The 143442-nt window shown below is 36.8% G+C and overlaps 10 protein-coding genes across 10 annotated transcripts; 4 read left to right on the plus strand and 6 right to left on the minus strand.

The window, feature by feature from the left end:
* The first annotated feature begins 18860 nt into the window (after positions 1 to 18860).
* On the plus strand, positions 18861 to 24758 carry LOC149953691 (putative phospholipid-transporting ATPase IIA). Its single transcript, XM_090168897.1, has 19 exons — positions 18861 to 19055; positions 19163 to 19345; positions 19416 to 19563; positions 19623 to 19736; positions 19801 to 19968; positions 20027 to 20254; positions 20313 to 20465; positions 20532 to 20621; positions 20833 to 20903; positions 20982 to 21147; positions 21219 to 21602; positions 21667 to 21828; positions 21892 to 21984; positions 22047 to 22490; positions 22546 to 22844; positions 23348 to 23588; positions 23651 to 23708; positions 23771 to 23974; positions 24613 to 24758. The coding sequence occupies exons 1-19, from the start codon at positions 19024 to 19026 to the stop codon at positions 24744 to 24746; spliced, it is 3372 nt and encodes a 1123-aa protein (XP_090025023.1). The 5' UTR covers positions 18861 to 19023; the 3' UTR covers positions 24747 to 24758.
* A 398-nt stretch (positions 24759 to 25156) lies between these two features.
* Positions 25157 to 26258, minus strand: AIMP1 (aaRS-interacting multifunctional protein 1). The gene is made up of 2 exons (XM_090168898.1): positions 25952 to 26258; positions 25157 to 25887 (listed from the first exon to the last, which is right to left on the minus strand). Exons 1-2 carry the CDS (start codon positions 26168 to 26170, stop codon positions 25195 to 25197), a joined length of 912 nt encoding a protein of 303 aa, XP_090025024.1. The 5' UTR covers positions 26171 to 26258; the 3' UTR covers positions 25157 to 25194.
* Positions 26259 to 26521: 263 nt separating this feature from the next.
* Positions 26522 to 27984, minus strand: slmo (PRELI domain containing slowmo). Its single transcript, XM_090168901.1, has 5 exons — positions 27827 to 27984; positions 27513 to 27678; positions 27358 to 27444; positions 27226 to 27296; positions 26522 to 27156 (listed from the first exon to the last, which is right to left on the minus strand). Exons 1-5 carry the CDS (start codon positions 27856 to 27858, stop codon positions 26877 to 26879), a joined length of 636 nt encoding a protein of 211 aa, XP_090025027.1. The 5' UTR covers positions 27859 to 27984; the 3' UTR covers positions 26522 to 26876.
* A 54-nt stretch (positions 27985 to 28038) lies between these two features.
* ND-30 (NADH:ubiquinone oxidoreductase core subunit S3) lies at positions 28039 to 29432 on the plus strand. Its single transcript, XM_090168900.1, has 5 exons — positions 28039 to 28179; positions 28385 to 28459; positions 28514 to 28761; positions 28821 to 28946; positions 29014 to 29432. Exons 1-5 carry the CDS (start codon positions 28104 to 28106, stop codon positions 29308 to 29310), a joined length of 822 nt encoding a protein of 273 aa, XP_090025026.1. The 5' UTR covers positions 28039 to 28103; the 3' UTR covers positions 29311 to 29432.
* Psf3 (DNA replication complex GINS protein Psf3) lies at positions 29320 to 30347 on the minus strand. Its single transcript, XM_090168902.1, has 4 exons — positions 30108 to 30347; positions 29760 to 30028; positions 29485 to 29701; positions 29320 to 29425 (listed from the first exon to the last, which is right to left on the minus strand). The coding sequence occupies exons 1-4, from the start codon at positions 30238 to 30240 to the stop codon at positions 29421 to 29423; spliced, it is 624 nt and encodes a 207-aa protein (XP_090025028.1). The 5' UTR covers positions 30241 to 30347; the 3' UTR covers positions 29320 to 29420.
* A 154-nt stretch (positions 30348 to 30501) lies between these two features.
* Positions 30502 to 53068, plus strand: LOC149953696 (E3 ubiquitin-protein ligase AMFR-like). Its single transcript, XM_090168904.1, has 12 exons — positions 30502 to 30738; positions 32126 to 32671; positions 37774 to 37866; positions 38145 to 38309; positions 48341 to 48493; positions 49252 to 49292; positions 50358 to 50624; positions 51244 to 51354; positions 51422 to 51699; positions 51759 to 52081; positions 52157 to 52437; positions 52496 to 53068. The coding sequence occupies exons 2-12, from the start codon at positions 32363 to 32365 to the stop codon at positions 52536 to 52538; spliced, it is 2064 nt and encodes a 687-aa protein (XP_090025030.1). The 5' UTR covers positions 30502 to 30738; positions 32126 to 32362; the 3' UTR covers positions 52539 to 53068.
* Positions 53069 to 53084: 16 nt separating this feature from the next.
* Dad1 (dolichyl-diphosphooligosaccharide--protein glycosyltransferase subunit) lies at positions 53085 to 53641 on the minus strand. Its single transcript, XM_090168906.1, has 2 exons — positions 53332 to 53641; positions 53085 to 53260 (listed from the first exon to the last, which is right to left on the minus strand). The coding sequence occupies exons 1-2, from the start codon at positions 53540 to 53542 to the stop codon at positions 53130 to 53132; spliced, it is 342 nt and encodes a 113-aa protein (XP_090025032.1). The 5' UTR covers positions 53543 to 53641; the 3' UTR covers positions 53085 to 53129.
* Positions 53642 to 57870: 4229 nt separating this feature from the next.
* Positions 57871 to 71290, plus strand: LOC149953698 (uncharacterized). The gene is made up of 16 exons (XM_090168903.1): positions 57871 to 58119; positions 58850 to 58960; positions 59396 to 60795; positions 60863 to 61031; positions 61101 to 61182; positions 61281 to 61372; positions 61435 to 61492; positions 61562 to 61639; positions 61701 to 61940; positions 62011 to 62577; positions 62646 to 62869; positions 65120 to 65222; positions 68713 to 68908; positions 68981 to 69450; positions 69525 to 69848; positions 70298 to 71290. Exons 1-16 carry the CDS (start codon positions 58093 to 58095, stop codon positions 70441 to 70443), a joined length of 4287 nt encoding a protein of 1428 aa, XP_090025029.1. The 5' UTR covers positions 57871 to 58092; the 3' UTR covers positions 70444 to 71290.
* LOC149953699 (retinaldehyde-binding protein 1-like) lies at positions 70710 to 98210 on the minus strand. Its single transcript, XM_090168905.1, has 8 exons — positions 98203 to 98210; positions 73633 to 73893; positions 72623 to 72782; positions 72501 to 72562; positions 72238 to 72437; positions 71318 to 71428; positions 71161 to 71260; positions 70710 to 71040 (listed from the first exon to the last, which is right to left on the minus strand). Exons 2-8 carry the CDS (start codon positions 73868 to 73870, stop codon positions 70883 to 70885), a joined length of 1029 nt encoding a protein of 342 aa, XP_090025031.1. The 5' UTR covers positions 73871 to 73893; positions 98203 to 98210; the 3' UTR covers positions 70710 to 70882.
* Positions 98211 to 102231: 4021 nt separating this feature from the next.
* Positions 102232 to 109727, minus strand: LOC149953700 (solute carrier family 22 member 3-like). Its single transcript, XM_090169835.1, has 6 exons — positions 109698 to 109727; positions 109363 to 109448; positions 109087 to 109301; positions 104301 to 104482; positions 103657 to 103787; positions 102232 to 102310 (listed from the first exon to the last, which is right to left on the minus strand). The coding sequence occupies exons 1-6, from the start codon at positions 109725 to 109727 to the stop codon at positions 102232 to 102234; spliced, it is 723 nt and encodes a 240-aa protein (XP_090025961.1).
* Between the last annotated feature and the right edge of the window lie 33715 nt (positions 109728 to 143442).

Raw genomic sequence — 143442 nt, forward strand, 5'->3', positions numbered from 1 at the left:
TGGGTTTAAAAAAGGTTTAGAAAAAATTATAAACCCTTAAGGTTTGTTTTGGCAACTTGCATGGTTTGAAAAGGGTTTAAATGTTTAAAGGAAACCCCTATAGGTCAATGGAAAACCCTTAGGATTCCAATTTAAGAACCTATAGAAAAAAAATTATCACTTTTTAAAACCCTTTTCAAACCCTGCACGTTTTAAACTATCTCACGCCATCTACGCCAAAATTTGATATCAAGCCGCATAATAATTTCATAAAACGTAAAGGAAGACGGACTTTCCCCAAAATGGTTTCTCTAAACATCGTAGCAATCATACATCTTTGGTTGGTTCTGTGGTAAAACGCCCGCCTGTCGTGCTAGAAGACTTGGGTTCGAAACGCACCCGTTGCATTCGCCAAAATTTGTTATAAAGTAAATGAAATTAATTATTTTTAATTTAATCTATAAATACAGAAAGTGCTCATTGTTAAGCCTTGTGGGTTTGAAAATTTCCGTTAAAGGGTTTTGGAGGGTTTGAATTTGTGGAATTTTCTTTAAGAACCTTGGGGGTTTATAATCAAACTCTTTTTTCTAACTGTGTAGATTTTACCAGGAATCCATGCCTCTACTTGGAATGCTTATCTTGCCGTATCGCGTATAGTAAGATCTAGGAGCACCAAACACAAGGAGAACGCAGCAAGCCTTTAAACCGCTAACGCCGTGTTGTGTACAAATTTCATTGGACGAACCTTTACGCTGAACGTTTTACGGGCGGAGGGGGAGAAGACAATTAAAAATGTACACAAGAAAATGCTCGTTCTCCTTGTGTGTTTGTTGCTCCTAGGTAAGATCACTCTGACGGCTTTGGCCCCGCCTACGAGAGAAAAAAATCCCCTCTGCGCGCGCTCCCCTCTCACGTGGTTGTTTGTTAAGTTCACATAGTGAAGTCAAAAAAACCGTCAGCCACATCGAGACGAAAATCTGCCGCGATAAGCATTCCAAGTAGAGGTATGGATTCCTGATTTTATATAATAACAAGTTAGCAAACCAAAATATACCTCTACTCGGAAGAGTTTGTTGATGGATAAATAACAGGAGGGCCGACTCAGCCTTTAGGCTATGGAAGTTTATTTTGAAAGGAGATGCTTGCGTCACCTGGCTGTCGTACTGTACCAAATAGCGTGTCAAATTTAAACTTATCCTGTTATTCTTCCATGTTTTGTCTATGATAATATTTATTTTCAATTTGAAGTAGTGGAATTCAATGGCTCAGCTGTAAAAGACGGTATTTTAAATTAAAATAATTATTTAACTTTTATTCCATCTTTAATGTCTCTACACTCTTAGAAAAAAGGGTTCTTAAAGGGTGTCTTTTAAAACCCAAGGGTTCTTTGTAGAACCGTTAGGGGGTATTTCTTGAGATAAATGGTTCTTTGTAGAACCATTAGGGTATTTCTTGACAGAAATGGTTCTACTTAGAACCGCTGGGCTACTCTTGGAACCATCGGGGTTTTCCTGGAACTTTAGGGTTCTTTATAAAACCAATTTTTTTATATGGAACCTTATGGGGGTTCGCGTTGGAACATATAGGGTTATCACGGAACCTTGGGGTTTCGACGTGAACACGAATAGGTTCTTCTTGGAACCTAGGGGTTTCACTTGCAGTCCCGGGCTTTTTATTGAAGCCAAGAGCTTTAAATAGAACTCCAAAAGGTTCTTTAAAATATGGATTTATTGAAAATTGCAATGGTTTTATTTTCGGTTGTTAGAGTTTATTACGTTTCCCGAATGGTTTATCTTTATACTCTTCACTAACGGTTTGTTTCACCACGAACCAGTAAAAAGGTGGACTACGTTAGATTTTAACCATTTTATTCATCCTAGTAATTTTGGGAGTCACACTATTGGCTAGTAACAATTTTATTTAAGCCAATGGAAAACCTCTAAATTGAGAAGGATTTTTTTGCTTCGGAATTTTAGTCAGCCCAATGTAGCTTTATTGAAATTTATAAACTCGCTCGGTTTGTGCGGATGAAGTTAAATAATGAGTAATTTAGAAAAATAAAAAGTTGGGGAAAATGACCAATAAGTGATCGCTTTCCGAAAATGGAACAAGTCTTCGAAGTGGGATCATCCACCAGCGTTATTAAAACCCATATCAAGCCTAGAAGAGTTAGGCCTAGGCTCAAAAGAATCTGCACAGACTCCAATCTTGTAGATTCGCCAGAAAAGCTCACCTGAATTTCAACTATTTTTTTCAATAAACCTGCTTCTTTTATTTGACAATGCAAATTTATTTTAGAACGTGAGTCTCCGAGAACTTAATTAATTGGTAAATTAATTACATTAACAGAACTTGTTCAAACCGGTTGGTTTACTAAAATAATGGCCGTCGGTTTATCAGACGTAGAGCTAATTATACGACGGCATTTGAGATTCGATGACGTCAAATATGACATCAAATATGACGTCAAATATTACGAAATATTAACGAAATAAACCGTTATTGAAGAAATAGAGCTAGTGGCATACTTATGAGTAATTATGTTACATATGCTAAAGGTTTAATGAATGCTCGACTCGAGATCGACCACATAAAAAAACTATTTATTGTTGCTCTTTCTGGCTGTTTTTTCAGTCTATTTTATAATATCGTAGGTAGACGGCGATAGCATCTCCACATAACTCTTTTCAGTGAGTTCAGCTTACAGACGACAACGGCACACGATATGAGACGAAAATTCCGTGAAGTCGGAGTGTGGTGCACTCTCGAAATCCAAAGCGTCTGGGAGGGAGATAATGAGAATGACCGCTAGAGGACGACCACCAATTACCCAACTGGTGGTTGTTATACTTCCGCCAACGGTATCCCTTCCCTATCTACACATATAACCCCGTTGGCGTGGCCCTGACATATATCTTGAACCTGATTAATCGCATAGCGGTTAGTGGACTATATAATTGTCCTATCTACTCTAAAAACGTTTCTTTAGACACCGTGCTCTTCGCTTTTGACTAATGGATCTTTAACATGGAAATTTACAGTCACTGTGGAGCGATTTTTAACGTTCAGTATAACTTTAAAAAGATTTTGGTAATAAATGGCGGCTCTCGTCGGGTTTACTGGACCCCTATCTGACCTTGTATCCGACCTGGAGGGGACACGTACATGCCCGGGGTATTTCCATAAATTTCCTTTTTTTTCTTTCTATTGTCCATTCAACTTTCTCTCAATTTCCGCTCCCGTCCTCCCGAATCTATCTGTTTATGGTCTACTATCTTATTGAGTAAACAAATTGATTTTGAAAGGCAATAAAACAAATTTCTAGAGATAAAGAAAATCCATAAATTAAAATATGTGGCCTCTTAATTATAAATTTGTGGCCCCTTTAATATAAATATGTGGCCCCTCTCAGAAATGCAGGGAGGCTAAAGCCCACTTCAGCCCACCCTTAGCGCCGCTACTGCTCAGCGGCGTTTAAAGTTGGTGAAAGAATTGAGGGGACGAAGAAGCATTTTGTTCTACGAAGTAAGTAATTTACGAGTAATTTCCTACAAATCATTTTTTTTAAATCAACGGCACTAGGCCTAAACAAGCAGAAACTACAGTCGGTCTTTTAACTGATTTTAATACAGTGCGCAATAAAATACCATCGATTTTCAAATTTTCAATAGGGACTTGGCAATTTGGCAGCATGACGTCACACCTTTTGCTATGGCCGCCATGCTGGTATCCGTTCTTTCTTCAATTGAAAAAAGCATAGTTGACGTATTACCTACGTCATGCTGCCAAGTCCTTATTAGTAATTTATGCACAAATAGCCGCAATCAATTTTATTGAGTAATTTCTTATTTATCGTGTTAGTATTAGATTATACGTAATTAGCATATTTAAAATTGTCCTATATAATTGTGTAATAAAAGACGCTCTCTTTATTTCGGAGGGAATTTGTTATCAATGATGGATGACTCAACATCATTGATAAAAAAACTCTTAGTTATCATACCAAACATCTGATCTTTTTCTTTTAGGCTGAACCGAAGCACGTCACGCAACGCTATGGTTTCGGATGAAGATATCTCAAATTTAAAAAAAGGAATTGTTTGTCTTTTTGCTTCGTACTTTGTTTTCCAGCTACAATACCCCAAAATATTTTGTAAAATGTTGGAGTACTTCCAAAAGGTAATTTTTGGAATATACCCCAAAAAATGGCAATTGCTCTCTGCAACGTTGTTGGCAAATTAGGTATGTAAAAGAAAAATAAATACTATTATTTTGACTTATAAGAATACTTTTTTCATGATTTATCCTGCTAATGGGAATAGAACTCATAAAGAACACTAGGCTTATAGACCAAAGGTATATAATTTTAAGCAAACCCAATACAATCTTAAAGGATTTGAAGTAGTATTCTCTGTGGTGAAGGGCGGAGCCGTACTTCTGAAGGTGCTAAATAGAACTATAGAGTGTGGAAATAGAATCCCGGGAGATTCTGGGTTTTCAATATTTAAACGTTGAGGTGGTACTTAGAACTGTGAAGGGCTTAAAAATGAACCTCACCTCTTAAGCGGAAAAGTGGAACCGTTACGGGTGTAAACATTAACCCCTAGAGGCGCTTTCTAGAACTGTATATGGTTAATAAAGGACCTATGGGGTGCTGGGTTGAACTGTGGTGTGTTTGAAGAAGAGCCCTTGGACGCGATAGGTAAAACCGTAAGCTGTTTAAGCTGGAGCCCCCTTCGGCGCTAGATGAAACCGTGATGGCGGTCTAATCGAACCCGAGGCGGCGTCAGGTAGAACCGTAGGGGTGTTAAGAGGGACCCCTGACGGCCCTTGATGAAAACATAAAGGGCTTAAAATTGAACCCCTGATGATGTTAGGTGGAACCGTAAGCGGTTTAAGCTGGAACCCCCTTCGGCGCTAGATGGAACCGTGATGTCGGTCTAATCGAACCCGAGGCGGCGTCAGGTAGAATCGTAGGGGTGTTAAGAGGGACCCCTGACGGCCCCAGATGAAACCATGAAGGGCTTAAAATTGAACCCCTGATGGTGTTAGGTGGAACCGTAAGCGGTTTAAGCTGGAACCCCCTTCGGCTCTAGATGAAACCGTGATGGTGGTCAAATCGAACCCGAGGCGGCATCAGGTAGAACCCCTGACAGTGCTAAATAAAACCATAAGGGGGTTCAATAAAAACCCTTGGTGATGATAAATGGAACCTTTCAAATAGGTTCTAACTCGGCCAAAAAAGGGTTCGAAATAAGGGACATTTTTGAAAACCCTTTTTCCGACCTACATGGAGCCTTTTTTTCTTAGAGTGTAGTATTGAACTGAAATCTCACAAATATTACAAAAATTCATAACATCAGCCTCGTTTAGAAATTGAACACTCTGAGGATCAGACGCCAATAAATAATTTAATACAGAAGAGTTATCGGTCAACCTTCTATTCATTTCTGCGCTAAATTTATCCAAAATCTCGAAATATGTACTTTTTAATTTCTGGCTCACGTTCATGTTTTCATTTTCCCTGTTTCCTAAGCTATCGTAAACTATGAACTCTTTCAATTTCTTACTAACTACCCTTTTCCTTGGACCAAATTCACTCTTTGGATCTGGTATTGAAACATTTACTGTTTTGGCAAGCTTGGAAGCTTCGTCCCATATTTCAGTAAATTTAGTATCAGTTCTCATTTCTCTAAGTTCACTAACTGTAGCTTTGCACAAAGCAACGGCTCGTGAATATGCTAATTTGGAGTTTTGCAAATATTCCGAAAGACCATTTGTTGTTCCTAAAACCTCGTCTAAAGCAATTAACAGTACCAAGTTTTGAAAGTTTTCTAACTGCGAAATGTACCCTCTACCCTCCGCCGTCCAGTGGCGGCATAAGGGGGGGGTGGTCCGCCCCGGGTACCAGAGCAGCAGGGGGTGCCATCAGAGAAGCTCGAGGGGGGGGGGTGCAAATCCAAACGATTAAACTTGAAGAAGACGGACCCGCGAAAACTTCTGTACGGTCCTCGGGGGTGTCACAACATTTTCGGTTGCCATGGGAACACTAAAGCCCATTGCAACTTTTCCCTTTGGCAATTTTCATACTACCATAAGGTCTACCTAACCCCCGAGTTTCAACAAAATCGGTGATAACCACCTCGGGTAGTCTCCTTGTGAGTTGCACTGAAAGTTGTAAATTGCTTGGAGAAGTCCAAGAAGTTCTCTAACGGGCCCTAACTTCGAACAGCAATCTATTAAAACTAAATTCAAACGATGAGCGTAAGAGTGTATGTACAATGTAGGGACAAGGGCCACCAACAGCGGTTTGAATTTGTATGTTTACAACACTTATATTTCCTGACATAACACTCACACCATCATAACTTTGAGAAACGCAGTTGTTAATGCGAAGTCCACTTTCTTCAACAATTTTAATTATACCAGATTGATTTGGCGTCAAATGAGTGTAGGTCTAAAAATCCAATGAACCTTTCTTTAACGGCCCCATTAACAGTGTATCTGACGCATACACTCAATTGCTCTAATCCACCTTTATCTCTCGACTCGTCAGCAATTACAGAGTAGTATCCACCAGAATAATCAATTTCTGATTTTATCATTTTTTGAATTATGTTACCACTCAAAGAAATTAATTCATTCTGAATTATACAACTAGTGTACTTCGCGTTATTGGGCATTTTATCTAATTTATTTTTTAAATCAGGGCACATCTTCTTAACCCTCTCTAAAATTTCGATAAAGTTACCTCTGTTGTCCGAATCACTCATTTCCCTATGTCCCCGAAAAGGAATATCAGAGTAATGGAACTTTTCGCTGGCGAATAGAATGCCCAAAAGTTCCTTTTCTATCTGGGCATAGCTCTTCTGGGTGGCATTGAATGTAGTTGAGGCGTATTCAACTGGCATATCATCTTGAAGTAATGCCGCACCAATCCCTTTGGAACTAGCGTCAACTGTAATGCGGCAGGAGCGTGAGGGATTGAAGACAGCTAGTATTGGAGCTGAAGCTATTAGTTGTTTTAAGGAGTCATATATGACCTGAATGTTAGGGTCCCATCCGAAGACAGCATCTTTCTTCAGTGCTGCCATCTCGGAGTGTGCTGGTAGGAATCGTGTTATGAAGTTTACCATCCCTAGAAAGCGTTGCAAAGCTCGCTTGTCTTCCGGAGGTGGAAGGTTTGTTATGGCCTTTACTCGGTCTGGATCGATCTCGATGCGCTCCAGAGTGATTATGTGCCCAAGATAGACTATACGTGAGACGGCCAGCTGAGTCTTCGCAGAACTGAAAGTCAGATGATTCTCCGAAGCTGTGGACAAAATTCTTGCAAGTAGTATATTGTGGTCGGCCATTGTCCTACCAGTTAATAAGAAATCGTCAGTAGAGATAGAAGTGTTTTTAAATTTACCCGGGGGAAACAGTTGATGCATAATTTGCTGAAAGACTTCCGAGGCCGTACAAATTCCGTACGGGAGGCGCAAGAAACGAAATGTTCCAAAAGGGGTTGCAAAACTGCATAGATACGAACTCTCAGTAGTCAACTCAACTTGCCAAAAGGCACTATTTGCGTCAAGAACAGTGAAAACAGATTTCCCGTGGAGGTCCGTAAATATTTGCTGTGCTGTAGGCATATAGGGTAATGTTGTTTCTTGATAGCCGGATTTAGCTTCCTTGGGTCTAGGCATATGCGCAGGCTCCCTTTAGGTTTCCGCTCAACGACCATGTACTGTAGTAATTATCCCGTCCTTCAGCATACGTTGTAGCTCATCAAAAACAGGTTGTTGAAGTGCATATGGAAGTTTATGAGCTGTAGAAATAAATGGGGTAGCATTTGGTTTTAATTGGATGTGATATTTAATAGGAAGCTTGCCGATCTTGTCAAAAACCTCCGGAAATTTGCAAATAATTGCCTTAGGATCAGACTCCACTATTGGTACTGTAGAAATGGCACAAGTAGAATGGATCACAGGTCGGAAATTCGGCAGACTGTTCCGAGTAATAAGGCCCAAAGCTTGCGACGCATAAGCTCCCAAGATAGGTGTGGTGGAGGCAGGAGTGATATAGAACGGCAGACACTTCAAAGTCATAGATGATGCAGATGAAAGGTATGCCATTCCCAGAGTTGGTACATCATGACCCATGTACGCCACAATCCGACGTAAAGGTGGCGTAAGTTCTGGTTGATATGAAAGTTTGTTAAATAGGTGTAAGGGCAATATATTAACCTGTGACCCAGTATAAAGCTTCACAATGACAGGGGAATTGTTGAGATATATTGATTCATACCATTGTTCGTCGTGAGGTATACTGTCCTGAGTCAGCGTTGTGTCACAGACAGCTGTAATTGTATGCAGGCTGAAATCATTGCTACCAAAATAAGTAGGTGCCTGGGAATCATCTGATTCCGATGAGTTGTGTGTAGAGTAATAAGAATCTTGATTATGGCTGTCGGACTCCTGTGGATGAACTATAGAACCTCTATAAGGTTGAAAGATTTTACCTGAGTCATAGTCTTCTTGTGGGTGATAGCCATAAACAGAAGATTAATTGGTCATATAGAGGCTGAAGAACTGTAAGAGAATGGGCAGAGTTTGAACAGCATAGACCAGCCCAGTGGCCCCTCCGTTGACAGTTATAGCAAGTGGCCCTTGCTTCCGGACATGGTGATCGGCGTAAATGTTGTAAGCCGCAATTTCGACATGGAGGATTAGGATTAGCAAACTGTGACCGTTGGGTGGACGAATGTGAGTAAGTTAGTACACGAGTTCATAGGGTAGGTTGTCGGAAGAAAGGACGACTCCTTGAAGTGGTAAATGGCCGATGTTGAGGCAAGCCCTGGCGCATAGAAGTGCGTGGATAGCGTGATGAGTCATGAAAACAGCATCAAGGGCAACCGAAGAACGTGTCACTGGAGGCTGGTTTCATCAGATTGGCAAAGTGTTATAGATTGAGAAAGTGTTAGATTTTGTTGAGCAAAAAGTATCTTACGTAAGTCGACCTTATAGATGCCTGCCAAGATTTGGTAACGAAGGAGAGAGTCATGAAGAGTCCCCAAGTCACAATGTTTGACTTGTTCCCGTAAGTTAGTCAAAAATTCATCAAAGGGTTGATGTTGTTGTTGTTGTTTAGTATTAAAAAATACGTAGCGATGAGAATCCGGGTTATCATAAGGAGCATAGTACGTATCGAAGGCAGCATATATTTGATCCAACGTGGGTGCAGCTTGATTCTGGCCCAAAGGAATGTCAAAACCAACTTGAGTACTTGCTGATTCAGTAGACAGCTTGGTGGCCGAGGCATATATCTTGAAGTTGTCCCTGTAAGATCTCCATTGTCCCTGTAAGATCTCCATGACGCAGCTGGATTTGAAGTATTAGGATCGAAATGATCAGGCCCTCGAAAAGCAGAAGCCATAGCGTCATGCAAAGCATAAGTCCGTAGTAAAAGTGATTAAGCGCAGACGAGGTCGTAGAGCACGAGAAACAATTCTGACACCATGTTATACTTAATAAAGAGACGGTTTATAATCAAAGTTAAAGAGGTATATTTACATGACTGGTCTAAGAATCGGCGATATCATATCACAATACACATTAGTTTATATACCCTTCAGATAGAACTTTCTAGAATACAAAGTTCATACAAAGTTCTATAAGGCACCATCTAGATATTATTACAACTCTGACGATACATTTGAAACTTTTCGTATGCAAACATGTGGGGTGATTTATCTGAGCTAAAGTGTTTTTTAAATCTCATGTCTGTATTTTTCCAGTCTGAATAACCGTTAGTCAAAGAATTCTTAGTAGTAGAAAAATGACGACAGCAAAAGCAATACGCCTTGTTGTTTTCAACCGAATATTCTAGCATTGGAAATTTATCATACCAATTTAAATTGAAACTTCTTTTTTGCCCATTAAAATCGGTTTGTGGAAATGTTTTCAATTTAGGCTGAACTGGGTCATCGTCTTTACTAAAGCTAATATCTTTAACAGGTATTATTGTTGGTATCTGCGAGGGGCTAACCACTCTTAGAAAATCTGTACACCGGATTACGCTTAGATTACCACTGTCAAAGGCAGGGACTTCAAAGATTACGCGTAATCCCATTAGTACAGTCAAAGGTACGGCTCTGTACACCGATTACGCGGAGTGATCAGCCCCTCGGGTATCTGTGCTTTGTCTATATTTTTTGCTGGTTTGTCGTTACTCAATAAAACAGTAAATGCTAATCGACTGTCAAGCATTGAATTCGCCAAGTTAATCTCACCAATAGTATTTGCCCTTTTATTAATTATTTCTTCGTATTTTGGTTCGGAGTCGTTTGAAATACATTGATTCTCAACAAATTCTCCTTGCCCATTTGGTTCTGTAGCTTTTTCTTGGGCTTCAATAATTTCATTGGTTTTAATTTTGAAAAACTTTCGAAGTGTATCCTTTTGAGAATCAATTTGTTTTTGTTCTAATTTTCTCTTCTTTCGCTTTTCGGCTCCTGAAGCGTGAGTGTTATTAAATCTTTTCATATTTAATCTCCACACTAAAACTAACCATTCAAATGAACTTTATAAGAGCGGGCTGAGCGGCTTTAAAAAATAAAAAAATTTCCCCAACCACGAAAAATGATTAACCAGAGCAAATAGTTGAAAAGCCCGTAGAGGCCCTTGGAGAAGTCAGAGCTTAAACCCTATAAAAGACCGTCTTAAAAGGTAACTTTTAATAGTCTTGAAATGGGCTTTTTTTTTTAAAAAAGAAACTTCTAATAGCCTTGAAAAGGCCGTTTGAAAAAGTAAATTAATAAATTGTTCTTAATTTCAGTCTAATTTATAATCTACTACTGACAATAATTCCCTAGGGATTTGCATGTATGTATTAGTTTCAAGCACAGTTTCGCCGATGCCTGTGCCGAAATCTACATAACTCTTTTTAGAAGCCCATTCAGAGTTTTAGCTATAGGGGGCCCATTTTAGAGTTTTTTCGAATTCCTCGTTGATATTTATTTTTAGATTAAATTCGATTTGATTGAAAGTTATATGTTTGTAGATAAAAATAAAAAGAAACATAATAACAAAACATTATAATGGATTATACTTTTCCTGCTTGTAGGTTTTGTGATGGGTTTACACAATAATGGTATTTTCACCCACGGAATTTTATGTATTCTGGTGTCAGGACATCTTGTGGTAATTTTTATTAAAAGGCAAGTTATTAAATTAGCGCCGATTTCGCCGCTCAAAAATCTCTCAAAGAAACTCCAAACGAGAAAAGCTCGGATTTCAGCTCCCAATCGACCGCGAAAAGATCGAACTCTCACCATGGATTTCAAATGAGCCAATAAATTGAAAAGGAAATGGAACAAAAAGAGAGGAGCCCATATTAGGTGGATACGTTTCGCTTGTTCTGGAATAAAAGGTATAAACCTTTTCGGCTAAATGAAACTATTCGCTTGTTCTGGTGGCGATAATTGCTCTACACCGAGAACTATTCGTCAATCTCAGAGTATTGAGGCAACATTTTCTACTCCTCCTCAAAAGTAAAGAGAGTAAGCTGATAAAATCGTCTGCTTATAATGAATTTATCTGGGAAAAGGCCACAGACTTTGGGAAAACGGTTTTACCCTGACTCGAACTATTCTCTAAAACAGAATCGTTGTAAAATGACGTCAAAGGGCTACTCTTCTTACCAGGGCCGGCGTGACGCGGGTGCAAAGGGTGCGGTCACACCCGGCCCCGCACGGCTCAAGAATTTTAGGGGCCCCGCGAAATGGAAGTTTTTTTATATTTTTTTCTATCCAAAACTGAAACAGTTGAAGGCTTAGTTTTAGGAAAAAATTGGAGTTACGAATGATGTTACTAAAGCTGATATTTTGGACCAGCTTAAAGCTGCTGTTATGGATGTTACTAGTGTCCGTCGCTTGGCGGGTAGGAGTTCCACCTATGTCTTGGGTATATCTGGAATCGGTGGCACCTAGAATCATGTTTTTAACTCCTCCAACAGGCTATTCGAATACGACGCAGGCCCAAGCCAATGTTTTCGCTGTAGGAGATACGACCATATTGCAAAACACTGTAAGGCGACAGTTCAGCATTAAATTTGTACCCGATGGGGTCAGGACCATCTTTGATAAAACTGAAGAGTGTGAAAATCCCCTCAAGTGAATTAACTGCAAAAGCAACCACAGTTGTAAAGATCGACGATGTCCGAAGTTCAAACTGGAGAAATCGGTAATTTCCATTCAGCGCAAGGAAACGGTAACTTTTCAGGAGGCCAGCGAACTGTAAAAAATAGGAGTTATTCCCCAGTCACATCGCACCAAGAAGTCAAGAGCCCTCTCATCCCATGTTATGCCTGCTATGGAGAAGAAGATTCCAAATAACACGGTGCAATCACAGTCGACGTTACCAAAAACTTCGGCTTCTTTGGGTTTTGACGATTTTAAAACTCTTAATTCGAGAGCTTATCCAGGGAGTGGCCCAACTCTTTACGAGGGGCACCATTTCATCCGAATTTGGAAGTCGCTCTTAATCAATTATTGAACTCAGCCATTTATATTTATGCCTCTATACCGGTGGTGTTGCTGCTCACCCACTATTATTTTGGCCCACGGTGTGCAATCTACAAGTTCCGCTTCTATTCAACAATTGGAATTAAGTAATTTCCTTATTATTCAGTTGAATATTAAGAGTGTGAAACGACTAATTTACTGTCATTCTTAGGATTCACAGGCCACCGGTTGTGGCCCTTCAAGAGACATGGTTGAAACAGCCAGATAGAGTCAAACTAGATTTTCGATTTTACACTGTCTTTCGTTGTGATCGTTCTGATATTGCTTAGCATTCTTGATTGATAAGTGGATACCCGATTAAACGCGACCCCACAACAGTTACGGATAGGTACCAGTTCTGAAACCTGTGTGGCAAAAATTACTTTAAAGGGTAGAGCGGTAACATGGATCTATGTCTACGATCCGCATATAACAGCTGACAGAGCATTTTTCTTATTATGGAGACTTCAACGCAGTGGCGGCTTAAAGGGGCTCCAAAGTTCGGTGGCAAAATGTGTGTAATGTCAGTAAAGTGCGAAATTTACGGTTGACTCTGCCCGCCTCTGCCAAGGCCGAGTGAGGGACTGGGGGGAATGAAAAGCATGCTCAATTTTCTTTTTTTGCCACCGAACTTTGGAGCCCCTTTAAGAAGGCTGGGTCCACCCCCCAGGACCGTGCAGAAGTTTTCACGGGTCCGTCTTCTTCAAGTTTAATCGTTCTGATTTGCACCCCCCCCCCTCGAACTTCTCCGATGGCACCCCCTGCTGCCCTGGTACCCGGACCGCCCCCCCCCCTTAGGCCGCCACTGCTTCAACGCCCATCATTATCTGGGGGGGGGGGGGTTGTCAAGCTAATAATAGCCAAGGTGATCTCATTGTTAGCTGGCTTGAGGATACTAATAAGATTTGTTGGAAACCTCACTAGGCATTCCTTAAGGGCTACAGATTTTACTTTCGCCATTTCTGACCTGGCACTCAGGCCAAGAAAAATGACATTAAGGTATTGGTGTCTTCTCTTTTAGCAAAAACACTTCCTTCAAAGCATTGAAAAGCGTTAGAAGAAGACAATTAAACCATTGAAAAATGGTACTCGCAACGTCGAAACATCTCAATGCAACGCGCTACCAGTTTCCATATATATACGTGTCCGTGGTAGCTTCAATAAAACATCTTCAAGGAAATTTCCAAGAACTAATATTTCCGGGAGCCAGGACCTGCAAGTCACTGTTTATCACACAAGGAGAACGCAGCTAGCCTTTAAACACGCCATAGAGGAATAGCCCTGGAGTGGTAATGATAGTTCTGATTGGGCTAAGTACTGACGTTCCTCTTCAGAAATCGCGTATTGGGGATGTAGAAAAGGGGGGTATGTCGAGGTAGACATTTATCTATTCATACATTCCAACAAAGGCAGCGCGATCATGGCGCGATCTACCGGTTAGGGTTTGAATTCTTTAAAAAGTCTACCTCGACTTTCCCCCCTTTTTTTCTCCCCACCTCGAACTGGCACTACGCTGTCGGATTTAGCGCCTTATTTCCTTTCCCCTCCTCTACTATTCCTCCATGAACACGCTAACGCAGTGTTGTGTACAAATTTCATTGGGCGAACCTTTACGCTGAACGTTTTACGGAGAGGGGGAAGGTTTTTCCGAATTTTTCCCTTCCGACGTCAGCTAACATTCAAGAAAATGTACGACTTTTGACGGGTTGCGTTCTCCTTGTGTGGGGCATAGAAATCGGATAACAAACTAGAACGCTTAATCGAATGGCTGACAAGATACCGATTAGATTCTTGGCTAAAACGACAGTAACGCCATCTGCGCTGCCTAAAGAGGCGCGTTCGCGAAAACTTGGTTAAAGGTTTTCCCCCACCCCATTCAAATTAATGTAAAGTTGGCGATAATTAAACGTTAATTAACCTACCAAATGATATAAGAAATATTCCACTGACAATTTTTCTCGTTTATATGAACTTAAATGTAATATAAAATCGTCTTGAAAAATCGTTTATCGCTTTATAACATTCAAAAATAATATTTTTCCCGCACCATGTAGATAACCGAGCATCTGCTCGTCTAGGTAAAGTTTGTGTTGTCAACGCGCGTATTAGAAAGAAAAATGAGATTTTAGAAAGTAGGTTGTAATTCGGAACGATATTAATACTTTTCACGAATTTTCTCATCGGTGAATTATAAATATGACTTGAAATAAGTTTCAAGGTTTATTTAAAAGCTAGTTTTATAATTTTTCATCCATTGGTTCGTTCAGAATGCATCTTTAAAGTAAACGAAAATTTTAAGGCGCGGAATCTTGCCCAGTCTTAAGCCTCGGTTTAATCTACTGCGTATTTTGAAACGAAAAAACCCGATTACTATCGTTAAATCTTGGTTAAATGATGGCGAACGCTCCTTGTAATAAGAAACAAATAACGAAATACGTTCTAAGCTTATTTAACGTCAAAAATTCCACGTATTTCGTTATTTGTTTCGTATTAAAAATATCATATTATTAATCCAAGATTTAACAATAGTAATCGGGTTTTTCCGTTTCAAAATACGCGCGTTGACAACGCAAACTTATTATATTATTAATGTTAATAATTTTAATATTATTTTTGAATGTTATAAAGCAATAAACGGTTTTTCAAGGCGATTTTATATTACATTTAAGTTCATATAAACGGGAAAATTTGTATGTTAAATATTTCTTATATCATTTGGTAGGTTGATTCGCTCGCGTTCTACACAGTAGCGGCGCTAAGGGTGGGCTGAAGTGGGCTTTAGCCCCCCTGCATTTCTGAGAGGGGCCACATATTTATATTAAAAGGGCCACATATTCATAATTAAGAGGCCACATATTTTAATTTATTAATTTTCATTATCTCTAGAAATTTGTTTTATTGCCAAAAAAGGTTTTTCTGGAAAAAAATCTTTCAAAATCAATTTGTTTACTCAAAAAGGTAGTAGACCATAAACAGATAGATTCGGGAGGAAGGTAGCGGAAATTGAGAGAAAGTTGAAAAGAAAGGGGCTTATGGGAATTTAGGGAAATATCCCAGGCATGCACGTGTGACGTGTCCCCTCCAGGTCAGATACAAGGTCAGTAGGGGCAGAGCTGCCAGATATAAATTTACCTTTCCCGCCCAACAGCTCTTCAACGGAGCCCAATTATAAATAGGCCATATTTTGTAAACAAGCCCAAATTCTAGCCCAATTTGGCGAGAGTTTTTTTTTAAAAGGCGCGCTTTTCAAAATATTGGTGTTTGCGTGATGTTATAGTTTTAAGTATCATGGGAAATTTTATAGAAACAAAAGGGGACCGCGTGTATAAAGGGAGAGAATAGGGAGAGAGAGAAGTCAGATAGCGCGCGTATAGAGGGAACCTGGCAGCGCAGCGCGCGTAAAAGGCGAGAGAGTAGAAACCGTCCGAAACCTGGGTCTAATAGTATCGCTAGATAGCATGTGTGTAAGGCGACTTTCGATAGAGAACCTGGCAGTGCACGTAAAGTGTGTGTAAGAGGGGAGGGGATTGAAAGGCTTTTTTATGCATTGCGGGAGGGAGGGAGATGAGAAGAATGAAAGGCGGTTTTTTATGCATTTTTTTATTTAATTCTGTCCAAAATGAAATTCATGGTTTCCACAACTTCAATTTCAATGACTCTACTGCCTAATTTTACAACTATTTCCCAAGACATTAAAGTAACTGGAATGAAATTGGCCATTTCGTTGAATTCATCGTCGCTGTCGAACGCTGGGTCCTCCAAAAGGTTTCTCCTTTGGAAATAATGAATTATTATTATTATTATATGGCGATGTATAAAATATGTTTGCTCAATTTAATAAATATTTCTTGTATGCTCTTATTTCACGTCTCGCTCGCTCCGCTTAAGTCTGTGTCAAAAATACCCTTTGGGGTTTTGTGACGTCCTAGTATATTTCGGAGTGCTTTAAAGCGTATTCATTTGAAAGAAATCGGTATCCTACCGATTTTAGTGTATATATTATTATTATTATTATTATTAAACCTCTGAAAGTAGCCCAAAAAAAAGCCCAACAGCCCAATTCAATTTTTCCCGCAAGTAGACATAAAAAGAAGCACAATTGGGCTGTAAAAGAGCCCAACTGGCAGTTCTGAGTAGGGGGGCCAGAAAACGCGAAGAGAGCCGCAACAATAAATCGACGGTGCTCTTCTTGCTTCCTGGAAAATTTTGGGTTTTTTCGATTCCACCACTTTTGCGAAATATAGTCGATCCAAGGTTCAAGCTAAGGGCCACAAAATTCTTAGGGGCCACAAAATAATTAGCCCACCTGTGAAAAAACCTTAGCGCCGCTACTGGTTCTACATGTCGAACAGTCTCATCGGTGTCGTGTTTTCTTTTCAAAGCATTGATACTGGTCTTTTGGATTTATTCCTTACGGCAGTCAATATAATAATAACCCATTATTCCGACTTTCCCATCATTTTGTCTCACACAACCTTCACAATAGCTTCATTTTCAAGCGATTTATTGCAAAAATTACAAGAGTTAGCTGGGTGGTAAATTTTAAACGCGGTTACATGAAGAGCGGCGGATGCGTTTTAAGTCAACGAAGGCGCAAAATTGTAAGACGCGTTTCAGGTACAACGTTAAAACCGCGATTAGGCCTACGACACAACGATTGCTCGTATGTAAAATGTTCATAGAACATTTTTTGTAGGAAATAGCCGGACCCTAATGTTCATACTTGGGTTTATAGCCGTACATACAATACTAACGTAGATATTCGTGATAAACCATTACTGTGCACCGGTTTTCCCCATAACCATTGCTCCTAAAACAACTATTTATAACAGTAACCTGTGAAAAGATATGTTTTTGTTTGAGTAATTACTCCTAAAATATTTAATTATGGAATTTTGAACCATTCTTCATTTTTTTTTTAAAACTATCTTTCTATGATTTGAAAGAAACGCGTTTTCTAGTGCGATCTTAGCGATTGGAAATTATGGTAAAAAGAAAACTATTTCTAACACTAACCTGTGAAAAGATATGTTGTCTTTTGTCAGTGACGGCGATCCCGAGGGTGCTCTGGGGCTCGAGCCCCCACAGGGAAATCCAAACGAGGGAAGAGCCCCCACAGAAATTAAATTGAGGAAAAATAGCAACCAGGGTAAAATTTATAATATCACTGCCTTTATTTGGGTCCGAATTCAGTCTTTTGACAGAAGTTATTTTGAGATTGCAGATGCGAGTAGCATTAAGATGATATAACCGTAAAATTGATTTCGATAGATTCGTCCAAACAGAAAATCGCCCCGTCGTGTACCCTATTTTACCTAAAATACCTTCGTTAAGTATGTGGCCAAGAAGGGCTTAATTATATAGCCATGTACACAGATATTTTTCTAAAGATATCGACTTAACTTTTATTATCAATGTAATCCATGCCGGATGAGATATTATAAAGAACACTTTGAAAAATATATAGAAATTTAGAGCTGTACATTTTCTTGCTTCAGTTTTAAGTATATGCATTTTTGGATGATAAAATAATGGCCCGGGCCCCCACAGAAATATTTTCCGATCGCCGCCGCTGTACACGATTTGATTACTTTAATTAAACATAAGTTACTTTAAAGATGTAAAAAAACCCGCGTTAGCGTCGAGCTAAAGTCGGCCATTTAATCTTAGGCGAAATAGAGTGTTAGTTCACCAGTTTGGCACCGATGGCGTAACTTTCGTTGCCAGCCAAACGAAAAGCATGGGGCAAAGGCAGGGCTTTTTAAAAGTTCTAATCGGAACCCGCGACAAAATTTCAAAAATCGTTTCTAGTTTGTTATCCGATTTCTATGGTGTGGCTCCTAGCTGTTTATATAGTGTTGTTAAAATAATGGAAACTTTTCACATGTACGGTATGGCATGCAACAAATGTTTCCTTTTAACCAGGTAGGCTGGTAGCTTTTTTGACATATTAAGGCTTAGCAAAAACATGACGTTCTATTTACAGCCTTTACAGGTGAAAAGTTTCCATTATTTTAAAAAGCACTATATAAACAGTATTTTGCAGGTCCTGGGTCTCGGATATATTACTTTTTGGCGATTTCCTTGAAGATGTTTTATTGAAGCGCCTATTAACAGGACTGGTGAAAGGTTTACTTTACTTTAACAAGCACTATATAAACAGTAATTTTTGGGTCCTGGCTATCGGAAATATTAATTTTGGACAATTTCCTTGCAGATTTTTTATTGAAGCGTCTAATCGCTATAATCGTTTTCTTGGTTGTCGAAGTTATGTGATTTTTAAATAATGTCAAAGCTTGGTCGAAGTGTGCATTACTGCTTTAGTCTTAGCTTTGTTTATTTATAAACGGGATGTCAAAAAACGGGGGAGTGATAAAAGTTAAAAGTGTTTTTATTACTGACATTTTGTGTTATTTCTAATTAACAATTTCGGGTTGAGACCTGAAATAATGACGTTGTACGTCTAAAAATATTATAAGAATACCGTTTTTGGTATACTAATGATAAGTTTACGTTCTACTCAAAATCACAGGTATCATGTCTTAGGCCTTTGTCGCTTGGGAAATACCCTATGATAAAGCTAATAACATAATGACACAATGTCTTTATTGACGGGTTTTTTTTATATTCATATCACAGGTCACAAAGTATCTTGAACAAATTCAACGATCCGGGCTCTAACGACCTCAGTAGTGATGAAGATTTTGAAGCAGCTGAGGATGAGTCCCTTTTAGAGGAAGGATTTGTTTTTCCAAAAAAGAAAAGCACCGTGAATAAAATATTTTGCTGTTTGTGCAACTGCACCCATAATTGTTTGTTAAAGTTAGAATTGCACGGCTTTATTAGATTCTAAAAATTACTGTATTCAATTTAAAATTTTGTCACTAACTAGGTGTTGTAAAAAAATGTCTTCATTTCGATGCTGCGGTGGTCGTGTATTGCGACCGAGAGTAGTGTTTATAGGCAGAACTTGTAATGAGAGTTTTCCTCCTAACAAAATATGCAATCAGAAATACAACTTTTTCACCTTTATCCCATTGGTAAATTGTGTACTTAATATTATGGTTTTTTCTTTATATTAAAAACCTTATTTTTGTAGGTATTATTTAACCAATTCAAATTCTTTTTGAACCTCTATTTCCTCGTTATGGCCTGCTCCCAGTTTATCCCTGATGTTCGGATAGGTTATTTGCATACTTATTGGGGACCATTGGTAATTTATTTCTTTGTTATTATAAATGTCAAAGAAAAAAATTGATCACTGGTTTTTTATTCAGGGTTTTATAATGACTGTCACATTAATAAGAGAAGCAATAGATGATTTTAGACGTCACAGAAGAGATCAAGAAGTCAATAATCAAAAATTTAGAAAGCTTACTTCAAAAGGAGTTGTATTAGTACCTAGCGCAGATATTAAAGTGTCAGACCTCATTATGGTTGAAAAGGTTCGTTATCAAGCTGTTTTTTTTTAGATTGATTGTTTCTTACTGTAAATTATTTCAGAATCAAAGGGTGCCCGCGGATATGATTTTTTTAAGAACAACGGAAGCAAACGGAACCTGTTTTATAAGAACTGATCAACTAGATGGCGAAACAGACTGGAAACTACGTGTTGCAGTGGAAACTACTCAAAGACTGACTACTGTAGAGGAACTATTTGAAATGGATGCCTCAGTTTTTGCTGAAAAGCCACAGAAAGACATTCATTCCTTCATTGGAAAATTTACAAGAGTAAGATTTCCCTTATATTATCTACATTAGAAATTTAAATTTACAAATTATTTCATAGAATGATGGTGGTGAAGGAGCTGAATTGGCCTTAAATGCTGAAAATGCCTTGTGGGCTAATACAGTCATTGCTTCCGGAACCGCAATTGGTATTGTGGTTTATACGGGAGTGGAAACTAGAAGTTCTATGAACAATTCTTCACCCAGGAGTAAAGTAATTGTTTTATATTACTTAGAATTCTAACCAAAAATAATTATTAAGTGTCGTCATTGATTTTAGGTGGGATTATTGGATATGGAACTTAACCAACTGACCAAAGTTTTGTTTGCCGCAGTTATTGGTTTGGCATTCGTTATGATGACCTTAAAAGTAATATTAAACTTTTAAGTTCTTAAGGTGGATGCACACATAAAACTCGCAAGCGATTATTGAGCTCACACTCATGCGTCGTTTCAAAAACCAAGCTTGCGCACAACTAAGCGAAGCATGTACATAACTAGGATTGTTCTATTTTCGCGTTGTGTCGCGTCTCATGTGTGCAGCTGCCTTAAGGGTTTTGTCTAACAATATTACATTTCAGGGTTTTAGTGGGCCATGGTATCGTTACTTATTTAGATTCATTTTGCTGTTCTCTTACATCATTCCCATTAGGTTAGTTTAATTAACAATTTAATATTCTTTATTAAAGGAAAAAATTTTCTAAAAGGAATTGAAAATGAATTTTTTTAGCATTCGTGTTAATTTAGACGTAGCTAAGGTAGTTTACTCCTGGATGATTCAACATGATCCAGATATTCCAGGAACTGTGGTTCGAAGTACAACTATTCCAGAAGATCTGGGAAGGATAAACTACCTTCTTACTGATAAAACAGGAACATTAACTAGAAATGAAATGGTAATGCAACTGCGTTAATGTTGAATTTAATTGTTATAATATAATGTTAATTGATATACATATATATCCAGGTTTTCAAAAGGCTTCATTTGGGGACAGTTTCCTACAGCTCTGATTCTTTCGATGAGGTTGCATTTCATTTGCGGACCGCTTACCAATTAGCTGTTCCTAACCCGCCATCAGGTTCTGGACCTTTAAGTGTGCCTCGTATGAGACGAACTGAAGTAACGAGAGTTCAGGAAGCTGTACGAGCCATTGCTTTGTGTCATAACGTCACTCCTGTGATTGATGAATCCGTGACACCAACAGACCAGGAAAACATTCAAATCGGAGAGGATTATTACGTTGCTAGTGGTAAAGTAAACCGCGGAATGGAAGTGGAAATGGAGGAGGAAGGTGGCTCTAAAACCAAAAAGGTGGAGAAAATTGTGTATCAAGCATCGAGTCCAGATGAAGTAGGTTTTTGCATACAGGTCATTGAAGATTGTTTTGCTAAGACTTTTATGGTTTGTATGTTAGGTTGCCTTAGTCTCTTGGACAGAGAGGGTTGGCTTAGCCTTAGTTCATCGTGACCTTCAGTCATTGCATCTACGAACACCGCAGGGCGAAATTCTTCAGTATCAAATATTGCAGATTTTTCCCTTTACATCAGAATCGAGACGCATGGGTGCAATTTTGAAAGTAAGTTATTTGATAATGACTTTTTATTCTCCGTGGCTAAACATATGTAAAATTACATTACAGGAAGAATCTAGTGGAGAAATACTATTTTTCATGAAAGGAGCTGATGTTGTAATGTCTTCCATTGTTCAATATAATGATTGGCTGAATGAAGAAGTGAGATTTTTCTCATTGTTGATACTTGTAATGTTTTGCTAATTTGTTTAAAATCATTTTAGTGCGGAAATATGGCTAGAGAAGGTCTTAGAACGCTTGTTGTTGGCAAGAGGATCCTTAGTGAAGAGCAATATGCTGACTTTGAAGCTCGTTATCAAAAAGCTAAAATAAGTGTCCAGGACAGAGCTTCAAAAGTGAACGCTGTGTTGGAAAGTTTAGAAAGGGACATGGAGCTACTGTGTGTGACAGGAGTTGAAGATAAGCTACAAGATTATGTTAGACCAACGTTAGAGCTTCTAAGAAATGCTGGAATTAAAGTGTGGATGTTAACTGGTGATAAACTTGAGACGGCAGTCAGTATTGCCAAATCATCACATCTCGTGTCGCGGACGCAACCTCTCCATGCATTCCAAACTGTTACAAGTAGAACGGAAGCTCATTTGGAACTTAATGCCTTCAGACGGAAGAATGATACGGCTCTAGTCATAAATGGAGAATCCTTAGAAGTAATAGTCTTTAATTATTGTTGTTTCATTATGTATTAATCTCCTTTGATGGTAGTGGTGCCTTCGTCATTATCCCAAAGAGTTTTTGGAATTAGCCTGTCAGTGCCCAGCAGTTGTTTGCTGTCGTTGCTCTCCTACTCAGAAAGCGGAAGTGGTTACTTTAGTTAAAGATCAAACTGGTAAAAGAACTTGTGCCGTTGGAGATGGAGGAAATGATGTCAGCATGATTCAAGAAGCCGACGTTGGTATTGGACTTGTTGGTAAAGAGGGAAAACAAGCTTCCCTTGCTGCTGATTTCTCAATTACTCAATTTAGTCATTTGGCTCAGTTGCTAGTTGTGCATGGACGATATAGGTATGGTACCATTCTAACTTATTTTCAGTTAGATAGGCCATAGTAGAGTATAAGCAGCACTCCCCAAAAATTGTAGTAAGAAAATGAAAGGCTATAGGTATGCTGCATCCAAAAATAAGCCAGACCAGACCCGTGGCAACAGTATGCAAAAATTACAATTGCTGAGTCTCGAAACTATTTTTTCCCTTCAACTTCACTCTGACTATAAGGGCCCTCTCAGGCTGGATCACAGAAAATCAGTGATCCTAAACTCAGATCGGTCAAGTAACTTTCACCTTTGTGGTCCCCAAAAAAGGAAATAAGTCGTGAGAGACGCTGCCCCCACCACATCTAAAGTTTCAGTACTAAATAAAATGAGGTGTATATTCTCAAAATTATGCTAATTTATATATACGGCATGTCCTTAGACTTGAACCTCAATCAGCCTAAGCTAGTTTAAAACGAGCATGTTCAAGAATGTCAGTGGTCTAATCTGGAATTGATTTTTCCAAATTATATTTCAGTTACAAGCGCACAGCTGCTTTAAGTCAGTTTGTGATTCACCGAGGTCTTATCATTTCCACAATGCAGGCTGTTTTTTCCTCGGTTTTCTATTTTGCATCTGTTGCATTGTATCAAGGGTTCCTGATGGTTGGCTATGCCACAATTTATACTATGTTTCCGGTGTTTTCATTGGTTCTTGACAAGGATGTTCAGCCAAAAATAGCTTTAACCTACCCTGAATTGTATAAAGAATTGAGCAAGGTAAGAAAACCTATTTGGCAAGATTTAAAATATTATTTGTTTATTTTGTACAATTTTTATAGGGTCGGTCCTTATCTTATAAAACCTTTTTTATGTGGGTGTTAATCAGTATCTATCAAGGTAATGAAAAATAACTTTAAAGTTTGTTGTATTCCTTGTTACAAATGTTGTTTCTATGGCAGGAGGCATTATAATGTACGGAGCTTTGTTGCTGTTTGAGGATGAGTTCATTCACATAGTTGCTATCAGTTTTACGTCGTTAGTTTTGACAGAGCTTTTGATGGTGGCTTTGACAGTTAGAACCTGGCACTGGGCAATGGTTCTAGCCGAAGTTTTCAGTCTCACCATATATGGCCTTTCGTTAATAATCTTCAAGAACTCCTTTGGTAAGGCATTTTCTTATATTTTACTGTTTTGAAACTAGCAAGTAGCTATCGTTATCTCTAATGGACCATTTTGTTTATGTTCAAGTGCTCTTGGATCAATCCATTTATAAATAAGATTACCTTATTAGCACAATCTAAGAGCTCTCCCAGATCGCTTTTTGAGTTACCTGAGTGTGGTAAAAGAAATACACTCCCTATATTTTTAAATGAAAACTCCAAATTTTAATCCATACTAATATTTTAATCAGAACGACGGTCTACAGATTAATGCCAGATAGTTATGGGTTGTTTGATGATTTCATACCAGTGTCGGGAAATTAGAATAATGTTTCATGTATATAGATTGTTTAAGATAGTCTGCTTTTTTAGCAGTAAAACTTTGATGTGCAATAATTATGCAGCATAGAGATTCTAGCATTTTGGTATCCACTAATTAGAAGCCTCTGATTTTTCTAATGTTTTTGCCAAATGTATTCTCCATTTGTGTTGGGGCTACACAATAGTCAAGTTGAAGTGTTTTTCTTAGCTTCTGTTTACAACCCCCTCGCCATATCAATATATCAAACCCTATTGGACAATTTTTGTGTTTTTTATATTAAACAATCAAAGTATTAAATTTGAAATTGATGCATTTTCAGATCAGCAGTTCATATGGACATTAACTTTCCTATGGAAAGCGACTGTGATTACGTTGATCAGCTGTTTACCTTTGTACATTCTGAAATATTTGCATAAGAAAGTGGCCCCGCCTAGCTATTCCAAACTAACTTAAGTGCTTAACTTTGAGCAATATGACACTTTTTATATAAATTATTTTTATTTAATTTATGAGCCACAAAATAGGCTTTTGACTATAATGCAAAAAACTGCAAATTTTCATGGCTAAATAAGCTTCTTTTACTTCAAAAACCAGCCTATAGAAAGACATCTAATTCAGTAAGTTGAAATTTAATGTTTAAGTGGGGTTCTTTTCTTCTTAGTACTTAACTTTCTAGTCAAGCATTGTGTGTAAAAATTTGTAATATACTTTTGCATTAAAATTAAGTCGAAATTGATAGTGGGGGGAATTTGAAAATCTTTCTTTGACCAAAGCCTGATTTGAAGTCCAATTTTGATTGTTTTATATTAAGGTTTAATTATATTGGTGTTGTATATCTGGCAAAATAAAAGACTCTATGAAAGTTATTTTCAAATAGGTTTAATGAAAAATAAGATTTAATTTATTTAATTTGGCAATTAGTCATGGTAGGTGCTTTAACGACACCCTTTCCAACAATTTCTAAAGGAATTCCCTTGTACGTAGCTATGCCTTGATCATTGGCTTTTAAATCAGGTGCTACTTGTTCAAAAACCTTTTTCTTGGGATTCATAAAGGGAATATCTGGTCTAGCATCAAAGCCCTTGCATATTACTTTGTCCCCAGGAATTGATCCTTGTGGTGGAATTAAAACTTCTACTTTATCAGGAGAGCTTGCACAAATGACCATCCCTTCTGACGCAACTCCTCTCATTTTAGCTGGTTTTAAGTTACATAAAACCATAACTAAATGATCTTTTAAATCTTCAGCTTTGATGTGTTTGACCAGTCCTGATACTATTGTCCTTGGTTTATCCTCGGCTAAGTCAATTTGCTCTACATAAAGAGCATCAGCATCAGGGTGTTTGTCAATGGCTTGTATGCGTCCAATTCTTAAATCTAAACGGCCCACATCAACAGTATCATCCTCAGCTGCTTTAGCCACAGGTTTTGATGATTCTTTTGCTCCTTTTTTCTCAGCCTTAACAGGTTTCTCAGCTTTAGGTGATGGTAAAGTTTTAGGGGGAGATGGGGCTGATATAGGGGTTGTAGTAACTGGTGTAGTTTTACTTTCTGCTTGTGGCTCTTTGGCACGCTTTGTAGATGGTATTGGAATCTACAAAATTAAGTAGTTAGGCTTAGTATTTAAAACTTCTAATTCTTAGACATTCAGAAATAACCTGGTTTATTCCATGTGAAATCTCTAACTGAACTAACTTATGCTTCCATTCCTCGATTTCTTGGCGTAAAACTTGATTTTCGCTTTCAAGACGGTTTTGCTCATTGTTGAACACATTGGACAAGGCATGGTCTTTTATCGAACTTATTTCTTGTTGAAGTTGAGAAATTAACAGATCAGCTCTAGCGGCTTGAGAACTTAAATGGTCTATAGAGCTCATTTTGGTTTTATTTGTTAACCTTACTGCTTGTTTCGAAGAGAAATTTGAAAAATGTTTGAATCTCGAATGATGACGCAAAGAGAAAGAAATGGCCCTGATCATTGCCAGGCTGCCAGAATATTCGAATTTTTTTCCTTAGAGAAATAATGGATAATATCCGCTTATTTATTAGGGGAGAGTGAAGTGGGTGCACACGTGTTTTAAAAAACGTGAATTTCTGGCTTGATAAGATACTCTATATATTTTGCAATAGCATGCGTAAATTACAATTAGCCTTATCTGTAGGTGATGGAAAAATTGTATATAAAATGACATGTAAAAAAATATAGCCAAAATAATTTATTATTGACATTTTTTGTCATGAACAAAATAACTGTGTTTAATAGCAAAGTGCCTACAAGTATTTAACGTACTTTGAAATGATTTGGGCCCAACATATAAAACAAAAGCAAACTCTACACGATACAAATAGAAAGATTGTTATCTTACTAAAGTTAAAAAAGGTTCTTTTTTGCTTATATAAATAGCCATACATTTTCACTATTCGATTCCTCTCGTAATCAAAGTGTTTTTAAATATTTTAGATAATAAATATATCCTTTTCATTTACAACTTTCAAGGCAACCATACAGCAATAAAAGAAAACCCAAAGTTTAAAAAATCTACGCGAATTTTTATTAAGGCATAACATCATTGAATTTCTTTACTACTTTTTAAAATGTAAATGATGGTTTTTTGCTAAGGGTTCCGCAAAATGAGTTAAATCGTCCATTCCCTTTTTCGCGACAGTCGTGATTTCATCCATACTTTTTACAGTTCTGGTCGTTAATTCTTGGACCTCGCAATTTATTTTTCCTATAACCCATTCCATAGCTTGTCGACCCTTGCTGGCATTTGTTGAGATGGTTCCAGCTAAGAAGGTTTCTAAGAAACTGCTCAAAGGAATTCCCTTTACCGTTACTAAGGCTTCTTGCTTTAATAATGTACTATAAAAATATAATGATTGAATGTAATTGAAATTTGAATTTAAAATCTTTCAAAAACAAATAACTCACCAATCTTCCCTCGTTGGATGAGGACAATATGTTAATTTTTCAACTATTGATAACTCGTTACAAAACGTTAGCTAAATAAACATTAATAGTTAGTTTTAAATGGAACAATTCACAAATTTTGTAATACATTACATTTCTTGATTGAAATGTTAAAACTTTATTAGCTGGATCTACTTCTGAATGTTCACTAGCAAAACATGTCCTATCTGCTCCTAATATCTATTTTAAAATATTTCAACAAAGTTTTTGACTTTTTGATTATGTATGGTTGCAAAAAAATAACTTACCGCAACTGCCCACCCTGGCAGGCCCCACTTTGTGCTTATCAAACGGTGTGATTTTAAAACTCCATTACTTATGTGACGATCTATAACATCTATTCCAACAACGGCTGGATTCATAGGGTTGGGATACTTTCTCCACGTAGCCTGGGCAACTGTTTCCCAGGGATGACTATTCAATAAAGATTTATATTAAATTAGATTAAAAGCACCTTGAAAGAGTCTAGCAAGGGGAGGTCGTTTCAAGGTAAAACAGACAAGGCTTATGTTTAAACTTTTAAAAAGCGTGCATTAGACATAGTAAAATTCGAAATTATTACTTAAAGGTATGTTCGGAAGTCCAAATTTTCATTTTCTTAGTACAACTTGTTAAAATTTATCATACGAATAACTGACAAATCCGTTTATTCCGGACAAGGTGAGGCCCCCACCTTACCTGATAGTAACTGTATCCAAAAGAACTTTTCCCAAAAATTTCGTCATAACTTTTTCACATCGTTGCCAATTAATATTTTAAATATTGCACAGAAGTGGCAGTTATTTCAATGTAAAACTGGTAGTAAGGCAAAAGCGTCTGCTATAAATCGGCTTTTAAAAATGGCAACTTTAGCGAATGTTTTTCGGAATTCTTCAAAATTACGACCAACCCTGTCAATTTTTCCTCGATTTGCTGGTAATATAAAAAATATTTTATATTTTGCATTGATGATACTTTTCAATATATCACAAATTAAATCTTAAGTAACCTAAATGACAAATTAATAAATTGTACCAAGGCTTACTATATATTATAGTAAAGGTCATTCATGGATTTATAAACTAATTAATTCATGGGTCATTCCTATTCAAATATTAATGGTATTACATTTGAATTAAAGCTGGAACAAAACCATGTATAAATACTCTACTGTTACGTGAGTTGAGTACTGATGCCAAAACGGAAATCCCTAAACGTTAGTATTTTTTTTAATGTGGAAGATACTATAATGATAAATAACATGTTATAGCCATGGTTAGCCAACCAAATTTGATGATTCGAAGTCAGTTAAAAGAATTTGGACTGTATGTTGGGGAATGCCTACCCAAATTTGTTCAAGAAGTACAAATCACCCATGGAAATGAGCTTGAAGTTATGGTTGTACCCGAAGGAATTATTCCCGTATTAACCTTTCTAAAGGATCATCATACTGCTCAGTTTGAGTCACTTGCTGATATCGCTGGTGTTGATGTCCCATCTCGCGAAAACCGATTTGAAGTAAAATTAATTATGACTAATATCAAAATTGAAAAGTCATACCACTAAATATTTTATAGGTTGTGTACAATCTACTCTCTTTGCGTTATAATGCTCGAATTAGGGTTAAAACATACACTGATGAACTTACATCTGTTGATTCAGCCTGCGATGTCTATAAAGCTGCAAATTGGTATGAGAGAGAGGTTCGTACCATTGTAACTAATTTAATAAACGTAATCATATGATTCCATTTCAAATATCTGTCAATAGATCTGGGACATGTATGGTGTGTTTTTTGCCAATCATCCTGACTTGAGAAGGATTTTGACTGATTATGGTTTTGAGGGACATCCATTTAGGAAAGATTTTCCACTAAGTGGTTATGTTGAAGTTCGGTATGACGATGAAGTTAAGAGGGTCGTAGTAGAGCCAGTAGAACTAAGTCAAGAATTCAGGAAATTTGACCTAGTGGGGCCATGGGAAACCTTTCCCGCTCATAGGTCAACTATATCATCAGGAGCTGAAGAAGTTAAAATACCAAAGCCCCCCAACCAAGAAAACAAATAAAATTCTTGGTATTTTGTAAATATAAGGTAGACCTTAAATTTGTTTATTATACAGCGAGGAAAAATTAGATTACATGTATTAAAAAAAAGTAATAAAAAAAACCAGCTTCTTTAAACTGAAATTAAAAATCAAATTAATTTAATCCTATTTTGCTTACTTGCAACATGGTCTAACCTCTCTTTCGTTTCCTGAAATTGTTAATAATTTCTGGAGGTGTTATTTTGGTTGACGTTCGAGCTTGCCATTGCTCAAAATCTCTCATTGACTTTTGACTGATTTTAAATAGTTCTTTTTCATCTCGATCCAAATTTAATTCAAATTTGCTCTCTATTCCCCTTCTTAAAGGATTTTGAGAAATGTCTATTATCTTCCTTATTCTTTGTTGAAAAGTCTGCAAAGAATTGTTGAAATTTTATAAGGAAGTTTTGTGTGCAGAGTTAGGAGCGTACTTGGATTAGCGAATTGCTTATTTCTTCATTCTCAGGAAATTGAAACTGTAACAAATTAAGGCCAAATTTATAATAATAGAAGCTTAATTTTAACAGATCAACGGTAGTAGCATCGGCTTCTAATATTTCTCTGTATGTTTCCCTGTATGGCTTGGGTACTTCAACTTTACAGAGTTTTGTTCGTACAAGTTCTTTCGCTATCCATATTGGTAAATCAATCTTTGTACCTGCTGGTAACTCTTCAGTATCTATTGAAGTGCTTAGCATCCCTAATAACAGATAATTTTAATATAAAATTTATCACACGTATATTGCAAGATATATTACAGATCAGGTTTCAAAACAGACCTAATTTAGGAATGGTTCTCTCAAATTTGCAAGGTATTCTTTCATTTTCTGCCAAAATACTACCTATTGAAAAATAATCACCTCGTCCTGATTCATTAAACCCGATGGAAGTATTTCCCGATGACGAAGACATAAATTAATTTACACGCCGAAGTAATTAAAATGAAACTAAAAGAGCCTCGCTGACTAATACTAAAAGTAAAATTATTGTAAGACGCGACCTATAACAGTCTAAGCGGATGACGGGCTAAGCCTTTGTCCTATGTTCTATTATTCCCGCCAAAACTGTAGTGTTGCCAAACTTTTGCTATTTTTGACCAGTAGGAGGATTCTTTGGAAAATTTTCATGTTTGGGAAGCCCTCTTTTGGTGAAATTTTGGTATTCACTGAATCACTGACGGACAGCGTAATGAGTGACGGAATCTCCGCGAGTGTTGGTCGTATTTCATCATCGTTCGCTGGCGTTTATTTGCGTCTGTCTAAATTAATTTCTGGAAACTTTAATTTTTGAAATTGATTAGTGTGCCAAATATTTCGTTATTATAAGTGAATCGCTCAGTATTGGATCTAATCGTTGTGACACTTAATTTTCACTACGAGGGCAAGGCTTATTTCAACTTCTGAAGTTTAGGTGAGATCCTAGGCTAGAATTAGTATTTGGGCCGGGCTGGTTGATTTCACTTGACCAGTTGACCCATTTATGTTATGTAAGGTTTCTCCTGTCAAACATAACTAAATTCTAATCTTCAGTATACTCTCATAGGAACAGATGGAATAGTTTTATTCCATTTTATATAATTCAGTTTTTATATTAAACGTATTTGATATACCAAATTGACAACTCTGGGGCTGTTGTGCGGATGACAAAGTAATTTTGTGCTTAGCTTAATGTGGATGACAGCGTATTAATATTGATTATGTTATTGGTATGCATGTTTTCAGTGTGATATCACCATATGGAAAACCCCTTTTAACTGTTGTCTACACCTCCAACTTTGATAAGTATTATCTTAACCCAGATACAAATATGAGCTGGAAATTATTCAGGTTTCATGTACAAATAGATGTCCCATACTTTCTCTAATAACCACAAAATTTATTAACTGCGTAAATTAAGGACAACCGATTAAAAAATTCAGCTTAAATTATAATGCCATACTATATCTGTTTAATTATATATTTAAAATATGAAGTGGGTCTCATCGAAGTTGTCTCTTTAAATATTACATATTTACTTCCTTTAAAATATCAAGTGACTATCACCCAAATAAGCATTACTGCAATATTTTCAAAAACAAACCCGTTATGGTGACCATTTAATTTATTACAACATGTGTTTATAATTAAAATATGGTAGTATTAATAAATTTTTTAAATTTTAGAAGCTTTGGTACATTTAACAATAATTAATTGATTAAGTAAAATCAAAAGTGGATATAAAACAGTTTTAGATCCACTTTTTTTAAAATGATATAAATATAGATAAATCTTGAATATTTTGGGTGACTTAATTAAAAATTTAATGTAATTTTACTTGAATTGGGGCCCGCAAATCAGCCATCCACTATGACAATTGAGCTGTATATAGTTGATTTTAGTGCACTTGTAACAAACGTTCATCAATTGCAATTATTTCTAATAATATCAGTTGTACATAAATATTAAACTTTTTATTTACCATGGTATAATTATAAATAATAAAACTGGAGAAATCTCATGGTATAATTTTATTAATTGGTTTCGAGCCGCGGCCGTTTATCAACATAGTTGCGAATATTTTGACGACTTAATTCTAGCGCGGTAACCAAGGTCAAACAATACTTTTGGGGCTACCTTTGAAGCTTCAGAATCTCCCACTTAATGTTTTATGAACTTTATTCCTAGCCAGGTTTTCAGTTGTCGCGTGGAAACGTTGGGATTTAGTGCAATTTTTCCCTACAGCCTATAAAGTTATTACTTTTGCAATTTCCTGTATCTGTTGTATAGAATTTTAGATGACAATAATCTCTTATTTGCAGAGCACGAAACACTATGGCTGTCCTCCGTTTCACTCCGCGTCTAGCACTGCTTTGAATTGGCCATGAATCGCAATTCCGACCACTCGTCTCATAAACATTTTGACTCTTTAATTTTGAAGAAGTTTATTGATCGTTGACGCTACGAATCGTTTAATTTATGAATAGAGCTCGTAACGTCAATTTGGTGGCCAGTATAGTTCGTTTACCGTCAAATTAAAATTAAATTATAACGTCACGATGCCGGCTGTGTTTTTGGACCGTCTGCCGCTTCCGAGTTTGCAAGCGTACACGGCGATTAGCGTGGCCTTGCTGTCCTGTTCCATTTACTACGCCCTTCAAGTGACCTCTTCTACGGAATGGAGGCACAACGCCACCTTGGCCGCCAATCAGGCCTCCTTGGAAGCCCTGAGCAACGACGCCCAGAGTGCCGGCAACTTGACCACCCCATCCAACGTTTCGGTGGACACGCTGATTCTTGATTACCCTTTAATCGCCAGGTTCTTCGAAGTTTTCAACTATATGATACAAGAGCCACTCTGCATATGGGTAAGCTGTTTTTGTAGCGACGTTATTCTGGTTTTTGTGGAGGGGCTTTAGTCTTGAGGACCACATAGTAAAGATGTATTTAGTTTCCTAAAAAGTTCGCTTTTATCAAGAGTAACGTAATAGTAAGTATGACACTCATTGTTATAATGTTGAGATTAACGGTAACAGCTAGTGTTGGCTACGCATTGTAACCCGATTTAAGAGGCATTATATGTCTGTTTGCTTTTATCAAGAGTAACTTAATAATGATAAGTATGACACTCATTGTTATAATGTTGAGGTTAACGGTAACAGTTAGTGTTGGCTACGCATTGTAACCCGATTTAAGAGGCATTATATGTCGGTTTGCTTTTATCAAGAGTAACTATATAATAAGTATGACACTTGATGTTGTTATAATGCTAAACACTTGTTGAAGTTAACGGTAATAGGGAGGTGCCTACCACCACCATCTTACGCCTTGTAAGCCGGCCATCTTATTTAAAAGGTGGTGCCTCACTGCCTTGGGAATTAGTCTAGCTGATTATGACTACTTTTTTTTGACACTGACACCCTCGTCTAGCTCAGAGTTGGACTATCAACCGAACTGAGTAGTATATTACAGCTAGGAGCAACAAACACAGCACCCCACACAAGGATAACGCAACCCGTCAAAAGTCGCGCATTTTCTTGTGTACAGTTTTCATTGGTTATACACTTTAGCGCCTGCTGCCGTCGGAAGGGGAAAATTCGAAAATTGTCTTATCCCCCGCCCGTAAAACGTTCAGTGTAAAGGCTCGTCCAATGAAATTTGTACACAACACCGCGTTAGCGTGTTTAAAGTCTAGCTGCGTTCTTTGTGTTTGCTGCTCCTAGATTACAGCATGTAAATACGTTCTGGCTCCTAGCATCCCTTTACGATAATTTATCTACCTTTGCAGCTGTGAATAAAATAAAGATATTTTATTAAACATGGATTTAAATGTGTTATTTCAATGGAGGAAAACAAATTACCAACATGGATTGTTAATCCATGAAAACAAATGTGATCGAACTTAAATAATAAATAGTAATTAGTATTAACTTAAGTGGATAATAAACATAAGTATGATACTTTCTATTCACCACATGCAAATTTTTTAATGATAGTCTGTTTCGGCAATGACAACGTAAACCATAGCGTATCGACGGACCGATTTGAAATTCTTTCAAAATTATAAATAACGCTTACTTTTGGAAAATATTGATGAAATATTGAATCGGAAGATAAAAATAATTATTATAAACATTGGCTCCATTTCAGAAGTTAGTTATTTTCGACTTTCAAATCTAAACGCGTGTACGTTCGTATTTTTCGCCATCAAACTAACCAACTATTTTGCCAACGGAAAGAGTAGGAAGGGACGAGTTTCCTGTTCGGAAACTTCCTATTTCGCAATCACTCCACGACAGATTATCATTAACTGATTTCTATCTGTGCCATATTTATGTTTATTATCCACTTTTGGTCTTAAGGTTCAATTTTATTTCATATAATCTATAGAAGCAAAATCACTAGCTCTTTCTATAAAATAATATATACGCATACATGTTGTATTTCTTGGAGCGCGCGCTTCCTAATATTTCCGTGTAGAGGGTCTCGTGCGTTTTCGCGCGAGCTCAACAAAAACAAAAATATGCGCGCGCTCTCTAACTTTAACTGCACGATGAATCTAACGTAATCACGTGACCTCTCGTATTTTATATAAAGAGCTATTAAGACTTCTTGAGTCTTTAAATAAAATAAAAAAATTAAATCTATAAATTCAAAAAAATTCAGATTACAATTTTGATTTTTTTAAATCCAAAATAGTGGCAACCCTGCTTGTAACAATTAGCCTCTAGAAGAGACTATTTAAAATTAAAAATAAACGGTAATTTTATGATGGTTTACTATCCCAAATTCCCAATATCCCGTTATAGTTTCTGAAAATGAAATGTGATTAAGATCGTTCTGGTACGTGCGTTGCTTCATCGTACTTTTGTCTCGTAAAAATATCACTTAAAAAATCATTATAACGGGGATAGATAGATTTGCAACCCATTAGCCCGTAAAGGAAGTTTTCTATTTCTAATTTCCTTATGAAAATATATTTTCAAGGTAATCCTAAACCCATATTATATATAAGATGCATTTAGGGATATAGGAAAATCAAATTATAGTCGCTAAACGGTATTTGATAGATTTTATATCGTTAAAAATAATTTAGAAATAACACTTTGGAATTTATCTTAAGTTCAACTTTGTGCGATAAATTCTCAGTCTTGTCACCCGGATCAAAAATGTGTTTATTAATAAAAATATAATCAGGATTGCCATAGTACCTGGAATTTCAGGAAAAGTTAAAATTTGTCTAAAAGTCGGGGAAATGCAGAGGGATTTTTATGAATGGTCTAAAAATCCTGAAAAAGCTGGGTAATTTCTAAAAATGGCAAAAAAAATCAGGGAAATGCCGGGTAAGTTTTGAAATTGGTCTAAAACTCAGGGAAATGCCAGGGAACTTTTGAAATTGGTCTAAAACTCCGGGAAATTCCGGGGAACTTTTGAAATTGGTCTAAAACTCCGGGAAATTCCGGGGAACTTTTGAAATTGGTCTAAAACTCAGGGAAATGCCGGGGAACCTTTTGAAATTGGTCTAAAACTCCGGGAAATTCCGGGGAACTTTTGAAATTGGTCTAAAACTCCGGGAAATGCCGGGGAACTTTTGAAATTGGTCTAAAACTCCGGGAAATGCCGGGGAACCTTTTGAAATTGGTTTAAAACTCCGGGAAATGCCGGGGAACATTTTGAAATTGGTCTAAAACTCAGGGAAATGCCGGGGAACCTTTGAAATTGGTTTAAAACTCCGGGAAATGCCGGGGAACTTTGGAAATTGGTCTAAAGCTCGGGGTAATACCGGGGAATTTTAAAATTAGTCTACAAATCAGGGAAATGCTGGCGAAGTTAATTTCGGTTTCAAATAGAAAACTTTTACTAAAATATAGGATACAAAATAAGTCAAGGATAATCTCCGGAGATAATCAGGAAAAAGTCTAGAAATTTGACTCGGAATTTGAATCTGAAAAAAAAACTATAGCAAACCAGATAATTTGTATAGCGATTATTAGAATAGACGATTTTTAGCATTTTCCTCGTAATCCGATGTATTAAGATTATTTCTTCCGTCGATTTCTCCTTTGAATCCATAAACATTTTCTAAAAACCTTATCAGCAAGTTCACGATAACGATTTGGTACGTGTAACTGTAGTCTAAACTTATCTGTAAAGCTAATTTCCGTAGTGACTCGTCAGGGGTTTCGCTTAATTGGTCATGCCTAAATTTCATTAGTACCTAAAAGAAACTGTACATAAGGAATATAAACTTTCTTAATTGTGTGGTGTTGGAGTAACTGAAAACACCAGGCATATTTCGTAGCATACTGCGTTTGAGTAGCCGTAAAATATCATTTTCCTTTTCATTACCAGAAGTATATCAAATTTATAGTAGATAGAAGTATTCATCTCCATATACTGCTTATGTTATTTGTTTAATCATACTTGGAAGAAAAAAATAGTGCAGGGTGAAATACATAATGTAGTTTTTCTAAAACTATTATCCCGAGAAAATCATTGATTTAAATAGTGGTTTAAAACAAAATATTGATTTAAATAGTAATTTTTTTAACTCATTGATTTACCTCGCCTAATATATATCAATGTAATTATGAAAATGTAGAAAAGTAATTTCTCGAGCACTGTCAATTCAGAGAAAATTAAAATCCATTTTAATTGGTAATTCAAGGGATTTTGATTTTTTTATTTTAATTTTTTAATAGAGCTAATACCCAAGGCTTCACCTTCGACCACATAAGCAATGTTGCTTGTACGTGATCAAGTAACAGGTGGCCAGGTTACAATGCGTAGGAGGGTGGTGGCAAGCCCTTCATGCCACGCGAGCCAACAGCTACGTACACTAACTGTTACCGTTAACCTCAGCAAGTTTTTATGGGAAGGGGTAACCGAAGATCTCTGGGCAAAACCCCTTAAACCAGTGGGGAGAGAACTTACGAACTCAACGCAGATGGAGCGGTTTCGGATTTTCACCCAGTGCCACTAGCTGGGATCGAACTCGGCTCCTCTTGCTGCGAGGCGAAAGCGCTCACCACGGCGCCACCCCACCCTGATTCCGCCACCCCACCCTGATTCCGCCACCCCACCCTGATTCCGCCACCCCACCCTGATTCCGCCACCCCACCCTGATTCCGTCACCCCACCCTGACTCCGCCACCCCAACCTGACTCCGCCACCTCAACCTGACTCCGCCACCCCACCAATTAAACAATTTAGTCTATTAAGTCGTATTTTTATGGATTTTAATTGATTATGCTGGTTTTCTTGACAAATTAATAAATAATTTGAGTGCGGCGGAAACGTAAACTATAATTGAAATTGATCTTTATTAAATTTAATTATTAATAAAAATAAAATTTAATTGCATTTTCTCTGAATTGAAATTTCTAGAGAACCTACTTTCGTACATTTTCATAAATACATTGAAGTATATTCAAATTTGATTTTAATAAGGCAAACTAGAATTCAAGTTAAGATAAATTTTAATTTTAGTTCACATAACCACCGCGCTTAAATTATTAAACAATTTATCAAGAGAGACCAAATTAAAATTCTATGAAGTAAAATAAAGATGGTAAAAATCTGATTTAAATCAAATTGTGTTTAAACACGATCCCTAGGGATTTGTGTATTAGTTTCACTTTCTGTGTCCTTATTTCCAAAACCACGTAACTCGAAAAATTTGTTTTGACTAAAAATTTATTTAAATTAACGCGTACGCGTTTCGCAACCTTATTTCCAAAACCAGGTAACTTTAAAAATTCTTTTTCGATAAAATTCCTCTTGGGTTTGTTAAGTTAATGTACTAGATGATTGGTAATTGGTTCAAATTTAAATTAAATATTTAAAATACAGTTAATGCATCGGGGAGATTGTGGTTACTCTAAACAATAACCCTTCTAGATATCACCTTCTATCTTAAGAGGTATTTATATACTTCTAGTATTAACCCTTTAATTAATTTTCTTTTTAGACGATGATAAATATGGCGTATTGCTGCTTGATTCTCATCGGAAAAGTCATACAAAAGCTCGTTTTCGGAGAACTCAGGGTTTCCGAACAACAGGTACGATTTCAATAGTTGTTTCTATTAAATAAAATGAATAAAAAGTTAAAAAATATGTTGCTCTTACGTCACAAGACACGGCTTTATTTGTATATTCTTCGCACGAGCGACTTGCGCGCGCGCTAGTAAAAACTACATTCCTCGTGACTGTAGCGCGCGCTCGTAGACTTCTAAACTGTAAGAGACTGTGACGTAAGAGCCACATAAAAACAAGAAAGCCACGTTAATATTGGAATTATTTTAGTATAAGTACATTTTTCACGTTTTCAATTTTGCAGCATATAAAGGACAAATTTTGGAATTTTGTTTTCTATAAATTCATCTTCATATTCGGAGTGATGAACGTTCAGTTTATGGACGAAGTTGTGCTGTGGTGTTCGTGGTTCTCTGTCTTGGGATTTCTGCATTTACTAGCTCAACTCAGCAAAGATCGCTTCGAATACGTGAGGAACGTTTTTCATTTATGTGTAGAGCGGGCCCGGCTCTCCTACAGAACTATTAGTATAGGTAGGACAATTATGGGCCCCTTCCCCATAAGTGGGACAACTTTGGGCCTCTGATAGAACAGTTTCCGGCCACAAGTAGGACAAATATGGGCCCCTTCCAATAGAACCACAATTTTCGATCCATAAGTAGGACCATTTTGGGGCCCCGATAGAACAATTCCACGGTCCATAAGGAGGAAAATTTTGCAGCCACGATAGCACAATTTTCGGTGCGCAAGTAGAGCAATAATTTTGGGGCCCGATAGAACAATTTTCGGTCCACAAGTAGGACTATATTATTTTGGGGCCCCGATAGAACAATAATTTTCGGTCCACAAGTAGAACAATATTATTTTGGGGCCCCGATGAAACAATAATTTTCGGTCCACAAGTAGGACAATATTATTTTGGGGCCTAGATAGAACAATTTTCGGTCCACAAGTAGGACAATATTATTTTGGGGCCCCGATAGAACAATAATTTTCGGTCCACAAGTAGGACAATATTATTTTGGGGCCTCGATAAAACAATAATTTTCGGTCCACAAGTAGGACAATATTATTTTGGGGCCCCGATAGAACAATTATGTTCGATTCACAAGTAGGACAATTTTGGGCCCCCGATAGAACAATTTTCGGGGCGTAGTAATTTGTACCGGCTTCCAACCTTTTTAATAATAATTTAATTTTCTTGGAATGCGGAAAGATTTTAGTTTTCCATGAGCAACTTGATGAGCCCAATTTGCGTATGCTCAATTTGTGAAACTTAGATGACTTTTATCTCTTCCATGCGTGAAATGGCGAATAATTTCCTTAACTTTGCAAAATAAGTTTAGGTTCGTTGGTCCGTAGGACTTAAAAGGTACTCACTGACTGACCCATTGTTCTTCTTGGACAAATAGGGAAGAAGTTAACACATTTATTTCGCATTTTTTCAGTGGATTACTTAGCGGCGCGTATCTTAACTCCACAGATGGTTTACGGTATTTACTTTAGCTTTTTGAGGAAACGTTGAAATTGAAAATTTATTTTGTTTTTTTTTCCACGGCTTTCAGCCAGAGTCAAACGTATCTAATCGCTTTAATAAAATAAATATTATTATTTGTCTGGAAAAGTCGGAAGATTTAAAAATTACCCCAAAAAATCTGTCCAATAAATTTTTGAAAGATGTTTTAAAAATACATATTAAACATTTTACAAGATTTTAGTATTTTACCTTAAACCATTCATTTATTTTACAAAATAGGTCAGGAAAAATTTGGAAAAGTCAGGGAAATTAACTCTTGAAATTTTGTACTAACCCTGTGACAATTCCTTAAAAATAACCCCGGTTTTGGCGTCGTTTCGAGTCTAATTTTAAACTGAAATTCTACAACCAAAATATCATTTTTGAATTTCGGATTAACGATTTGGAGGAAAAAGATTCGTTAAGTCAATAGTATATTTTATAAGTATGTCTCTTTGGAAAATATTTTGGCTAAGAACCGTTTACAGTGACGTCATCGAGTAGAAAATCCCCCCCCCCCCTAGCGAGATGCTGGTACTGGAGAGCGAGCGAACGCTCAATTAGCCTTTCCAGTTTACATAGAGCCACGTTGCGGCCAATCCGAGAAGTTCGTAATCTGCTGAATTTGCAAACTATTTGCTTTCCTAAAACAAATGCATAGCGTCTGATTAGCAGACGACTATTAAGTAGTTTATGAGCGTTATACAAATTGCAAAGGCTAATTGAAATTAACAATTTCGCGTTGAAGAATATACGCTTAAATAAAACCTGTCCATCGATTTGCCTAGAAGTAGTAATACAGAGAGCCAGGACATACTTGTAAAAGCGATATATTTGAAAGCGCGCTCTGCTTATTACTTGGCTCGTTCAATTTCCCGCGCGCCTCCTGACAAAAATGCACGTGCGTTATCAACTTGCCTTACAAATGGCGGCAAGATTGCGGCCGCTACGCTACTTCTTGCCGCCATTTTTCCGAAATTTTCCCGCCGAGCGCGCGCTAAACTTCTTACAAGGATGCTGGCGCGTTCATCCCTCCTACTTCGCCTACCTTCCTATCCTCCTTGATAAAACTAACATAATCAGAAAATTGCGTTTATTGAAGCGCCTATACACTCTTTTACGAAGTCGGCCATTTCATTACAGGCCTAATTTAAAATAGTACAGGCAAGGGCGCCTGCACGTGCTCATCAGCTCGATAAATAATTTTGAATAAGTAGACAGCTTTCACACATTTAAAATTTTAAACTAACCACGAAGCTTATAAGGAAGTGTTGTATTTAATAAAACGATACATGAATTATGGAACTTTATGATGTAAAGGAAAATATTAAAATGATCGTAATTTAAATAGTGCTCGAAAGGAATTTTTTTTATAAGCGTAATTACAGTGGCGTGTTTCCCAATTTAGTCTTCAGTGCCTTCGGGAAAATAGTAGAAAGCGGGTTATTAGACAATCTCGTAAAAATAAATTGCCCTAGACATTGCTGATAGCGCTCAGCACTTTCCGTTGTTTCGCTGCGGGATCTCAAGAATGCTGTCACGGAGATGGTAACTGTGCTGGGGAGACTGAATGCCGCTGAGCCATGGCGGTAGAATACTGATGGGTGTATTCGTTATAGAACTGCTCAGTCTAAATTGGAGCTCCTCTATTTTTGCTCTTTTTTGATAAGTGAAATTGGAGCTCATCTCTTCTCTATTTGAGAAAAGAAATTGGAGCTCATTTCTTTTCGGTCTTTATTGAGAGGTGAAGCTGGAGCTCGGTTCTTTTCGGTCTTTATTGAGAGGTGAAGCTGGAGCTCATTTCTTTTCAGTCTTTATTGAGAGGTGAAGCTGGAGCTCGGTTCTTTTCGGTCTTTATTGAGAGGTGAAGCTGGAACTCGGTTCTTTTCGGTCTTTATTGAGAGGTGAAGCTGGAGCTCATTTCTTTTCAGTCTTTATTGAGAGGTGAAGCTGGAGCTCGGTTCTTTTCGGTCTTTATTGAGAGGTGAAGCTGGAACTCGGTTCTTTTCGGTCTTTATTGAGAGGTGAAGCTGGAGCTCATTTCTTTTCAGTCTTTATTGAGAGGTGAAGCTGGAGCTCGGTTCTTATCGGTCTTTATTGAGAGGTGAAGCTGGAGCTCGGTTCTTTTCGGTCTTTATTGAGAGGTGAAGCTGGAGCTCGGTTCTTTTCGGTCTTTATTGAGAGGTGAAGCTGGAGCTCATTTCTTTTCAGTCTTTATTGAGAGGTGAAGCTGGAGCTCGGTTCTTTTCGGTCTTTATTGAGAGGTGAAGCTGGAGCTCGGTTCTTTTCGGTCTTTATTGAGAGGTGAAGCTGGAGCTCATTTCTTTTCAGTCTTTATTGAGAGGTGAAGCTGGAGCTCGGTTCTTTTCGGTCTTTATTGAGAGGTGAAGCTGGAGCTCGGTTCTTTTCGGTCTTTATTGAGAGGTGAAGCTGGAGCTCGGTTCTTTTCGGTCTTTATTGAGAGGTGAAGCTGGAGCTCATTTCTTTTCAGTCTTTATTGAGAGGTGAAGCTGGAGCTCGGTTCTTTTCGGTCTTTATTGAGAGGTGAAGCTGGAGCTCGGTTCTTTTCGGTCTTTATTGAGAGGTGAAGCTGGAGCTCATTTCTTTTCAGTCTTTATTGAGAGGTGAAGCTGGAGCTCGGTTCTTTTCGGTCTTTATTGAGAGGTGAAGCTGGAGCTCGGTTCTTTTCGGTCTTTATTGAGAGGTGAAGCTGGAGCTCATTTCTTTTCAGTCTTTATTGAGAGGTGAAGCTGGAGCTCGGTTCTTTTCGGTCTTTATTGAGAGGTGAAGCTGGAGCTCGGTTCTTTTCGGTCTTTATTGAGAGGTGAAGCTGGAGCTCGGTTCTTTTCGGTCTTTATTGAGAGGTGAAGCTGGAGCTCGGTTCTTTTCGGTCTTTATTGAGAGGTGAAGCTGGAGCTCATTTCTTTTCAGTCTTTATTGAGAGGTGAAGCTGGAGCTCGGTTCTTTTCGGTCTTTATTGAGAGGTGAAGCTGGAGCTCGGTTCTTTTCGGTCTTTATTGAGAGGTGAAGCTGGAGCTCATTTCTTTTCAGTCTTTATTGAGAGGTGAAGCTGGAGCTCGGTTCTTTTCGGTCTTTATTGAGAGGTGAAGCTGGAGCTCGGTTCTTTTCGGTCTTTATTGAGAGGTGAAGCTGGAGCTCGGTTCTTTTCGGTCTTTATTGAGAGGTGAAGCTGGAGCTCATTTCTTTTCAGTCTTTATTGAGAGGTGAAGCTGGAGCTCGGTTCTTTTCGGTCTTTATTGAGAGGTGAAGCTGGAGCTCGGTTCTTTTTGGTCTTTATTGAGAGGTGAAGCTGGAGCTCATTTCTTTTCAGTCTTTATTGAGAGGTGAAGCTGGAGCTCGGTTCTTTTCGGTCTTTATTGAGAGGTGAAGCTGGAGCTCGGTTCTTTTCGGTCTTTATTGAGAGGTGAAGCTGGAGCTCATTTCTTTTCAGTCTTTATTGAGAGGTGAAGCTGGAGCTCGGTTCTTTTCAGTCTTTATTGAGAGGTGAAGCTGGAGCTCGGTTCTTTTCGGTCTTTATTGAGAGGTGAAGCTGGAGCTCGGTTCTTTTCGGTCTTTATTGAGAGGTGAAGCTGGAGCTCGGTTCTTTTCGTTCTTTATTGAGAGGTGAAGCTGGAACTCGGTTCTTTTCGGTCTTTATTGAGAGGTGAAGCTGGAGCTCATTTCTTTTCAGTCTTTATTGAGAGGTGAAGCTGGAGCTCGGTTCTTTTCGGTCTTTATTGAGAGGTGAAGCTGGAGCTCGGTTCTTTTCGGTCTTTATTGAGAGGTGAAGCTGGAGCTCGGTTCTTTTCGGTCTTTATTGAGAGGTGAAGCTGGAGCTCGGTTCTTTTCGGTCTTTATTGAGAGGTGAAGCTGGAGCTCGGTTCTTTTCGTTCTTTATTGAGAGGTGAAGCTGGAGCTCGGTTCTTTTCGTTCTTTATTGAGAGGTGAAGCTGGAACTCGGTTCTTTTCGGTCTTTATTGAGAGGTGAAGCTGGAGCTCATTTCTTTTCAGTCTTTATTGAGAGGTGAAGCTGGAGCTCATTTCTTTTCAGTCTTTATTGAGAGGTGAAGCTGGAGCTCGGTTCTTTTCGGTCTTTATTGAGAGGTGAAGCTGGAGCTCGGTTCTTTTCGTTCTTTATTGAGAGGTGAAGCTGGAACTCGGTTCTTTTCGGTCTTTATTGAGAGGTGAAGCTGGAGCTCATTTCTTTTCAGTCTTTATTGAGAGGTGAAGCTGGAGCTCATTTCTTTTCAGTCTTTATTGAGAGGTGAAGCTGGAGCTCGGTTCTTTTCGGTCTTTATTGAGAGGTGAAGCTGGAGCTCGGTTCTTTTCGGTCTTTATTGAGAGGTGAAGCTGGAGCTCGGTTCTTTTCGGTCTTTATTGAGAGGTGAAGCTGGAGCTCATTTCTTTTCAGTCTTTATTGAGAGGTGAAGCTGGAGCTCGGTTCTTTTCGGTCTTTATTGAGAGGTGAAGCTGGAGCTCGGTTCTTTTCGGTCTTTATTGAGAGGTGAAGCTGGAGCTCATTTCTTTTCAGTCTTTATTGAGAGGTGAAGCTGGAGCTCGGTTCTTTTCGGTCTTTATTGAGAGGTGAAGCTGGAGCTCGGTTCTTTTCGGTCTTTATTGAGAGGTGAAGCTGGAGCTCGGTTCTTTTCGGTCTTTATTGAGAGGTGAAGCTGGAGCTCATTTCTTTTCAGTCTTTATTGAGAGGTGAAGCTGGAGCTCGGTTCTTTTCGACCTTTATTGAGAGGTGAAGCTGGAGCTCGGTTCTTTTCGGTCTTTATTGAGAGGTGAAGCTGGAGTTCGGTTCTTTTCGGTCTTTATTGAGAGGTGAAGCTGGAGCTCGGTTCTTTTCAGTCTTTATTGAGAGGTGAAGCTGGAGCTCGGTTCTTTTCGGTCTTTATTGAGAGGTGAAGCTGGAGCTCGGTTCTTTTCGGTCTTTATTGAGAGGTGAAGCTGGAGCTCGGTTCTTTTCGGTCTTTATTGAGAGGTGAAGCTGGAGCTCGGTTCTTTTCAGTCTTTATTGAGAGGTGAAGCTGGAGCTCGGTTCTTTTCGGTCTTTATTGAGAGGTGAAGCTGGAGCTCATTTCTTTTCAGTCTTTATTGAGAGGTGAAGCTGGAGCTCGGTTCTTTTCGGTCTTTATTGAGAGGTGAAGCTGGAGCTCGGTTCTTTTCGGTCTTTATTGAGAGGTGAAGCTGGAGCTCGGTTCTTTTCGTTCTTTATTGAGAGGTGAAGCTGGAACTCGGTTCTTTTCGGTCTTTATTGAGAGGTGAAATTGGAGCGCATTTCTGTTTTCTTTGAGATACATTGGAGCGCATTTCTGTTTTTGGAAAAGTCAGAATTTGAAAATGATTCCAAAATTAAGGTCAGGAAAAAGTCAGGGAATTTGAAAATTATTCCAAAATTAAGGTCAGGGAATTTGAAAATTATTCCAAAATTAAGGTCAGGAAATTTGAAAATTATTCCAAAATTAAGGTCAGGAAATTTGAAAATTATTCCAAAATTAAGGTCAGGGAATTTGAAAATTATTCCAAAATTAAGGTCAGGTAATTTGAAAATTATTCCAAAATTAAGGTCAGGAAATTTGAAAATTATTCCAAAATTAAGGTCAGGAAATTTGAAAATTATTCCAAAATTAAGGTCAGGAAAAAGTCAGGGAATTTGAAAATTATTCCAAAATTAAGGTCAGGAAAAAGTCAGGGAATTTGAAAATTATTCCAAAATTAAGGTCAGGAAATTTGAAAATTATTCCAAAATTAAGGTCAGGAAATTTGAAAATTATTCCAAAATTAAGGTCAGGAAATTTGAAAATTATTCCAAAATTAAGGTCAGGAAATTTGAAAATTATTCCAAAATTAAGGTCAGGTAATTTGAAAATAATTCCAAAATTAGGGTCAGGAAATTTGAAAATTATTCCAAAATTAAGGTCAGGAAATTTGAAAATTATTCCAAAATTAAGGTCAGGAAATTTGAAAATTATTTCAAAATTAAGATCAGGAAATTTGAAAATTATTCCAAAATTAAGGTCAGGGAATTTGAAAATTATTCCAAAATTAAGGTCAGGAAATTTGAAAATTATTCCAAAATTAAGGTCAGGAAATTTGAAAATTATTCCAAAATTAAGGTCAGGGAATTTGAAAATTATTCCAAAATTAAGGTCAGGTAATTTGAAAATTATTCCAAAATTAAGGTCAGGAAATTTGAAAATTATTCCAAAATTAAGGTCAGGAAATTTGAAAATTATTCCAAAATTAAGGTCAGGAAAAAGTCAGGGAATTTGAAAATTATTCCAAAATTAAGGTCAGGAAATTTGAAAATTATTCCAAAATTAAGGTCAGGAAATTTGAAAATTATTCCAAAATTAAGGTCAGGAAATTTGAAAATTATTCCAAAATTAAGGTCAGGAAATTTGAAAATTATTCCAAAATTAAGGTCAGGAAATTTGAAAATTATTCCAAAATTAAGGTCAGGTAATTTGAAAATTATTCCAAAATTAAGGTCAGGAAATTTGAAAATTATTCCAAAATTAAGATCAGGAAATTTGAAAATTATTCCAAAATTAAGGTCAGGGAATTTGAAAATTATTCCAAAATTAAGGTCAGGAAATTTGAAAATTATTCCAAAATTAAGGTCAGGAAATTTGAAAATTATTCCAAAATTAAGGTCAGGAAATTTGAAAATTATTCCAAAATTAAGGTCAGGAAATTTGAAAATTATTCCAAAATTAAGGTCAGGAAATTTGAAAATTATTCCAAAATTAAGGTCAGGAAATTTGAAAATTATTCCAAAATTAAGGTCAGGGAAAAGTCAAGAAATTTTAAAATGACCCCAAAAAAATTAGTCAAATAAATATTTTTCAAGATTTTACCCGATTTTACCTTAAGCCCTAGAAAAATGGACAGGGAAAATTTTGCAATTTGGTAAGGGAAAACGTGGAAATGTCCAGGGAATTTCATTCCGGAAATTTTGTACGAACCCTGATCTTTCTTTTTCGAGGTGAAATCGGCGTACCTCTCATTTTCGTATCTCCCTTTTTTGTAAATATTTTAACCAGCTCAATTTTGCCTCAAAATGAGAGGAAGGCGCCCACCCCTACCGCTGCGAAGACGGTCCGCTTCATTTGGCTTCGTTCCAAAGTTTTTCGCTAATTTCTTGTAACCATTTTCTTGAAGTTAGGTGGGTCATACGCGTCCAACAAGATTTCGACGCTTTCCTTTGAAATGTGCCAACTAAGACACCTACCCCGCCAGTTTAACCACCCCCCTCAATTCACCTCGAATTAGCGCATCCTATCGCAATTTTGACATCAGCGTTTATCTAATGTATTTTCGCTATGGACCAACGAACTAAAACTTATTTTGCATGGAAGATCTAAAATCATCTAATTCATCAAATCGAGCATACGCAAATCGGGTTCATCAAGTTGCTCATGGAAGGTGGGGTTGCGGAGTGGTTAGCCCTTTCGCCTCGCAGCAAGACGAGCCGGGTTCGATCCCAGCTTGTGGCACTGGGTAAAACTCCTTCCGCGTTCGAGTTTGCGAGTTCCTCTCCCCGCTGGTTTAAGGGGTTTTCCCCCGAGCTCTTCGGTTTCGCCTTCCATAAAAACTTGTTGAGTCTAACGGTAATAGTTAAGAGTACGGAGCTGTTGGCTCGCGTGGCTTGAAGGGCTTGCCACCAACCTCCTACGCATTGTAACCCGGCCATCTGATTAAAAAGTATTAAAAGTCGCTTGAGGACTTAGGCCCAGGGCCGTAACTAGGGGGGGGGGGGTCGGGCCGTGCCCACCCTGAACCGTATGGTTGTATGTACAATTTTTTATTTTATTTTTATTTTTTTTCCATTGCGTGCCCACCCTGAAATCCAATCCTGGTTACGGTGCTGCTTAGGCCTGAGGTGGTGCCTTGGGTATTAGCCTAGCTGATTATTATTAAAACTAAATTATGATTAAAGAGGTAAGCCCCAAAATTGTCCTACTTGTGGACCGAAAATTATGGTTGTATCGGGGCCCTAAAATAATATTGTCCTACATGTGAATCGAAAATTATTGTTCTATCGGGGCCCCAAAATTATCCTGTTTGTAGAAATTATTGCTCTATCAGATGGACTCCAAAATTGTGCTATCTTAGCCCCAATAGGATACATTCGCGTATAGGATAAATATATTTTGTTTTTAAATGTAAAAGTAAGTAAATGAAATAGCATATATAGTCCTGAAAAATCCTATAGTTTTGAAAAGGATAAACCTATATAATTCTATTTTCCTATAAAGTGGGGCCTTGCGTCTACTGATAACCAAATCAAGGAGGATAGGAAGGGAGGTGAAGTAGGAGGGATGAACGCGCCAGCATCCTTGTAAGAAGTTTAGCGCGCGCTCGGCGGGAAAATTTCGGAAAAATGGCGGCAAGATTGCGGCCGCTACGCTACTTCTTGCCGCCATTTTTCCGAAATTTTCCCGCCGAGCGCGCGCTAAACTTCTTACAAGGATGCTGGCGCGTTCATCCCTCCTACTTCGCCTCCCTTCCTATCCTCCTTGACCAAATAAAGTGTTATAACATAGGGACCACACCTATTTATGTCAGAAGGGTTGTCTGATTCCAATCATTTTTTATTTAAATCACGTATTAAACTATAATACTTCAATTTATTTATGAAAATGGATTATCTAGAATTTTCTGCAATGTAATTTTATTACTAATTAATTCAAATTAATAAAGATTAATTTAAACTAGTTAACGTTATTGCCGCACTCAAATTATTTGTATATTAAATTATATGTTCACTAGTTGATCTTTATTGATTTGTGATGAATGTTCACTAGTTGATCTTTATTGATTTGTGGTGAATGTTCACAAGTTGAGCTTTATTGATTTGTGGTGAATGTTCACTAGTTGAGCTTTATTGATTTGTGGTGAATTATCTAAATTTGTCCAATGCTAGTGGTTACATGATGTATGAAATTTTTACTAGATGAAAATTAATGTATTTGCAGTTATCATTTTCTCCGACCACGCCGAAATGGACGCACGTGCGGCTCTTGATGCTGTTAACGGGAATTATGATCATCTCGACCAGCCTGTTCGGTATCTGTATCGTGGTGGGCTTGCACGTAGGCCTCAATACTTTCGCCTTCATGGCGGCAGAGGTAAATGTTAACGCTTCACTCTTGACACTGGCGCTTGTAATAATACCGATGGCCTTAAATGTCACACTGTCCCGAAGGTTAAATCAAACTTAAAGCAACTGTCGGCTCTATCATTGCCACCTGTATTATGATAAGGTGTTTGTTATTCGAGATGGCAATAAATATATCCGATTTTTGAAAAACGACTTTACTGGAGAGCGTGGTGCCATCTATTAATGGCAAAAGGATTTAAAGTTAAAAATAACGAAACCATAACGTCGTCGGCGAACTATTGTAGAGTATTATAATTAGACAACTTATACTCTATTTAGGGGCCTTTAACCTAAATTATATATCCCATATAGTAATTTTTACTAAATATTTGATAACTTAAAGGCAAACGGTCAATCTTTAACCAGTTAGATAGCCCTATAGCCCATTAAAAACTAAAATTTATGGCGAAAACCGCATTAAAAAATATTGAGTGGTTAATTTTTAATAAAAGAAAGAAATTTCGGGAAATCGAAAAGTGCGCGTCCACCGCGACACCTGGTGAGAAGTCGCATTTACAAAGTTACACTGATGACGTTTCAGTTACCCCTCACACCTCCCTTGAAAGTCCCTTTAAGAGAAGTAAAATCCAGCCTAGACTAGCCTGATTTTGATCTAAAAGCTAAATTTACTTTTGCGTCCCAATTGCCACCTAGCGGAAATTACAATTAAGGCCATAACGAGTATTTTGTTTAAGATGTCAAATTATAATAGTTTTAATTTTACAGTGCAGCCTAGTAACGTTCAGAACTTTATACGTGATTGCCAGGTATGTCGAATGGTTTCGTAATTATATTGTCATTATGGGTTGTTTTACTTCATATGAAATCGAATTCAATCTTCTCTTAACGTTATTTCTTAAATTGTTAATTGCATTTGTGACCAACAGTGCCATGGAGAAAACGTTAGTAGTTGTAATACATTTTTAAAGCGTCAATTTGACTCGTTGGGAATATGTGGGGTAAACACTGGGTATTTTTTCGCGCTGAAGTTAAAGGTCAACCCATGTTCGGTGGCAAAATGTGTGTAAAGTCAGTTAAGTGCGAAATTTACGGTTGACTCTGCCAAGGTCGAGTGGGGGGTTAGGGGGGATGAAAAGCATGCTTCTTTTTCTTTTTTTGCCAGCTCACTTGCGTTGCCCTTTAAGAAGAGTGTTCGCGGGAAAATCCGGCATTTACGTCATCGTACCACTTCATCAACAAAAAAAGACCCGGTCCGGTGTCGACCCCTTATTTGACAGCCCCTATCCTCTCTGATAACACGTAACGGGTCTTACAATACGGCAGGGTGGTCATGGTGTCGGGCAATAGGCATTTCCATAAAATAACGTGGCCTTCTTGTGTACTGTTTTTTCTCGACTTCTTCAGCTCTCCCACTGAAGAGCTAATTAAGTCGTCCATAGACTTGACTGCACTATTTCAAGATTAAGTTGGGCAGTCGTAGGAAAGGCCTGTTTAGTTTTCTTTCGTTTTTTTCCATACAAATATTTTCTTGGCCATGGTTTTTCCAAACCTTTTTTATGTGTAAACTGGTAGCTACGAGGAAAATGTTAGACAGTCAAGCAGGGCCGCCGCTAGAAATTTTGGGCCCCAGGTAAGCGTTTTAATAGGCAGAAAATTTTAGTTAGGCACCCGGGCCGGCGGGCCCCTTTCGGAGGCCCGGGGTACTTTTGCCCCCTAACGCCGGCCCTGCAGTCAAGGAAAACCTGGAAAAGTCGGGGAATTCGCAAATGGAAAATTTGTGGCAACCCGGCGCGAGGTTTTCTCTATGGCAGAAGTACATGTGATACTTTTAAAATGTGTAATACCATGGAAACTTGTAAACCCTGTCCTAGGTACGCCATTCATCTCTGGGATACCCACTATATTGGCGTTTGGGAACGCAGAGCAACATATATTTACTATACCGAGCTATTCTTCGAGTTGATGGCCCTCGCCACTGATTTCTTGCATCATTTGCACATGTTACTGTGGGGAAACATCTTCCTCTCTATGGCCAGTCTCGTCATTTGCATGCAACTTAGATATTTATTTTACGAACTTCAGCGTCGAGCCAAAAAACACAAGAATTACCTGAGAGTCATTAGGCACATGGAAACGAAGTAAGGCCATGATACAGTGGCGTATCCTGGATTTTGATTCGGGGAGGGGGGGGAGCACGCCATTGAAAAAAAGAAAAATAATTATACGTTTCAGGGAAGGCATGTGCCCCCTGTTCCACCGCCTGGCAACGCCACTGTCATGATATTTCAAAGCTAAGGGAGTAAACACGTTCTAAAGCTATGTTGTTAATGAGTGATGCTAGTTTCCCAATCCCACACTTTCGGGGAAAGATATCAAAAATCGTTGGAAAAAATGTGCCAGAATATTATTTATTTTCTTCCCTTCCATACTTTGTGATCGCAATTTGTCATTTTCCAGCCCTATTTCTGGAGACCAGAGCGGGAAACTGGTGAAGTTTGAATGATTCTGTAGGCTTTTAAAGGGAGTATGAACTTAATCGAAAAAACGTCTGACACATGCTTGGACTTGTTTTTAACGTAATCAGCGCCAATGACCCAAGCTAATGCTATACCTGGTCGCAGAAATATGAAATGGGTTGATTCAAAATAAATTTAGAAGTTCATACTCAGATTCATGCTTTAAACACTTGTTTGCTCCTAATTTTTTTATATTATTCTAAGTATGTCCGATACTAACAATTTTTGCAAATGATTTTAGTTACAAAATGGCGACAGCTGAAGAATTGGATGCCAATAGCGATGATTGCGCCATTTGCTGGGACAGTATGGATTCGGCACGAAAACTACCCTGTGGTCACTTATTTCATAAGTAACTTAATTTAAAGGTTGCTTGTGAGATATTATCTATTTTGTAACGTTTCTTTTCGCCGCGTTAGCTCTTGTTTGAGGTCATGGCTAGAGCAAGACACGTCATGTCCTACTTGCAGAATGACCTTGACCAACGGGTCGCGAGATGGTATTGGCACTAACGTCAGTAGAAATGTTGCTGAAGGTGTCAGTGACCAGGTTGCAGCTGATCACAGGGAACCAGCCATGTCAATGATGCCAACTGGTTTCCTAGCAGCCATTGGAGCCACTGGTGGCGGACAAGATGCTGGACGTTTGCCCAACCACCAAACTAATCAAACTACCAATCATTTCTTTCATTTTGATGGTAAATCTTATTGTACATCTTTGGTGGTTTTAAAATAATTGACTTTTTGGTTGCCACAGGTTCGAGGTATGTTAGTTGGTTCCCGAGTTTTTCGGTGGAAGTCACCCACACGAATCTGCTAGGGGAGAGAACCGTACCGGTCCAAACTTCGCAATTAGATACCATGGCGCGTCAAGTGCTTCAAATGTTTCCTCATATGCCAATGAATACCATCATAGAAGATCTCAGGGTCACGCGGTCCGTGGAAATCACTGTCGAAAACATTCTGGAGGAACGTTTGCTTCCTCCAGCATCCGCTATGTTTCACGGAACGACTCACACAATGTCACAGTCTACTCCGACTTCGCCAGATCAACCGTCACGGCAATTGTCTGTGTCAAATGTATGGGTGTTATCTTACTCCCTATATTGGTTTTTCAATAAGTGTATTTATCAAATTGTCTTAAACTTTGTGAAGTCTTTGGAAGAAACAAAGCTGAATCCAGAAGAGCTTACGGGTGCAGTTGGTGGAGCTTGCGAGGTTTTACCGAAAGAATCGCAAGAAACAAACGTACCTTCACTATCTAGTGTCAGAGATAAACAAATCTTGGAGGAACCACAGTCAAAACCAATGCGTGATCAATCTCCTACTCAGAGCAACTCCTCTACTACTTTGGGTTACAGATTCTCAAAGAGCCCCCAGGAAAGGGAGCAAATGCTTGCTGGGAGAAAAGACGAACTTCTTCGGGCAGCTCGAAGGTATGATAAAATATCAGTACTATAATTTGACTCTTCCTAATTTCCAATTTGGTTTTAGACGCTATTTGCGAAGAGGAGATGACTCCGAAAAACCCGAATGAGATTTATTTAAAAAATAAATCTTAGTTCCAATTTACAAGTGGCTGGTTTTTGCAAGACTTTTCCAATAAGGGAGTGTTGTTTATACTCGGAATGAGCACTCATGCTTTGCGAATGATAATTAAAAAGCCAACAACCAAAATTTTGGTTAAAGATTTACAATTGTGTCCAGCTAAAAGACATTGCTCCTTTGAAAGGAACTTACAAAATGGTCTGGTATGCGGATAATGCCCTTTGTTAACTGAAATATTCAAAGAAGCCTAACCACTTTTAAAATTTAGTCCTTGTACGTGTGATGCGTTTATTCAAAAGTTTTTGCGTGCTTGTCACCAATTGCCAAATTTTATAAATAAAAAAATCAAACTTCTTGACATTAATGAAAAGTTGAAAAAAGAATTTATCTGCCTACTCTTAATATATACGGTATTAATTACATTGTGATTCCTATTAATTTTAAGATTTTTATCGCCCCTCCAGATTTTAATAAAATAAACTTGTGATTTTTCCTTAGTGTATATTGTTTAAGAAATAAAATATTGCTCCACTAATAACGTTTTCTTGAATTTAATAATAAATTTACAAAAATAAACATTTCAACCAATAAAGTTCATGACAACTAAATGAAGAATGATGTGAGCGAAGATAAAGTCAGCAAATGCTCTTTGCGGGTTTATGTTTCCAAATTCACCTTTATTCTCGGGATTGGCTTGTAGGCGCAAGCATACTGTGTTGGAAGAAATATAGGTTATGTTTCTGGTGTATAACGTAAGTAAATTTTAAAACGTGTTTTATTACCAGCTAATACGAATGAAGCCACGGAAGAGATAAAACCTGAGAGGAATGAATTGAATGGATAGGTTCCGACTAAACAGCAATATACAAACTGGATGATCCCAGTTAGTAGAATGTAGAAAAGGTAGGCGTCAATAATTTTCAATTTCTTCGGTGTTTTCTTGGTATAGCTGTCATAGAATTTTGCCACAACATCTACTATTCCGCCTGCCATTTTCTTTATCTATTACTATATAAAATGTTAAATTCTCGATGTCAAATAAAGCAATATAATTACGCCACGTCTAATCAATGCCGGCGCCTTAAGACAAGTACTAAAATTCACACTGGTAAAAAACGCAATAACAAAAAATATATAGGATAATATACACTGGATTTCAGCAACCAATATTTTTTAGTTACAATTGATTTTAGCAACTTGTATTTATTTTTTATTCATGTAAATGTCGTTCAAAGATAAGCAACTATGGCAACTACACGAGCAAGGGTTAACAATTTCATTGGCTGTAGATAACTTCTACGGGCTCGTGATTGCTTGAATAAGTTACATTGCGGAAATGCAAGTCGGCGACTTGCATGGTCGCGTCTTAAAAAAGCTTTTGAAATTTTTTGTACCGTTGCCTTTTGATTGGTATAGAATAAATGTTTTCATAAAATAGCGAATCTTTTTATTAATTAACAAAAATTAAACTAACTGTAGTGAAAACTGCAAGCATATTAGGTTACTGTCTATGTTCGCACAGTCTCGGTGACAACCAAATTTCGAAAATTTCCTATCAACTCGTTCCTATGAGCGCTTCGTTGAATAAGCATATTGAAGCTTTAATCCACTTATTCTGTGTTCTGTCTTCTTTAAATCTTTTCTACATAGAGTTTTTTAGCAATGATCATTGCTTTTGGGTGATTTTGTTATATGCAGTACCAAAAAAAATATTTATACACTTGGAATGTTTAAGGATCGATTGCCAACGTGCTGCGAATATGTCAGGAAATAGTGACTGCCGTGACGGGGTTTAAATCACGTTCAATGTAAGGCGTTGCCCGTATTTTCAAAATCACTTGCTGGACGCCATCGCTATCGAAACCACAGCCGTTTCTAAGAGAAATAATAATCAGCTGGGATAATACCCAAGGCACCACCTTAGGCCCAAGTCATCTAGTGACATTTAATGCTTTTAAACCGGTGGCTGGGTTAAAATGCGTAGGAGTAAAGCCTAGAACCATCGATCCAACAAGTTTCCCTTTTAAAATACCGCGTAAAAACGTTATTCCCGATAACTCTTCATGTAGGAGTTTTAACCCTACCATAGATACACTGAAGGATGATTAAGTAGTTGGCGTTATGAGTAGACCATTTCGCCAACCATTGTTGTACCCAGGAAACTACTTCGCTCCTTCCCCGACGACACGAAATTCCTCCATCCCTCTCAGCATGGTTTTCGCTCACGTCGGTCATGCACCACCAATCTCCTCGCAGTGACTAACTATTGGACAGCATGGCTGGAAGAGGGTAAACCTGTTGAAGTAGTGTACCTGGACCTCGGTAAGGCCTTTGATACGATCCCCCACCAGGGACTGTTTGATGCGTTGGCCGTTCCTGGTAATGAAGGGCTCGCCTTTAAATGGCTGTGGAGCCTCACCACGAACACGAAACACAAAATGGTCCTCCAAAGTCACGAATCCAATGCTCTTACCTCGATGAATGGTGTGCCGCAGGGAAGCGTACTCGGCCCCAGCCTTTTTTTTTTGGTCTTCATCAACTCTCTGACCACTGTTGTGAAACATTCTTATTCATTGATGACACCAAGCTTGCCCACCCGGTTGGCACGCCTCAAAGTCTACAGCACTTTCAGGGCGATCTTGACGCCGTGGCAATAGCCGCTCGGGCGTATGGGATGGCCTATAACGTGCAAATAAAGCGGTGTGAACCACCCTGGTCGCACCAACCCGCGCACATTTTACACCTCAATTTCGGTAACCACACCTCCAAGGTCGTTAAGAAAATTAGCTCACTGACAGGACTCACCAGAAGAAACCTTTTCTTTCGTTTTCCACGGCTAATGCGCACCCTCCACACGTCACTAGTCCTCATATCAACTTCGCGTCGGAAGTGTGGAGTCCGCACTTGATGGGGACCAAGATCGTTTAGTGAAGCCACACAACCAATTCACGAAACTCACCAGGGGCCTGGAGAATCTTTCTCCTGACGCCAGAAATAGACAACTCAATGTCGATTCTCCGGTGACCCGCCACGCTTTGAACGACATCATTCAAGTCTGGACTATCTGGGCGGGGAAATCCACGTTGGGCCCTAAGACCTTCTCAGGTTTGGCAGCCTCCATAGAACCAGGAGCCATGGCGCCAAGATCGTCAAACTTCGCGTCAAGACGTCAGTTCGGCAATGGAACTTCTTCCGAACCATCCAACTCTGGAACCTTACCTAAAGAAGGACTTTGCGCCGATTAGTTCGGAACCAACTTTGTCAGGAACTCTTGTAGTCTCCCACCAAGTTCATCTGGCCAGTTTTACTGACCTTTCTTTTTTTATTATTATTTTATTTTTCTTTTCCTAGCTCTGTTTTTGTTTTTGTAATGTTTTGTAACTCTTAGTTATCTTTCTGTAACTCTATCCCTGTTTTTATTGTCACAATAATCTACTGTCGGGTACTGCAAGGTTGTAAATAAGCTAAATCTAGCTTCACGATCTGTATATTTTATCCAAATAAATAAATTACGCCAACCGCTACTGTATCGCGAAATTTAGGTTGCGTTAAATATGAGCAGCCAACAACGCCAACTGCCCAAAACACCTTACTGCCAGCCTTGGAAATAACGGTGGTCAGATGGTCAAAGACCAGTTAATTAATTGCTCAGACCAGTTTATTTATTCAAAATTTGGGGGGTCACTGGTCACCGTGTCCAGTTTATTAATTCGAAATAATAACAAAAAAACAGAAGGTGACCAGTTTAATAATTCCAAATAATAGGAGATGACCTATTATTTCAAGGTTTATATCAAATTTGATTTCCCTATTCACTGGATTTCTATGTACAGCGACTCCGCTTACTACCGCCGCGGCCGCACGTCGATGTTTTATGTAGAGTCGAACTGTCTAACCCCCCTCTGGCCTCAAACCCTCAATCCTCTAGTCTCGCTTTCCCCAAGTACGGTAGGCTACGCGGTAACGGACCGAGGACTCTGGAGTTACGAGGCCTAGAGAAAGAGAGATAATACGGTAAATTACGAGGTTCTTCTAGGCTATGGTAGTAGTCTTAGGTGAGATAGTACTATATTGTACTATTCTTGTGGTACTCGTAAAATGGAGTTAACTATTTTGAATACGTGTTAAGTTAATGTTACCAACATAATCTAACTTCTAAACATGTAGTATAGGTTTTTTAGGCTTATAAATGACATTAGAACATTTTATATAAGACCAGTTTAATAATTCATAAGCTAGGGGGTCACTGGTCATAAGGACCAGTTTAATAATTCATAAGCTAGGGGGTCACTGGTCATAAGGACCAGTTTAATAATTCATATGCTAGGGGGTCACTGGTCATAAGGACCACTTTTAAAAAAAAACCTTATTTCCAAGGCTGCTTACTGCTCATGCGGTCTCGCCAACGCTCTCTAGCGGCGACCCTTCGTAACGTATTGCAGAGGCTGCGTTCAACAACTATCAACGGAGAAAAACCGTTGAGTTCTTTTAATCAACGCTACGTCCCAAAAATCTAAAGTTGCAGGCCCGTACATGGGGGGGGATGCTCAGCGCCCCCAAATGAGTACTTGAGCATCCCCAATTTACTAATTTCATAGGTGGGGAGATAAAAATTACTCAAGGCATTGGCACCCCCTAAAATAATTTGAGCGCCCCCGAGTTTTGGCGGCTGTGTACGGGCCTGTAAAGTTGTTGTACGATTTATATAGTTCGCTGACTTAACGAACAAAATATCATCTGCTACCCCTCCTTTAACTTTGTCGAATGACGTCACGACACCGATGAGCAACGGAAAAACCATCTCGCCCAGCCGATGTTTCCGCTGAGTCTCCGATGATCAACGTGACGTCAAAACCGGAAGTCAAAAAACCGTTCAACAAAAAACCGCTGACCGTTGAGCTCAGCGCTGAGCTATTTTAGAGTTGTTGAACGCAGCACGGCCAACTTTGATTTCTCGCGCATCTCTCGCGCTACAGCGGCCATCTCATTCGTTGACGTTCCTGTGTTAACCTATGAGCAAAAGATGTGTATGACGTCAGCGCCCCTAGCGGATTATTATTTTTAGTATAGTTTTTACATTGGGGACAATATAACCACCGAGCGTGGCGCTGAACTCCTACACATTATAGTACAGTTTATAGGGGGAAAATCCTTGCTCGCGGAATTTCGACGAATGTGTTGGCCGTAGTAGCGCGAACAGCGCGTGATCAAAGTTGGCCGTGAACGCAGCCAGAATCACAATTGTCATTCGGAATCCGAAACCAAGTCTGTTAGTCCGATTACGCATCTTAATTGTAACATGATTGTAATTACACTTTTCATTTATTTATTATAAGTATCGGAATTGTTTTCGGTGTGATTCTTGAACGTTTAGTATTCGTTCGATACATGGGTGTGTGAAGATTAGTATGAAAAAAAAATGTGAAAGCTCTAGTAGAGTTCCGTTCTATGGGCCAAGGCCCAGACTAGGGTATATTTCCATGTGACGGGAACAAGAGATTCTACAATAGAGCTGAAACAGAAAGATAAATTCTAACATTAATATGTTTCGTCTTTTTAGTTATATTTTGGTAAGTTGATATTTCACTTTTGCATACTTGTGTATATCAGAGATTTATATAATCGGTATTTGGTTCTGTACTAAAGGACTAACGTTTCAAATATTGTTATGGGTTTTATTATTTCGGAGATAACTGTCTGCATAAGTGTAATCTTGGATTAATAATAGAAGCGTTAGCTTCTATTATTAATCCAAGGTGTAATAGTGAATTGAAAGTGCCTTGAATGGCTTTTGTGAGTGAGCAATTGGTTTCAAATTTATTGTGTTTTTTTAAATTTGGTAGTTTTTGTAATGTAGCCTACTGTAATAATTCATATTTATATTTGAAAATGTGTACACAGTTTATTAATTTTAGTTTTGAGCAGTAATATTTAAATGGTAAATAAGTGAGGAGTTAGAAAAGTCAAAGAATAAATGAAGCGCCTTTATGATTAAAAAACCTTATTTTTTAAATTGTTGAGGACTTTTTTCATTCAATTTGGATGGATCATAATATGAATAGTTTTATATGAAAAAAATTATCATGGGCATAGCTGTATCATGGACTAATTAACACCACCTAAAATTTTGTACAAAATAGTTTGAGATTATTAGACTGCTAAAATTTTTATTATTTTGCTTCACTCTTTCATAATTTAGTCACAGCTACCCCCTAAGCTAAGTCTGTTGATACTTGATAGGTGAATGCATAGTTGTACCAATTTTATCAAAGTTAAACTTACAAAAATATTTATTCTTAGAATTCTAAGTTGATTGATGAAAGTGAACCTATTCCTTCAACTGCTCATGAAAATTCAGAACATACCTCATCATCACAATCTGAAACAAACCAAGAATCGGATGTGCCAGAAGTAAGCCAATCCATAATCATATTTTGTTCTGTCTGTATTTATTTGTATTACTTTTCAATGGAAAGAGACAACATATGGCCCCCAAAGCATTCTTGGATAACATTAATTTTCAATTTCTGTTTGAGGTTGCATTGAGGTGATTCTAATAAGGCTCTAGGAGGTCTCCCAGAGAAAATGGTTTTTTATTATATTATATTATATTACATTATATTATATTTTATTAACTTAAAGAGTACATTCCCATGGTTGTATGTAAATTAACCTTTTATTGCATAACTTGCCTTGTACCGCTCTGGAGCACTTGCACACTTGGTATACAATCTCAGAAAAAACTGAATAAAAAATGTTGCAGAATAGTCTCGCAAAGAATAAATTGTTATATAGTTTTTAGTATTTTGCCAAGGTTTAAACCAAATGCTTCTAACATTTGTTTAGGAAGAAAATAGCGAAGTAGAGGCGAAACCTGCAAAAGTGAAACGGTCGCAGTCAACCGACGGTCAAATAAATAAAGTTAATGTGGAAGAGCCTACCAAATATACCGTGACAACTAAAGCAAAGAAAAAGGGATCCAAAATACTTAACATGGATACCTCCAATGACTCTGACACGGGCATAAAGAAACCTCCTGCGTCTGGCTCAAGTGAATCGGTGAAGTCAAAATCGAAAATTCGGATAGTTAAACCACCCAAAATGGACAAAAATAAAGCTAACTCTGGTAAACAAAAATTAAGTGATAAGAAAGTTGTGTCTCCTGCCAAGGGCAAAACGAGAATTGATTTCCCCAAACAAGAGGTGAAAGGTGAGAAGAGAAAAATCGGTCGACCCCGCGGGAGTTCCAAAAAAGAGAAACAAACTGAAAATATAGTGGAAGCCTCAATTAGCGACTCTGACAGTGACAATTTACCTTTGAAGAAACTCAAAGTGCAAACTGAAAGCTCAGAAACAATAGAAAAAGCGGACTTAGAGACAGAAAACCTTAACAAAGACATTGAAATGTCAATATCGAAACCAACTTCTCCTTTGGCATCAGAGGATGATAGCAAAAAGGTTGATGAAAGTAGCACCCCCAAAACTGCCCAGTCTGAACGGCTTTCAATGAAACGAGGTCCTAAGCCCAAAATAGCAGACCGACCCTCTTCGTTGGCCCTTTCCAGTTCCCACACGCCAAAATCTCCAGTCCAAGGTACACCCAAAAAACCAATATCAGAGATTGAAAGACTTAAAGAGCTGGAAGCCAAAATGGCTGCCAAAAAACCCAAGTTGAAAGTGGCAAAAAACATTGTTAAAGAACTGAAAGAAAAAGACATAAGGCACGAGAAGATGTTGAAAGCCAAAACGGGGGAAGTATTAACTGACGAATCACCAATTCCGTCCAACAGATCGGAGAGCTTAGGATCCTTGCATCCCCCAACTGAACTTGGGTCTTCGGAACCAGTTCCAACAAGCAGTTATGATGAGGTGAAAAGCCCCAGTACTGGTACTTTAACAAGTTGTGTCTCGCCGTGTTTTTCCGAAGAAAGTAGGCCATCAGTTAGTGCTAGCCAAAAGGAGGACTCCAATGATGGCTTTAACCAGTCCGTTGAAAGGTCCATATCCCCATCTAACTCAGAATCAACGGTTACTGAGGGTGATGGACAGCGTTCGCGACCTCGTAAGAGATCACTTTTGAACAAAGGAAAGAAGAAGAGTTCTTCAGCTTCAAGAAGGTCAAGCCGAAGTGTAAGCGAAGATGGTAGTATGGAGAGTCCTGGTAAACTCAAAAGAATCCCTAAACGTTCTGGAATTATATTTGAAATTGGTTATAAACTTGAGGCCATGGACTTCCAAGAAAAATGGTAATTTAGAGAAAGAGCCGTTTCCTAATGAGAAAATGTAACTTTCGGTTTTATATGTTTTGTGTAGGTATATGGCAAAGATAGTTGAAATTGACCAAGAAAGAGCTGAGATTTTAATTCACTTCGATGGCTGGAGTAGTCGTTATGATGAATGGATTTCTATGCACAGCAAAAAATTAAGAGCTGTAGCTCAACCGTTTCCGGGTAAAAGGGATCCGAAAGAAAAGTCTTGCCAAGTCAGTTGTTTTAAATTTTATTTATAGAAATGAGAAACGCCTTTCTGATACCCTTGATTTTGGTTATAGTTTAAAGTAAATGAAAAAGTTCTGGCTAGGTGGACTGATGGAAAAATGTACAGCGCAACTGTGAAAGAAGTGCATTCTGATAGTAAGCATTTTTATAGTCCTTTTTGGTCAATTTAATTAATGATTTACACAAAGTATTAGCATAGCTGATTATTATTATTATTTTTTTACCAAAATCAGATTATTATCTCGTGGAGTTTTTTGATGGCTTTGTTAGAAGATTGCCTTACACATGCATTGCTAAAGTCCCAACTGACTTTGTGGAAAAACTGGTATATACAAGCTCAAGTTTCTCATCTATTGAAATACTAAAATTAATATTTGATATATTAAGATCCATCCAATACCTATTGCTGCAGTTAAAAAGTTACAAGTTGAAGAAGAGATATCAAGTACTTTCAAAATCTCTTCTATTTGGAAGTAATTTTTATTACTAAAAATTTAATATTTAACTCACTTAGAAGACCCAGTGCTCAAAACTATATTGAACCGAAGCTCAACGGATGATGACTCTAGTCTTAATTCTCCTAATTCTAACTGTAAGAATACTGTAATTTTTATTACTTCATCTCTTCCTTCACAAATTATTTCGTTCAATAGTTATACCTAAGAAACAGTTTAAGGTTGAAGAGGATCACAATCAGTTCAAATGTCACTTCGAAAAATGCAATAAGTCTTTTCGAAAGGAAACCCTTCTGGCATCACACATAAAGCATTATCATCGTCCCAAACTGAAGCCGAAACCCAGAGTGCATTTATTGTTGCCTAGAAAACTAAAAAAAATTGATAATGATACTGGTGTTAAGTCTGAAGAAGAATCTGAAACTCCGTCTCCTGCAAGTATGAGCTGATTTTCATAAATTTTGACTGTTTTGTCCGAGCACTCCATGGATTTTTTTAATGTCATTAGTTAAGAAAGAGATTGAGACTGAAGTTAAGAGTGAAACGCCCACGTACGAAGCTACGGATACTTTGAGTACTTCAGAAGAGGTTAAAGAAGTTAAAGATGAAAGTGGTTTGAAAACACCGTTGAAGGCATTTACTCCTATGGACGCAGATGCCCAAGCAGTTCCGATCTCTACTCCTTTAATTAAAGGGCCATTAACTAGTCCATCTAAAGCATTGTTTGGCAAAGGAGCGTATCCCATCACAAAAATGGAAACCAGACACGCTAAGTTGAGGTTTCAGAAAGATGATTCGGTGTATACCAACTACAAGACAGTTGCACTAGGTATTCAACGTCCAAGACGTACATCAGAGTGTAAAATTGAAAAGATGAGATGCCTTAAAGATGTTGCCAAGGGGGAAATTAGGACACCTGGACGAACTAAAAGTAATTCAGAATCTTCGTCTAAACCAGCAGAATCGAAACCGCATCTATCCAGTGAGTTAAAGAAAAGCAAAAATAAAATGGAAAAGAAAACTGATGCTCAAATTACCAAAAGTGACAGTTCAAAGAAACTAAAGTTAGAGAGAGGTAGCTATTTTTTATTGTTAATTCTTTTATGTAATTGTGATTCAAATAATTAAGTCATTCATATCAAGTCGATGAAGAAAGCCAGGACAAAAAAGAAGGTATAGGTCCAGTTACAAGACGACGTTCGGATCGGTGTTCAGAGTCTACTACCACGTCCAAAGCTGATGAAGGGGCAAAAGATGAAGTTGATGATGGTATAGATCTCGTTGATGATCTGGACGACAGAGCTGACAATGATGAAGTTGTTCATTGTATTTGTGAAGTAAATGAAGAAAATGGACTTATGATCCAGGTGAGATCTGGGTTTCTTGAGTTACATTACTTTTATCATTCAAGCCTGAACCCCACCAGGTACCTAAAATACCTAAAAGTCCCGGTTTTTCTTCAAGATCCCTAATCTAGCCTAAAATCAATAATTGGTCCCTAGGGTACTTTATTTTCAATGAATCAGGGAAAAACACCATCGGCTTAAATAAGTGTTCAAAAGGTCAAAGCTGAGGCATATCGATAGACAATAGTTACAACTTACAAGGGAAGGTCTGGGATCCGAGAAAAAGTTATGGCAACCTTTAGATCATGCCCCAGGAAGGTATCAGCAGAGTCAAAAGATAAAATTTTATGACCTTTCGAAATTTTGACTTTGGTCAAGCCGGAAATTTCTTATGGGATTTTATATGCTAATTTCATAGGACTGGTAGCGGAAACACAGTGGTTACATTTAGTTCCGGCCAAAAAAAGCACCTTTCCCAAAATATTGCTATTCAAATAGTTCCTGTCGCAAAAAAGGAACCTTTCCCAAAATATTGCTATACACATTTAGTTAATGCACCTTTATCAAAACTGATCTATCCAATCTCATAGCTCATTTATCAATGCATTTCATTCAAAAAAAATTCAAAATCATGATAGTCTGGCGTTATCTATTACACTTTGGTATATTTTGAATAGTCTAGCTATTTATTCAGCCACTGTGTTTCCGCTATCAGTCATATGGTAATTGAAACAATCTAAGGTGGGTTCGGAATTACGGCAAACACAAACAATTTCAAAATTTACCAATAAAAAAAAATGCTTGCGGTGGCCAGATAATATTTTAACTAATTGTTTTGAACCTCCCTATGGGTTATAACTTGACGAAATCAAATGTTTTAGGGGACTTAGGTAAACTGAACACTTTAGATCATATTAACCACTCCCATAACAAACTAAACCTTTTGGACCATTTTGACCACTCCCATAGCAAACTGACCATTTTGGACCATATTGACCACTCCCATCGCAAGCTGACCATTTTTAACCATATTGACCAATGTAAAATTTCGAAAGGTCTTAAAACTTGACCTTTTGAAAAATCCACCCGTTGATACCTTCCTGGGGCATGGTCTAAAGGTTGCCATAACTTTTTCTCGGATCCCATACTTACAGTCCAAGACCTTCCCTTGTTAGTACAAAATTACGTTTTTGGAAAATATCTAATGAATTTTTGGGATCGGATATTCTAAAACTAATTCAGTATTTGAAACAGTGATGCCAGATTGCGAAAATGGAATTTCCCTTTCCGACCCCCTTTTTTCAGTTGGAAAACCAGCTTCAGATGTGAAAATAGCTGGGATAATCGATATAGTTTTTTTTTTGGGATATTGTGAAGGAAATCCAAATAATCGATAAGAGAATCGGTGAAAACGATTAATTGAATGAAAAGAAAATATTTCGAGTAGTAAAGTGATAACCGATATTATCAAATAGTTTATAAACCGCCAAAACAAATTTATAATCGATTTTGATTAATTCAAAAAACAGTATCCGAAAATACGGTTGATTAACCGAACTGATAAGCTTTGGTAAACGGTTATCCGCACATCCCTAATATTTGCGTAAAACAATTGGGACATTATAAAACAAAAATAACCAATGTCCTGAAGAAAATAATACTTTTATTTTCATCTTGCAATGAATAAAAACTAGGAACAATTTTACCAGTATAGAGTAGTGTCAGTGCTACATCACGCAACGTCACCCATGCTTTTTCCTATAGAGAAAAAAACGCGCCTAAAATAAATCAGTTTGTACTAGGGATAGAGTGGGACTCCTTCCTGTGGGTCAGTTATTTAGCAGACGACTTTCCAAATTGCCAAAAACAATCGTAGGGGTGCCAGCTAAAGTGAATCCAACAAAATACTTATGATTGTATTAATTGATTCTTTCATAATAAGTCAATTTAATGAAGGCGTGCCATTATTATGTCAGCTTTGAATAAAATATTTTTTGCTTCGAATTTCCTTTTTACCATTTTGAAGTGTGGGAAATTTCCCTCAATCTGGCATCACTGATTTGAGATAATTTAGTTCAAATAAAGACTTCATTTTCTTTCACATTGGTAACTATTTGCTTCCTATTTTTCAAAATATGTTTGCTGCCATTTCCCCTATTTTTAATTTGGAACTATTTCCCCTAATTATTTTCCAGATATCGGTGGTACAATTTTTCAAGTTATAAAATCTACTCATTTCTTTAATTATATTTCTCAATTTCTTTTTTTCAGTGTGAGATATGTTTGACTTGGCAACATGCTTTGTGTTTTAAGATTGATGACCAGAGTCAAGTTCCTGATAAATATATATGTTATGCCTGCACAAACCCTCGAGGTAAGTTGATGGACATTCTTTCTTTGTAATATCGCTACCTGAGAGAAAAAGTCAAGTAAGTCGAGCTACGTGACTATTGAAAGAAATTCAAAATTAGAATCCTTGAGTGTTTTTAAATAAAGGTGACTCAGTACAAAATTTTGAATCTTCTATTATCAATTTTCATTATTAGATTATCATTGTTATTATGCTAGATTTCGAACTTAAAACTGGTTTTTCTCATATAGGGTTTTTCAGACTTGCTTGACTCTTGCTCTAAGGTCAACTTATTTTTATAAATTAGGTTACATAGGATTAAAAATAGTTTAATAGTCAGTTTCCAAATTGTATATAGCATTAGTAGGTTCAGTAGACATTATTAATAAACAGGGTTGCCACATGTCTGGGAAAAGTCAGGTAATTCAAAAATGGGCCAAAAAAGTCAGGGAAAGGTCAGGAAATTCAGTTTAATCTTGACACTTTTTTAAGGTAATTTTACTCTAGGTCTATGGCAAATTCTGTTATTTTTATATGGATTATTATTATTGAGTGGGGGTGGCAAGCCAAACACTTCGACCTGAGGTCCATTGTGCATCCCCAAACTGGGTGACTTAAATAAGTCCTATCGCCGACATAAAGCTTAAAATCTGCCCGGCCGTGATATTAGAGACGTCATACGTCTCCAACCGATGCATACCCAAATGCTCAAACCTCTGGGCTGCATAGTAATCGCAGCTACAGAGTACATGTGAGGCAGTTTCCTCCTCAGCTAGACAAGCTCTGCCAATTGGGTCATCACTGACCCCAATGAGAGTTAAATGTCTGTTCAGATGGCAGTGGCCTGCAACAGGCCCGTACACAGCCGCCAAAACTCGGGGGCGCTCAAATTCTTTTTGGGGGTGCCAATACCTTGAGTAATTTTTATCTCCCCACCTATGAAATTAGTAAATATACTAATCCGGTTGTAGCCCTTAAATATCAGTCAAAACATTTTTTATAAGCTGGTTCAATATTTCTACAATTGAAAAGTTTTTCTGGTGCAGTGAGACGCGCGAAAGCAATTTTCAAAAACTTTAGTAAAATGGTTTCAAATATTTACTGATACTAGCTCTCTAGTAAAAGTAATTTTCCTTTTTGATTAATATACAAATATTCTAGATCATATCTTTCGGTAATTGAGCAATCGATGTTTTTTGGGTCAGTCAGATTGGGGATGCTCAAGTACTCATTTGGGGGCGCTGAGCATCCCCTGGGGCCCCCCCGTGTACGGGCCTGGCCTGTAAGTAGGCCAATAACAATCCTAATACTAGCCCTAGAGAGCGAGAGTAATTCTCTGGCTCTCTCCCTAGAAGGGCCAAGAGTAAACTCTTTGGCCTACCTTTGACCCTCAATCTCAGACCATTGTCTGAGTTGACGATCTGACATAAACTTGGAGATCAAGCCGCGCACAAGTCCCCGGGAGATGGGGAGAGCCGGTACTGGTCCAATGAACCCAGCCCTCGCACCCTCCTTGGCCAAGGCGTCGGCCCTTTCGTTCCCAAGATGCCCCTTATGCCCAGGTACCCAACAAAGTTGAACTTTATTGTGCAACCCAAGAGTGCAGAGGAAATCTAAGCAGCTAAAAACCAGTTTAGAAAGAATACTATACTGGCTGAGAGCTCTAAGAGCAGCCTGGCTATCTGAATAAATCTGGATAACCTTCCCATGATATCCCTGATGTAAACAGTAAGCAACACAGGAGCAAATGGCAAAAATTTCAGCCTGGAATTTTTTATATGGATAATTGAAAGGTTTTTTACGTTGAAATAACTTTTGTACTGAAATATAAATTGACAATTTTATTAACTTCTGATAAATGTAAAAGTCTAACTGTCTAATTTTGGCCTTAAAAAGTCAGGGAAAATAACTTAAAAATGGTCAGGGTATAATCAGGGAATTTGAATCTGTGAATATTCTAGCCACCGTGATAAAGTTTTGTCGGACATATTTATAAAAAGGATGTTTTACAATGAACTTGGAAGTATTTGACTTAATATTCAAGCTTAAAAGTAAAAAATTAGCTTTGAATAATTTTCATAAACTACCCCAATAGCAAAACTCTATATTAATCATTGAAATTCACCACCCTTCATTCATTCATATACTGCTTGAAGCAAAAGGTCAAAGGAAGTTAAAATCAAGACCTTAATTAGGCTACTGAGAATGAGTATACCTATGTTTTCCTCAATTGTATAGCACCGTCTAGTATTGATTGTAAGAATCTTTTATTTTTAGGGAAAACATGTATAATTTGTTACGAAAAAGTTCAATTCAACTATTAATTTAATTTGGGCAACTTTAATAAAGCTGATTTTCATGATTTGAGTTATTATAAATAGCAAAATAGTTGGTAGATGTTCAATTATTGTGTCAAGAAATAAATATTTTAAAATAAGTCCCATACAGAAGTCGTTACTATTTCAATTACAATTTTCAGTCTGTTCTTTTTATTATTGTAAAACAGGTACATTCTCAGTAACCTAAAATAAGTTCTTGGTAAAATATATAAATTTTTATTTATAGTTAATTGAAACCTTAGTTCAATGGGAATTTTCTAGTACAGATAACAGCAGAAATATGTTCATGCTTTTTTTGTTAAACCATTGGCATTAATTCGAATTTTGCTGGTGTACAGTATCTTTGGTGATCATTTTAATCCCCATAAATGAATTTCACTTCATAATAATGAAATATGATAAATAAACAGACAATATGTACTTTAGATCGGTAATAATAAGTAGTTTTTTTTATCTAAGGGCCAAATTGTCAATTTCCATTTCACATGACCAGGGTAAATATAGAACTAGTAGATTGGCGATTTCTTTGTCAAAATAAATGTTCCCATTTTCACACATTTCTTGCTCGAAATACTTAAGTTTGGTTTTTAGAATTCTTCAATTTATCACTTTTAAATATAGTGAACTTTATTTAAGGTGATTAAATTAATGTGCAGGTACATTTTTAAGCACAAATATGAATTAGCCAAATTTCAATTAGCACCAGAAAAACAGGATATCTTTGTGCTATCTGTACAAGAATTTACACCCTTCCAAGGCTGCAATTTACTCTAGCACAAATTGCAATTACATTACCGGGTTTCACTTAGATTTTCTATATTGAATGACTGCTTTCATTTAAAAATTAAACCGGTCAATATGACCAGTGGTTTCACCATGTCCCATTAGCATAAAAAATTATAAGTGAACTTTGACTGAATGCCACCACAACCTTATTTCCAAGACAGCTTTTAAATAGATTTAAGATATAATTAATTTTTGTGCTTGCTTCAGGATTGGGATATCAGTTGTCTGACTTCAGTAACCTTTTTTCACTCAACTTTTACACTAGGCTTTATGCTTTCACCATAACTTATTTGTTTCTAACTATTTTCAATATTTTGATTAGCTTTAATTAGCTCTAAAATGTATAAACTTGATTATATTTTACAAATAAGTCAAATATGTATTTATAGGCCTTAGAAGTAGTTTCAAATACCGACTTGACCAAGAATGGTTCAAAAGTGGCGAATTGCCAACGTTCAATGACATGGGCACCAACTGCAAACAGTCTTGTTCAATCTTAGCTGGTCATGAACTTGTGTCTTCAATGCATAATATTGTCAATGTTCTTCACAGCCTTGACTACAAAATAAACTTAGCCAAAGACAGGTACCAATCAAATTGCAACCAATCCCTTAAGAAATAGTCTGAAGCTAATGTCATTATGATATGCTCATCTAGTACCAAAGCCAATACAGATTTAAGACACTTTTCTCAACCATGGAAATCTCTATCAGCCAGTAATGAGTCCTTAAATGAAAGTACTCTTACAGCCAAAACGAGTAACCTAGATGCAGAACTGACCCTTGATGCTGAAATGACTGAAAGGGTTTTAAAAGCTATAGCTGATGAGGGTATTTCAGACCCAAAGGGAACCCTTCTTGATGAATCTTATATGACTGACACTATAAAAACAACTGAAAGCACTACGCCTGGAGGATTTGCATCCCTTGACCACTCTTACTTCTCAGTCAAACAGGATAAACGGTCAACACCTTTACGACAACCAGTTATATCACTTGAGGACAAGGCCCAACAAGAGCGTGCCAACTTAACCTCTGCTTGCTCAAGTACCGACTCAACGACAGCCACAACAACAACCGAAGATACGATGGATGGCTTAGACCAGTCAGAGTTTCCAAGTACTTCTGGTATTTATCTTACTTGAATTAGGTTTTCACGCTCTTTGGATGTTTTTGTAAGTATTAGTGTCCAACCCATTCAGGGCAAACCAAGGTGGACACTCCCTTCCCTGAAGAATTCAGTGACTCGGAACCTGAATTAAATATTGCGGTGGATGAAGCTGCGCCTCCTCAATCAGAATCTAAGCCGATTAAGACTAAAATTAATGTTGTTTCGGCTCCACGAAGAAGGGGACGAGCTCGTCGAGGTGCACATCTGTGTCGTCAAGTGGAAAAGATTGATCCATTACCCAAAGTAGAGGAAAACATTAACGTTGAAGTATGCCGGGATCATTTATTGAACCACATCACAGACGTACAAAATAATTTGGAAACTAAACTGTATCTCATCGAAGGTCAACTGAAAAGTAAGATCAAGCTTTTTTCCCTAAATGTTGAGTATCTTTGATAATTATAAAATATGCTTGTATTATTTTTCAATTTGGCCTCTTATTTATTTTCATTTGGTTTTTTTAGATATTATAACCTCTTTTATGTATTAGACACATTTATTTTGAGCATTTTTTGGGTGGTTAATATTGTCTTAAGGCTAAAATTTTGGCATTCTTTTTAGTGAAACGTTGCTATTAGTTAAGTGGAAGTCGCTTAGTTGTTTAATTTTTTTTTGGCAATGACTGTCTTTGCTATTTGTGGTTGGTTTTTCCTGCACATTATCTTGATATTTAACAGTCCCGCATTAGGTTTGCATTTAACCCTGAATAATATTGTATACTTGGCTTTGCTTGCTTTGTTATAATGGGAACACTTAATACTCTTATGAATTCCCACAAATATACCAATTTAGACTTCTGTTCAGTTTTAGAAGCTGAATATGGTGAGGATACTTCTGATCAGGACCAGTACATGGCTGACTCTGAAGACGATGATCTACCCAAACTACTCCAATCAATCAAAAATCTTTCAAATGACTTGACGCTTGTTGAGAGACTAGCGGTACTGTGATATTAATTTTTGTTTCACTAAACTCACTGGCCAATGCGCCAAGTTTTAATGTGTAGCGTTTGGAATTGTGAATGACTCATTCTCGAATATCATCCTTTTTTGTTAATATAAATTGCATATATTAAAAAAAAATCTGCTTTCATTGTAAGCTTAAAGCCGCTTTCATTTGGGTCATTCTAAAGTTTAGTACTCTATATTAGCGTACAGGATAAATTGTGTATTTAGCTGTAAAATACAAAATTTTATTGAAAAAGTTAATATTCAGAATTGTTACACTGTATTATATATACAAATTCCTTGGTTCGTTCAAGTTATTTATGCTAACAATAAATAACTTATCTATACACAAACTGCTCAAACTAAATAGAAACAGCACATACTGACACTTATGCCCTATTTAAATTATACATATTCCCATTTTGTCATTATACATTGGTAATTATGAACCATTAGAATCATAACCTACTAAATGGGAAACATAACGTAAAAATCCATATTTGTTGGATTTTACTTTCGGTCTTTTTGTTTCGTCAACGGACATGCTATCCAAATCTAATAAGCGTTTTCGCTTGCTTCGCAAGATTTCAATCCATTGAGCTGTATAGAAATTTGAATATGACTTATACATGTATATAAATGCAAAGCTAAATTCATTAACGTTATCATCAAATGATGTTGAAAATTATATATTGTGGTGATATTAATAAGCATATTTACCTGTCATTTCTGCCAGAGGTACCTCCCCACCATATTCCTTGGGCAGGATTTCTCGCGGTATCTCATCTGGTATTGTGGCCAAGCTATCATGTATCGCTAACTGGAATTAATTAATGCAATTATTATATGATTTGATAACCTATTCAACATCACTTACTCTGGACTGTAGTTTGGGGCTGAGAAAGGTTTTAAACACATCATAAATAGCTTTGAGGTATCGAGGGAGGTACAACCAGTGGATTTGTTTGTGTCTCACTGGAACAGCTTTCTATAAGCAATAATGCCTTTTTAAACATAACTTCTGGACTTAAGACTTAGTTTGAGATTAGACGAAATTGAAATTGAGATTTTGGTTGATTTTACTTAAGAGACTATTGTGCATTAGGCGCTTCAATAATTTTTTCCCCATCCCCTTTGTGTATGCACGAGTCATTGAATATAATAGTCACGTGTTTATGTTAGTTTTATTTGTAAGGCTAAAGTTGAGAGCGTGCAGTTTTTTTCTTCCAAGAGGCGTGTGTGAAATTGAACAAGCCCTTCAAAATTGAAAAATTAAGCTTTCAATTATAACTCTTTTACAAGTATACGTCCTGGATTTCTGTTATTACTACATTTAGGTAAATTGATGAACCGATTTTATTTAAGCGTCTATTACCAGAAGAAAATAGGGGGAAGTACGCTTCTAGTCAGCTTTGGAAAGGCGTCACTTTTCACGAATTTTCGCGCCAAAACGGTTTGGCGGGAAATCGCGGATGAATACATCGTTTAAAAAGTCATTTTTCTTAAATTGAACAATTGTAACATATTGCCCTTCTCATTCTCTGCTATTTGAGCTAAGGCGTATTTGCTTTCGTCGATTATAGCCGTGTTGAATCAAAACAAAAGTAGGACTACTTTTTCAGTTTGGTTTATTATGCGTAAAAAGGCGTTTTCGTGGGTCACACGACGACTTCTACGGCTCAAAGCTACAGATACGTACTTCCCCTATTTTCTTCTGCTATTACTGATAAAACGAGTACACGAATGGCATAAAAAACGAACCACGATCAACGAGTTTTAAACAAAGATATATCTCACCTCTCCAACGGTAAAAAGTCTTTGAATATCTCTCAGACCCAACTGGTAAATTTGACTGAGATTAATACCACCTTGGTCGAAGATATACGTCAGACCTTTTTTCTGGTTCTCTTCGTCTTCTAGCAAGGCTTCGAAGGTCATTATGAATGTCCTGAAAACGTCTTCGCGTTTCTGTACACCTCCGTTTAGTTCCATGGCGGCTAAACGAAACCCGATTGACATTAATGTACGTGGGGACATAATTGTTTGATTGTTTACATTACCCTGTACTCCAAATATGACTATCCTGCCTTTGGTGTCTTTCTTTGGTAATGGGAACATGTAACTGAAGATAAAGTTACAAAGTTAATACGTCATTGTTGGTGTTAGAAACGAGCTTACTAACCCTTTAGCTATTAGGTTGTGTATTCCCGGTTCATCAACGTCCATTCTATGGAAACAGTAAGGGAAATGCGTCCTGATGGTCAAGTACTTATCCAATACTTGTTGCGACAACTGTATGTTGAGTTTTCTCATTCGCAGGAAACGCAGTAGGAAGTTGCTATCTGTTTGGAGGATAATATTAGTATTCACTTTTAAAAGAGGAGAAATGCACTTCAGTATAACCATCTCGCTCTACCCCTCCTACATAGCCAAAGTGGGACCACTGTACAAAATATTTTACACCAATCTTAAACCAGATTAACACGGGTAGACAAAGAAGCCAACTACATGACGTCCGGCCGTACCTTTAGCTATGGCCGCCATGCTGGTATGCTTTGTTACAATTGGAAAAAGCAGGGTTGACGTATTATCTACGTCATGCTGCCAAGTCCCTATTGTATTAGGCTTAATGTCAAAGCTCGCCGTCACGAGCTTACCCCATGCAAGGCTGGTTTTCACCAGGGTCATGACGCCTCGACGGCAAACGTTGACGCAAAAATATAGTGTAAGGCGAAAATCAAACTTATTTTTGATACTGATTTGAGCCTTAGCGTCAATGACTATTATGAATAGTAGCTTGCACCTCGAAGCTCGTTGTATTAATGGACAGTTTCAGAAACACAGTCTGGTTCCAACGCCGGGGCGTTAAGAAGCACGATATAAACAGCTAGGAGCAACAAACACAGCACCCCACACAAGGAGTACGCAACCCGTCAAAAGTCGTGAATTTTCTTGTGTACAGTTTTCATTGGTTAGACGCTTTAGCGCAGACTGCCGTCAGAAGGGGAAAATTTCCAAATTATCTTGCCCCTTTCCGTAAAACGCTCAGTGGAAAGGCTCGTCCAATGAAATTTGTACACAACACTGCGTTAGCGTGTTTAAAGGCTAGCTGCGTTCTCCTTGTGTTTGTTGCTCCTAGCTGAAACTATCTTTTATTTTCAAGCGAATTGCGCTTTTATTGTAATAGCGAACCTGTGCGGCAGTTGACGAAGTGAGGTTGATCTTGGACCCATTCCCGGAATTCCTTGAGGGCCATTTCCTCCTCTTCGTCGCAGCTGGAGTCTGTGCTGCTCGACAATTCTTCCTCGTCCTCCACTTGGTTGTCAATTCGCAGATCTTCCAGACTAGCTTTCAGTTTGCGAATGGCGTGCGTGTGGTCCTTGTTCTTGCGCAAAGGTGGCTCCGGGGGTGGCGCGATGATTGTGTCCATTTTAACTAAAGAAAGATTGGGTTCTGTCAAATTCAAATGTTGCCTCCATTAAACATGTTTTAAGCGAGTAACATAGTAAAGGATATGCTTCTAAGTAACGGATGAAATTCTGGTTCTACATAAAAACTTGTCGAAGTTAACGGTTGTAGTAAGTGTAGGGAGCTGTTGGCTCGCGTGGCATGAAGGGCTTGTCACCACCCTCCTAGGCATTGTAACTTGTGCACCTGAATTAAAGGCATCCAAAGTCGCTACTTCTGGCTCTACATATGTACTTTCTGGTTTTACATATTATGTACTTCTGGTTTTATATATGTACTTTCTGGTTTAACATATTATGCACTTATGGTTCTACATATTATGCATCGTGAAGCTGTTGTTGAGAATTTATAGGAAATTTATATTTTTCTGGCTAAATTCAAGAAATTCTACACCTAGAAACGTTAATTATCCGAATATTTATTTTATAAATAGATGTTTCTATAAAATAAATTGAACCAAAAGTAGAAATATTAAATGTTTATTTTAATGTGTCTTATTAGTATAATCTTAGAACCGGCGATTTGCACGCGCACTTGAAAAAATTAAATTCTCCTGGGGAATCCATCACGTGCTCCTAGATTTGTAAAACTAAGAGACAGTGACGTAAAAGAAACATAAAAACAAGCAGGCCAGATTATTTTATAGAATGATCTATTGAAACCATAAGATTATAATCATCGGTGAGTTAGTTAGTCGACAATTTACTGATTCGTAAGTTGTTTGTGGCTGTGAAAAAATTCCGTTGCCATAGCAACGATATAATGTTAGCCATGACATTAAGATGACCATGGTGATCACGTTATTATTTGTAAAGCATTGTCACGTTGTGTTTTGCCCCGTGGTCTGTGACGTAGAATGATTGCCACTAAAATGAAGTAACAGCTTGAAAGGGCTTGTAAAAAAAATTAATATTTTCTTACAAATATTTTCTCACTAAAAAATTTAAGTTAAAGACACTGTGACGTAAGTACCTCAACTACCGTCATCCGTAATAACATCCGCTTCTACCTTAAAAGATCGCGGAAATCCTGTTTTAAAAGATCGCGGAGATCCTGTTTTAAAAGATCGCGGAGATCCTGTTTTAAAAGATCGCGGAGATCCTGTTTTAAAAGATCGCGGAGATCCTGTTTTAAAAGATCGCGGAGATCCTGTTTTAAAAGATCGCGGAGATCCTGTTTTAAAAGATCGCGGAGATCCTGTTTTAAAAGATCGCGGAGATCCTGTTTTAAAAGATCGCGGAGATCCTGTTTTAAAAGATCGCGGAGATCCTGTTTTAAAAGATCGCGGAGATCCTGTTTTAAAAGATCGCGGAGATCCTGTTTTAAAAGATCGCGGAAATCCTGTTTTAAAAGATCGCGGAGATCCTGTTTTAAAAGATCGCGGAAATCCTGTTTTAAAAGATCGCGGAGATCCTGTTTTAAAAGATCGCGGAGATCCTGTTTTAAAAGATCGCGGAGATCCGGTTTTAAAAGATCGCGGAGATCCGGTTTTAAAAGATCGCGGAGATCCTGTTTTAAAAGATCGCGGAGATCCTGTTTTAAAAGATCGCGGAGATCCTGTTTTAAAAGATCGCGGAGATCCTGTTTTAAAAGATCGCGGAGATCCTGTTTTAAAAGATCGCGGAGATCCTGTTTTAAAAGATCGCGGAGATCCTGTTTTAAAAGATCGCGGAGATCCTGTTTTAAAAGATCGCGGAGATCCTGTTTTAAAAGATCGCGGAGATCCTGTTTTAAAAGATCGCGGAGATCCTGTTTTAAAAGATCGCGGAGATCCTGTTTTAAAAGATCGCGGAGATCCTGTTTTAAAAGATCGCGGAGATCCTGTTTTAAAAGATCGCGGAGATCCTGTTTTAAAAGATCGCGGAGATCCTGTTTTAAAAGATCGCGGAGATCCTGTTTTAAAAGATCGCGGAGATCCTGTTTTAAAAGATCGCGGAGATCCTGTTTTAAAAGATCGCGGAGATCCTGTTTTAAAAGATCGCGGAGATCCTGTTTTAAAAGATCGCGGAGATCCTGTTTTAAAAGATCGCGGAGATCCTGTTTTAAAAGATCGCGGAGATCCTGTTTTAAAAGATCGCGGAGATCCTGTTTTAAAAGATCGCGGAGATCCTGTTTTAAAAGATCGCGGAGATCCTGTTTTAAAAGATCGCGGAGATCCTGTTTTAAAAGATCGCGGAGATCCTGTTTTAAAAGATCGCGGAGATCCTGTTTTAAAAGATCGCGGAGATCCTGTTTTGAAAGATCGCGGAGATCCTGTTTTGAAAGATCGCGGAGATCCTGTTTTGAAAGATCGCGGAAATCCTGTTTTGAAAGATCGCGGAAATCCTGTTTTGAAAGATCGCGGAAATCCTGTTTTGAAAGATCGCGGAAATCCTGTTTTGAAAGATCGCGGAAATCCTGTTTTGAAAGATCGCGGAAATCCTGTTTTGAAAGATCGCGGAAATCCTGTTTTGAAAGATCGCGGAAATCCTGTTTTGAAAGATCGCGGAAATCCTGTTTTGAAAGATCGCGGAAATCCTGTTTTGAAAGATCGCGGAAATCCTGTTTTAAAAGATCGCGGAAATCCTGTTTTAAAAGATCGCGGAAATCCTGTTTTAAAAGATCGCGGAAATCCTGTTTTAAAAGATCGCGGAAATCCTGTTTTAAAAGATCGCGGAAATCCTGTTTTAAAAGATCGCGGAAATCCTGTTTTAAAAGATCGCGGAAATCCTGTTTTAAAAGATCGCGGAAATCCTGTTTTAAAAGATCGCGGAAATCCTGTTTTAAAAGATCGCGGAAATCCTGTTTTAAAAGATCGCGGAAATCCTGTTTTAAAAGATTTTACAACTATCGATTGGACAGAAAACGTCTAATTTTCTACACAAATTAACAGGATGATTTTTCTGCACGAGCTTGAGTGCAAAGTCCGTAAGTTGTGGTTATCTGTTGATCAGACAATGAAGTTACTCGGATGTTTATTAATGTTAAATGCCGACCACTTTAGTTGTCTCAGGTAACATTGATTTCGGCTAAACACCTCTTCACCAAAATTCATAAAAATCTTAGAGTTGAGTGGTTTGGGGTTAATTGATTTGAGATAAAATGGCTCTGATATATATTTTTTATGTTTACCAAAAAGCATGAGTGACGTTCCATGACGTCATAGGCCATATTATATTTGATCATTCTAGAAATGCCCTTAGTGAAAGACACTTATGAGAAAATTACTATAAACTTATGTAACCATTTATCAGATTCACTTCATTTTATCCATTATTTAGTTCAGACTATAAAATACGAAAATGTGATAGACAAAGAATTGGCACACTAACGTGAAACTGAATTATACACTTATGTTAAAATGAGTACGTGTAAAAAGTATCAAATGCTGTTCTCTTAGCGGTGCCCCAGTTTTTATGTTAAATGTTTAGACGCAGTTAAATAATTTACGGTAAAAGGAAAAAAATTTCAGTATCCAATTTAATTTTAAAACTAATCTAAAGATGTAGAGATGATAAAATCAGCACGTTTTCTTCATTAAACATTTTTTATTCAACTCATCATTAAGACATTTTGAAGTTTTTAGCCGATAATAATACTTAAATAATTTCCCCCTTCCAGTAAAATATTTGAGAGGGGCCGATGCCCCACCTGCCCCCGACATAACGTATGCAAAATTGTATAAAAAATCTATTGTAATCCGCAAAATTAAATGCTCAATGCCACATCGATATCGTTTTGAGGTTATCAAAATCAAAAGCTCTGTGAATTAAAAGTGAAAAACTTTTTATCATTCGCGAAAGTGAAAGTGGACCGTCACTTTATCATTCTGTCAAATAATATTAAACGCGTGAGTGAAGTCACGGAGACCGTGAATGTGCTCCCCTGTCCCCCTACTGCCGTCGCGGCGCTGTGCTTGACTTGATCCTACGCTGATAGATAAAAGAACTCGTTATAAAACCCTCATTTGAATTCTACCGAATATTTCGGGCTCGACGATGCATTTTCCCCTAAACCCATTGTTGTTCCGTTCTAAATGTCAAAGTTAGGTAACTGTGTAATGTTATTCGGAAGTCACGTGACGAGCATAAAGCATTAATGACATTATTTCGAGTCTTTTTCAGTCACATTTAAAAAAAATTGGGCGTTAAGCTAGGTTTCTGAAGCCACTTGAAAATTCCGATATTTACTGTATTTTATTTTCCCGTATTTCAAGCTTTGGATTCTAAATTCAAAATAACGTGTTGGTGCAATAAATGTTTCTATGAAATAAAACAATACAAATTAAAAGTATAATATGTTTTTATCTGCGTCAGGAGCGCGAGTTATTTAAGTGCTTTACTTGCGCGCGAGTTTTGCACGCGCGTTTCGGATTCCGAAGGGTTTCGCGACTGCAGCGCGTGCTCTCTGCCTTCAAGCGCTACAGCTAAGTGACGTAGACAAAACATGGTCGTCATGCACTCCCGTATTTTATAGAACCATCTATTCAAGAACAATATAATTTCGAAAATAACCCCGCTTACGTTACAAATTATCAAATAAAATTTAAATTAAAACGTTTTTTAACGTAATACAGCCAGCCTTAATCCAATGAAGTAAACACTTTGGGAGTAAAAATATCCAATTCGTAAAAATCTTAAATTTAACTTTAACCAAGGGTCACCTTTTTTGATAAAAGTGCACTTCAGTGGAAAATATTGTAATTAGTGGGATAAATGGTAAATAGCGGTTAATAATGCAATAGAAGGAATATAATGAACAATACGCAAAGAACTAATTACAATTAATTTTTCCAACCATTAAATATAACCCTAGATTACGGTATGTTCCCAATTTTCCCAATTCCCACTTTACCCAAAAGATAAGAGTGGTACCGTTTGACCCAAAGCCACTTCATTCAAAATTCATAAAGTTATTTATTTATGGCATTAAATTAAATTTGAATACATTTGTATTTCATGTTTAATCTTTTAAAAAAACAAGTTTTTTTAAGTTGAATATTAAGATGTTAAAGTAGTAGGTTTATCGCAGTTGGTGTTTTGGGTAACATGGAATGGGTTAGAAGTTCGAAGAATCGTATGATGTCGTTTTTATATCTTTTTCGGATAAATAGATTTGGGGGAAATGGACTTGGGAGAAATGGTTGACCTATTCTGTAACGTTTTGCACTTTTTAATAATAAATTTTATTATAGAATAGAGTCAATTATTTGCTATATAATGGAATCGTTTTCTCAACCTCGGAACATTGGACTATAGTTAAGAAAACGTGTACCGGAAACGTGTAGGGTAAACAGTCTGTGCTTAATAAAGCTACGTCTACACACCCACAAGTTCCCCCTACACGTTTTTCTTAACCTGTCCATTGTTAAACTTAGGTGAATCTCTTATTCTTCTCTCTAACGCAAAAATGCGAATATAGAGGAAAAAATATTACGTTCATAGATGAAGAAACAGTTTTGGGCTGCATTTCTTTATTTTTATTTAAAATATAACTTTCTCGTTTTTGAGGCGAAGAAACCAGTTTCCGCTATCTTTTGGGGCGAATAATATTTTGTACTGCCTTAAAATTAATGAGGTCGTATGAATGACTGGCGACTGACCCTTAAAGGAACTATCATGATGTATCTGGTTCGGAAATGGGGTTAGAAGTACCAAGGGCTGGCGTTACATTGTTTCCAGAAAACAAGCTTTATACCCCCCCCCCCCCCGTTGGGCAAGACCAAAAGCTTTTGGAGCTATTTTACGTTAACTAAAATCATGGAGAAAACGTAAGGACTCGCTTTGGTAAAATATTTTAACGTATCACCGTGATGCCAACGAGATAATGGGGGTTGACAATAAAAGGGGTAAACACTGGATACTTTTTAGAAGCTTTCAGAGCTATTTTACGCTACCTAAAGTTAGTGTTCGTACGGGGTCAAAATAAAGTCGGGGTCGGGGTCGGGGTGGGTCTAACCCCGCGAAAAACAAGTCGGGGTCGGGGTCGGGGATGGAAAATTCTTGGTATTTATTAAGAATAGAAAAATTATCAAAATACCCCAATTTTACTGGTTAAGATTAGATAGTGTATCTTGTGTAAGCCAGCCTCTGAGGCTAGGGACTATTAGTAATCGTCTTAGTCGATAGCTACGCCGCAAAATTTTCTTTTTGAAAACGAAAACATAGGAGAGAGTTGGCCTTTTTCGATCTATCGAAATCTGGCAGCCTTGCCTGCCTTCCGGCCTGTATCTCCATACCGAAAATGGTCGACGATTACGCCGCCGAAAATATTTTACAAAACTGATCGGCGGCATTTTTGACCGTTATTTTGAATTATCGACTAGGACTATAGTAAAAATAGATAAGATAGGTAGATTTTAAAATAGAGGTCTATAGCTTAGGCATTGTAATTGTTTAAATAAGTTGTTTTATAAATACACAAGTTATTTCCAAACGTTGTAACTCCACACTCCTTAGCTGAGACTGAGAGAGTTCGAAAAAACGGCAATTATGAAACTAAAACTTATAATCAAGCGTCAAGCGAGAGCTACGTCAGCGGCATCAACCGAATTTCATTCAGATCATTCTATTGTCGCCCACGAAAAAAGGGGAGAGAAGGAACCTATCTATTTTATATTTTTAGGATTTTAGCGGGGTGCGTCGGCGCGAAAATTTAAAATTACACTACGAAAACATAACCCCGAAAAATGGAAAACCCCGACTTGATTTGCGACAGTCGGGGTCGGGGTCGGGGTCGGGCACAAAAGTCGGGGATCCCCGACTTTCGGGGTCGGGGTCGGGGTCCCCGTACGAACACTACCTAAAGTAATAATATTAATCAGCTAGGCTAATACCCAAGGCCTAAGTCATCAAGCCACATTTGAAACCATTAATTCAGGTGGCCGGGTTACAATGCGTAGGAGGGTGGTGACAAGCTTTGCATGCCACGCGTTCGAGCCAACAGCTCCCTACACTAACTATTACCGTTAATCTCAACAAGTTTTTATGGAAGGGGAAACCGTAGATCTCGGGGGAAAACCCCTTAAACCAACGGGGAGAGAACTTGCAAACTCTACGCAGAAGGAGTTGTTCCGAGTTTTCACCCAGTGCCACAAGCTGGGATCGAACCCGGCTCCTCTTGCTGCGAGGCGAAAGTGCTAACCACTCCGCCACCCCACATATAGAGCAAAAGTAAGGATTTGTTTTGTAAAATATTTTAACGCGTTATGCTAACGGGATAATGGGGGCTGACAATAAAAGGGATAAACACGTGATATATTTTCGGTTTTTCCAGAGCTATTTTACGTTAACCAGAATTATGGAGAAAACGTAAGGAATCGCCTTTGTACAATATTGTAATGCCAACGAGATAATGGGGGCTGACAGTAAAAGGGATAAACACTAGATCTAAAATCACGGAGAAAAAGTAAGGAGTTGTTTTGTAAAATATTTTAACGCGTTATGCTAACGGGACAATGGGGGCTGACAATAAAAGGGATATATTTTCGATTTTTCCAGAGCTATTTTACTTTAACTAAAATTATGGAGTAAACGTAAGGAGTCGCCTTTGTAAAATAATGTAATGCGTCACCGTAATGCCAACGAGATAATGGGGCTGACAGTAAAAGGGATAAACACCGGGTGTATTTTCGATTCTTCCTGAGCTATTTTACGCTATATAAAATCACGGAGAAAACGTAAGGAGTCGCTTTTGTAAAAGATTTTAACTAATGAGATAACGGGAGCTGACTGTAAAAGGGATACACACCAGATCTAAAATCATGGAGTAAACGTAAGAAGTCACTTTTGTAAAATATTTTAACTAACGAGGTAATGGGGGCTGACAGTTAAAGGGATCAACACATGCGTGAAGCAGTGTGATGACGTCAAAGGAAGAAGACCAGCGGGGTAAAGGGGGGCTGATTATAAAGGGGGAAGACATCGTATCTTTTCACGTATATATAACGTCAAAGGAAGAGCGTCAGCGGAAGAATCTGTAGCTTTGACGTCATCCTTCCCCTTAAAGGGAATATAACCTCAACGCATTCTTTATGGAAGACCATTAACAATTTGAGTGATAATCCACAAACTAGCGCCAGAATTACCTAAATCCATATAATGGAGAGTCCAATATTGTTGGTGCTCTACACCAAATAAATAAGGTTCTATTCCCTTTAAGTGGTGTTAAAAGAGCAAGGTGGTGACCCCCTTTTTGTCAGCCCCATCCTTCCGATGGCAACACGGCGACTCGTTAAAAAAAATTGTTTTTTTCCCTCCCTATTGAGATAACCTGCAAAACTTGTTTACCAATTCATTTTTTTAAAGTTTCAATCAAAGCATTTGAATAAGTTGACAGTTGAAAAGTATTTTAAAGTTTTTGAATAATTAATTTTAGATTTCAGATACAAACTGGTTTATAATATAAAACGTCGTAAATAAAGGTCGCACCTACATTAGCCTAATTTTTTATTTTAATGTTATTTAAATACCAAAAAATGCGAAAAAGGAAAGTCAATCAAATAAGAGAGCAAAAAAGCTAAAGCAAATATTAAGCTTTAAATATTTTATTATATATATTTGAGAATAAATGTAAAATCTAGAACAATAAGCATTACTTTAAATACCGATTTAGGGACTTAACCCATTTTTTTTAATACTCTGCGATTGCCATTTAAAAAAACCATATAATTGAAAAACAGGCTGGACAAGCCAAAATATAGTTTGATATTAAAATTTTCTTCAAATGAATTCGTTTTCGAGCAAACCTTTTTCGTAAATAGTACTCTCCCGCTTCGAATAAGCGGGTCGAAGACCGTCATAAATTTTTTTTCTAATTTAATTTCATCGGTAAAATATGCTTTATCAATAGGTAAATTTCATTTTCATTAACTAGTAATATCAATTTTTTTCGGGTGACAGGTCTTCAATTTTTTTAATAATTATGTTTTATATTAATTAATTTAGTCGTAATTTAAGTTTTAATACAATTAATAACCTTTTCATTTAAGTTTTAATTCAATTTTAAAACCTTTTCATTTAAGTTTTAATACAATTAATATCCTTTTCATTTAAGTTTTAATTCAATTAATAACCTTTTCATTTAGGTTTTAATACAATTAATAACCTTTTCATTTAAGTTAAAATACAATTAATAACCTTTTCATTTAAGGTTTAATACAATTAATAACCTTTTCATTTAAGTTTTAATACAATTAATTAACTTTTAATTTAATTAAGTTTTAACACAATGAATAGACTTAATTTAATTAAGTTTTAATACAATTAATAAACTTTTAATTAAATTAAGTTTTAATACAATTAATAAACTTTTAATTTAATTAAGTTTTAATACATTTAATAAACTTTTAATTTAATTAAGTTTTAATACAATTAATAAACTTAATTTAATTAAGTTTTAATACAATTAATAAACTTTTAACTTAATTAAGTTTTAATTCATTTAATAACATTTTCATTTAAGTTTTAATGTAATTTATAATTAAATTTTAGTAAATAAAGATTAAGTTTGCATCATAACTGATTATCCAAATATTACTCTTTCGTGCTGAAAAATGAAAAGGTCTCAGTAATCCGAAATAAGTTCTTGATCGTACTACACGCGTTTTCTTGTCCAAGCTGTATCTTGACGTCAGATACCATGAAGTTGTAGAAAGGAATAGCTACTTCGTTTCAATAAGAAAAATAATCGCCGAAATTGGGAGGTAACCGTCCACCCGACCAAACCCTATCAGTCTATAATTTTCGGAATAAGTTTAGATTTCAAAAGGAAAAAACCGCCTTCAGTAATCGAGAGTGATTGTTCTCAAACCGCTTGTCAAATACTGACGAAATTATAACCAGGAAGAAAAAAATCTCCGTTAACTTCCGGTGTCACCAAACGAAGGCCACCGATGTAATTTTCTAAATTCTCTTCGAGGGATAAACATCAGGAAAAAAAACCGAAAAAAACTGTACATGATAACCTGTTTCTTAAGGGGGAAACTTATCCCTTTCGTTGATCCTAAGCCGCCGGATAAAGGCGGAATACGAAATAAGCGCCCCCTTTACGCTGGAAAGTACGCTAACCCAAATTCGAAACGGTGAAAGTTCTCCCACTTTATGAAGCTGCATCAGCTGCCTTTTTTTGGTTTGGTTTGTTTTATTTAAATAGGAGGGGACTTTACAATTGCAAAATATTTAACTAGATTTGAAAGGAATCTGCTTCTATAAAGCTGGTTTTCTGTTTAGTTACGGGCATTTCTAATTTTATTTTAAACGATATTTGTAAACCTAAAATTAGTTAGAAATTAGGGAATATTATTTTCAAGTCGATCTTAGTTATCTTCGTATTTTATTTAAATTTGGTTCGTTAAATCTAGGAGCAACAAACACAAGGAGAACTCAGCTAGCCTTTAAACACGCTAACGCAGTGTTGTGTACAAATTTCATTGGACGAGCCTTTACGCTGCACATTTTACGGAACGGGGGAAGACAATTTCCGAATTTTTCCCTTTGTTGTTATTACTTCCAAGTAAAATAACTATAAGCATGACACTTCCTATTGATTTAATCAGTGGCGTAGTCAGGGTGGCACGTGACCCTGTGCCCCCCCCCCCCCCATTATTCTATAAGTCCAGAGGCAGAGTATCAATGGCGTAGCAAGGGGGTAACATGGGGCACGTGTCCCCCCGAAACGTATGGTCGTACATACAAATCTTTTTATTTTTTTTACCTTTTTTCAATGGTGGCTACCCCACTGATTTTAATGCTAATTCCCTGACCGAACCTTTTTTCGACACTGACATTCTCCGACTGGCACTCGCACTCGAGCTGAGTAGCGTGTTATCGTCCTTCGTAGTAGTATATTTAGTCTTAGGCCTATTTAGAAACCTAGGTTGCGAAATAGCTCTAAAAATCAGTTCGGTGATAATATTACCTAATTGAAATACTTATTGTTATCTAGGAGCAACAAACACAAGGAGAACGCAGCTAGCCTTTAAACACGCTAACGAAGGGTTGTGTACGAATTTCATTGGACGAGCGTCACGAGCCTTTACGCTGAACGTTTTACGGGCAATTTCCGAATTTTCCCCTTCCGACGGCAGCAGGCGCGTCTAACCAATGAAAAATGTACACAAGAAAATCCACGACTTTTGACGGGTTGCGTTCTCCTTGTGTGGGGTGTTGTGTTTGTTGCTCCTAGTTGTTATTATGTTACTTATGCTGGAAGTATTTGCGACCGAAACGAGTCTAGGTGACGGCACTAGACAAAATTAAAAAGTCATAAGAACGTTTTTTCTTAAATAAACTTATCAAAATATAAGCAAACGATGCAAAAATTATATTAAATTGCAAGTATCATTATTTATACAGTCAAATTTACGAATAACTAATAGCGTCTGCTTTAGCCGCTACCTATCTAGGTTTCCCTGGCGAACCAAAGGGGGCGTAGCGATAGTTTTCGGTCGAGAATAAGTAACTCAAAGAATTCGTTTATATGGATAGAAAATATGCACATGATTTTTCTTGGTGTAATCTTTATCCCGTTGTAATTCAATGAAATTTGAAAAACGTGAAACGGTATAAATCAATAATTGGGACCAAAAAGCTAAAACCTAGATAAATTTATCTAAGTTTTAGCTTTTTTGTCCCGTTTATTGATGGATTTTTTATTTTATTTTTATACCTTTTAGCGTTTTTCAAATTTCATTGATGTTGATTAAAGGAGTTCAGAACTCAGTCGAAAGGTGTTACTTCCAAGACGAAGAGAGTGTTAATAATAATTAATGGTATGGTAAATTTATGCTAAGCCTTGGCTTCAAATGGTAAACAAGCCAGCGGGGGCGATTATATTTAATAATATTCAGCTACGCTAATACCCAAGGCACCACCTTAGGCCTAAGTCATCAAGCGTATTTTGAAGCCATTAATTCAGGTGGCCGTGTTGCAATGCGTAGGAGGGTGGTGGAAAGCCCTGCATGCCACGTGAGCCAACAGCTCCCTACACTAACTATTACCTTTAACCTCAACAAGGTTTTATGGAAGGGGAAACCGAAGAACTCGGGGGAAAACCTCTTAAACCAAGGGGAGATAACTTACAAACTCAACGCGGAAGGAGTAGTTACAAGTTTTCACCCAGTTCCACAAGCTGGGATCGAACCCGGCTCCTCTTGCTGCGAGGCGAAAGTGCTAACCATACCGCCACCCCAGGTGGCTTTACTTCGAATTTATTTAAATACATATTTTTAAAAATGGACGCCAAACTTTAACGTGCATTTTGCTTACCGATAATGAGATACCAATAAATCATTTTATAGGGAGCTAGCAGTTTGACGTCACCCATGCTTTTTTTTATTGAAAAAGCTACCCAACTTCTACATTTGATCCAGTTTCCTAACGTGTAAAAAGTTATGAGGTTTTACCTCAAACCTACACTAAGATTTGCCCCGATTGGCAACGAAATATCATCTGATGGGTCAACTATTTTACCTATATTAAAATTAATATAACATTTATACAATAATTAGGTCAGTTAACGTGTCATCAAGATTTGACCGTCGCAAGGAACTTCCCTCTGGCGGTCAATTATACTTATGGCATTAATTACTTTCAATTCAAGTCCTCCAGGAATATCGAGGTCAGATTAACGCGTTTGATATCAGTTTTATAATCGTGAAATTACAGTCAAAATATTTTTACAAACGAGATTTTTTTTTTATTTCCTACCGATAGTGAAAGTGGAACTTGGTACAGGTTACCGTTTGACCCACATTCTGCCCCATATGGGCATGGAAGGGGAAGTGGGAGATCTTCGAAGATACTGATACGTCAGAAAGATCATTTTAACGACAAATTTCCGTGCCCCCTCAATTTTACGGGCAGTATATTTTTCGCCAGACAGTAATGTCACACTTGGCCTGTCATGGATTTAAAAGCTGTTTACTTTGAATAACAACCATTTTTTTATATCCGCTGTAAAAAACTAAAACGTACTATAAAAATTTGGTTTATAATTCGTTTTACCTTTGTACTGTCGATTTTCGTTACATTTGGTATTTACACATTTTTATTTTTCTCGTAAAATACACCTTTTTGCTATTTCCAAAAAAAAAAAAAATCGTTATGGTCAGCTTGTTACGTAATTTTTAGGCGGATTGAGTTAATGACTTTTATCTTCGAAGTCGATTTGAGTTTCAAAGTTATAGTCTGATAGCGCTTGGCTGGAGTTCATCAGTCGATTTTTCCACTTTGAATGGGATCAATCGGTCACGAGATATCATCAAATGTGGGTAATATTTAGAGGAAGTATGAACTTTCATATTCAACGAATTTCGCATTTCTGCGACCAGGATTAACTGAAGATAGTAGTGATTGTCACTAGTTAAAAACAACTTGTATCGCTTGTTAGTAGACGCCTTTCGTAGTAGTAGTTCATATTCCCTTTAAAGGTCAATGATGAAACATTTTCAGCTTATTGAATTTATACTTTGGTGAATCTTCGCTGATAACATTTTCAAAGTAAATAATGAGTAATTTCTAAGGTTTTTAAATGAACTCTAGCCTATTATATAAACAGAATCATATATAATATATGTATAACTTAACTGTCTAGTAAAGTTAATACGCGCTTTAAATTTTGAACATCGATTCGGTATATCCTTCCAAAGTTCGCCCGCCCTTTCTACTTACAAAGAAACTTGTTTCATTTTAATAGACGCTAGCATCTAGGAGCAACAAACACAAGGAGAACGCCGCTGGCCTTTAAACACGCTAACGAAGGGTTGTGTACGAATTTCATTGGACGAGCGTCACGAGCCTTTACGCTGAGCGTTTTACGGAAAGGGGGAAGACAATTTCTGAATTTTTCCCTTCCGACGGCAGCAGGCGCTAAAGCGTCTAGCCAATGAAAAATCTACGCAAGAAAATCCAAGACTTTTGACGGGTTGCGTTCTCCTTGTGTGGGGTGTTGTGTTTGTTGCTCCTAGCTATAGCATAAACTCTATTTATGTCTTATTCAACTTGTTAAAAAAGTTCCACGCGCGTCTTGATATTTTAGCGCAAATGAGCTCGAGCGATTTCGCGCGTGCTCCCTGAAATGAAAAAAATGCGCGAACCTTTTACGCTAAAATATTAAAGAGCGCGTGGAACTTTTTAACAAGTTGAACAAGACATAAATAATTTATGCTAGCACTTATTGACTTCCAGTTCCTATTACTACCCAAAATTAAGTAAAATTAGAATAAATCTGGTGTTTAAGACAGTTTTGTAAAAAAATAGTTATCAAAACCAATTTTACTATTACCCCAAACGATTTCCAGATTGAAAATTTTTAGGTTGTACTAAATCCTAGAAATACACAAAGACGGCCAAATTGCCCGGATACTTCTATCGTATAAAAAAACTTTTGATAACACCTATTCCTAGATATAGAGGAGTTACGTCTAGGAATAAGTTTTATCAAAAGTACATTGACTTCAAATTCAAAAATTCAAATTTCAATTTTATTTATCTCAATAATAGTGATATTTTTTTTAAGGGCCAAGTCGTCCAGCTCTCAAAATTTGTAATTCATTAGAATCAATACAATAAATAACAGTTTCTTATTATTAAATGAACACTTTTCTTCTTGGTTTCTTCCTTAGAGGAATGCTTATTAACGTTGTAAATAATTGTATTTTATCATTGTATATATAACGTAAATAATATAATAAAATAGTTTATTTAGTGTATAATTAAAATTGAACAAAAAAATTAACAAAACAAAAAAATAAAAAAACATTATTTCAAAACACATTTTTTTCTATAATTTCTAATTTTAAAAACTTTTTGACGGCGTGGGTTGTATAATTTTACGCCGTAATAAAAAAAATTACATTTTTTTTGGGTAAATTTAAAATATTATTTGATCTTGTTTTAGTTTCAATTTTAACTGTCTGGAATAATTGAGAGGTTTTGGTAATTTAGGTTTTTAAAGATAAAGAGTAAATTACTATAGTGATATATCTGTTCAATATTTAAAAGTTAAAGACAATGTATTTTCGAAATATGCTTTTTCGAGCATAATATTAAAACCAAATTTCGATATCAAAAGCTTATTTTTTATCTCGCTCATCTTCTAAGCAATGACGTCGGCCCTTTTTATGTTTTTTTTTAAAGATAATTCCTTGTAAAAAAAGCGAGCGTTTTTATTTTCAGTTATTTTTATAAAAATAACTCGGGCTAATTGAGGCTAATTAGATTTCAGATGCAGTTCAATAATCACGATAACGGTAAGCGTTACTAAATGTTACAGGGTGGGAGTGTAATTATATCATAATTTTATACCGGAACCTAATTTATCAATTATTTTAAGTTATAGTCGCCATTTTAAACTGGTTTTTCTTATTTTAATAGTATGATTAGTTTTCCAATAGTTACAGGAAAACGTCAGGGAATTTAAAAATAAGCTAAATATGGTCATGAAATTTTAAGAATGTGTAAGAAGTTGGGAAATTTAAATTTATCTGAAAAATTTGATGAATGTGATGAAAAAAAACTAAGGTTTTGTAAATGTCCCAAAAAATGTTTCTTATTTAATTTTGGTTAAACATAGCTTGAATGTAAATTTTATATTATCAAGAATGTATTTATTTATATTTAGGAAGAATGATTATGCTGCGACAATCGCCGGGCACGTTGAACGCCTTTCCCCCGTCTCGCGGCGTTTGATTTCCATCGCGTTAGGTGACGTAAATTTTAAGCAGCCAATGAAATACCGGGACTATTCGTTTTATTTTAAGCGGAGGAGCGTACTGGGGGGACCAACGGGTGGATTGAGAGAAAGGCTAAAAACCGTCTCGACATAGACATTCTCCCTAAATATAAATAAATACATTCTTGATATTATCTTGAAAATTAAATGTAAGATGAAATAAATTTATAAACTATAAAGCTAAAATATCTAGAAATACCAGGGAAAAGGCAGGGAAAATATCTAGAAATACCAGGGAAAAGGCAGGGAAAATATCTAGAAATACCAGGGAAAAGGCAAGGGAAATATCTAAAATTATCAGGGAAAAGGCAGATAAAATATTTAAAATTACCAGGGAAAAGGCAGGGAAAATATCTCAAAATTACCAGGGAAAAGGCACGGAAAATATTTAAAATTACCAGGGAAAAGGCACGGAAAATATTTAAAATTACCAGGGGAAAGGCAGGAAAAAATCTAAAGGCAGCCAGTTCTTATCTAAAAATAATGTGGCAACCCTGACGGGAGCGGAAGGGGGTTGAAATGACGATTTTGCGTTTTTTGTGAATTGTGGCGCCTTTAATGTACTTGAATTGAAACTAAATGAAATAAGAAATGGAAGAATCTATCTTCGGAACCATCTTATTTTTTGCGTTCCTCTTTTGCATAAATTTGGAAAAGAGCCTATTTGAATCTCTTTCACAATAAGAGCCGCTCGTTTTAAAAAGTTAAAAAGTGTACTCCCGCCAAATCATTCTTGCGAGTCTTCTAAACTTCCGGCTGCTGCTATCACCGTGTTCTATTGTGTTTTCACGCCATTTATACGCTTGTACCGGAAATAATTCCATTTCTTAAATAAAACCATTTGTTTTTTTTTAACGTTTTTCCTTGTTGGCCGCCCGTCGAAGAAATTGAGTTTTTAATTCAATTTATATAGAACTATTTTGATCAAATCGAGCTTCTAGTAAACATGTTTTTTTTTTATTTGTCATGATAACGCTACATTTCTTCAAAGAGCTTGAATTTTTAGTCATATACCACTTCGTATAATTTCTTTTGTCCTATAGTTTTTGGCGTAATTCTGTAACATACTGTATGAAAAACATGAATAAAACTTTTAAAACATTTGGTTTGTACAGAAGATATCAATAGTTCTTTTTATAAACTAACGTGGCCTTCTTACGTCACAGTCTCTTACTTTGACAAGCCTACGAGCTACAGTCGCCAGAGGAATATAGCTTTTTCTAGAGCGCGTGCAAATCGCTCGTGCGAGGAATACACTAATAAAGCTGTGTCTTGTGACGTAAGAGCAACATTTTAACAAGTTGGGCAAGACCACTTTTTATTTTATAAAATCAACTATTCCCGTAAAACGTTTTTAGCTACTTAAGATCCAAGTGTAATATTTCTTTGCATCGGCAAAATTTATAATTTCAAATAATATTTGTTTTTAAAATTAATATTGAGGCTCTTCGTCATTAACTAAGATCAAAGTGTAGTATCTTTTCGTGTCAACAAAATAAATTACTATATCAATTTTTGTTTTATTTAATATTAAGCTGATTTGGCTAAGATCAAAGTGTAGTATCTTTTCGTGTCAACAAAATAAATTACTATATCAATTTTGTTTTATTTAATATTAAGCTGATTTGGCTAAGATCAAAGTGTAGTATCTTTTCGTATCACCGATTTTTTTTTTAATTTAATAATAAGCATCATCGTTGTTTGAGTAAGATCAAAATGTAGTAACATTTCAGCATTAGCTGTGAAGAATATCCTACCACGTCCACCATAAATCCTCTATGGATTATTTGAGCATTGCATTGTGGAAAGTGCATCCTTACATCGCTCGAGTTTAATTAAAATTTGCCTCGTTGAGGTAAGGTTGCACCTAATCTAATTACTTATTCTGCCATTTCATTGTTGGTTTTGATGAGCTAAAGTATAAATTAGCGATATTCCGCAAAATTCATTTGTCTTCCAAGTTTCTACTCAGACTACATTAACATTTTTTTAATTCGTGTAGTAGTGATAAAATTCTTTTGCATATTATGCAAATGACGAAGGGTTAAAATTCATGACGTTCTTTAACAAACGCAGATTTTAGCAATCTTGGAAAGTAATGTCTGCCCCAAAAATATCACCGAAAATCTAGAATTTAAATATTTGAATGTAGAAAAGATATTTTAACGAACTAGAAGCATTTTTTTTATTCTCAAAATCCGTTTAAAAATGATCCCGACGACCACAGACCATCTTCTTGCCAAAGTCTCTTTTCTCTGGTCTAGTTCACTTGAGCATTGTTTAAAGTAGTTCTTATTTTCTGAACCAGTTTATTAATTGCTTGGACCAGTTTATTAGTTCCTCGCACCGATTATTATTTTTGGATTTAGTTTTTTAACTTCTCGGACGAGTTTATTAGTTGTTCCGACCAATTTTTAATTTCTGGGAACAGTTTATTAACTTATCAGATAAGTGTATTAGTTACTCGGCCCACTTATCAATTTCTTGGACCAGTGTATTAGTTGCTTGGACCATTTTTATTAATTTCTGGGTCTAGTTTATTAAGTTATCGGATCACCTAACTAATATATCGTACAAGTTTATTAGTTACTCGGACCAACTAATTAATTTCTCGGATAAGTGTTTTAGTTGCTCGAACCATTTATAATTTTCTTGGACCAGTTTATTAGCTGCCCGAACCAGTTAATTAATTTCTCCGATAAGTTTATTAGCTGCTCGAACCAGCTAGTTAATTTCTCAAATAAGTTTATTACTTGCTCGGACCATATATTAATTTCTTGGACCAGATAATTAATTTCTCGAATAAGTTTATTAGCTGCTCGGAATATTTATTTATTTATGGGACCAGTTTATTAGTTGCTCGGACCATTTATTAAATTGTCGGCTAAGTGTATTAGTTACTCGGACCATTTTATTAGTTGCTAAAACCAGTTTATTAGTTGCTCGGACCAAGAGCACCTCAAACCAGCTAATTAATTTCTCGGATAAGTTTATTAGTTGCTCGGACCATTTATTAATTTCTTGGACCAACTAACTAATTCATTTTTGGACCAATTAGTTGCTCGAACCAACTAAATAATTTATCGGATAAGTTTATTAGTTGCTCGGATCATTTCATTAGTTGCTCGGACCATTTATTAATTTCTTGAACCAACTAACTAATTCATTTTTGGACCAATTAGTTGCTCGAATCAACTAAATAATTTATCGGATAAGTTTATTAGTTACTCGGATCATTTCATTAGTTGCTCGGACCATTTATTAATTTCTTGGACCAGTTTATTTATATAAAAACTAAATGTTACTCTTATTGGGATTAGTTTATGAATTCGATATTTACTATGATACTACTAATTCATCGGACAAAGGTTTTCAGGGGTCAGTGGCCCCGATAACCAGCTAATAACTAAATAACAGCATATGCAGCAGACGAAAAAGGTACTGGCAATGTGGTCCGGGAAGTGCATATAGAAAACTTTTGAATAAAACCCGGTAGGGTGGTCCTTATTATGTTTACTTCTTAACTGTTGCGGTCTTACCCTCTAAATTTGTTCCAATGTATGAAAATATAATTAATAAGAAATTTGGGATAAATTGAGCAAAATTTAGAGGTACCTCAATAACCTTGAGAATTCCCTATATCTTAGCTTTAGAATAAACGGTGATTTTTTAATTTGTATCCATATTTTTCGAGTTAGTAACGGATAAAGCTTACTCTATCTAAAAATCAACCACTCTGTGTTGTTTAATATGACTTTAATTATCTGGTTTTCAACTGCCTAACGTTCTATTACAGAAAGTGGCAAGTTATTACCATACGAAATAAAGCAGTTTGGAAATTCCATTTATTTAGCAATCGAACAAACGTTAATTTTTAATATTTAGTTAGTTATAGTTAGTTAGTTAGTTAGTTATAAACTGAAATATTCAAGTAGTGTAATATATAACCAATTTATCTCGTTTCAAACTACTTCTCTCCCCACTGGTTTAAGGGGTTTTCCCCCGAGTTCTTCGGTTTCCCCTTCCATAAAAACTTGTTGAGGTAATAGTTAGTGTAGGGAGCTGATGTTGGCTCGCGTGGCATGCAGGGCTTGCCACCACCCTCCTACGCGTTGTAACCCGGCCACCTGAACTAATGGCTTTAAAAGTCGCTCGATGACTTAGGCCTAAGGTGGTGCCAAGGGTATTAGCCTGTCTGATTAGTATTATTATTATTATTACTTTGTTTAGGCGTGGCAATGGATCCAATTAGAGGTCGGTAACGGTTAATCATTATCCATGTTTAAATTTTTTTTTCGGAAAAAAATGTAAACAAAGAAATTTACCGGTTAATATTTCGGAAAATTATTAAAAAACATGTATTATTCGTAAAATTTGAGCTTTTTATCGAAAAAAATGTCGTTTTTCCGATTAATTTTACATATTTATCAAAAAATTAATCGTATAATACAGAAATATAAATTACTTGATCAAAACGTTTTACGAATAATTTTGAGAGCTTCATCTATTGAATAAAAGTTAACCATCCCCGACCTCTAGATCCAATAGGCTTGCCATTTTAAGTAATAGTACACAAAGCAGTTGAAATCCAGATAATCTAAGGAGGACATATTCAACAACAAAGTGGTTGATTTTTAGATAGAGTAGCCGTAATCCGTAACCAACTCGAAAATTTTTGATACAAATGAGAAATCACCATTTTTTTTCAATGATAAGCTAAATTTTGCCCAATTTACCGCAAATTGCTTATGAAATATGTTTTCAAACAATGGAACAAATTTAGACTGCAACATTTAAGAAATAAACGAAATAAGGACCACCCTAATACACGCATCTTCCCTGATTGAAAATGACGGATTAAACGAGAAAATTCCAGATCTTGTCGCTACCGCAGGGTTCATCTCCGTCGCATTTATTTCAAAAAGAGTTTCCCCATTAGATAATTTTCGTCAATAATTAAAACGAAAGTTTCCGACTTCACTTTTGGTACGTAATGTTAATCATTTCATCATAGCGGTAGTCCTTAGGAAAAACCAACGGCCTTTTGAGAATCGTACACTTTTTCCGCGACTAACCTGTATTTAGTTTAATTATATAGTTAAATATACAAACTTTGTTTCCTATTGTTAGCGAAATTATTATTATACCCATTTATTGTTTGTTATAAGCTGGCGCCAGTTTAATTTTAAGAATAAAACTTTTATTTTCAAATTGTTAAAGGGAATATAACCCGCAAAGCAATCTTTATGGAAGACTCCTTCAATTTTTCAAATTTCCCGTACAGTGGCGCCAAACATTTTTAAAGCCAAAGGCAAGAGCGGCCAGAGCTACAAACGTTGGTGTTCCACACCAAATACCCGAGGTTATATTCCCTTTAATTGTAAGGTTTAGAAAAATACGCTTGTAGCCAGAACTTTATATATTTTTCGAAATAACTATCTCTACAATAGAAATGTTATTGGTTTGAAAAGTGTACCTTCGCTGATTTTTCAAAATTTGGTTTCGGAAGCAAAAGTAGAGCTTTCCTTAAACTATATCAAAAGGAAAAAAAAAATTGTAAATAAATTAATATCCTTAGGCAGTGTAATTTTTACATCCGTAGGCGGAGTGTACATTTTGATTTCGTTGCTTGGTCGAGAAAATGGCGGCTATTACAATCTGCCGCAAAGTTACATGTTTCGTTCTTATTCCATTCACTAGTGGGAGAAGCTTAGCTAATCATCGTTGGTCTTTAAATAGTTTCTTTATTTGGTTTTCATTGGTTGGTTACCATATTAGTCTGGCTAGCATGTGCAAATTTTGCATCTCAAACTGATTTTCGCTCAGATTTTCAAGTTTATTTCTAAAATAATTTTCCTCTATAGTGTACCGGATTTGTACGAATGTCGGAACCCTCGATTCATACTCAAGTTAAACCACGTCCACTAGATTCGACAATAACTTTATAGAGATAGCACTTTATAAAGACAAAAAGTTGGTTTTAATTTTATAATAGGGTAAAAACGACATTGACGCAAAAAATTGACGGTTCGCGATTTTGCCCTAGTGAAAACTACAATTATTTCGGTTATCGCTTTAATTCCAAGGACCATAAGGTATTAACAAAAGTAAATGAACCGAAGTTATAACACTGCTATACTCCCCATGTTGGAAGCGTTTTCCTTATGAAGTTACATTTTGACCTCGAATTTTTAAATTTTGCGCTCTCCTAGGCCGAAAAAAAGTTTTTGTTTTTATGAAACCATTTTTAATACATAGAAATAGCTATACCCACAATTCCCATGTGCAATTTATCAAAAGACGGGGATGGCGATTAACTTTTATTTGACTCAATTTTCTCATCATTTTCATAAGGACGCCCTCCGATTCTGAACGCTATATCGATAACTTCGGTTCATTTACTTCTGGTATTATTACATCCTAGTAGATTACTGAATGGTTTTCATTTAAGAAATAATTTAAAAGAATGGTTGTGGGAGACTCGGATTAAAAAAAAAGTAAATTTCAAACGTTCTCCACCCAGGGTACGCCAATAGAAGCACCATTGATGGCTATTTGCGTCTCACTGACCATTGATGGGCAGTACATTCGGTTTTTCCCTCAATAGGGACTGGGAAGCATGACGTAGAAATCGTAGATAATACGTAACCCATGCTTTTTACAATTCAAAAGAAGCATGGCGGCCATAGCCATTAAGGTACGGCGTGACGTCATGCTGGCAAGTCCCTATTGCAATTACCCATCGATGGCAATTAACTAGTTTCTTTCATGCATCACACTAGTTTTGTTATATAGAAACCAGCGTTGCCAAATCCTGAAAATCAAATTATCGTACCAAAGCCCAAAAATTATCGATTTTTAAAAACTGACGGTAAATTGGTATTTTGGGCGAAATACTAACGTTAATCTTGTAAAATCAATTTTTTTAATTTAATCGACCGATTAAAAAAATGTTTAACTGTTTTTTTAGACAAAATTAAGAAAAATATCGTACATTATCAAACGTGCAAGCTGAATCGTCGAAAAATGCGTACTATATAGTACGTAAATCCCAAAAATTAGCTTGAAATTATCGAATTATCGGAAGTAGGAATAGCGTGGAGCGAAATACGTCACAGACAGTGGCGTAGAAACATGGTGGTACAGGGGTACAATGCACCCCCCTTAAAATTGGAAAGGGCGCCAAATTGGTTGGTAAGGGGCGCTTTAAACATGGTGAAGAGGAGGGTGTCCAATTCAATATCCAAGCTGTAACCCCCTTGACCGAAAATGTTCCTACGCCCCAGACTAGCTTACTAGAACTATAACATCGGTAAAATATGGTTCAATACACTCTTTTAAGAAACGTTTACTGGGCGCCGCCATTATCGTACAGACAACCAACGAGCAAGCCCTCTACCGCAGAAATTTCGTCTCCCAAAACCGGATTTTTCATCACCCTCCCCGTAGACTGTAAAGTCATGGCGGTCGATTGGGAAGGCGCGTTAAAGAGTCTATAGGTTACTTTAAACTTATTAATACTATTAAATCTGGGAAAATGGTTTAAAAATAAGATCAGGGGGCGATTCTGTAAGAAATCGAATGAGAATTCGATCTCGATACCCTATACCCTGTCGAGATCAACTTCGACAATTTACATTGATTTATGCTTATTCGAAATCTTTACCGAATACCATTTGTCTAGATCTCGAAGTTCGAAATCTAGTTTTCGATCGAAAATTGGATTTCGAATATTTACAGAATAGGCCCCCATATCCCTTAATAGTTCAATTCCTACATTTCATTTCGTTAGTGGGTTTGGATCGAAAATCTCTCCAATTTGAACTTTGAAAATGTTTCATTTTCACAGCCTAGATAGATAATTAAGACAATAGGTGTTTAATATTGTTACATAAGTGTGACACTTCCTATTCTTCACGTGTAAAAGTTTTACTGAGAGCTATTCACAAGACAGACTGCATTACGAGCTTCGTCACAGTTTTGCGTCCGCTCGCTAACGCGTCACACGTAACCTTCGACAGCGCCTCGCTAGGGAGATATTCTCTTCTTGTGATGACGTCACTCCGTTACTAGCTCTCAGTAAAATATTCCCCAAAGTGACAAACTTATGGAACATTATTATAGACTTATGTTAAGACGTATTATACAGGGTGTTTCAAAAATAGTGGTATGAGCGAAGACCTACGGGTTCTACAGATTATTTTAAGACGAAAATATTCTATGACATTTTTTCGATTTGGGCCGCCGTTTAGAAGTTACGAAACACTTGTTGTATGGATGTCCCCTAATTTTAACGCAAGTTTTAATAAAATAATTAACGTAAGTAAATAGTTTAATTCATGGCTCTCCGCACGCGCCCAAAATAATATTTCGCTGTGAGTAGCGCGCAAACGTAAAGTTTTGAAGAAGAATGCAAAATTCACGCGCTTCGAAAACTGTTTTGCACAGCGCGAGCCCACGCGTGAATTTTACATTCGTTTTCAAAACTTTACGTTTTTGTATATACTTCTGATATAATAACCAAAACAAATCAGATGGAATGTAGTCTTTAAGACAAAAAAAATAATGGGAAACATCTCTTACCTTGTCTACGTGATACGCGTTCCCAAAGAATGTCTTAAAACAAAGTTTCCTTCCTGGTCCGAAAAATTCGGTACAAGGTAAAACCGCGATTGGAAACGGAGGCCCGCTCGGAACTCGATTCCGAACTTACGCGTCACTTTCTCTCGAATCGGAAATGTTATGATCGTCAGCCGCGGAAAGTTGGTGGCAGAAAAATCCACGGCGCCTCCCCCTCTGCTTTCCCCCCGGGTCGCCTCCCGAAAGCATCCTCGCTGATCCACAAAGAAAGTGTGTCAGAGGTACGGCTACACCTAAAAAGCCCGCGGCGCTGAGGCAACTTTCGCTTCTTCCCCGACGTGGCAGGGTGCGATTTGAATGTTTGGCCACTAAAAAATTACATTTATAAAGTTTAGAATAAATTTCTTAGCTTTCAAAAATTATTTTATGAAATTTTTCAAAATTTTGTGAAATTTTTCAAAAATTATTTTATGAAATTTTTCAAAAATTATTTTATGAAATTTTTCAAAAATTATTTTATGAAATGTTTCAAAAATTATTTTATGAAATGTTTCAAAAATTATTTTATGAAATTTTTTCAAAAATTATTTTATGAAATTCTTCAAAAATTATTTCATGAAATTTTTCAAAAACGATGCTTGAAATCTTCGAAAAATTATATTTCCAATCTTTGAAAAATTATATTTCCAATCTTTGAAAAATTATATTTCCAATCTTTGGAAAATTATATTTCCAATCTTTGAAAATTATATTTCCAATCTCTGAAAGATTATATTTCCAATCTTTGGAAATCGAGTTTCGAAATTTTTGGAATATTTTATTTTGAAATATTTGAAGATTTATTTTACACAAATTTTATTAGAAATGTTTTTAGAGTTATGTTTAAAATGTTTGGAGAATTATATTTAAAATGATTGGAGAATAATATTTCAAATGTTTGGATACATATTTAAAATGATTGGAGAACAATATTTCAAATCTTTGGATACATATTTAAAATGATTGTAGAATTATATTTCAAATGTTTGGAGAATTATATTTCAAATATTTGAACAGATTAGTTTGCAACGTTTAAAAATTGTATTTAAAACTTGAGGGAAATTATTGGTTGAGCAGTAACGTCAGATGCTCGAGCTATTGAAACAATTCATACAAACTTAAGATGCCCTCGTTTATAAAACTTTTAAAAGAGGACTCCACGATCGAGGGTCGTTCTTACGAATAACCCAGGACAAAAAAATGTATGAAATTATCGTTTAAAGTAAATCTGATTTCGAATTTATTCATTTTATCATTTTAATCCAGAAAATAGAAGTTGAACAATCATTCAATTAATTTCAAAAGTCCACAATTCTATGGTTAAAACAAACAGCAGAAAATCCTAGGTTTAAAAAATACCTAAAATCCCAGAGTTAAAAAATGTTTAAGACAATTCTAGGGTAAAAAAAACAAACACGCAGAAAATCCTAGGGGAAATGAAAACAAAAATACAGAAAATCATAGGTTAAATTATACAAAAATACAGAAAATCCTAGGTTAAACTTTACAAAAAATACAAAAATCTTAGGGTTAAAAAAAACAAAAATACAGAATATCCTAGGGTAAAAAAAACAAAAATACAGAAAATCCTAGGGTAAAAAAACAAATTTACAGAAAATCCTAGCGTAAAAAAAATAAAAACAGAGAAAATCCTAGAGTATATGAAAACCAAATACAGAAAATCCTCGGGTTGGAAAAAAAAACAAAGCACAGAAAAAATAGAGAAAATCCTAGGGTAAAAAAAAACAAAAATAGAGAAAATCCTAGGGTTATACGTATAACCCTTGGATTTTCTCTATTTTTGGGGTTTTTTTCGGTATAGTACTATACAAATTACAAAAATCTTAGGGTTAAAGAAAACAAAGAAAAACATTTCAAATATTAGCGGGCAAACATTTCAAATATTAGCGGGCAAACATTTCAATATTAGCCTTCAAACATATCATATATTAGACTGCAAACATATCATATATTAGACTGCAAACATTATAAATATAATCATATCAATATTTGAAATATAATCATATAAACATTTTATTATATAATCATATAAACATTTAAAATATAATTCTCCAAACATTTAAAATATAATTCTCCAAACATTTAAAATATAATTCTCCAAACATTTAAAATATAATTCTCCAAACATTTATAATATTTTTCTCCAAATATTTATAATATAATTCTCCAAATATTTATGATATAATTCTCCAAGTATTTATAATATAATTCTCCAAATATTTATGATATAATTCTCCAAATATTTATAATAATTCTCCAAATATTTGTAAAAATCATCCAAATATTTATAATATTTCTCCAAATATTTTTAATAATTCTCCAAAAAATTTATAGTATAATTCCCAAAAATTACGAATGTTGTTTTCCAAACATTTTATACAATAATTATCTGAAGTTTAATCCCCAAGTTTTTCATTTCAAGTCGTCCGTATCAATTTCAATTTAAAATTTATACTAATGTTTTGAATCGGTTCTCCTTAATTTCAGTCTTATCCCCAATGCAGTTGTACCTCTGCCTTTCGAATTACTTTAAATTACGTTTTTCGTTATCTTGTTTTCGTTGTGGTAAAACTCGATAGTAAAAAACACCTTTCTTACTTCCGGATCTCTTTAGAACAAAAAATAAAAAATAAAACGTGAATTTTTTTAAGTTAAAAAAAAACACCCGTCTGTCGTCTCGCTTCAGTGACAGTCACTTGGGATGGATTTGCTGAACGATTATTTTAAATATTTTTCGTTTGAAACCTAGCGCCATCTGTTGCGTGGTTTTTAAATTAATGTCAACTTTCAATTGTCTTTAAATTTCGTGTTGTAAAAAAACAAGTTATTTAATTCGTGACTTGAAAAAACAAGTTCTTTAATTCGTGGCCTTAAAAAATAAAATATTTATTCGTGGCTTGAAAAAACAAGTTCTTTAATTCGTGGCCTTAAAAAACAAGATATTTATTCGTGGCTTGAAAAAACAAGTTCTTTAATTAGTGGCCTTAAAAAACAAGATATTTATTCGTGGCTTGAAAAAACAAGTTCTTTAATTAGTGGCCTTAAAAAACAAGATATTTATTCGTGGCTTGAAAAAACAAGTTCTTTAATTAGTGGCCTTAAAAAAGAAGGTCTTCAATTAGTGGCCTTAAAATCCAGTTGTTTAATTCTTTAATTTAAAAAATAAGTTCTTTAATTCGGGGATTTAAAAAAAAAGATCTTTAATTCGTGGCTTTTAAAAATTTTATTCGATTCCTGTTTTTTTTTTAAACACTTTGTTTCAATCGTGTTTTTAATAAAAAAACAAGTTGTTTCAATCGTGTTTTTAATAAAAAAACAAGTTGTTTCAATCGTGTTTTTAATAAAAAAACAAGTTGTTTCAATCGTGGTTTGAATAAAAAAGCCAGTTGTTTAATTGGTGATTATAAAAAGTGGTATAATTATGGTTTTTTAATTCGTGGTTTTAAATGAAACAACATGTTTAATTCATGGATAAAAACAAAATTTTGAATAAAAATAAGTTGTTTAATTCTTGTATTTTTTAAAGAAGTTTTTAAATTAGAGGTTTAAAGAACAAGGCGTTTAATTTGCTGTTTTTTTTAAACCAAGGTTTTGAATTCGTGGTTTTAAAAAAAAACGTTTTTAAATTCATGGTTTAAAAAAAAAGGTTTTTAATTCATGGTTTTAAAAAAACAAGGTTTTTAATTCGTGGTTTTAAAAAAAACTAGGATTTTAATTCTTGGTTTTAACAAAACTAAGTTTTTAATTCGTGGTTTAAAAAACAATTTTTTTAATTCGTTGTTGAAAATAAGGGGTTAAATTCATTGTTAAAATGAAGTGGTTAAATTCTTTGATAGAAAGAAGTGGTGAAATTCCTGGTCAAAAAAGAAGTGGTTAAGTTCGTTGTTAAAAAAGCTGTTTATTTCGTGCTTTACAAAATTGAAAAACATTTGATTTTTGGTGTTGTTTAAAATCTACATAGTTCTATGATTTTCATAAATTCTTCGATGGTGTCGAAAGCAGTTCCTGTGCAATAATACAATCTCTGTTCTCGAAACGTTCCGCCGCTATTCTAGAAGAATTATTCAGTATCGTTAAGGACCGAGATGGGCACTTTGAGGGTCAAAATATTTAAAAAACTGCTATGAGAAATTGAGATTTCAGACACTTTTAATGACATTTTTAGTTCACGTGTTTACATAGATCGCATTTATCGCAAATTCCATACGTCGCGATGTCAAATTCAATGCTCCCTGATATGACATTCAGTGCACCCTGATGTCAATTTAGTGCACCCGTATATCAATAAAATGCACCCTGATGTCAATTTGAGCACCCTGAGATGACATTCAATGCACCCTGATGTCAAATTAGTGCACCCTTATATCAATAAAATGCACCCTGATGTCAATTTAGTGCACCCTGATATGACAATTCAAATAGTGGTGTAGTCGGTCCAGGGCGGGCCAGGACGTCCCCCCGGTGCTTTTTTTTTCAAAGGCAGGGCACCGCCCCTCCTTGGTTTTTCCATTTTGCCAGGGCACGACCTGCCTCTTTTTTTCCACCTTTCCAGGGCGCGCCTTGCTTCTATTTCGTAAATCATTTTTCTAAAAATCGAAGTTGGACGTACATTTATAGCGGCCGGTATTGCCAATTTCGATTACGCGCGAAATCGAAGTTCGCCGTACCCCGGTTCTATTTGTTTTAGGACTACACCACTGATTCAATGCACAATAATATCAATATGAGCACCCTGAGATGACATTCAATGCACCCCGATGTCAAATTAGTGCACCCCGATGTCAAATTAGTGCACCCCGATGTCAATTTAGTGCACCCCGATGTCAATTTAGTGCACCCCGATGTCAATTTAGTGCGCCCTGATTTCAATTTAGTAAACCCTGATATGAAATTCAATGCACCCTGATCTCAATTTAGTGCACCCTGATTTGACATTCAATGCACCCTGATATCAATTTAGTGCACCAAATATCAATTTAGTATTTTAGTGTACCCTGATATTACATTCAATGAACCCTGATATAGATTTAGTGCACCCTGATATGACATTCAATGCACCCTTATGCCAATTTAGTGCACCCTGGTGTCAATTTAGTGCGCCCTGATACCAATTCAATGCACCCTGATGTCAAATTAGTGCGTCCTGATGTCAATTTAGTGCACGCTGATGTCAATTTAATGCGCCCTGATGTCAATTTAGTGTGCCCTGATTTCAATTTAGTAAACCCTGATATGACATTCAGTGCACACATATATCATAATCAGTGCACTAGGAGCGCCAATTGACTATAATGCTTTTGGATCACAACTTACACATTGAGAGCTTATGTATACATGTACACGCTTTCTTAATGTGTCTGAATTTCCATAAAAGGTTAAATGTAAAAATTACGGTACTTTTCTGAATCTTCGAATGTGTCCGGCAACGTTTTATTTCTCGTTTCTGGCAACAACAATAGAATGAAACTGGTCACAATGGATAAAATCCCGAACATAGCTATAGGCACCTCTCGCCCGTAACCTCTCGCCTGGAAATGTTCCATTTTTCATTCGTTAAATCCCAAATTGAATCAGATTTAACGCGAATGAGTTCATTCCTACCATGAATGATCGATATACACATGTATTGATATTCTTTCTAATCTGTTGATCAATGATGGGCGGTTACATTTTGTGCGTTTTAATCCAATGAGGAGACACGTTAAAGTGACGAACACACAGGCTGCGTTCTAAGAAAGGTACCAGGGATTTCACACGCTAACCGGTCACGGAAATTACATGTAATTCTTAGAAAATACCCGTTTTAGCACGACATTTCTTAATTATCGTAAACAAATATTGATAATATTGATATTTTAACTAATTTCTGTTTAATCAAAAAGATTCGTATGAAAACTTAACGATATAAAATTTCTGACTAAGCCTTGCCGCGCAAAATCTCTTTTGATACGCGTTACCATTGTGACAAAAATGTCTGACCAAAAGAAATTAGATGTTGATGGTAGAAATGAATACATTCTGGTTTTTAACCATATTCTGACCAGGATGTCGGTTAAAGGCGATATCATCCCACCGATTCTGCCCGCGGACATGGCTCCGCTCAGGGCCAAGGCTCTTATATTCGTCGGGAACAACTCCGCCGCGAAAACGTACAAGATGGCGTAGGCCAGAGCGTGCAACAAACGACCGATCATGGCCGCAGCTAAACGCAACCACTTCAAATCTGAAAGAATTTAAGAAGAAAGTAGCGATATTATGGTTGAGATAGCATCGTCCATTGGTACCATCAATTTATAATTGTGTTCCGTAAGTGTTCCACGAATGTGTATATTTATACTAAAATAGTATGTCGGACTATTCACGAGAATTATGTTCTAAGTTCCACTAGCACGAGAGGGGGATGAAAAAAGTCACCGGCGTGCGCTTCAATCGCTTAGGAAGACGTCAGCTATAGGGAACCAATGAGGTAAGGGGCTTGTTTTTATTTTTAAAGAGAATATTCTAAATTTTCAAGCATAAGGGAGATTGAGAGAACTGCTAAAAATCGTCCTAAGCATAAATCGTCAAAAGCATAAATCGTCCTAAGCATAAATCGTCAAAAGCATAAATCGTCCTAAGCATAAATCGTCAAAAGCATAAATCGTCCTAAGCATAAATCGTCCTAAGCATAAATCGTCAAAAGCATAAATCGTCAAAGCATAAATCGTCAAAAGCATAAATCGTCCTAAGCATAAATCGTCAAAAGCATAAATCGACCTAAGCATAAATCGTCCTAAGCATAAATCGTCAAAAGCATAAATCGTCCTAAGCATAAATCGTTCTAAGCATAAATCGTCAAAAGCATAAATCGACCTAAGCATAAATCGTCCTAAGCATAAATCGTCAAAAGCATAAATCGTCCTAAGCATAAATCGTCAAAAGCATAAATCGTCAAAAGCATAAATCGTCCTAAGCATAAATCGTCCTAAGCATAAATCGTCAAAAGCATAAATCGACCTAAGCATAAATCGTCAAAAGCATAAATCGTCCTAAGCATAAATCGTCCTAAGCATAAATCGTCAAAAGCATAAATCGACCTAAGCATAAATCGTCAAAAGCATAAATCGTCAAAAGCATAAATCGTCCTAAGCATAAATCGTCCTAAGCATAAATCGTCAAAAGCATAAATCGACCTAAGCATAAATCGTCAAAAGCATAAATCGTCCTAAGCATAAATCGTCCTAAGCATAAATCGTCCTAAGCATAAATCGTCAAAAGCATAAATCGTCCTAAGCATAAATCGTCCTAAGCATAAATCGTCAAAAGCATAAATCGTCCTAAGCATAAATCGTCAAAAGCATAAATCGTCAAAGCATAAATCGTCAAAAGCATAAATAGTCCTAAGCATAAATCGTCAAAAGCATAAATCGTCCTAAGCATAAATCGTCCTAAGCATAAATCGTCAAAAGCATAAATCGTCAAAGCATAAATCGTCCTAAGCATAAATCGTCAAAAGCATAAATCGTCCTAAGCATAAATCGTCCTAAGCATAAATCGTCAAAAGCATAAATCGTCAAAGCATAAATCGTCAAAAGCATAAATCGTCCTAAGCATAAATCGTCAAAAGCATAAATCGACCTAAGCATAAATCGTCAAAAGCATAAATCGTCCTAAGCATAAATCGTCCTAAGCATAAATCGTCCTAAGCATAAATCGTCAAAAGCATAAATCGACCTAAGCATAAATCGTCAAAAGCATAAATCGTCAAAAGCATAAATCGTCCTAAGCATAAATCGTCCTAAGCATAAATCGTCAAAAGCATAAATCGTCAAAAGCATAAATCGTCCTAAGCATAAATCGTCCTAAGCATAAATCGTCAAAAGCATAAATCGTCCTAAGCATAAATCGTCCTAAGCATAAATCGTCAAAAGCATAAATCGTCCTAAGCATAAATCGTCAAAAGCATAAATCGTCAAAGCATAAATCGTCAAAAGCATAAATCGTCCTAAGCATAAATCGTCAAAAGCATAAATCGTCCTAAGCATAAATCGTCCTAAGCATAAATCGTCAAAAGCATAAATCGTCAAAGCATAAATCGTCCTAAGCATAAATCGTCAAAAGCATAAATCGTCCTAAGCATAAATCGTCCTAAGCATAAATCGTCAAAAGCATAAATCGTCAAAGCATAAATCGTCAAAAGCATAAATCGTCCTAAGCATAAATCGTCAAAAGCATAAATCGACCTAAGCATAAATCGTTCTAAGCATAAATCGTCAAAAGCATAAATCGACCTAAGCATAAATCGTCCTAAGCATAAATCGTCAAAAGCATAAATCGTCCTAAGCATAAATCGTTCTAAGCATAAATCGTCAAAAGCATAAATCGACCTAAGCATAAATCGTCCTAAGCATAAATCGTCAAAAGCATAAATCGTCCTAAGCATAAATCGTCAAAAGCATAAATCGTCAAAAGCATAAATCGTCCTAAGCATAAATCGTCCTAAGCATAAATCGTCAAAAGCATAAATCGACCTAAGCATAAATCGTTCTAAGCATAAATCGTCAAAAGCATAAATCGACCTAAGCATAAATCGTCCTAAGCATAAATCGTCAAAAGCATAAATCGTCAAAAGCATAAATCGTCCTAAGCATAAATCGTCAAAAGCATAAATCGTCCTAAGCATAAATCGTCCTAAGCATAAATCGTCAAAAGCATAAATCGTCAAAGCATAAATCGTCAAAAGCATAAATCGTCCTAAGCATAAATCGTCAAAAGCATAAATCGACCTAAGCATAAATCGTTCTAAGCATAAATCGTCAAAAGCATAAATCGACCTAAGCATAAATCGTCCTAAGCATAAATCGTCAAAAGCATAAATCGTCCTAAGCATAAATCGTCCTAAGCATAAATCGTCAAAAGCATAAATCGTCAAAAGCATAAATCGACCTAAGCATAAATCGTCCTAAGCATAAATCGTCAAAAGCATAAATCGTCCTAAGCATAAATCGTCCTAAGCATAAATCGTCAAAAGCATAAATCGTCAAAAGCATAAATCGTCCTAAGCATAAATCGTCAAAAGCATAAATCGTCAAAAGCATAAATCGTCCTAAGCATAAATCGTCAAAAGCATAAATCGTCAAAAGCATAAATCGACCTAAGCATAAATCGTTCTAAGCATAAATCGTCAAAAGCATAAATCGTCCTAAGCATAAATCGTCAAAAGCATAAATCGTCATAAGTATAAATCGTCCTAAGCATAAATCGTCCTAAGCCTAAATCGTCATAAGCCTAAATCGTCCTAAGCCTAAATCGTCCTAAGCCTAAATCGTCCTAAGCATAAATCGTCCTAAGCATAAATCGTCCTAAGCATAAATCGTCATAAGCATAAATCGTCTTAAGCATAAATCTTTCTAAGTATAAATCGGCCTAAGCATAAATCGTCCTAAGCCTAAATCGTCCTAAGCATAAATCGTCCAAGTTAAGTATAAATAAAAACATTCTTGGTGTGTCAGTTAGTTGACGTATAAATGACGTCATACCCAAAAAGGTAAGTGCCCCTAGGGAAAAATATTACGTAACTTAATAACCGTCTTAGTCGATAATTCAAAAAGATGGACCGGTGTAGCATAAATGTACGGTGGAGTAAGCATATTCCCACTTAAGGATAACTATAACGACGGGGCAAAGAGCGCGTATTAAGCCTAATGACTTGGTCTGAAGTCCACCAAAAATATTTCAGTAAACATTGAACACGCGAAAGATAGTCAATATCCGCTTCAATAAATGCCTCTGTCTTTTTCTCTTCCCTCTCCTACGCGCATGTGAGAGTCACTGAATAAAATAGTCACACGTTTATGTTAGTTTTATTTGTAAGGCTAAAGATGATAGCTAGGAGCAACAAACACAAATATAATGCAGCTAGCCTTTAAACACGCTAACGCAGTGTTGCGGACAAATATCATTGGTCGAGCCTTTACGCTGAACGTTTTATGGGCGGGGGGAAAGACAATTTCCGTATTTTGCCCTTCCGACCGCAGGAGGCACTAAAGCGTCTAACCAATGAAAATGTACACAAGAAAATGCACGATTTTTGACGGGTCGCGTTCTCCTTGTGTGGGGTGCTGTGTTTGTTGCTCCTAGATGGCAGCAACCGCGCATTTTTTTTTCTTTCAGGACGCGCGTGAGAAATTGAACGAGCCCTTCCATATTGAATTATTAAGCAGCACGCTTTAAAATAAAAGGTTTTTACAAGTATAATAATAAGCTAAGCTAATACCCAAGGCACCATAGTTCTAGTATGTCCTGGCTCACTGTATTACTACTTATTGGCAAATCGTTGAACGGGTTTTATCGAAGCGTCTATGGTCACACTCATTGAGTTGGGAATAAATAGAGGTACAACTAAATCTGGCTGGCGCGGGACCAATTTCGTTCAATAAGGAGACTTTATCAACTTTATCGTTCTACCGTGGCGGCATCTGTCTCTAGTGGTGGCAACTATATTGCAATTGAATTATTTTCGCGAATCTGATGCGAAATTGAAATGTATGATTACTCGTAACAAACAAACCTTTGAAGTTGTTTAAAAATAATTTTATTCTGTCAACAGGATCCTTTTTAACTCAAGTTACGGTGAGTTACCTAATAATTATTTATTTTTAGCCATACAACTTTACAAAATATAGATGGCGCTACCACCTAATTATAAAGATGTATTTCGTACAGTCTTATCAGAACAGGTCCCGCGTAACCATGGCAACCGAAATCGTAATTGTAATTCTAGCAGTAGTATTCCCAATTCAATGGTCACACTTATGGATTCGTAATTATAAACATGTGGGTACGAACCGTTCGGTATTGTCAGTGTCACGAGGAAGAGGATTCCGCTGACAAAGAAGCAGAAGAGTAGTCCACGCCGCCTGTCTAATAATTTGACGACTAGGAAATACCCGGCCACCACCGGCAACTCCACCAGACCCGTGAAGAAGACGTTCATGTGAAGAGAGCCTCCTAAATGTCCGATGGTCATCATGAATCCGTGATACGTAAAGACAGTCAGGGCGCTGGACGAAAATAAAAAAATCATTGTTAATTACTAGTCAGTCGGCTTACTTTACCACTTACAAAGATGTGTAAATGATGAAGGATGTCTTCCTCAGATGAAAATTTCGACACAGTTCCACTATCGTTGGACTCTTTCGAACCTCATCCTGTTTGGTAACCAAGATAATTTGTAAGTTTCCAGAAAGAGTTTTTAATTTTGTAGCATAAGTATGTCAGTTCTATGGAATGACGTAGAATTGACGTCATACCTAAAATATAAGCGTCTCGAACGAACGACAGTGCCCCAAACATTATTGGTCATTCTAACATGGGCTCGCAGCAAGAAACTTACTTGTGGTAGATATGGGACTGACACACTTCTAACGTGATTATAAACATACGCTTAATCGTCTTACCATAGTTATTTTCTTTTTGACCAAATCCATGACGGATCTAGAATTTATCACTTGTATGCCGTTACTGGCCGCTTGCTTAACCATTAGTGGTTCGGCTCGATCGTTTTTGCCAACGGTCAAGAGCCATCTGATGGACTCTGGTACGAACCTTTTTCAAAAGATTATTATTAAGTTTTTGTAGCCCCGTGGCCATCATAATTTACAAACATCTTTACCATAATAGGAGAAGCAAAGGAGAATGGATGAATAAATTTGCGACGTGATACAAGGTCCGCCACTGCGGTATCATGTAAGAAGCCCCGGCTAAAGTCATCATGCCAATGCCAAAGGCTCCGGCGAAACTGAACACTAGGAAGTCCCGGTATTCGGGTCCAACTGATTCTAAAACTGGAAGAAACTTATCAGAATTGAAGATATCATTTTGAAGGTTTGAATTTGTTACTGACACAAGCATAAGAGGGGATTCTGAGTGAGACCAAATGCGATGCCTGTCAGCACTCTATTGATCATGAACATCTCCGCTGAACTGGACAGTGAACAAGCCAGCGTTGTTAAAATAACGAATATTTGACCGATGATGGTGAGGGGTCTCCGACCGTACCTACATTATTTCAATGAAGTTCAAGTTCAAGTTTATTTTTTTCCACAAGTATAAAATACAATTTTGAGGGTTTAGAAGGACCAAGTCAATAGAGACTTAATTAATAAGCAACACCTTATCTAATTAACTATAATTTTATATTCGTCTTTCTTTTGACCCGACATTCATCTCGTCTTTCGTCACCTACATTCGTTTCATTTATCATGCAACACGGCATTCGTTTCGTCTATTATTCAATACGACATTTGTCTCGTCTATTATTCAATCCGAAATTCGTCTCATCTTTTAATCAATCCGCCATTCGTCTTGTCTTTCGTGAAACCCGACATTCGCCTCGTCTTTTATTGAACCCGACATTCGAGTCGTCTTTCGTTTATTCTTATTATTTAACTTGCCATTAAATATATCATCGATACAATCCCGTCACCAGCAGGGAAAAAAGTTAATGGGGTACAATTTCTATATTATAGTTGACTAATTGATTTAATCGGAAATACTACTTCCGGTTTTTAAAATTAACGACTAGCGTTTAAATAGAATTTCCTTTAATTCTTTTTAAATATAAAACAATCTTTTCATACAATCATTCATTTGGTGGCTGATCACTACCGGTAATCGGTGTACAAGACTGTAGCTTTGACTGTACTAAAGTGATTACGTAATCAATTATAGACTTTGCACTACCGAAGGCTGTACTCGATGTAATCGGTGTACATAATTTAAGGAAGTAGTTAGCCCTCGCCCCTGGCTTACGAGTATTTCTAGGAAACACAACCAAACATAACAATAAGTATGACAATTAGCAAAAATTATCACCGAACTGGATTTTAGAGCTATTGAGCAAACGTGGCTCAGCACGGAGCCCCTTAGCGTTTAAATATGTCCAAGGTGAATTCTCAGTCGGAGCTGGGAAAGTTTGTCAGTGTTGAAAAACGTTTCGGTAAAAACATAAGCGTTAAATTAATAGGCAGTGTCATACCCACTATTGTTATGTTACTTATGATAGAACAGAGTTTTTGGTCAAGCGGCTTAGCCTTCATTCCCTCTAGCACGCAACTTTGGGACGTTGAAACGTTTTTACGCGAGTAAAGAAAAATACATTACCACGCACGGTAGTGGAAACGAAGTTTTAGAGTGAGTTAGTAGAGTTTTCGACAACATCATATTTGGGTCGTGAATTTGACGGTACTGTTTAGTTTTTGTTTGATAGAGGCCGAAAGAAACTGCTCAAAGGGTTATAATAGCAGATTTTCCACTAGGGGAAAAAACCCGGGTGACGGCCCCTTTTTGTCATCCCGTTGGCATCACGTAAACGTGTTAAATTGTTTTTCAAAATAATTGCTTACGTTTTCTCTACGCGCGAACTTTACATTGTGATGAAATTAGTGAAACTTCTTTTAGTCGTAAAATTGTACTTGGTCTAACTGATATTTTTTACGTCCAGTGCACTCGCCGTCGCGACATTTTTATGCAGCTATACTCGAAGTCAATGTTACTGAGACAATTGTTTTGGTCTTAGCTAACTTGTTAAAATGTTCCCGGAAATTTTTCATAGTACTGCCAACTTCTATAACGCGCTTCCGCGATCGGGGTTGGCCGTGGTCAAATAGACCTTTCCATAAAATGTCCGATACGGTAAGAGGGGAGAAAGAAAACTGTTTTTACAAGGATGATTTAGATCAACGTTATATATATATATTACTCCTGGTTTTTACCCTTAGGGGTGTATATTCTTTGTGGCGTCTAAAAGAAACAAGAATATGTTTGGCGCATGCTCACGTCCCTTCCCCTTTTCCGCCCCATTTTCTGGCCAAAAAGGAGTATTGCCGCCACTATCTAATGGAAAAAATTGAAAGAAAATAAGTAGTCCCGAACTCGACGCTATCACAAATTTTGAGCTTGCGAGAGTGCGTTTAACATTTCATTGACAGCCACAGTAGTGTATCAGGATTCAGGAAATGATTGTTGTTTATCATAAAATACTAGTTAATAAACATCGAAGTATTAACAATACTTTCACAGAGTTGATATGAGTATTGCAATAATAATTCATTTGATTAGTATCGAAAATAAATTAAAATCAGTTTGAACTCCGAAGTCTTTAAGCCTAACCCGAGCTCCGTGTGAAATGTTCTAGTCTAAGTCTTTCATTTCTTTACAATTTACTAGTCAGAAACTTAACATTACTATCACAATAGTAATACTAATGTCAGAGTCGTCGTTAAATTAAGTTTAACAAATTAATCTGTTTTTCTATTAAAAAAGTTAAAAATATTTAAAAACATAACTTATCACCAAATTTTAAGTATGACTTTCTTTATCAGTTAAACTTTAATTGATTAAAGTTTAACGGTAAACTTTAAAGCAATTTTATAAACACTTGACTATTTTTAAAGGTTTCTTCCGTTTGATGGAGCTCAATGTTTCCCGAAAGAAATTTTACCCAGTATACCTTGCAATTTATGCAATCGCCTATTAAAGCGGTTGGCATTTAAAAATAAAAAACATCCGAGTAACATCATTGTCTGATCAATAGATGGCCATATTCCTCTTCCGGTTTTTAAAGGCGCAATTTTCAAAAAAGAGCACCCAAAGATAAAACATTATCTTGCAGCTTACGGACTTGGCACTCAAGCTCGCCAGAGGCGGATTAAGCCGATTAGAGGCCCCTGGTGGTAAAAATTTCGAGGCCCGTTTGATTTTTTGCGTTTACATGTAGTCATTTTCTTCACCGGTTAAATCGCGCAATCCCGGAAACTCGATGACTTGGGCCTAGGTTCGTGCCTTTTGTATTAACTTAGCTTAGCTCGATATTTATGGTTGAAATGAATACATTAATGCTTTTACTGATTTGTTTCGCATGCCTGTTGCAAATACCCTTAGAGGAATTTGACGAACAGTCAATAAAGCTTAGCTTTTACTGATTTGTTTATTTTCCTTTTTGAAAATCCCCATAGAAGAATTCAACGAACATTAAAGAAAAGCCCAGCTTTTACTTATTTGTTTCTTAGGCCTGTTGGAAATACCCATAGAAGAATTCAACGAACATTAAAAAAAAAGCCCAGCTTTTACTTATTTGTTTCTTAGGCCTGTTGGAAATACCTATAGAAGAATTCAACGAACAGCCAAAAAAAGCCTAGCTTTTACTGATTTTTTTCTTAGGCCTGTTGGAAATACCCATAGAAGAATTCAACGAACATTAAAGAAAAGCCCAGCTTTTACTTATTTGTTTCTTAGGCCTGTTGGAAATACCCATAGAAGAATTCAACGAACATTAAAGAAAAGCCCAGCTTTTACTTATTTGTTTCTTAGGCCTGTTGGAAATACCCATAGAAGAATTCAACGAACATTAAAGAAAAGCCCAGCTTTTACTTATTTGTTTCTTAGGCCTGTTGGAAATACCCATAGAAGAATTCAACGAACATTAAAGAAAAGCCCAGCTTTTACTTATTTGTTTCTTAGGCCTGTTGGAAATACCCATAGAAGAATTCAACGAACATTAAAAAAAAAGCCCAGCTTTTACTTATTTGTTTCTTAGGCCTGTTGGAAATACCCATAGAAGAATTCAACGAACATTAAAGAAAAGCCCAGCTTTTACTTATTTGTTTCTTAGGCCTGTTGGAAATACCCATAGAAGAATTCAACGAACATTAAAAAAAAAGCCCAGCTTTTACTTATTTGTTTCTTAGGCCTGTTGGAAATACCCATAGAAGAATTCAACGAACATTAAAGAAAAGCCCAGCTTTTACTTATTTGTTTCTTAGGCCTGTTGGAAATCCCCATAGAAGAATTCAACGAACATTAAAGAAAAGCCCAGCTTTTACTTATTTGTTTCTTAGGCCTGTTGGAAATACCCATAGAAGAATTCAACGAACATTAAAGAAAAGCCCAGCTTTTACTTATTTGTTTCTTAGGCCTGTTGGAAATACCCATAGAAGAATTCAACGAACATTAAAGAAAAGCCCAGCTTTTACTTATTTGTTTCTTAGGCCTGTTGGAAATACCCATAGAAGAATTCAACGAACATTAAAAAAAAAGCCCAGCTTTTACTTATTTGTTTCTTAGGCCTGTTGGAAATACCCATAGAAGAATTCAACGAACATTAAAGAAAAGCCCAGCTTTTACTTATTTGTTTCTTAGGCCTGTTGGAAATACCCATAGAAGAATTCAACGAACATTAAAAAAAAAGCCCAGCTTTTACTTATTTGTTTCTTAGGCCTGTTGGAAATACCCATAGAAGAATTCAACGAACATTAAAAAAAAAGCCCAGCTTTTACTTATTTGTTTCTTAGGCCTGTTGGAAATACCCATAGAAGAATTCAACGAACATTAAAAAAAAAGCCCAGCTTTTACTTATTTGTTTCTTAGGCCTGTTGGAAATACCCATAGAAGAATTCAACGAACATTAAAAAAAAAGCCCAGCTTTTACTTATTTGTTTCTTAGGCCTGTTGGAAATACCCATAGAAGAATTCAACGAACATTAAAGAAAAGCCCAGCTTTTACTTATTTGTTTCTTAGGCCTGTTGGAAATACCCATAGAAGAATTCAACGAACATTAAAAAAAAAGCCCAGCTTTTACTTATTTGTTTCTTAGGCCTGTTGGAAATACCCATAGAAGAATTCAACGAACATTAAAGAAAAGCCCAGCTTTTACTTATTTGTTTCTTAGGCCTGTTGGAAATACCCATAGAAGAATTCAACGAACATTAAAAAAAAAGCCCAGCTTTTACTTATTTGTTTCTTAGGCCTGTTGGAAATACCTATAGAAGAATTCAACGAACAGCCAAAAAAAGCCTAGCTTTTACTGATTTTTTTCTTAGGCCTGTTGGAAATACCCATAGAAGAATTAAACGAACAGCCAAAAAAGCCTAGCTTTTACTGATTTGTTTCGTTGGTCAGTTTGAAAATCCCCATAGAGGAAGTTTGGTGAACAGCGCAAGCTCGGATTTTGATCAGATTTCAATCGTCTTTGGGAACTTGATTTTTTGAGCAGGTGCCAAAATCGAATCGCGATATTACAGGTAGAGCTAATTACTGTAAATTGGTGATCGGATAATTTTGGAGGGTGGGCTAAACGAATGATAGATTGGTGACGGCCCTGCGTAAAAGCTAATGTTATACTTTACTTATCAGCCATTTTTCCCGCTGGTATGTACGCCAAGAAATTTCCCAGAGTGAGCGCCAAGTACCCGATTGAGATGTACCCTTCTCTGTCGCACACCAAATCCCACTGTTTAAAAGAAGTTGCGTTAACCAGCGATTCAAACTTTGCAACTAATAACCAACCTCTTGAACTACGGATTCGTGCAAGGAGCAGTTCATGAATTTGAAACTCTGACAATTGAGACACAGTTCGGATTTCGAAGTTTCGTTGATCGTCTGGAACCCCGGATGGCAATTTACGTCGCTCGACCAGTACGAATTGGACAGTAAGTCATCGTTGCAGGTGAAGGCGAGGTCGAATGATATGACTTGGAACATGGCTATCACGAAGGCGGCTGAGACAGCTCGAAGGCATAACACGGACAATAATCTTAACTGAAATGGGCCGAAATGGCCTATGATGTCCGTGACGTCCATATTTTTCTTGTATCAATGAATATTTAAACAGGTGCAATTGGAAGCGTGTTTTTCATCATCCACCTAATATAATTATTCCATTTACGGTTAATGACGCCTGCTAATTGTTCTGGTACGTGACATTTACTTAGAGGAGGTGTAAATATTTCAATATCAAATAATAATCTTATCACTTTTATTTGGGTTTAAGGCATCGATGACTCGGGCCTAAGTTGGTGCATTGGGTATTAGCCTAGCTGATTATTTTTTGGTCTAACTAAAAGTATTTCTACATTCATAGAAGTTTCGTTAATTTCTCCAAACGGTGTATTCCCGAAAATAATAATTTAGCATCACGAAGTAAAATACCGAAACGCTCTTAACAGAACAATTTAAATTCTTCGCGTTTTTCATTTTGGAATAATTAATTTTTTTGAAGCATAAACTAATACCCGATTACTACCACCGTTATTAAAATTCTTTAAAGATATTTTATAAAATTAGTTCGAGTAAACTAGCTAATTATTTAACACTCCAATATATCTTGTTCGGTTAGATTATTTGAATGAAATGTGCATATTTTCAACACGTACCTTTATACCCCATTCCTGTCCGAGGGCTTAATGTGTTAGTGCCGCCTTGGATTTCTACTGGGTGTTTAGAATTAGTGAAAAACTCGTTTTCCGAACGGTACACCACTTCACTTTACGGGTTAGCCAACGCTAAACTAGAAGCTCAAAACAATTCCACCTAACCATACCCTATTACGGAATTCTAATGAATCACCTTGGTGCCGATTTTTAGTAAATGTTCGTAAAAGACGAAACACGTATTAACTGGGATTTTATAATTGTTAGGTCTCATTTTCGCATGCGAGAAGTCGGCGTATCAGGCCTACTTTCGATTGCCCAACCCTCGCAATCTTTAAAATCTGTCGTTTCGAAACCTGATCCATAATTAATTGCCCAAATAATTACCCCTTTTAAAGATAATTATAAAAGCGAAGCGACGTGAGATACATTTCAACTTATTTTAAAAATATTTATCGAGTTTTTCTTTAAATGTAATTTTTTCCGTTAATTACTATCTAAACGCACCCTACACAAGAAGAGTGAGACGCAAAAAGACGCGCGATTATCGTGGTACGCTTTTCATTGGCTGTAGCCCTGGGCGTCTGCCGTTGTCGTAGGGAAAACTACCGGCTCGCCCCCGCACTAAAAGGATCTACGTATACGAATGTCCAATGAAATTGGTTTTAAAATAATCTGTCTCTCACGTCATAAATATCGCTTCAATCGACTAGAGTAAAACCTAAAACCGCGCAAATGGAACAATCCAATAAAATATTCCCGCACTTTGTTGTTTTTCGTCTGCTAGTAATTTGAATTTGGTCTGCCTATTTGGCCAAAAAAATCTAAAATTAACACGCAAAAATTTGCTCCGATCTCGATCTCGTTCCGTTGATCTGTCGAAATCGGTGGATCTTTTTGGACGATCTCGGAGCCCCAGAGAGCGGCAAATGGAACACGATAAACTTGGTTGGAGTAGATCCGAGCACGCAAATGGAACATAAAATGTTGATCAGAGCGATCTAGAGCGCTCGAGAGCAGTCAAATGGAAAACGCTATTAGTGTGTTAAAAGGTTAGCTGTATTTTTACTCCTAGTTCCTAATCAGGGTAAGGACTAAGGAGTCGGTTTACCAAATTTTGTCGCGTACAAATACACGTGGCTATTTTTTAAAACCATGAGCGCTACCTACATAAATAACGGTATTTAATTCGTGAGATTATTTTTCTGTTTTCTTTATACCGGTTACAATTCCTATTCCAATGATTTTAAACGACATTGACTCCTATACTATATATTGCTCTTTTATTTTGTAGGAGTTTCAACGTCATACTATGAACTGGGGCATTAGGGGTCTATATCACTCCCAGTGATCCCATAATTAGAAAAGGGTTCTATAATGGTATTATTTGATTCTTTACACCAGAAATATATAAAATATAAATGTTCCCATCTAAGAGTTAAAATTAATTGCGTACCTTACACGCCCATAAAGACATTAACTAAGTTTACTAATAGAGACAGAAATTCCAACAGTAGATCGGTTTTAAACTTTCGGGGTTCATCAGGACTGTGTGAATTGTTGCCAAGTACTGTAGATTCTAGTACAAGTTAACTTGCCGTGTACAATGTTTTGTATGAATTTACTACTTCATACTTGTTGAGCTTCCGTCTAAGCAAAGACGATTGGAAGGGTTACCCAAATCAATATCAATCAATCAATTAAATAATACTAGCATTTAATATCTATACTATATGGTAATCTCGACCTTCAAAATGTTAATCTCAAAAATATACTAACATCTCATAACTACTATATAAACATAACGAGCTCGACCTTTCAATAGACGATCTTAAGCATCGCTAACTTGGTCCCTCCCATTCTATTCAATACCAATCTTCTACGCAATACCTATCTTATCTATTCAATACCTATCTACTATTCAATATCTATGTAGCTACTATTCAATACATATCTTCTCTATTCAATACCTATCTTGTCTATATATTCAATACCTATCTACTATTCAATACCTATCTACTATTCAATACCTATCTACTATTCAATACCTATCTTCTCTATTCTATACCTATCAAGTATTCAATACCTATCTTCTCTATTCAATACCTATCTTCACTATTCAATACCTATCTACTATTCAATACCTATCTACTATTCAATACCTTTCTTCTATGAAATATCTATCTTCTATGCAATACCTATCTTCTATTCAATATCTATATTCTATATAATATCTATCTTCTATGCAATACCTAATTTCTATTCAATATCCATCTTCTATATAATATCTATCCTCCATTTAATATCTATCTATTTATTTATTCAATATCTCTTTTATTCAATATCTATCTTATATGCAATATATATTTTATTTAATATACCTCCAATTCAATATCTATCTTTTATTCATTATCTATCTTCCATTTAATATCTATCTTCAATTCAATATATCTTCAATTCAATATATCTTCAATTCAATATATCTTCAATTCAATATATCTTCAATTCAATATATCTTCAATTCAATATATCTTCAATTCAATATATCTCCAATTCAATATATCTCCAATTCAATATATCTTCAATTCAATATATCTTCAATTCAATATATCTTCAATTCAATATATCTTCAATTCAATATATCTTCAATTCAATATATCTCCAATTCAATATATCTTCAATTCAATATATCTTCAATTCAATATATCTTCAATTCAATATATCTTCAATTCAATATATCTTCAATTCAATATATCTTCAATTCAATATATCTTCAATTCAATATATCTTCAATTCAATATATCTTCAATTCAATATATCTTCAATTCAATATATCTTCAATTCAATATATCTTCAATTCAATATATCTTCAATTCAATATATCTTCAATTCAATATATCTTCAATTCAATATATCTTCAATTCAATATATCTTCAATTCAATATATCTTCAATTCAATATATCTTCAATTCAATATATCTTCAATTCAATATATCTTCAATTCAATATATCTTCAATTCAATATATCTTCAATTCAATATATCTTCAATTCAATATATCTTCAATTCAATATATCTTCAATTCAATATATCTTCAATTCAATATATCTTCAATTCAATATATCTTCAATTCAATATATCTTCAATTCAATATATCTTCAATTCAATATATCTTCAATTCAATATATCTTCAATTCAATATATCTTCAATTCAATATATCTTCAATTCAATATATCTTCAATTCAATATATCTTCAATTCAATATATCTTCAATTCAATATATCTTCAATTCAATATATCTTCAATTCAATATATCTTCAATTCAATATATCTTCAATTCAATATATCTTCAATTCAATATATCTTCAATTCAATATATCTTCAATTCAATATATCTTCAATTCAATATATCTTCAATTCAATATATCTTCAATTCAATATATCTTCAATTCAATATATCTCCAATTCAATATATCTCCAATTCAATATATCTCCAATTCAATATATCTTCAATTCAATATATCTTCAATTCAATATATCTTCAATTCAATATATCTTCAATTCAATATATCTCCAATTCAATATATCTTCAATTCAATATATCTTCAATTCAATATATCTTCAATTCAATATATCTTCAATTCAATATATCTTCAATTCAATATATCTTCAATTCAATATATCTTCAATTCAATATATCTTCAATTCAATATATCTTCAATTCAATATATCTTCAATTCAATATATCTTCAATTCAATATATCTTCAATTCAATATATCTTCAATTCAATATATCTTCAATTCAATATATCTTCAATTCAATATATCTTCAATTCAATATATCTTCAATTCAATATATCTTCAATTCAATATATCTTCAATTCAATATATCTTCAATTCAATATATCTTCAATTCAATATATCTTCAATTCAATATATCTTCAATTCAATCTATCTTCAATTCAATATATCTTCAATTCAATATATCTTCAATTCAATATATCTTCAATTCAATATATCTTCAATTCAATATATCTTCAATTCAATATATCTTCAATTCAATATATCTTCAATTCAATATATCTTCAATTCAATATATCTTCAATTCAATATATCTTCAATTCAATATATCTTCAATTCAATATATCTTCAATTCAATATATCTTCAATTCAATATATCTTCAATTCAATATATCTTCAATTCAATATATCTTCAATTCAATATATCTTCAATTCAATATATCTTCAATTCAATATATCTTCAATTCAATATATCTTCAATTCAATATATCTTCAATTCAATATATCTTCAATTCAATATATCTTCAATTCAATATATCTTCAATTCAATATATCTTCAATTCAATATATCTTCAATTCAATATATCTTCAATTCAATATATCTTCAATTCAATATATCTTCAATTCAATATATCTTCAATTCAATCTATCTTCAATTCAATCTATCTTCAATTCAATATATCTTCAATTCAATCTATCTTCAATTCAATATATCTTCAATTCAATATATCTTCAATTCAATCTATCTTCAATTCAATATATCTTCAATTCAATATATCTTCAATTCAATATCTATCTTCAGTTCAATATCTATCGTCTATTCAATATATCTTCAGTTCAATATCTATCGTCTATTCAATATATCTTCAGTTCAATATATCTTCTATTCAATATCTATCTTCAGTTCAATATCTATCTTCAATTCAATATCTATCTTCAATTCAATATTATCTTATATGCAATATCTATCGTCTATTCAATATATCTTCAGTTCAATATCTATCGTCTATTCAATATATCTTCAGTTCAATATCTATCGTCTATTCAATATATCTTCAATTCAATATATCTTCTATTCAATATCTATCTTCAGTTCAATATCTATCTTCAATTCAATATCTATCTTCAATTCAATATTATCTTCTATTCAATATCTATCGTCTATTCAATATATCTTCAGTTCAATATCTATCGTCTATTCAATATATCTTCAGTTCAATATCTATCGTCTATTCAATATATCTTCAATTCAATATATCTTCTATTCAATATCTATCTTCAGTTCAATATCTATCTTCAATTCAATATCTATCTTCAATTCAATATTATCTTCTATTCAATATCTATCGTCTATTCAATATATCTTCAGTTCAATATCTATCGTCTATTCAATATATCTTCAGTTCAATATCTATCGTCTATTCAATATATCTTCAGTTCAATATATCTTCTATTCAATATCTATCTTCAGTTCAATATCTATCTTCAATTCAATATCTATCTTCAATTCAATATTATCTTCTATTCAATATCTATCGTCTATTCAATATATCTTCAGTTCAATATCTATCGTCTATTCAATATATCTTCAGTTCAATATATCTTCTATTCAATATCTATCTTCAGTTCAATATCTATCTTCAATTCAATATCTATCTTCAATTCAATATTATCTTATATTCAATATCTATCGTCTATTCAATATATCTTCAGTTCAATATCTATCTTCTATATACGGATACGAAAACGTTATCTTACCCATCGTGAATTGATAAAATGGACACTGCTAACAGAGTCTGATCTCCAAGGGTATGTTTGTGGCAAAACTGTGATACCTAAATCGAAGTTCTCACTTCAAGCAAGTGATCACTATGTTAATCACCGTTTATTACGTTAAGGAGTCTGTTTGAAATTTCTGCCCACTGAAACGGCCGTATAATAATTGTAAATTAATACGGCTTATTTAAAGTAACTAGCAAACCGTGAAAAATTTCGTTTGTACATTTGGTTCTACCAGAGGTGGGCAAAAGATGCGAGTGTTCATAAATAAATAATGTCGCTTAAAGATTAAGATAAAAAATCTTATCCTTCTCACGTTTACTCAAAAAGTAAGCAAACAAAAATATATTTTACTAAGCTTGCTAACAGCGAAAACTACAATACTCCTAAAAGTTCGCGTGAACATGAGTAGCCGATTTTTAAGAGATCGTTTTAATGCGAGCGAGAGGCGTGTCGCTCTCGTTACGCAGAGCGAGTTCTCTCTAACCTCAGCTTGACTTACGGCGCGACGAGCGAGCTTAGCGCGAGCGGAGGGCTTATTTTTTTACATTTAGCGCTTTCCGCGCCGAGAGTGGTCTATTCCAATCATTTCGACGTGGCGTTCATGAGCTACCTCTTTCGAACGACTAGAGGTCGGGGACGGTTAATCATTAGCCATGTTTAAATAGATTTTTTCGGGAAAAAAATGTAAACTAAGAATTTTACCGGTTAATATTTCGGAAAATGATTAAAAAACATGTATTATTCGTAAAATTTGAGCTTTTTATCGAAAAAAACGTCGTTTTTCCGATTAATTTTACAAATTTATCAAAAAAATAATCGGATAATACAGAAATATAAATTACTTGATCAAAACAATTTACGAATAATTTTGAGAGCTTTATCTATTGAATAAAAGTTAACCATATCCGACCTCTACGAACGACGAGTGTTTTTCGCGAACAGAGGAAAATGTTGTTCTCTCCTATTGTTCTCAGAGCTACGGAACATGTAGCTACGGATTAAATCGGTGTCAGGTTCGCGTGCAGCTGCTGACGTCACGGCGAACAAATTTACCTCTCACGGCTACATAGTGTAGACGAGATAAACGTTTAAACAATAGAATCAAGCGTAACCATCTATTATAACTAACCAATTAGTGGTTAGATTTGAATCTGCTATCCTCGCTATTTTATTTCGGTGTCCTGAAATATATATCAAACGGAAAATGGGTCATTCTTCAATCTTGTCATCTTCATACCTTAATTACATCTTTAGTGCTCGAATTACGTTAGGAAAGATTGTGAGAGATCTCTAATAGCATTTCAAGCTTTTTTTAACGGTTTCATATTGGCAGACCACAATTCATCTACTAACTACTGGTCAACTCACTTCGGGAAACTTTAGTCGTAATACCATAAGTCTATAATATTGTTCCATAAATTTGTCACTTTGGGGAATATTTTACTGAGAGTTAGTAACCGAGTGACGTCATCACAAGAAGCAAATCTTCCCCCATCGAGGTGCTGTCAAAGGCTACGTGTGACGCGTTAGTAAGCAGACGCAAAACGGCGACGAAGCCCGTAATGCAGTCTGTCTTGTGAATAGCTCTCACTAAATCGTTTACATGTGAAGAATAGGAAGTGTCACACTTATGTAACAAAAATATTATACAGTTATGGTATTACCTAAATCCGTTTTTAGCCTCACCACTCTTGTTGAGGAGGAATTGTTAGCCTCACCCCTCTTGTAATAGAGGAATGGTTAGCCTCACCCCTCTTGTAATAGAGGAATTGTTAGCCTCACCCCTCTTGTAATAGAGGAATGGTTAGCCTCACCCCTCTTGTAATAGAGGAATGGTTAGCCTCACCCCTCTTGTAATAGAGGAATGGTTAGCCTCACCCCTCTTGTAATAGAGGAATGGTTAGCCTCACCCCTCTTGTAATAGAGGAATGGTTAGCCTCACCCCTCTTGTAATAGAGGAATGGTTAGCCTCACCCCTCTTGTAATAGAGGAATGGTTAGCCTCACCCCTCTGGTTAATGAGGGATTATTAGCCTCACTTATTATAGAGGAATTGAAGCTGTTATTTTCACTCTTACGGTGTCGTTAGCGGTGAGCTGGCTCCAAAAGGACTTAGTGAAAAGTCCTCAACGGCACTCAATAGAAATGTAATTTATACGTCCTTCGATTGGAATTATTTCCCTCTGTATAACTACGTAAAAGCAGCACCGTTGTTATTAATCGTAGTAGTTTTCGGCCCCAAAAACAAAAGTTACTTTTAAGTCGGGGATTGGTCATCAACGGCACTCGATAAGAAATTTATTGAAACTTCGTTTGCCTACAAAGATTACACGAATATTCACGAAGATCACGCGTGGTTACGCAATTAGCGAATCACGTGAATGTCTTATATTTGGACTGTGATTATAAACTCAGTTTGGGACTCTTTGGTATGAAATTTTATGCCGGCTGAATGTTTAATGTCGGACTCTATTCTATGTTGAGTACTTCCAACCGCAAATTTTGGGACTGTATTGCAATTGAGTAGTCTAATTTCATACGATTTTTTTAACAGAGTGAATGTTCTATATCGGGCTGTGATTATTTATTATTTTTATTACTTTTTGGCGTGACCTTTTGTACAGGGTGAATGTAATATGTCGGAATGTATTCTTAACAAATCAGCGGGATTGTGTGTACGGAAATGTCCGTGACATGTTGTTCATGTACTCCATAAGGTATATTTCGAGACAGCGGCTCTCGGACTAACTCTCAACTATTAACGTTCTTTTCTCTCTCTTGCCGAAAAATATTGTAAAACCAATAGGAATTGCTAATATTGATAGGAAAATTTTAAATATTTCTAGAAATGTTATTTAGATTTTTTTTTGGTTTAGCGCCCCATATGTATTTAAAGAGTCACGAGACAGCGCGATTTGAAAGAGCAATAAAAACCTCACGCCCGGCGTAAGCTCTGCCGTTCGGGTTTCGCGCTAAAATTGTAGGATATAGTTACTTTTTAGGTTGTTTTTTTATAATTAATAGGAAGCTAGCTCGTTATTGTTTCGTATTTTGGTACAACCATGAACCACAAAGCGATTTTTAAAGCTGTAGCAGAAATGATTTACTGCCATGGCCGACTACCGTCTCGCGCATGGTCAACACCGTGGCTACGGTTAATCATTTCTACTGTTGTTTCATAAGTAACTGTGCCCTGTAATTTTCTGCGCGAAACTCGAACAGCTTAACTCTGATGGTACTGGTACCGTCGGCGACGCTCCAAGTACCATCGCCGACGGTCCAAGTACCATAATCGACAATTCACAATTTTTGGATGACTAAAGGTCTTTCTACACCACTGTTTGAAAACATAGTATATTAGAAGCTTAAAATAATAAGGCAGGTCCTTTTAGACTGTGATAAAACAGTCCGTAACTAATGCAAAAGCATAAATGTGTTGAACTAGTAAATAGTAAGTAATATACTATAGAGACAGATACTTAATGTTTTAAAATAAACTTTTATTAAAAAAGAATATTAGGGAAGCTTTTCAATCTAAGGGTTGAAAAGGAGCGAGCGAGCTCGAAAAGCTTCCCCAATATTCTTTTATAATAAAAATTTATTTTAAACCATGAAGTATCTGTCTCTATAGTATATTACTTACTATTTACTAGTTTAAATTAACCATGGTTAATTTTGCATTTATGATCATAAATGTGTTGGATATAAAACTCAAATTGTACTACCTTGGGTTTTACGCTTTTTACACACAATCCTTAGGGATTTTTGTGTATTACGATCACCCGAGGGGTAAGACACTCTGCGAACTCGGTGTACACTGCCGTACCTTTGACAGTGCTAAATGGAACTCGCGAACTCTTGAAAATGTGTACCTTTAACAGTGCTAAATGCACGAACTCGGTGTACAGATTATCTGAGACTGTCTTACCCCTCGCGATCACCTACTGTGTAGTCGCCGCCGCCGCCGCTGCCGTACACACGATTGCTCGCGGTACGTTAGTAGTAAAAAGGCGATTGGTGTCTCAATCGATGGGCACTTTTATAGCCTCGACGGGATTTTCGTAATTTTGGGATCGGAGCCCGACAAGTTGGGCAAATGCCCAATTTACTATTTTTGGTGGTTTCGCTTTGTGTGGTAGATATTTTATTTAAAATTAAGTCCGATAACGTTAAAAAAAATATTATTGGTTAGGTTAGGATTCATTTGAACTACAAATTCGATTATATCAGTAAATATTAAATTTAAGTATAGTTTTCGGGTTAATTTACGGGACCCCAATTTTCGCGGTTTTATATTTTCGCCTAAAAGTCTACATAACGTATCTTAATTTAAGTTCGATTTCCATGAGAGTTACATTTTTGAATAGCTAAGGTTTCCATATAACCTAGATTGGCAATTACGTTCCTTAATTTTAATTCTAAGTAAGGTTTTTTAGACATAGTATACAGACCCCGCAACTTCCAACATTGTAAATCCGCGTGTCTGTTGAGTTCTAAACGCCAGTTTCCCTCTCGCATTTTTCAAGGCCGTTCGCGCCGAGCTTTCATCGTATGCCCAGAAGTAACACTCAACGTTTTACGCACGTTTAACGCCCTTTTTAGGCACGAAGTAAGATTTGATAAAAAACCACAAGTTTTGTTACTTCTAGGCCCATTCCAGCTTAGGTTGCAGTCGCGTTGAAAAAAAGTTAATTTTAAGTGAGTTAATTAGCCATTTCGCGTCATACCTGAATTCTTTACGCGCTGAAACTATATTCGCATTCCATTGAAAGCCTGCCTGAAATAACGTATGAACTGGCGCGTAAAAAATAAGATTGACCCTAAATATTTGTTATGCCCAGAAGTTAAGAATAAGTGTGCCACTAAATATTTTTTTGACCAGCTGCCGTACACACGATTGCTTGCGGTACGTTAGTGGTACAAAGGCGATTGATATCTCAATCGGTAGGCACTATTATAGCGTCGACGGGATTTTCGTAATTTTTGGGGTCGGAGCCCGAGAAGTGGGGCATTTGCCCACTTTAGTGTTTTTGGTCGATTTTCAATTTAAATGTACCCCACCACCCGCGTAGGCACTATTACAGGTGCCATATAACTCGTTCGCGTTTCGCCACCTTATTTCCAAAACCAGGTAACTTGAAAAACTAATTGTTCACCACCTTTTTTTTTCCAAACCAGGTAACTCGAAAAACTTGGTTTTTATAAAAATTAATTTAAATGAACGTGTTCGCGTTTCGCCACCTTATTTCCAAAACCAGGTAACTCGAAAAACTTGTTCACCACCTTTTTTTCCAAACCAGGTAACTCGAAAAACTTGGTTTTTATAAAAATTAATTTAAATGAACGTGTTCACGTTTCGCCACCTTATTTCCAAAACCAGGTAACTCGAAACACTCGGTTTTTATAAAAATTGATTTAAATGAACGTGTTTGCGTTACGCCACCTTATTTCCAAAACCATTTAATTCGAAAAACTTGTTCTCTACCTTGTTTCCAAAACCAGGTAACTCGAATAATTCTTTTCCGATAACATTCCTCTTGGGTTTATTAAGTTCATATTCAAGATGATTGGAAATTTGTTCAAATTTAAATTTAATATTTAAAATAAAGTTAATACATCAGTGGGATTGTGTGTACTTAAATGTCCGTGACATCTTGTTTAAACGCATATTTGGTCAATATTATGTAGCCGTAAATTTGTTCGCCGTGCGAACCGGACGCCGATTTACCGGCTCTGAGAACAATATGAGGTAGCAAAATTTCCCTCTGTTCGCGAAAAAACACTCGCCGTTTTAAAACAAGGCGGCCCAGGCCGTAATATTAGTTCCACATCAGTGTATTAGAGTAGACAAACCTATACACCCTTAGAAGACACAGGTAGGCAAACCCATTTATAAGCTGTTGAGCCCATGTGATTTCCTATTGTTTGATATATAATTCACCATCCTATGTTAGAGAGTGGGCACCGCCCACCCTCAGGATACGTGGGTGGGCAAATCAATACAAAAGCTGTTGAGGCCATTTGATTGACGGAAAGTATCAAAGGTGAAATAGGTAAGCAAAACACGACAAACATAATTCTTTTAAATTATTGAAATTAGTGGAAATATGATTTAAAGAAATTCTAAAACTGGGATTCAAATGTGTTTACTTTAGGAAATTTATATCAACCATTTGGGTAGTTTAGGCACCAAAAGTCATGTAAATTCGGAAATTCATAAAAAAAATTTCCCATTAATGTAATTTTGCGGAAAATAGGAAATCAGTTGAAGACGCGTCAGTGGCTCAGTGCGATGATTTCATCGCAATTTTTAGGGCGTATTACAATTTTCGTGGCGCACGATATCGTACCATTCGGTAACTCTCCCTTTAAGGGGGTTGGTCGGAGGGGGCGGAAATTAACGGCGCTGCGTGTGCGTCAAAGAGTTCTATCGAATGAGACCAAATCTCTGGACCAACTATACAAACTATACAAGTTCGCCAAGAAGGCGATAATATTATTTCCAGGGCCGTCACCAGGGGGGAGGCCGGTAGGGCCCGGCCCTGCCTAGAATTGGTTTGGCCCTACCTAGAAATTCGCGAGAAAAAAAATTAAAGCCCTTGGCCCTACCTAAAATTTTCGTTTTCCTAGTAGGCTCCATGTAGGTATTATAAGTTTATAACGAATCTTATCCGGGTAAGTTGTACTGAGAGCTAGTCTCACTATAGTGTAGTAGACTACAATACAAGTAATGTTAGTCTATATTTGGTCTATCGCCTGGCGCAATTTTGTCTCTTTGACTTACTCGCTCGTAGACATACGTTCTAAAACGCCTCACTTGGCGGCGCGCTGGAGAAAATTTCGAATTTTGTTGACGCATTCAGTGTTCAGCGATTTGGTATCTAGGTAAAAGATAAAAGATACTAGGTAAAAAATATTTGTACCTAAGGTTAAAGTATCTAGCGTATCTGTTTATTTTTTGTGAAAAGATACTTTTATCTAGTTCAGCTATAATTATCTAAACGTGCTATACTGTTTATCTTCTCAAAAGTATTCGAGAGTTACATTCGCGTATCGGATATTTCCTCGAACACCTATTAACTTAAAATATAGTACCCAGTAAAAAATGATTTTATCTAAAGGTAAAAATATCTGTATCTAGATAATAGGTAGTTTAGATATACAAAACGATTCCTATGTACTGTGAGTAGCCAGGGCCAGACTGGCTAGTAGTTGGCCCCACCAGCTACGCAGTCGTGTTGGCCCCATTTCCCATTAATCCCAAGTTTTTCCTATTTGGCCCCCATTTTGAGTTGGCCCCGATCTGACCAGCGATCGCCGGTTAGCCGCCCGGGCCAGTCCGTGCCTGTGAGTAGCAACACGAAATTTAACAGAACATTTCAAAGAAGAGCAGGCATAGACCGAATATCAACAAAGCTAACTCAAGACGTTAAATAGAAAGCCAGTGAGTGAGAATTTGCGTGAAGTGAAGTCCAACTTCTCCCCTCAGGCCCGGAATTAGAGAGTGCGGGGCCCTAAGTAGTGAGAAGGGGCCCCTTCTCTCAACGCAATTGAAGGAAAAAAGAGGGGGCGCACCAATAAGTGCCGCTAAGTACGGGGGGAACCAAAAACCCCCGCTAAGTGCGGGATACCAATAAGTGTCGCTAACTGCGGGATCCCAAAACATGGCGCTAACTGTGGGATCCCAAAACATGTCGCTAAGTACGGGGGGGACCAAAAACCCCCGCTAAGTGCGGGATACCAATAAGTGTCGCTAACTGCGGGATCCCAAAACATGGCGCTAACTGTGGGATCCCAAAACATGTCGCTAAGTACGGGGGGGACCAAAAACCCCCGCTAAGTGCGGGATACCAATAAGTGTCGCTAACTGCGGGATCCCAAAACATGGCGCTAACTGTGGGATCCCAAAACATGTCGCTAAGTACGGGGGGGACCAAAAACCCCCGCTAAGTGCGGGATACCAATAAGTGTCGCTAACTGCGGGATCCCAAAACATGGCGCTAACTGTGGGATCCCAAAACATGTCGCTAAGTACGGGGGGAACCAAAAACCCCCGCTAAGTGCGGGATACCAATAAGTGTCGCTAACTGCGGGATCCCAAAACATGTCGCTAACTGCGGGATCCCAAAACATGGCACTAACTGTGGGATCCCAAAACATGTCGCTAACTGCGGGATCCCAAAACATGTCGCTAACTGCGGGATCCCAAAACATGGCACTAACTGTGGGATCCCAAAACATGTCGCTAACTGCGGGATCCCAAAACATGTCGCTAACTGCGGGATTCCAAAACATGTCGCTAACTGCGGGATCCCAAAACATGTCGCTAACTGCGGGATCCCAAAACATGGCACTAACTGTGGGATCCCAAAACATGTCGCTAACTGCGGGATCCCAAAACATGTCGCTAACTGCGGGATCCCAAAACATGGCACTAACTGTGGGATCCCAAAACATGTCGCTAACTGCGGGATCCCAAAACATGTCGCTAACTGTGGGATCCCAAAACATGGCGCTAACTGCGGGATCCCAAAACATGGCGCTAACTGCGGGATCCCAAAACGTGTCGCTAAGTACGGGGGGAACCAAACACCGCCGCTAAGTGCGGGATACCAATACGTGTTGCTAACTGCGGGATCCCAAAACATGGCACTAACTGTGGGATCCCAAAACATGTCGCTAACTGCGGGATCCCAAAACATGTCGCTAACTGCGGGATCCCAAAACATGTCGCTAACTGCGGGATCCCAAAACATGTCGCTAACTGCGGGATCCCAAAACATGGCACTAACTGTGGGATCCCAAAACATGTCGCTAACTGCGGGATCCCAAAACATGTCGCTAACTGCGGGATCCCAAAACATGTCGCTAACTGCGGGATCCCAAAACATGGCACTAACTGTGGGATCCCAAAACATGTCGCTAACTGCGGGATCCCAAAACATGGCGCTAACTGCGGGATCCCAAAACATGGCGCTAACAGCGGGATCCCAAAACGTGTCGCTAAGTACGGGGGGAACCAAACACCGCCGCTAAGTGCGGGATACCAATAAGTGTCGCTAACTGCGGGATCCCAAAACATGTCGCTAACTGCGGGATCCCAAAACATGGCACTAACTGTGGGATCCCAAAACATGTCGCTAACTGCGGGATCCCAAAACATGTCGCTAACTGCGGGATCCCAAAACATGGCACTAACTGTGGGATCCCAAAACATGTCGCTAACTGCGGGATCCCAAAACATGTCGCTAACTGTGGGATCCCAAAACATGGCGCTAACTGCGGGATCCCAAAACATGGCGCTAACTGCGGGATCCCAAAACGTGTCGCTAAGTACGGGGGGAACCAAACACCGCCGCTAAGTGCGGGATACCAATACGTGTTGCTAACTGCGGGATCCCAAAACATGGCGCTAACTGTGGGATCCCAAAACATGTCGCTAAGTACGGGGGGGACCAAAAACCCCCGCTAAGTGCGGGATACCAATAAGTGTCGCTAACTGTGGGATCCCAAAACATGTCGCTAAGTACGGGGGGGACCAAAAACCCCCGCTAAGTGCGGGATACCAATAAGTGTCGCTAACTGCGGGATCCCAAAACATGGCGCTAACTGTGGGATCCCAAAACATGTCGCTAAGTACGGGGGGAACCAAAAACCCCCGCTAAGTGCGGGATACCAATAAGTGTCGCTAACTGCGGGATCCCAAAACATGTCGCTAACTGCGGGATCCCAAAACATGGCACTAACTGTGGGATCCCAAAACATGTCGCTAACTGCGGGATCCCAAAACATGTCGCTAACTGCGGGATCCCAAAACATGGCACTAACTGTGGGATCCCAAAACATGTCGCTAACTGCGGGATCCCAAAACATGTCGCTAACTGCGGGATCCCAAAACATGTCGCTAACTGCGGGATCCCAAAACATGGCACTAACTGTGGGATCCCAAAACATGTCGCTAACTGCGGGATCCCAAAACATGTCGCTAACTGCGGGATCCCAAAACATGGCACTAACTGTGGGATCCCAAAACATGTCGCTAACTGCGGGATCCCAAAACATGTCGCTAACTGCGGGATCCCAAAACATGTCGCTAACTGCGGGATCCCAAAACATGGCGCTAACTGCGGGATCCCAAAACGTGTCGCTAAGTACGGGGGGAACCAAACACCGCCGCTAAGTGCGGGATACCAATACGTGTTGCTAACTGCGGGATCCCAAAACATGTCGCTAAGTGTGGGCAAGTGTCGTAGACCAGGGGGGTTCCGGGTCCAGACTTCGGCTACCCCCCTTGACGGATTTATGCTGGCCCCCAATAAGTGCCGCTGAGGGTGGCGCTCTAGGCGGTCGCCTTTGTCGCCATGCCCTAGCACCGACCTTACTTCCCCTACGTCATATCGTCGTCTTCCTTTATGATAGGATAGTAGCAGAAAGATGGAACTCAGCGGTAGTCACCATACTTTCCGTATTAATAGTACCGACACATTTATGCGAAATACTAATTAAATTACATTCATGACGGCAAACGACGATGTCCGTCATGTTAAGAGTAGGTGTTTCTTTTAAAGTCCGACCAGGGGTGGATTGGGCCGGTGGGCTGGTGAGCGTTATCTCACGGGGCCTCGACCAAAATTACCCTTTATTTCGACTGGGGACCGCTTGAAAAGTGATTTTTGGAGGGCCGCAAGCCTACAGTACCCACTTCACGAAAAAGGCACCTGTCCACCCCTGAGTCTGACTCTTGCGCTACAAACGTTAATAATGCTCAGTGTTTCTCTCAGAAACGTTTCCTCGGGGGATGGTAACTAGGCTGAGGGTGGTTTTTACCAGTCAAACGTGTGTGTGATGTCCATTGACAAGCTCTTAACGCCCGGGAGGTAGACATTCCCCCCGAAGAGATGCCTGATAGAAACCCAGATAATGCTTATTCAAACTAAAAACATAATTACGTTCGTTTTCACTCTTGGTACCTGTTATATCTTTTTATCGATGTATTAAAATGTAACTACCAAAACAAGAAAGATACAGATAAGGAACGTCGCAGATATAGCCCCTCAAAAAAAGATAGATACCAAAGGGCAATAATTTAGATACATAAGATACCTTTTTTTCCGTATCTGTTTGCAAAGAATGTATGTGTAAGAGATTTTTATATATCTGTGTTCGCCTGAAAAAGTTAGTATCTTTTACCCACAATAGTATCTTGTACCTAAAAACGTAGCTAGATCCGTGTATCTAGATATCGCTGAACACAGACGCATATAACCCCCATTCCCTCTTCCAGAGTTGCCATTTGTACGATATTTAGGCGGTCGGTACGATATACAATCGAAAGTACGATCCGAGAATCAGGCCCGTATATCCGCCTAGGCATATTTAGTAATATATCAGCAGAGCTCCGACTTCTACCGGAGAATTAGAGAAATTCAGGCATAGCCTAGTTCCAGGGATCGTAGTAAGTGCGGCTCGGGAATGGTAGCCCGGTAGTCGTTGGTTTATAATTAAACTAATAAATCGATTGATCTATCTATCTCCAAAACTGATTGTATAATTATTGTACATATATGAAAATTAAAATATTGTAATTTAAAGTGTCATTGCTAATTTGCGTTTTTTATAGAGGAAATACACGACGTATGAATTCAGTTATTGTGAATACTAATAAAAGTCGTCTTTACTCTGTGTAGCCGCGGAGCGAGCGAAGCGAGCTCGTTTACTATAGACCTCAAAATGTGCCCTACCATGGCCCTACCTAATATTTTGGGCTGGTGACGGCCCTGATTATTTCGTGCCACACATAAACGACTTCGATAAGAAAGTGCCACACTTAATACTTCTGACCACACACGGTTTCGATAAGAAAGTGCCACCCTTATTTATTACTTCTGACCACACACGGTTTCGATAAGAAAGTGCCACCCTTATTTATTACTTCTGACCATACACGGTTTCGATAAGAAAGCGCCACACTTACTTATTACTTCTGACCATACACGGTTTCGATAAGAAAGTGCCACCCTTATTTGTTACTTCGGACCATACACGGTTTCGATAAGAAAGTGTCACACTTATTTATTACTTCTGACCACACACGGTTTTTATAAGAAAGTGCCACACTCATTTGTTACTTCTGAACATACACGGTTTCGATAAGTAAGTGCCACACTTATTTGTTACTTCTGAACATACACGGTTTCGGTAAGAAAGTGCCACACTTATAATTGCCACACTTATTTATTACTTCTGACCACACACGGTTTCGATAAGAAAAATTGCCAAAATCTAGGTGGCGCCACCTAAGAAGAATCTATTTCCGGTTGATTAATCCATGATAGATCCTTCTTAGGTGAAAGTTGAACATGGATCTATCACCTGCAGCTTTAGCTAGTGCAAGTTTTTATCATTTAACTATTCTTGTTTTTTCTTTCAGTAAACAGTAAACACGATAAAGAAAATCTTTACGCCCTGGAACTAGCATTTTGTAAAAATATTTTCGTTTAAAGAAGGCTAGATCCGGGGCCATTGTTCAATGGTAGAAGTTCAAGCGAGGACGGCGTGGTTCGGTTGGTATAGACGTCGGTTTTGGAGATTACGTGGCCAGCCGCTATCTGTGTTCGAGTCCCGGTGCCGCCAATAATATAATTTATATAAATAATTTTTCGCAGCTCCATCTGCCATGTCGTCGCTTTTCCACGCCGCCGACGCCGACGCCAAACAAACACACAACACTTAAATAGTCCCACTTCGATATATATATCTCGATGAAGAACTAAAAAGGTAGCTTGTGAACGAAACGTCAAAATGATTGGAATCGAACTTTATCGGCGCCGAAAGCACTAAATGATAAAAATATTCCCTCCGACGGTCCAAGTACCATCATCGACGGTCCAAGTACCATCACCGACGGTGCAAGTACCATCATCGACGGTGCAAGTACATGACCGACGGTGCGAGTACCATCATCGACGGTGCAAGTACATGACCGACGGTGCGAGTACCATCATCGACGGTGCAAGTACATGACCGACGGTGTGAGTACCATCATCGACGGTGCAAGTACATGACCGACGGTGCGAGTACCATCATCGACGGTGCAAGTACATGACCGACGGTGCGAGTACCATCATCGACGGTGCAAGTACATGACCGACGGTGCGAGTACCATCCTCGACGGTGCAAGTACATGACCGACGGTGCGAGTACCATCATCGACGGTGCAAGTACATGACCGACGGTGTGAGTACCATCATCGACGGTGCAAGTACATGACCGACGGTGCGAGTACCATCATCGACGGTGCGAGTACCATCATCGACGGTGCAAGTACATGACCGACGGTGCGAGTACCATCATCGACGGTGCAAGTACATGACCGACGGTGCGAGTACCATCATCGACGGTGCAAGTACATGACCGACGGTGTGAGTACCATCATCGACGGTTCAAGTACCATCATCGACGGTGCAAGTACATCACCGACGGTTCACAATATTTAGGTCACAAAATGTCTTGCTACACCACTGACTGAAAAACTAGTATATTAGAAGCTTAAAATAAGGCAGTTCCATTTAGACTGTGATAAAGCAGTCCGTAACTAATGCAAAAGCATACATGTGTTGGATATAAAATTCAAAGGTTCATATGTTTAATTGTACTACCTTGTGTTTTACGCTTTTTACACACAATCCTTAGGGATTTGTGTGTATTACGATCACCTACTGTGTAGCCGCCGCCGCCGCCGCCGCTGCCGTACACACGATTGCTCGCGGTACGTTAGTGGTACAAAGGCGATTGATATCTCAATCGATAGGCACTATTATAGCCTCGACGGGATTTTCGTAATTTTTGGGATCGGAGCCCGAGAAGTGGGGCATTTGCCCACTTTAGTGTTTTTGGTCGATTTTCAATTAAATGTACCCCACCACCCGCGTAGGCACTATTGTCATATTTGAATTTCGTGCCAATTGATACAGGTGCCATCTACCTTATTTCCAAAACCAGGAAACTCGAAAAACTTGGTTTTTATAAAAATTAATTTAAATGAACGTGTTCGCGTTTCGCCACCTTATTTCCAAAACCAGGTAACTCGAAAAACTTGGTTTTTATAAAAAATTAATTTAAATGAACGTGTTCGCGTTTCGCCACCTTATTTCCAAAACCAGGTAACTCGAAAAACTTGGTTTTTATAAAAATTAATTTAAATGAACGTGTTCGCGTTTCGCCACCTTATTTCCAAAGCCAGGTAACTCGAAACGCTTGGTTTTTATACAAATTAATTTAAATGAACGTGTTCGCGTTTCGCCACCTTATTTCCAAAACCAGGTAACTCGAATAATTATTTTCCGATAACATTCCTCTTGGGTTTATTAAGTTAATACATCAGTGGGATTGTGTGTACTTAAATGTCCGTGACATCTTGTTTAAACGCATATTTGGTCAACATTATGAAGACGTAAATTTGTCCGCCGAACCGGACGCCGATTTACCTGCTCCGAGAACAATAGGAGATAACAAAATTTTCCTCTGTTCGCGAAAAAACACTCGCCGTTTTAAAAAATGTAACTTGTAACGCTACGACAAAATGATTGGAATCGACCTTTCTCGGCGCCGAAAGCACTAAAAAAGAAAAATAAACTTTCCGATCTGGATAAGCTCGCTCGCCACGCCGTCAGCGAATTTGAGAGAACAAAGCGTCTCTTCGCTTAGAGACCACACGCCCTGCGTAGCGAGAGCGAACCGGCCCAGAGCGAGATACCTCTTGTTCTCATGGAACACGCTCTGTTAGAGGTAGCTGGGGGCGACTCGGGTCTTCTGCGCGTTTGCTCTAAAATCAAGCAACTATTATTCTATTAACAACTTGAACACTCACATCTTTTGCCCATCTCTGCTCGAGCGACGTCGTCCAGTTAGAAGCGTATTAATAGATTTTTAATCGTTCTCAAGGTTCGTTCTGTCAGATTTTTCCATTTGTTCAGTGGTACCTTTTTTTATACTTTTGTCAAAAATTTAGCCTGAGACAAATTATAAAACCAAACCATGTCTTTATTAACCGTTGCTATTTGATATTTAATTCTTTGGTTTTCACGAGAAAAATACAAAATCTGTCGAATTGTTTCCATAGAATCATGCCGCTCCGTAGTTCCAAGTGTTTTTCACTTTTCGTTTGTCCACGTCTTGAGCCACAAAAGTTTTAATGTATCTATTAACGCACTGATGCTCGATGAATTGGCTTTGCAAGTTGTAAAACAAATAGCGCACTGAGAGTCTGCTGTCTTCGAAGTCGGACGAGATGTCAATTTGACGCAAATAAGTCTTCGTCACCAATCGCACGAAGAAGTACATCTGCCAAAGATAATATCAATTTTGAGGTCATTTTGGATTATTAAACATTGATCGAGTTCTCCCAAGAACCGCAAACGTTTAACTATAGATCTATTGATGTGACGTTTTGAAGGGAAGGAATTGTTGTGTAACTTTAAGCGCTGGAAAATGATTAGGGTGACGAAAGTCGAACACAATAATATTCTGTGTTACATCGAGTAATTTTTCAATTGAGAATGAATGGAGCGCAGCATTTTAGCTGTTGACATGTCTAGCAGAGATATTACAATATTTGGGAGATTTCTAATTTCAACAGAAGGAGCTAGGAAGCTGATTGTTTTGAACGGAGCAAACCCAATCGGGGAGGACATGCTTCTGGACGGTGCCCTGAAATAAGTACCGACTCGACATGGCTGTATTCACCGTCAACGGGAATACGATAAAGGTTTACGTTAAAAGAATACGGTTAAAAAAATATGTATGGAACAACGATTATCTCATCTATTACGAAAATAAGTTTCGACTTTGGTACTCCACGACTAGTGTAAAAGTTATTTCTAGTAATTAGGTAAACAACGGTTTTTCGTACACTATAAAACTCTTTTTATTTTTAAACGCACCTTTTTAAAATAAGAAGAGTTTCATAGTGTACGAAAAACCGTTGTTTACCTAATTACTAGAAAAAAAAAGAAAATAAGTTTATCCAAATTTGGATACAACTGAAAACAATACACATCCAATTTGAGTCCAATTCTGTTTCGTTTTAGTAATTTTAAATACATAGCGAATGTAACACATTTTCAATTGTAATTTTAATCAAATTAATAAATTAAATAATTTTAATTACATAGCGAATATAACACATTTTCGATTGTAATTTTAGTCAAATTCGAATTTGAATCTGCCCAATTTTGGATATAGCAAAGTAGTTCTCGAGGAGTAGGGTGAACCATCGGATTCCGACGTAGAAAGGTTTTTGATTGATTCAGGTATTTTCCGGTCCCTGACCACGAATCTGCGAGAACGTTGAGCAATTTAAGTTGTGACGCCAACAAGATGACGCCGGTTCCGTAAGGTTGTATCTATCCAACCCGTCGTCATAAATTTTCGTTTAAGGTAGCACCATAATCGCAATAATTTATCCGTATCTGCCACAAGAGGGTGTGTGATGATTTTAAATTAACTTATAGTCGTTTTTGCAAATAATATAATCTCGTGATATATAGTTTAAAGGGAATATAACCTCAACACATTCTTTATTAAAGAACCTTAACAATTTGAGCAAGAATTCGCTAACTAGCGCCAGGAATATCTAATATTGAGAGGCCATTATTGGAAGTGTTTTGGTTTTCCACACCAAATACCCGCGCTTCTATTATCTTTCAAAGGATTTTGAGAATTGTTGACATTTACAATATTATAAACTCTAAATATTCATAATTTCTGCCACTACATATAGTTGCTTCTATGATACTCTTTAACGAAATGGGGTTAGATTTTTCCAAAAAAAAATTGTTGAATCAAACAGTTACCCTTGAGAATGGAACGAGGGTCGTTCCGAAACTATAGTCGGGTTTATGACGTCGTATTGTATACGCGAAATCCTTTAAAATAATTTTTAATTAAAAACTTAACTCATGCAAATAATGAAAGTGTATTTTTATTTATTATTACCATAAGCATGAAGCTCCACGCCTGGAAGTGATATAGTTATTGTAATAACTCATTGTCTAGAATATAAATTTAATTATTTGAACTTTAATTAGAAAAACCACTAGCACTAAGAAATTAAAAGCCATTTTCCCAAACTAAATGTTTATTCTTTATCAACTTAAGCATCCTCAACCCCTAAATTACATCACAAATACTCAAACCTTCTTTCAAATTTTAATAGCACCACAAACCATACAATTATATATTCCAAATTAAACCTATTTATTGTTCCTATCTACTCGAGCGACTTGGTCCAGTTAAGGTGTGTTAATTACATTTTCCTGGTTTTCGAGCTTCGTTGCCATTTCACACGTGCTTGTAACGACTTCTACCTGGTTTAATAATAGTCTTACTTGGAGGATGGATATTCGTAGCTTGTTCATGGGTGTGGCTTGTTTGATTCTTGTGTCCGACGAGTGCTCCTTTGGGAGAGACGGCCCGTTTAACAGCCAAAATAACCACATGTGGAGTGATGAAAATCCGCACTGGGGATTTCCTCACCACAATCAGGTACAATTCCGTTTAAACGTCTGGGCTGGTCTTCTAGGAGATCGCGTTATTGGGTCATTTTTTCTTCCGCGTCGACTCAATGGGCAGAACTACCTGGCCTTTCTCCAAAATGAAGTCGCAGACGAGTTGGAAGATGTGCCATTAGTCGACGTCCCACGCCTTTGGTTCCAGCGTGACGGTGCACCTGCCCACAACAAGAAAGACACGTCGTGCAGTACCTTAATAACGAGTTCCCTGGGCGATGGATAGGCAAGAACGGTCCAGTACGATGGCCTCCGAGGTCCCCAGATTTCGCACCGCCGGACTTTTTCCTGTGGGGATTCGTCAAGGAGGAAGTGTATAAAACGCCTGTCACTAACGAAGAAGATCTACGGCAGAGAATCATGCAGCGTTCCAACTCGTAACTCCCGAGATGGTCCGTGCTTCCTTTCAAAATATGCTTCATCGCGCACGGATTTGTATTGCAGCGGACGGTGGAATTATTGAACCTCATTTAAAATAAGACACGTGAATTCTGGAATTCTACTATGTAAATTGTATTTTCTCTAAAATATTATTTAAAATGATTTGGCTTAAGAAACAGTCCTTTTTTATCTTTACAAACATACGATCATTTCAAATTAGATAGGTTTCTCTTTCTTTTTCATGAGACGTAAACCTTTTTGGGTAGTACCAACTTGTTTTTTTTTCATGACGTGTTATTTCAATGAAAAATTGTCCGTTTTTGACCAAACCAATTTCATTAAAGGTTTTCGAGTACGCTCTACAGCTTGTTGATTGAAAATTGTCGTCTACCACCTATCCTATTGTTCAAAAAATATAAATTTCAAAACGGTGAAAAATTTCACGATTTTTCTGAAAATTCCAAAAGAAAAGGGTCCTCCCCGAGAGAGTATATTCTGTAATTTCACATTTCTAGCAACTATAGTTTTTGGGAAAAACGCCTGGGTCGATCAAATTAAGACATCCTGTATATCCAATAACATGTAAACGCACTTTTAATCAGATAACGCATCTTTTAAGCGTTAAATCACACTTTTATAAGTGTTAATACGTCCTTTTTTAGAGCTAAATAACACCATTAAATCTACAACGCCTGGGCCAATGAAATGATCCATAACCTCAAATTTCACCATCGCGCAAAGCGTATCAACATTCATGAATTCTATATAACAGAGCTCCATCGCCTTAAGTAATATCTTCATCGAGGGTGATCACTTAAGAAAAATACGATGAAGGTATTTTTAGTTTTTATCTATCAATAATCAGTAGTTTTTTATACCTATTTTATCTCTCCGTCATTCTGTTTTTTAGCAGATAAGAATACTTTTTTGTCGCGCTTGGTTTTCGGTATAAAACGCCCGGGTATTATAGCTCTTGGTCGCAGTTAAAATTAGGTCTTAGGTGGAGCCGGTTCGTTGTTGCGTTGCATTAGTTATACTTAACGGTTTCTGTAAATTGTCACTATCACATTACCGTTGCGCCCGGTTTGCTTTTTTCTGTGATTTTTTTTACAAAAGAAAGGTTTTTTTGAACACTTCAAAAATAACATAGTAACACCATTAAAATTGTTATTGAGCTCTTATAGGTACAGTGTACCTTTCGAAAAGGCATTTGTTATTTATCTCTTACCAAGTGCATTTACACTTTTTAAAGTGCGCATTTACACCTTTAAAAGTGTAATTTTAATATTTAAAGGTGTTATATAACTCTTTGAAAGGGCTTGGAACTCCTTCACGGATGTGATTTTATTCTTGAAATGGGTGTATTAACACCTTTAAAGGTGTGATTTAACGCTTACAAGGTACAAAATGACTCTTTAATGGTGTGTTATTACACGGTTATTGGAAATATTTTGTCTCACAAACAAAGAATGTTTAAATAGTCTGGAAAAGGAGTTTTAAATCTCATTTTTTACTCCGTATTTTTAAGAAATATATCGTGAAGGTGTTAATACGGGGTTTGATAAGTGGGTAATAAAACACCCCTAACAATGTCAAATTTAGACTCATCAAAAAATGTACAAATAGTGTTAAAACGGTTTGAAACAACACCCCAATTTCTTAGAGTGTAGAACATTACGTTGAACATTTAGATTGTAAGCTCTAGTAATTGGCTTCTCGTTGTAGGGAAATTCTAAAAACCACATACGGAACCGTAGTTGAGGGAAGACAACAATGTGGAACAGCCGCAGCCAAAGAGAAAGCTCTGACAAGAACCGATTTATGCAAGGAAGAACTTGAGACTGCCGCTTATGTGTTATGCTGTTATATTGACGTCCTGTATCATTTTACGCTCCATCTGGATTTTAGCTCTAAAGTTTTCGAATAAGCATTATGTTAATTAATAATTATAAATTAATAATTTCTATTTATATATATATATATATTTTATAATATATAATATAAATAATAATAAATAATAAAAATTACATTTAATATTATCTTGTCGCTTTTTTAAATAACTTTACTCATTAATATAATATTATAATTAAAGTACTCATTTTAGATTTAACCTTCTGATTGTAGTATTTTCTAAAAGTATAATTAGAAGTTATTTGAAATTTAGAACACTTGGTATTTGTAAAAGTTGACTTTATTAATACTTTCGATTTCACTCAATAGATGGCAACATCTGTGCCTTAAAAAATGAAATAAAAATTTGCTAGAACTACATGGAAATAAAACTTTTTCGGTTCCAAGTTCTCCCCTGCCTAAATCGGTTCTGGACCCAGGTTAACGGTAATAGTTAGTGTAGGGAACTGTTGGCCCACGTGGCATGAAGGGCTTGCCCCCACCCTCCTACACATTGTAACCCGGCCACCTGTTTAAAGGTGGTGCACGGGTATTAGCTTAGCTGATTATTATTATTATTATTATTATTATAATTTCTATGTAGCCTGTAACAATCTTGACAAGGCAACGAGGGATAGCAGCAGCCGCTCGAGTGAAGGATAACAACATTTCTACAAACACCTGTAAGACCTTCGGTCCGCTACACTATTTATATCATGAAAATTCATTTTCGTTTTTATGAAATTCTGGTAAACCATTAAAAATAACCATAATAGACGCTTCAATAAAAAATCTTCAGGGAAATTGCCAAGAAGGTAATATTTCCGAGAGCCAGGACCTGCATGTTACTGTTTATATAGTGATTGTTGAAATAATGGAAAAGTCTCTTTCAATCAATTAAAGTTAATGGAGAAAATATGAAAGAGAATGTCTAGTTTATTCTCCCGCTACTGGGTGTGTGTTCTGTTTTGCGTGTAAAATGTTTTCATCTTCGATGACTGCATTCACAAATGGGTTTAGTGACTGGCGAAACCCAAAAATTGATTCAAGGACATGAAAGCTCAGAAGATCATAGAAAGACGTTACGAACGTATGCAATAAGAAAGCGTGGCTCAACTAGAAATCGTTCTTTGGTGGAAGAAACTAAAAAGGAGCAAAGATAGTCAATTAATAGTTTTCATTAGTTCGTGGGGTCTCAAATAACCCTCAAGCTTAGGGCATTTCTCACCTGTTAAAATAATAACGGTTTCAATAAGTTTGACTCCAAGTAGAATTTTTGAGCTGATAAAATAGGGGCTCTCTACCAGGTGTGGTGCCAGCGACATGTTAGGCTACCTACTTGAGTTACAGCCTTCTGTAACTCTGCTTACAAACATTCAAAATAAGTGGCCCTCAAATTCAAAACGAAGAATCCAAAATCGAACAAAACTCATAAGGTATTAGCTAGATTTTGAAAATCTTGTTTAAATTAAAGGAAACTCTTTTCTATCTTTTGTTCGTGTCTGCTTATAGCATTCAGAGCAGCAGAGCACTCGGAAGCACTTTAGCTAGCTTGTTTCATTTTTGAGTGAAGC

The sequence above is a fragment of the Leiobunum rupestre genome, chromosome 3 (assembly GCF_980474605.1).
Source record: "Leiobunum rupestre chromosome 3, qqLeiRupe1.1.hap1, whole genome shotgun sequence".
NCBI lineage: Eukaryota > Metazoa > Arthropoda > Arachnida > Opiliones > Sclerosomatidae > Leiobunum > Leiobunum rupestre.

Bases quoted from the DNA above. Each gene is read 5' to 3' on its own strand.
- LOC149953691 (XM_090168897.1), top strand. From the start codon at position 19,024: ATGATAAGTTTACGTTCTACTCAAAATCACAG. The intron at 21,603-21,666 runs GTAGGTTTTTGC...TTTGTATGTTAG, and splicing joins AAGCATCGAGTCCAGATGAA to GTTGCCTTAGTCTCTTGGAC. The intron at 23,975-24,612 runs GTAAGGCATTTT...ATGCATTTTCAG, and splicing joins AATCTTCAAGAACTCCTTTG to ATCAGCAGTTCATATGGACA.
- AIMP1 (XM_090168898.1), bottom strand. From the start codon at position 26,170: ATGAGCTCTATAGACCATTTAAGTTCTCAAGCCGCTAGAGCTGATCTG. The intron at 25,888-25,951 runs GTTATTTCTGAA...TTAATTTTGTAG, and splicing joins TTTCACATGGAATAAACCAG to ATTCCAATACCATCTACAAA.
- slmo (XM_090168901.1), bottom strand. From the start codon at position 27,858: ATGAAAATTTGGACTTCCGAACATACCTTTAA. The intron at 27,297-27,357 runs GTAATGTATTAC...ATGTTTATTTAG, and splicing joins TAACATTTCAATCAAGAAAT to CTAACGTTTTGTAACGAGTT. The intron at 27,157-27,225 runs GTGAGTTATTTG...ATATTTTTATAG, and splicing joins CATCCAACGAGGGAAGATTG to TACATTATTAAAGCAAGAAG.
- ND-30 (XM_090168900.1), top strand. From the start codon at position 28,104: ATGGCAACTTTAGCGAATGTTTTTCGGAATTCTTCAAAATTACGACCA. The intron at 28,460-28,513 runs GTTAGTATTTTT...AACATGTTATAG, and splicing joins CAAAACGGAAATCCCTAAAC to CCATGGTTAGCCAACCAAAT. The intron at 28,947-29,013 runs GTTCGTACCATT...ATCTGTCAATAG, and splicing joins CAAATTGGTATGAGAGAGAG to ATCTGGGACATGTATGGTGT.
- Psf3 (XM_090168902.1), bottom strand. From the start codon at position 30,240: ATGTCTTCGTCATCGGGAAATACTTCCATCGGGTTTAATGAATCAGGA. The intron at 30,029-30,107 runs GTCTGTTTTGAA...ATCTGTTATTAG, and splicing joins GAGAACCATTCCTAAATTAG to GGATGCTAAGCACTTCAATA. The intron at 29,702-29,759 runs GTACGCTCCTAA...AATTCTTTGCAG, and splicing joins TAAGCAATTCGCTAATCCAA to ACTTTTCAACAAAGAATAAG.
- LOC149953696 (XM_090168904.1), top strand. From the start codon at position 32,363: ATGCCGGCTGTGTTTTTGGACCGTCTGCCGCTTCCGAGTTTGCAAGCG. The intron at 48,494-49,251 runs GTAAATGTTAAC...TTAATTTTACAG, and splicing joins TCGCCTTCATGGCGGCAGAG to TGCAGCCTAGTAACGTTCAG. The intron at 49,293-50,357 runs GTATGTCGAATG...ACCCTGTCCTAG, and splicing joins ACTTTATACGTGATTGCCAG to GTACGCCATTCATCTCTGGG.
- Dad1 (XM_090168906.1), bottom strand. From the start codon at position 53,542: ATGGCAGGCGGAATAGTAGATGTTGTGGCAAAATTCTATGACAGCTAT. The intron at 53,261-53,331 runs GTAATAAAACAC...CTTCCAACACAG, and splicing joins GGCTTCATTCGTATTAGCTG to TATGCTTGCGCCTACAAGCC.
- LOC149953698 (XM_090168903.1), top strand. From the start codon at position 58,093: ATGTTTCGTCTTTTTAGTTATATTTTG. The intron at 61,941-62,010 runs GTATGAGCTGAT...TAATGTCATTAG, and splicing joins TGAAACTCCGTCTCCTGCAA to TTAAGAAAGAGATTGAGACT. The intron at 69,849-70,297 runs GTAAGATCAAGC...ACTTCTGTTCAG, and splicing joins CATCGAAGGTCAACTGAAAA to TTTTAGAAGCTGAATATGGT.
- LOC149953699 (XM_090168905.1), bottom strand. From the start codon at position 73,870: ATGGACACAATCATCGCGCCACCCCCGGAGCCACCTTTGCGCAAGAAC. The intron at 72,783-73,632 runs GTTCGCTATTAC...TCCTCCAAACAG, and splicing joins CTTCGTCAACTGCCGCACAG to ATAGCAACTTCCTACTGCGT. The intron at 72,563-72,622 runs GTTAGTAAGCTC...CTTTATCTTCAG, and splicing joins CACAACCTAATAGCTAAAGG to TTACATGTTCCCATTACCAA.
- LOC149953700 (XM_090169835.1), bottom strand. From the start codon at position 109,727: ATGGATTTGGTCAAAAAGAAAATAACTATG. The intron at 104,483-109,086 runs GTTCGTACCCAC...AAATTCTTTCAG, and splicing joins GACACTGACAATACCGAACG to ATTTGAAGTGGTTGCGTTTA. The intron at 102,311-103,656 runs GTACCGTAATTT...TAATTCTTCTAG, and splicing joins ACATTCGAAGATTCAGAAAA to AATAGCGGCGGAACGTTTCG.